At 43.7% G+C, this 144,179-nt stretch overlaps 2 protein-coding genes across 2 annotated transcripts; both read right to left on the bottom strand.

The window, feature by feature from the left end:
• Positions 1 to 75,674: 75,674 nt before the first annotated feature.
• On the bottom strand, positions 75,675 to 80,841 carry LOC123486516 (cilia- and flagella-associated protein 251-like). The gene is made up of 3 exons (XM_045217837.1): positions 80,262 to 80,841; positions 76,281 to 76,310; positions 75,675 to 75,682 (listed from the first exon to the last, which is right to left on the bottom strand). Exons 1-3 carry the CDS (start codon positions 80,770 to 80,772, stop codon positions 75,675 to 75,677), a joined length of 549 nt encoding a protein of 182 aa, XP_045073772.1. The 5' UTR covers positions 80,773 to 80,841.
• Positions 80,842 to 101,474: 20,633 nt separating this feature from the next.
• On the bottom strand, positions 101,475 to 143,418 carry LOC121570129 (zinc finger protein 239-like). Its single transcript, XM_045217836.1, has 3 exons — positions 143,304 to 143,418; positions 142,991 to 143,168; positions 101,475 to 102,734 (listed from the first exon to the last, which is right to left on the bottom strand). The coding sequence occupies exons 1-3, from the start codon at positions 143,304 to 143,306 to the stop codon at positions 102,076 to 102,078; spliced, it is 840 nt and encodes a 279-aa protein (XP_045073771.1). The 5' UTR covers positions 143,307 to 143,418; the 3' UTR covers positions 101,475 to 102,075.
• Between the last annotated feature and the right edge of the window lie 761 nt (positions 143,419 to 144,179).

Raw genomic sequence — 144,179 nt, 5'->3', positions numbered from 1 at the left:
CCCTCTTTAACTCCCAAAACATCTTCCTCCTTTTCTTTTATTGAAATAGCCTCCTCTGCCTCTTTCACTCTAGAAGGTTCTTCCTCTTCTTTCATTATAACATCCTCTTCTTTCAATGTGACATACTCCTCTTCCTCCTTTTTCATTCTGAAAGCTTCTACCTCCTCCTCTTCCACTGTTACAGCCTCTATCCCCCCTTCCTCTTCCACTATAACATCCTCTTCTTTGAATGTGACAGCCTCCTCTTCCTCCTTAATTCTGAAAGCTTCTACCTCCTCCTCTTCCACTGTTACAGCCTCTACCCCCCCTCTTCCTCTTTCACTATAACATCCTCTTCTTTCAATGTGACAGCCTCCTCTTCCTCCTTTTTCATTCTGAAAGCTTCTACCTCCTCCTCTTCCACTGTTACAGCCTCTACCCCCTCTTCCTCTATAACATCCTCTTCTTTGAATGTGATAGCCTCCTCTTCCTCCTTCTTAATTCTGAAAGCTTCTTTCTCCTCTTCCTCTTTCACGCCAAAAGGTTCTTTCACTGTAACATCCTCCTCTTCTTTCGATGTGATAGCCTCCTCTTCATTCCTTTTCATTCTAAAAACGAATTCCTCTCCTTTCACTGTAATATACTTCTCTTCCTCTTCTTTTGCGATAATGTTCGGCCCCAGAGCTTCTTTCTCCGTCCCAGCAGACCTCCTCTTCTTTAGCAGGAGGAGAGTAGCTTAGTGAGCTCATGGTCGGGATGTTAGCTAGCTAGTTAGCGACTAGCCTAAATTCAGTATCAATTTAACACATTTGCTAATTTAATTTAGCTAGCAAATTAACTTCAATTTAACTAGTTTTATGTTTAAAACACTGAGATTAATATACACAAGATCGGTCTAAAGAACTTAAATGTTTCGGTTTTATGTTGGCTATCAAACTACCGCCTGGTTGAATCAGTAGCCTGTTGTCGCTGTTGAAGAAGCCACACGTCCCGTCCACTACATTATACGTCACGCATGCAGCATCAACAGAAAGACTCACATCGCCATCTGCTGACTGGAGTGGGTAACACAGACTGGAAAAATATTCAATACATAATATATTCTGGCAAACAATGAAATAGAAAGTCACTTAAAAACTACCCGTTTTTATGTTTTCTCCAATACTTTCCTCCAGGGCTGACCTGCCCATTAGGCAGGATTAGGCGACAGATTGACAAAGGCAGCATTTTCCGAGGTAAACTGACCAAGGTGCTCTGGCAACAACACATAACACCTCACATAATTCAATTCAAATCAAATTGTATTGGCCACATACACATATTTAGCAGATGTTATTGCGGGTCTAGGAAATTATTGTGTTCCTAGCTCCAACAGTGCAGTAAATCCTTGTGTTCCTAGCACCAACAGTGCAGTAAATGCCTGTGTTCGTAGCTCCAACAGTGCAGTAAATGCTTGTGTTCCTAGCACCAACAGTGCAGTAAATGCTTGTGTTCCTAGCTCCAACAGTGCAGTAAATACTTGTGTTCCTAGCACCAACAGTGCAGTAAATGCCTGTGTTCCTAGCTCCAACAGTGCAGTAAATGCTTGTGTTCCTAGCACCAACAGTGCAGTAAATGCTTGTGTTTTATTTCTTTCATCACATTCCCAGTGGGTCAGAAGTTTACATACACACAATTAGTATTTGGTAGCATTGCCTTTAAATTGTTTAACCTGGGTGAAACGTTTCGGGTAGCCTTCCAAAAGCTTCCCACAATAAGATGGGTGAATTTTGGCCCATTCCTCCTGACAGAGCTGGTGTAACTGAGTCAGGTTTGTAGGCCTCCTTGATTGCACACACTTTTTCAGTTCTGCCCACACATTTTCTATATGATTGAGGTCAGGGCTTTGTGATGGCCACTCCAATACCTTGATTTTGTTGTCCTTAAGCCATTTTGCCACAACTTTGGAAGTATGCTTGGGGTCATTGTCCATTTGGAAGACCCATTTGCGACCAAGCTTTAACTTCCTGACTGATGTCTTGAGATGTTGCTTCAATATCTCCACATAATTTTCCTTCCTCATGATGCCATCTATTTTGTGAAGTGCACCAGTCCCTCCTGCAGCAAAGCACCCCCACAGCATGATGCTGCCACCCCCTTGCTTCACGGTTGGGATGGTGCTCTTCGGCTTGCAGGCTCCCCCATTTTCCTCCAAACATAACGATGGTCATTATTGCCAAACAGTTCTATTTTTGTTTCATCAGACCAGAGGACATTTCTCCAAAAAGTACGACCTTTGTCCCCATGTGCAGTTGCAAACCGTAGTCTGTCTTTTTTATGGCGGTTTTGGAGCAGTGGCTTCTTCCTTGCTGAGCGGCCTTTCAGGTTATGTCGATATAGGACTAGTTTTACTGTGGATATAGATACTTTTGTACCTGTTTCCTCCAGCATATTCACAAGGTCCTTTGCTGTTGTTCTGGGATTGATTTGCAGTTTTTGCACCAAAGTACGTTCATCTCTAGGACAGAACGCGTCTCCTTCCTGAGCGGTATGACGGCTGCGTGGTCCCATGGTGTTTATTATTGCGTACAATTGTTTGTATAGATGAACGTGGTACCGTCAGCCGTTTGGAAATTGCTCCCAAGGATGAACCAGACTTGTGGAGGTCTACACATTTTTTTCTGAGGTCTTGGCTGATTTCTTTTGATTTTCCCATGATGTCAAGCAAAGAGGCACTGAGTTTGAAGGTAGGCCTTGAAATACATCCACAGGTACACCTCCAATTGACTCAAATTATGTCAATTAGCCTATCAGAAGCTTCTAAAGCCATGACATAATTTTCTGGAATTTTCCAAGCTGTTTAAAGGCACAGTCAACCTTAGTGTATGTAAACTTCTGACCCACTGGAATTGTGATACAGTGAATTATAAGTGAAATAATCTGTCTGTAAACAATTGTTGGAAAAATTACATGTGTCATGCACAAAGTAGATGTCCTAACCGACTTGCCAAAACTATAGTTTGTTAAAAAGACATTTGTGGAGCGTTTGAAAAACGAGTTTTAATGACTCCAACCTAAGTGTATGTAAACTTCCAACTTCAACTGTATATCCAATCAAATTAATTTAGCAATATCCAAATCATATATACAATTCAAGAGGTTTCAAGGTTAGAACCAAGAATAGCGCATTCTATTAATCTATTTAATCATTCACATTTTTAAATACCAATATCCAAATATATACTTGTATTCAATCAATGAAAATGATTCAACAAAAAACACATTAAAAAAATATATATTCTGATTTTAGATGTGATCATGTCTTCAGAATAATAAACAAACAGTACGGTAGGCCTATTTGTGAGTAAACTTTCATACATACAATTTGATTTAATGTGGCAATAACAAAACACAAATTCTCAGTCAAAAACACAAGTCAGAACACAGCCTCTCTATTCTCTCATGTGTTTTCAGGTCCTCTGACCGGGAAAATGTCTTTCCACAAAGAGAGCAGTGGTATGTCTTCTCCTCCTGTGTATGTATTCTTTCATGCTTATTCAGATGGCTTAACCAGTTAAATCTCTTTCCACACTGGAAGCAGTGGTAGGGCTTTTCCTTTTTTTGTATGTGTATTCGCTCATGCGTTTTCAGGGTCCCTAACCACCTAAAACTCACTCCACAATGAGAACATTTGTAAGGCTTCTCACCTGTGTGTATTTTCTCATGCGTTTTCAGGCTCACTAAGCACCTAAAACTCTTTCCACAGTGGGAACAGTTATAAGGCTTCTCACCTGTGTGTATTCTCTCATGCGTTTTCAGACTCACTAACCGTGTAACAGTCATGCCAGATTTGGAGCAGTGGTAAGGCTTCTCTCCAGAGTGTATTCGCTTATGTCTTTCTAGGTTCATTAACCGTGCAAAAGTCATTCCACACTGGGAGCAGTGGTAAGGCTTCTCTCCTGTGTGCATTTTCTGATGTTGTTTCAGGTGTCCTAACCGGATAAATCTCTTTCCACACTGAGAGCAGTGGTGCGGTCTTGCTGGTTTGGATGTCTCTGGGTCTGGTTCCCCTGAAGGACTCTTCCTGCTGTCAGAGTGAGAGTCTGGTCTCCCTCCTGCTAAAGACAAACAAAGTATTTAGTTAAATACTAAACAAAGACCTGAATGAAACCTCCATGTGATAAAACTATCTTCCTATGTGGTTTAATAGGCGGTATGTAGCCTAGTTAAGAGCAATTTAAAAAAATACGATTGAATCAATTTTACGATAAGGCAGTAATGTAACAAAAATGTGGAAAAAGTCAAGGGGTCTGAATACTTTCCGAATGCACTGTATATCTGGCCTTGTGTATTGGGTTATTGTCCTGCTGAAAGGTGAATTTGTCTCCTAGTGTTTTATTTATTTAATTTTTATTTCACCTTTATTTAACCAGGTAAACCAGTTGAGAACAGGTTCTCATTTACAACTGCGACCTGGCCAAGATAAAGCAAAGCAGTGCAATAAAAACAACACAGAGTTACATATGGGGTAAAAAACATAAAGTCAAAAATACAACAGAAAATATATATACAGTGTGTGCAAATGTAGCAAGTTATGGAGGTAAGGCAATAAATAGGCTATAGTACAGAATAATTACAATAGTATTAACACTGGAATGCTAGATGTGCAAGAGATTATGTGCAAATAGAGATACTGGGGTGCAAAAGAGCAAAATAAATAACAATATAGGGATGAGGTAGTTGGGTGGGCTAATTTCAGATGGGCTGTGTACAGGTGCAGTGATCGGTAAGGTGCTCTGACAACTGATGCTTAAAGTTATTGAGGGAGATAAGAGTCTCCAGCTTCAGAGATTTTTGCAATTGGTTCCAGTCATTGGCAGCAGAGAACTGGAAGGAATGGCAGCCAAAGGAGGTGTTGGCTTTGGGAATGACCAGTGAGATATACCTGCTGGAGCGCAGACTACGGGTGGGTGCTGCTATGGTGACCAATGAGCTAAGATAAGGCGGGGATTTGCCTAGCAGTGATTTATAGATGGCCTGGAGCCAGTGGGTTTGACGACGAACATGTAGTGAGGACCAGCCAACAAGAGCGTACAGGTCACAGTGGTGGGTAGTGTATGGGGCTTTGGAGACAAAACGGATGGCACTGTGATAGACTACATCCAATTTGCTGAGTAGAGTGTTGGAGGCTATTTTGTAAATGACATCGCCGAAGTCAAGGATCGGTAGGATAGTCAGTTTTACGAGGGCATGTTTGGCAGCATGAGTGAAGGAGGCTTTGTTGCGAAATAGGAAGCCGATTCTAGATTTAACTTTGGATTGGAGATTCTTTATGTGAGTCTGGAAGTTGAGTTTACAGTCTAACCAGACACCTAGGTATTTGTAGTTGTCCACATACTCTAGGTCAGACCCGTCGAGAGTGGTGATTCTAGTCGGGTGGGCGGGTGCCAGCAGCGTTCGATTGAAAAGCATGCATTTAGTTTTACTAGTGTTTAAGAGCAGTTGGAGGCTACTGAAGGATTGTTGTATGGCATTGAAGCTCGTTTGGAGGTTTGTTAACACAGTGTCCAATGAAGGGCCAGATGTATACAAAATGGTGTCGTCTGCGTAGAAGTGGATCTGAGAGTCACCAGCAGCAAGAGCGACATCATTGATATACACGGAGAAAAGTGTCGGCCCAAGAATTGAACCCTGTGGCACCCCCATAGAGACTGCCATAGGTCCAGACAACAGGCCCTCCGATTTGACACACTGAACTCTATCTGAGAAGTAGTTGGTGAACCAGGCGAGGCAGTCATTTGAGAAACCAAGGCTATTTAGTCTGCCAATAAGAAGGCGGTGGTTGACAGAGTCGAAAGCCTTGGCCAGGTCGATGAAGACGGCTGCACAGTACTGTCTATTATCAATCGCGGTTATAATATCGTTTATGACCTTGAGCGTGGCTGAAGTGCACCCGTGACCAGCTCGGAAACCGGATTGCATAGCGGAGAAGGTACGGTGGTATTCGAAATGGTCGGTGATCTGTTTGTTAACTTGGCTTTCGAATACTTTCGAAAGGCAGGGCAGGATGGATATAGGTCTGTAGCAGTTTGGATCTAGAGTGTCACCCCCTTTGAAGAGGGGGATGACCGCGGCAGCTTTCCAATCTCTGGGGATCTCAGACGTTATGAAAGAGAGGTTGAACAGACTAGTAATAAGGGTTGCGACAATTTCGGCGGCTAGTTTTAGAAAGAAAGGGTCCAGATTGTCTAGCCCAGCTGATTTGTAGGGGTCCAGATTTTGCAGCGCTTTCAAAACATCAGCTGTCTGAATTTGTGTGAAGGAGAAGCGGGGGGGGCATGGGCAAGTTGCAGCAGAGGGTGCAGAGTTGGTGGCCGGGTTAGTGGTAGCCAGATGGAAAGCATGGCCAGCTGTAGCAAAATGCTTGTTGAAATTCTCAATTATTGTAGATTTATCGGTGGTGATAGTGTTTCCTAGCCTCAGTGCAGTGGGCAGCTGGGAGGAAGTGCTCTTATTCTCCATGGACTTTACAGTGTCCCAAAACTTTTTGGAGTTAGTGCTACAGGATGCAAATTTCTGTTTGAAAAAGTTAGCCTTTGCTTTCCTGACTGCTTGTGTATATTGGTTCCTAACTTCCCCGAAAAGTTGCATATCGCGGGGCTATTTGATGCTAATGCTGTACGCCACAGGATGTTTTTGTGCTGGTCAAGGGCAGTCAAGTCTGAGGAGAACCAGGGGCTATATCGGTTCTTAGTTCTGTATTTTTTGAATGGGGCATGTTTATTTAAGATTGAGAGGAAATTACTTTTAAGGAACAACCAGGCATCCTCTACTGACGGAATGAGATCTATATCCATCCAGGATACCTGGGCCAGGTCAATTAGGAAGGCATGCTCGCTAAAGTGTTTTAGGGAGCGTTTGACAGTGATGAGGGGTGGTCGTTTGACCGCGGACCCGTTACGGACGCAGGCAATAAGGCAGTTGGAAAGCAGACTGAACCAGGTTTTCCTCTAGGATTTTGCCTGTGCTAAGCTCTATTCGGTTTATTTTTATCAACAACAAAAAAAACTCCCTAGTCCTTGCAGGTGACAAGCATACTCATAACATGATGCAGCCACCACCATGCTTGAACATATGACCAGTGGTACTCAGTGACGTGTTGGATTTGCCCCAAACATAACACTTTGTATTCAGGACATAAACTACATTTCTCTCTTTTCTTTAGTGCCTTATTGCCAACAGGATGCATGTTTTGGAATATTTTCACTCTGTCATTTAGGTTAGTATTGTGGATGCATGTTTTGGAATATTTTCACTCTGTCATTTAGGTTAGTATTGTGGAGTGACTCCAATGTTATTTTCCCCACCCCTCGGTTACGTGGCTGGTCATAATCACATCTTTCTGGTTGCACCTTGTCCGTTCTCATATAGACAAATCTATACGGATATAATAATAATAATAATAATAATAATAATAATAATAATAATAATAATAATAATAATATGCCATTTAGCAGACGCTTTTATCCAAAGCGACTTACAGTCATGCGTGCATACATTTTTTGTGTATGGGTGGTCCCGGGGATCGAACCCACTACCTTGGCGTTCCAAGCGCCGTGCTCTACCAGCTGAGCTACAGAGGTCCATATAAACAGAACCAAGCGAGACATTATTTCACTCCTGACTGTCTGTGGCAGAGAATTATCAATCATCGAATCGGAGTTAAATTCATTACTCAGATTGAGAGCAGATTTTCTAATTCATAGTCAGACAAATGGATTATCTGGATGGTAATAGACGTAGCTTCCTCTTAGCTAGAAAATGACGCAATAATGATAGCCTTGCTGACATTGTTTCCATTCAGTCTGACGATGGTGTTCTCTTGCATGATTCACCAATCAATCATTTACAGCTTAAAAATGTACATGAAAAACTGATACAGTTGTGAAGTATAAAATCCCCCAGACAGCATGAGACTCTTTTTGAGGGCCTGAATTAACAGCAACTTTCCTCCCATGATGTACAGTCTCTAGATGCACCGTTACCGCTCAATGAACTACACAATGCACTGAAAGACATGAACAGAGGTAAATCCCCTGGATGGCATCCCACCGGAATTCTATTTAACCTTTTGTTCTGAACTTGGCCCGGTATTATTAGAGATGGTACAAACATCTATTCAAATGGGCTTTTTTTTCCAACAGGGATGTTAATACTGCAATTATCTCTCCGTTACATGAATAAAGGTAAAGACCCAACTCTGTTCAAGTCAAAGGCCTTTCTCCCTCATCAACAGTTACCTGAAAAAAGGTAAAGACCCAACTCGGTTCAAGTCAAAGGCCTTTCTCCCTCATCAACAGTTACATGAAAAAAGGTAAAGACCAAACTTGGTTCAAGTCAAAGGCCTTTCTCCCTCATCAACAGTTACATGAAAAAAGGTAAAGACCCAACTCGGTCCAAGTCAAAGGCCTTTCACCCTCATCAACAGTTACATGACATTGTAGGCCAAGGTTCTAGCTAAACACCTTGAAACCATTTTACCCAAAACGAGCTCATTCTGATCAAACAGGTTTTGTCAAACGTAGATTGGCGTCAGACAATCTGAGACGTCTCCTACATATAATACACATTACATCTACTATACCATCCCCCCTGTGCAGTTCTGTCAATTGATGCGGAGGAGGCCTTTGACCGTCTCCAATTTTCCCACCTCTGGTACAGTGGGGAAAAAAGTATTTAGTCAGCCACCAATTGTGCAAGTTCTCCCACTTAAAAAGATGAGAGAGGCCTGTAATTTTCATCATAGGTACATGTCAACTATGACAGACAAATTGACCGTCTCCAATTTTCCCACCTCTGGTATACTATGGAACGTATGGGATTTTTGGCCAAATGTTTATGACTGTGTTAAAAATGATCTATAGTGACCCCTCTGCGATGGTCTTCACGTTTTACCAATGGCTCCTCACAGTTCGCCATCAAATGGGGAAATTGTCAAGGCTGTCCAGCTTCCAGTCCCCTGTTTTCCCTATCACTGGAGCCTTTAGGCTAAAACAAATACGTCAATCCAAAGATATAGGGCAAATATCAGTTAAGGATACATCCCTGTTATTGAGCAGTTCTCCTTTGCCAAGATAATCCATCCACCTGACAGGTGTGGCATATCAAGAAGCTGATCATTACACAGGTGCACCTTGTGCTGGGGACAATAAAAGGTCACTGAGGAGTATTTCTGTCTGTAATAAAGCCCTTTTGTGGGGAAATAACTAATTCTGACTGGCTGGGCGGGCGGGCCTGGATCCCAAGTGGGTGGGCCTATGCCCTCCCAAGCCCACCCATGGCTGCGCCCCTGCCCAGTCATGTGAAATCTATAGATTTGGGCCTAATTTATTTATTTCAATTGACTGATTTCCTTATATGAACTGTAACTCAGTAAAATCGTTGAAATTGTTGCGTTTATATTTTTGTTCATTATATATAATTCTTTACCTCCTAGAAGCCCTCCGTAAACCAATGGGAATAGTTACGGTATGGAACACAGATCTTAAAGACGACAAACAAACGTGGATCTATTTGCTAACTAACAAGGCAGAACAGTTGAATTGTTATGAACACACCTTCCTGTCTGTCTGCCACTGTTTGAACAGCACGCTAGCCTGTCTCTATTTAACAGATGTTGAAATCAAGTGGCCTACCTTATTTCTCAGAATGAGAACCAGTTGCCAATTCCTTATATACTTGTGTTTTGTGATTATTGCACATTTATAAAAACACAGACTAGACAGAAGTCGTCCTCCAGAAAGTAGTCCATCACAACTTTTTCCCACTGATCTTTGTCGATAGCGCCTGCTAAATTCAGGGCAGCTATGTTGTTGAGACCAGTAGCAACACTTTTGCAGTTCTCAATGATATCTTAAAAATAAAATAAATGCATTTTAAGGACTATCTACACATACTGAGCAGCTCATGTTATAGACAGAAGCATGCTACATGGCAGACCAATCCGAAACTCATCTCTCGGCATGTCCAGCCCATCCATTATCTCAGCCAATCACGGCTAGCGGGAAGATTCCTGTCTTTTTTCATGGCTAAACCAACTAGGCTCGTAATTTAACCATTTTATTCTTATTTACAGATGGAATACAAGTTTGTTATTAAGGCACATAAAAGTTCCCATGTTCCAGAAGGCATTTCTGCCCAAAATCGGACTTTGTGGCTGTGGAATCTGACTTTGTGGCTGTGGAATCTGACTTTGTGGCTATGGAATCTGACTTTGTGGCTGTGGAATTTGACTTTGTGGCTGTGGAATCTGACTTTGTGGCTGTGGAATCTGACTTTGTGGCTGTGGAATCTGGTGGAAACCAGACTGGAGGCAAAGGAAGACGAAGAAGTGATTGATTATTTGGTGGCAAGAGACGAAGTGAATTAATAACATTTTTGGTGCCAATCAGTTGTGAAATCAGCATATTTTGGGTTATGGAATCACAAACAAAGTACTAGGGTATTGAATTCAGCTGACATTTCAGCTATTCATTTCTTAATTAATTTGTAAAAATGTCTGAAAGTGTAATTCCACATTGACAATATGGGGTATTGTGTGTACGCCAGTGAAACAAAATCTCACTTGAATCAATTTTCAATTCAGGCTGTAACACATCAAAACGTGGAAAAAGTCGAGGGGTGTGAATAATTTCTGAAGGCGCTGTATCCAGGTAAGCATTGACAAATTCCATTTGATATTGATGAAGGTAAAAAATAATAACATTGTCTGAAGGCACTGTATAAGTTATCCTCAAAGAATCAATGGCTAGGATATTAATCATTTAAATGTTTAAAAGCTGCATGCACCAATCGCAGTTTCCCTTTGAACAATTCATACAGCGCTGAACAACATATTTGAGTGTAGAACTTCAGTAGAACGCCCCTTAAAAACCACACATTTCAAAAACTGCATAGTTTGAACGCCTGTTTTAAAGACAATACTTACTGGTGTTAATCAGCTCTCCAGTCTCCTCCTCCATTCCTTCCTCCTCACCCTCTTTCACTCCCAAAACATCTTCCTCCTTTTCTTTTATTGAAATAGCCTCCTCTGCCTCTTTCACTCTAGAAGGTTCTTCCTCTTCTTTCAATGTGACAGCCTCATCTTCCTCCTTTTTCATTCTGAAAGCTTCTACCTCCTCCTCTTCCACTGTTACAGCCTCTATCCCCTCTTCCTCTTCTTTCATTATAACATCCTCTTCTTTCAATGTGACAGCCTCCTCTTCCTCCTTTTTCATTCTGAAAGCTTCTACCTCCTCTTCCACTGTTACAGCCTCTATCCCCTCTTCCTCTTCCACTATAACATCCTCTTCTTTCAATGTGACAGCCTCCTCTTCCTCCTTTTTCATTCTGAAAGCTTCTACCTCCTCTTCCACTGTTACAGCCTCTACCCCCTCTTCCTCTTTCACTATAACATCCTCTTCTTTGAATGTGATAGCCTCCTCTTCCTCCTTCTTAATTCTGAAAGCTTCTTCCTCCTCTTCCTCTTTCACGCCAAAAGGTTCTTTCACTGTAACATCCTCCTCTTCATTCGATGTGATAGCCTCCTCTTCATCCTTTTTCATTCTAAAAACGAATTCCTCTCCTTTCACTGTAATATAATCCTCTTCCTCTTCTTTTGCGATAATGTTCGGCCCCAGAGCTTCTTTCTCCGTCCAGCAGACCTCCTCTTCTTTAGCAGGAGGAGAGTAGCTTAGTGAGCTCATGGTCGGGATGTTAGCTAGCTAGTTAGCGACTAGCCTAAATTCAGTATCAATTTAACACATTTGCTAATTTAATTTAGCTAGCAAATTAACTTCAATTTAACTAGTTTTATGTTTAAAACACTGAGATTAATATACACAAGATCGGTCTAAAGAACTTAAATGTTTCGGTTTTATGTTGGCTATCAAACTACCGCCTGGTTGAATCAGTAGCCTGTTGTCGCTGTTGAAGAAGCCACACGTCCCGTCCACTACATTATACGTCACGCATGCAGCATCAACAGAAAGACTCACATCGCCATCTGCTGACTGGAGTGGGTAACACAGACTGGAAAAATATTCAATACATAATATATTCTGGCAAACAATGAAATAGAAAGTCACTTAAAAACTACCCGTTTTTATGTTTTCTCCAATACTTTCCTCCAGGGCTGACCTTCCCATTAGGCAGGATTAGGCGACAGATTGACAAAGGCAGCATTTTCCGAGGTAAACTGACCAAGGTGCTCTGGCAACAACACATAACACCTCACATAATTCAATTCAAATCAAATTGTATTGGCCACATACACATATTTAGCAGATGTTATTGCGGGTCTAGGAAATTATTGTGTTCCTAGCTCCAACAGTGCAGTAAATACTTGTGTTCCTGGCACCAACAGTGCAGTAAATGCCTGTGTTCGTAGCTCCAACAGTGCAGTAAATGCTTGTGTTCCTAGCACCAACAGTGCAGTAAATGCTTGTGTTCCTAGCTCCAACAGTGCAGTAAATACTTGTGTTCCTAGCACCAACAGTGCAGTAAATGCCTGTGTTCCTAGCTCCAACAGTGCAGTAAATGCTTGTGTTCCTAGCACCAACAGTGCAGTAAATGCTTGTGTTTTATTTCTTTCATCACATTCCCAGTGGGTCAGAAGTTTACATACACACAATTAGTATTTGGTAGCATTGCCTTTAAATTGTTTAACCTGGGTGAAACGTTTCGGGTAGCCTTCCAAAAGCTTCCCACAATAAGATGGGTGAATTTTGGCCCATTCCTCCTGACAGAGCTGGTGTAACTGAGTCAGGTTTGTAGGCCTCCTTGATTGCACACACTTTTTCAGTTCTGCCCACACATTTTCTATATGATTGAGGTCAGGGCTTTGTGATGGCCACTCCAATACCTTGATTTTGTTGTCCTTAAGCCATTTTGCCACAACTTTGGAAGTATGCTTGGGGTCATTGTCCATTTGGAAGACCCATTTGCGACCAAGCTTTAACTTCCTGACTGATGTCTTGAGATGTTGCTTCAATATCTCCACATAATTTTCCTTCCTCATGATGCCATCTATTTTGTGAAGTGCACCAGTCCCTCCTGCAGCAAAGCACCCCCACAGCATGATGCTGCCACCCCCCTTGCTTCACGGTTGGGATGGTGCTCTTCGGCTTGCAGGCTCCCCCATTTTCCTCCAAACATAACGATGGTCATTATTGCCAAACAGTTCTATTTTTGTTTCATCAGACCAGAGGACATTTCTCCAAAAAGTACGACCTTTGTCCCCATGTGCAGTTGCAAACCGTAGTCTGTCTTTTTTATGGCGGTTTTGGAGCAGTGGCTTCTTCCTTGCTGAGCGGCCTTTCAGGTTATGTCGATATAGGACTAGTTTTACTGTGGATATAGATACTTTTGTACCTGTTTCCTCCAGCATATTCACAAGGTCCTTTGCTGTTGTTCTGGGATTGATTTGCAGTTTTTGCACCAAAGTACGTTCATCTCTAGGACAGAACGCGTCTCCTTCCTGAGCGGTATGACGGCTGCGTGGTCCCATGGTGTTTATTATTGCGTACAATTGTTTGTATAGATGAACGTGGTACCGTCAGCCGTTTGGAAATTGCTCCCAAGGATGAACCAGACTTGTGGAGGTCTACACATTTTTTTCTGAGGTCTTGGCTGATTTCTTTTGATTTTCCCATGATGTCAAGCAAAGAGGCACTGAGTTTGAAGGTAGGCCTTGAAATACATCCACAGGTACACCTCCAATTGACTCAAATTATGTCAATTAGCCTATCAGAAGCTTCTAAAGCCATGACATAATTTTCTGGAATTTTCCAAGCTGTTTAAAGGCACAGTCAACCTTAGTGTATGTAAACTTCTGACCCACTGGAATTGTGATACAGTGAATTATAAGTGAAATAATCTGTCTGTAAACAATTGTTGGAAAAATTACATGTGTCATGCACAAAGTAGATGTCCTAACCGACTTGCCAAAACTATAGTTTGTTAAAAAGACATTTGTGGAGCGTTTGAAAAACGAGTTTTAATGACTCCAACCTAAGTGTATGTAAACTTCCAACTTCAACTGTATATCCAATCAAATTAATTTAGCAATATCCAAATCATATATACAATTCAAGAGGTTTCAAGGTTAGAACCAAGAATAGCGCATTCTATTAATCTATTTAATCATTCACATTTTTAAATACCAATATCCAAATATATACTTGTATTCAATCAATGAAAATGATTCAACAAAAAACACATTAAAAAATATATATTCTGATTTTAGATGTGATCATGTCTTCAGAATAATAAACAAACAGTACGGTAGGCCTATTTGTGAGTAAACTTTCATACATACAATTTGATTTAATGTGGCAATAACAAAACACAAATTCTCAGTCAAAAACACAAGTCAGAACACAGCCTCTCTATTCTCTCATGTGTTTTCAGGTCCTCTGACCGGGAAAATGTCTTTCCACAAAGAGAGCAGTGGTATGTCTTCTCCTCCTGTGTATGTATTCTTTCATGCTTATTCAGATGGCTTAACCAGTTAAATCTCTTTCCACACTGGAAGCAGTGGTAGGGCTTTTCCTTTTTTTGTATGTGTATTCGCTCATGCGTTTTCAGGGTCCCTAACCACCTAAAACTCACTCCACAATGAGAACATTTGTAAGGCTTCTCACCTGTGTGTATTTTCTCATGCGTTTTCAGGCTCACTAAGCACCTAAAACTCTTTCCACAGTGGGAACAGTTATAAGGCTTCTCACCTGTGTGTATTCTCTCATGCGTTTTCAGACTCACTAACCGTGTAACAGTCATGCCACATTTGGAGCAGTGGTAAGGCTTCTCTCCAGAGTGTATTCGCTTATGTCTTTCTAGGTTCATTAACCGTGCAAAAGTCATTCCACACTGGGAGCAGTGGTAAGGCTTCTCTCCTGTGTGCATTTTCTGATGTTGTTTCAGGTGTCCTAACCGGATAAATCTCTTTCCACACTGAGAGCAGTGGTGCGGTCTTGCTGGTTTGGATGTCTCTGGGTCTGGTTCCCCTGAAGGACTCTTCCTGCTGTCAGAGTGAGAGTCTGGTCTCCGTCCTGCTAAAGACAAACAAAGTATTTAGTTAAATACTAAACAAAGACCTGAATGAAACCTCCATGTGATAAAACTATCTTCCTATGTGGTTTAATAGGCGGTATGTAGCCTAGTTAAGAGCAATTTAAAAAAATACGATTGAATCAATTTTACGATAAGGCAGTAATGTAACAAAAATGTGGAAAAAGTCAAGGGGTCTGAATACTTTCTGAATGCACTGTATATCTGGCCTTGTGTATTGGGTTATTGTCCTGCTGAAAGGTGAATTTGTCTCCTAGTGTTTTATTTATTTTATTTTTATTTCACCTTTATTTAACCAGGTAAACCAGTTGAGAACAGGTTCTCATTTACAACTGCGACCTGGCCAAGATAAAGCAAAGCAGTGCAATAAAAACAACACAGAGTTACATATGGGGTAAAAAACATAAAGTCAAAAATACAACAGAAAATATATATACAGTGTGTGCAAATGTAGCAAGTTATGGAGGTAAGGCAATAAATAGGCTATAGTGCAGAATAATTACAATAGTATTAACACTGGAATGCTAGATGTGCAAGAGATTATGTGCAAATAGAGATACTGGGGTGCAAAAGAGCAAAATAAATAACAATATAGGGATGAGGTAGTTGGGTGGGCTAATTTCAGATGGGCTGTGTACAGGTGCAGTGATCGGTAAGGTGCTCTGACAACTGATGCTTAAAGTTATTGAGGGAGATAAGAGTCTCCAGCTTCAGAGATTTTTGCAATTCGTTCCAGTCATTGGCAGCAGAGACCTGGAAGGAATGGCGGCCAAAGGAGGTGTTGGCTTTGGGAATGACCAGTGAGATATACCTGCTGGAGCGCAGACTACGGGTGGGTGCTGCTATGGTGACCAATGAGCTAAGATAAGGCGGGGATTTGCCTAGCAGTGATTTATAGATGGCCTGGAGCCAGTGGGTTTGACGACGAACATGTAGTGAGGACCAGCCAACAAGAGCGTACAGGTCACAGTGGTGGGTAGTGTATGGGGCTTTGGAGACAAAACGGATGGCACTGTGATAGACTACATCCAATTTGCTGAGTAGAGTGTTGGAGGCTATTTTGTAAATGACATCGCCGAAGTCAAGGATCGGTAGGATAGTCAGTTTTACGAGGGCATGTTTGGCAGCATGAGTGAAGGAGGCTTTGTTGCGAAATAGGAAGCCGATTCTAGATTTAACTTTGGATTGGAGATTCTTTATGTGAGTCTGGAAGTTGAGTTTACAGTCTAACCAGACACCTAGGTATTTGTAGTTGTCCACATACTCTAGGTCAGACCCGTCGAGAGTGGTGATTCTAGTCGGGTGGGCGGGTGCCAGCAGCGTTCGATTGAAAAGCATGCATTTAGTTTTACTAGTGTTTAAGAGCAGTTGGAGGCTACTGAAGGATTGTTGTATGGCATTGAAGCTCGTTTGGAGGTTTGTTAACACAGTGTCCAATGAAGGGCCAGATGTATACAAAATGGTGTCGTCTGCGTAGAGGTGGATCTGAGAGTCACCAGCAGCAAGAGCGACATCATTGATATACACGGAGAAAAGTGTCGGCCCAAGAATTGAACCCTGTGGCACCCCCATAGAGACTGCCATAGGTCCAGACAACAGGCCCTCCGATTTGACACACTGAACTCTATCTGAGAAGTAGTTGGTGAACCAGGCGAGGCAGTCATTTGAGAAACCAAGGCTATTTAGTCTGCCAATAAGAATGCGGTGGTTGACAGAGTCGAAAGCCTTGGCCAGGTCGATGAAGACGGCTGCACAGTACTGTCTATACAATCGCGGTTATAATATCGTTTATGACCTTGAGCGTGGCTGAAGTGCACCCGTGACCAGCTCGGAAACCGGATTGCATAGCGGAGAAGGTACGGTGGTATTCGAAATGGTCGGTGATCTGTTTGTTAACTTGGCTTTCAAATACTTTCGAAAGGCAGGGCAGGATGGATATAGGTCTGTAGCAGTTTGGATCTAGAGTGTCACCCCCTTTGAAGAGGGGGATGACCGCGGCAGCTTTCCAATCTCTGGGGATCTCAGACGTTATGAAAGAGAGGTTGAACAGACTAGTAATAGGGGTTGCGACAATTTCGGCGGCTAGTTTTAGAAAGAAAGGGTCCAGATTGTCTAGCCCAGCTGATTTGTAGGGGTCCAGATTTTGCAGCGCTTTCAAAACATCAGCTGTCTGAATTTGTGTGAAGGAGAAGCGGGGGGGGCATGGGCAAGTTGCAGCAGAGGGTGCAGAGTTGGTGGCCGGGTTAGTGGTAGCCAGATGGAAAGCATGGCCAGCTGTAGCAAAATGCTTGTTGAAATTCTCGATTATTGTAGATTTATCGGTGGTGATAGTGTTTCCTAGCCTCAGTGCAGTGGGCAGCTGGGAGGAAGTGCTCTTATTCTCCATGGACTTTACAGTGTCCCAAAACTTTTTGGAGTTAGTGCTACAGGATGCAAATTTCTGTTTGAAAAAGTTAGCCTTTGCTTTCCTGACTGCTTGTGTATATTGGTTCCTAACTTCCCTGAAAAGTTGCATATCGCGGGGGCTATTTGATGCTAATGCTGTACGCCACAGGATGTTTTTGTGCTGGTCAAGGGCAGTCAAGTCTGAGGAGAACCAGGGGCTATATCGGTTCTTAGTTCTGTATTTTTTGAATGGGGCATGTTTATTTAAGATTGAGAGGAAATTACTTTTAAGGAACAACCAGGCATCCTCTACTGACGGAATGAGATCTATATCCATCCAGGATACCTGGGCCAGGTCAATTAGGAAGGCATGCTCGCTAAAGTGTTTTAGGGAGCGTTTGACAGTGATGAGGGGTGGTCGTTTGACCGCGGACCCGTTACGGACGCAGGCAATAAGGCAGTTGGAAAGCAGACTGAACCAGGTTTTCCTCTAGGATTTTGCCTGTGCTAAGCTCTATTCGGTTTATTTTTAACAACAACAAAAAAACTCCCTAGTCCTTGCAGGTGACAAGCATACTCATAACATGATGCAGCCACCATCATGCTTGAACATATGAACAGTGGTACTCAGTGATGTGTTGGATTTGCCCCAAACATAACACTTTGTATTCAGGACAAACTACATTTCTCTCTTTTGTTTAGTGCCTTATTGCCAACAGGATGCATGTTTTGGAATATTTTCACTCTGTCATTTAGGTTAGTATTGTGGATGCATGTTTTGGAATATTTTCACTCTGTCATTTAGGTTAGTATTGTGGATGCATGTTTTGGAATATTTTCACTCTGTCATTTAGGTTAGTATTGTGGATGCATGTTTTGGAATATTTTCACTCTGTCATTTAGGTTAGTATTGTGGATGCATGTTTTGGAATATTTTCACTCTGTCATTTAGGTTAGTATTGTGGAGTGACTCCAATGTTATTTTCCCCACCCTCGGTTACGTGGCTGGTCATAATCACATCTTTCTGGTTGCACCTTGTCCGTTCTCATATAGACAAATCTATACGGATATAATAATAATAATAATAATAATAATAATAATAATAATAATAATAATAATAATAATAATATGCCATTTAGCAGACGCTTTTATCCAAAGCGACTTACAGTCATGCGTGCATACATTTTTGTGTATGGGTGGTCCCGGGGATCGAACCCACTAGCTTGGCGTTCCAAGCGCCGTGCTCTACCAGCTGAGCTACAGAGGTCCATATAAACAGAACCAAGCGAGACATTATTTCACTCGGCTGCTTCTTTCACTCCTGACTGTCTGTGGCAGAGAATTATCAATCATCGAATCGGAGTTAAATTCATTACTCAGATTGAGAGCAGATTTTCTAATTCATAGTCAGACAAATGGATTATCTGGATGGTAATAGACGTAGCTTCCTCTTAGCTAGAAAATTGTGCAATAATGATAGTCTTGCTGACATAGTTTCCATTCAGTCTGACGATGGTGTTCTCTTGCATGATTCACCATCAATCATTTACAACTTTAAAATGTCAAGGCTGTCCAGCTTCCAGTCCCCTGTTTGCCCCATCACTGGAGCCTTTAGCTAAAACAAATACGTCAATCCAAAGATATAGGGCAAATATCAGTTAAGGATACATCCCTGTTAGTGAGCGGTTCTCCTTTGCCAAGATAATCCATCCACCTGACAGGTGTGGCATATCAAGGAGCTGATCATTACACAGGTGCACCTTGTGCTGGGGACAATAAAAGGTCACTGAGGAGTATTTCTGTCTGTAATAAAGCCCTTTTGTGGGGAAAAAACTAATTTGGACTGGCTGGGCAGGCGGGCCTGGATCCTATGGCCTCCCAAGCCCACCCATGGCTGCGCCCCTGCCCAGTCATGTGAAATCTATAGACTTGGGCCTAATTTATTTATTTCAACTGACTGATTTCCTTATATGAACTGTAACTCAGTGAAATCGTTGAAATTGTTGCGTTTATATTTTTATTCATTATATATAATTGTTTACCTCCTAGAAGCCCTCCGTAAACCAATGGGAATAGTTACGGTATGGAACACAGATCTTAAAGACGACAAACAAACGTGGATCTATTTGCTAACTAACAAGGCAGAACAGTTGAATTGTTATGAACACACCTTCCTGTCTGTCTGCCACTGTTTGAACAGCACGCTAGCCTGTCTCTATTTAACAGATGTTGAAATCAAGTGGCCTACCTTATTTCTCAGAATGAGAACCAGTTGCCAATTCCTTATATAATTGTGTTTTGTGATTATTGCACATTTATAAAAACACAGACTAGACAGAAGTCGTCCTGCAGAAAGTAGTCCATCACAACTTTTTCCCACTGATCTTTGTCGATAGCGCCTGCTAAATTCAGGGCAGCCATGTTGTTGAGACCAGTAGCAACACTTTTGCAGTTCTCTATGATATCTTAAAAATAAAATAAATGCATTTTAAGGACTATCTACACATACTGAGCGGCTCATGTTATAGACAGAAGCATGCTACATGGCAGACCAATCCGAAACTCATCTCTCGGCATGTCCAGTCCATCCATTATCTCAGCCAATCACGGCTAGCGGGAAGGTTCCTGTCTTTTTTCATGGGCTAAACCAACTAGGCTCGTAATTTAACCATTTTATTCTTATTTACAGATGGAATACAAGTTTGTTATTAAGGCACATAAAAGTTCCCATGTTCCAGAAGGCATTTCTGCCCAAAACTAATTTGGATGAAAACAAAATGTAGGAATCTGACTTTGTGGCTGTGGAATCTGACTTTGTGGCTGTGGAATCTGACTTTGTGGCTGTGGAATCTGACTTTGTGGCTGTGGAATCTGACTTTGTGGCTGTGGAATCTGACTTTGTGGTTGTGGAATCTGACTTTGTGGCTGTGGAATCTGGTGGAAACCAGACTGGAGGCAAAGGTAGACGAAGAAGTGATTGATTATTTGGTGGCAAGAGACGAAGTGAATTAATAACATTTTTGGTGCCAATCAGTTGTGAAATCAGCATATTTTGGGTTATGGAATCACAAACAAAGTACTAGGGTATTGAATTCAGCTGACATTTCAGCTATTCATTTCTTAATTAATTTGTAAAAATGTCTGAAAGTGTAATTCCACATTGACAATATGGGGTATTGTGTGTACGCCAGTGAAACAAAATCTCAATTGACTCAATTTTCAATTCAGGCTGTAACACATCAAAATGTGGAAAAAGTGGAGGGGTGTGAATAATTTCTGAAGGCGCTGTATCCAGGTAAGCATTGACAAATTCCATTTGATATTGATGAAGGTAAAAAATAATAACATTGTCTGAAGGCACTGTATAAGTTATCCTCAAAGAATCAATGGCTAGGATATTATTCATTTAAATGTTTAAAAGCTGCATGCACCAATCGCAGTTTTCCTTTTAACAATTCATACAGCGCTGAACAACATATTTGAGTGTAGAATTCAGTAGAACGCCCCTTAAAAACCACACATTTCAACAACTGCATAGTTTGAACGCCTGTTTTAAAGACAATACTTACTGGTGTTAATCAGATCTCCAGTCTCCTCCTCCATTTCTTCCTCCTCACCCTCTTTAACTCCCAAAACATCTTCCTCCTTTTCTTTTATTGAAATAGCCTCTGCCTCTTTCACTCTAGAAGGTTCTTCCTCTTCTTTCATTATAACATCCTCTTCTTTCAATGTGACAGCCTCCTCTTCCTCCTTTTTCATTCTGAAAGCTTCTACCTCCTCCTCTTCCACTGTTACAGCCTCTACCCCCTCTTCCTCTTTCACTATAACATCCTCTTCTTTGAATGTGACAGCCTCCTCTTCCTCCTTAATTCTGAAAGCTTCTACCTCCTCCTCTTCCACTGTTACAGCCTCTACCCCCTCTTCCTCTTTCACTATAACATCCTCTTCTTTCAATGTGACAGCCTCCTCTTCCTCCTTTTTCATTCTGAAAGCTTCTACCTCCTCCTCTTCCACTGTTACAGCCTCTACCCCCTCTTCCTCTATAACATCCTCTTCTTTGAATGTGATAGCCTCCTCTTCCTCCTTCTTAATTCTGAAAGCTTCTTTCTCCTCTTCCTCTTTCACGCCAAAAGGTTCTTTCACTGTAACATCCTCCTCTTCTTTCGATGTGATAGCCTCCTCTTCATTCCTTTTCATTCTAAAAACTAATTCCTCTCCTTTCCCTGTAATATACTTCTCTTCCTCTTCTTTTGCGATAATGTTCGGCCCCAGAGCTTCTTTCTCCGTCCAGCAGACCTCCTCTTCTTTAGCAGGAGGAGAGTAGCTTAGTGAGCTCATGGTCGGGATGTTAGCTAGCTAGTTAGCGACTAGCCTAAACTCAGTATCAATTTAACACATTTGCTAATTTAATTTAGCTAGCAAATTAACTTCAATTTAACTAGTTTTATGTTTAAAACACTGAGATTAATATACACAAGATCGGTCTAAAGAACTTAAATGTTTCGGTTTTATGTTGGCTAGCAAACTTCCGCCTGGTTGAATCAGTAGCCTGTTGTCGCTGTTGAAGAAGCTTCCCGTCCCGTCCACTAGATTATACGTCACGCATGCAGCATCACCAGAAAGACTCACATCGCCATCTGCTGACTGGAGTGGGTAACACAGACCGGAAAAATATTCATTACATAATATATTCGGGCAAACAATGTAATAGAAAGTCACTTAAAAACTACCCGTTTTTATGTTTTCTCCAATACTTTCCTCCAGGGCTGACCTGCCCATTAGGCAGGATTAGGCGACAGATTGACAAAGGCAGCATTTTCCGAGGTAAACTGACCAAGGTGCTCTGGCAACAACACATAACACCTCACATAATTCAATTCAAATCAAATTGTATTGGCCACATACACATATTTAGCAGATGTTATTGCGGGTCTAGGAAATTATTGTGTTCCTAGCTCCAACAGTGCAGTAAATACTTGTGTTCCTGGCACCAACAGTGCAGTAAATGCCTGTGTTCGTAGCTCCAACAGTGCAGTAAATGCTTGTGTTCCTAGCACCAACAGTGCAGTAAATGCTTGTGTTCCTAGCTCCAACAGTGCAGTAAATACTTGTGTTCCTAGCACCAACAGTGCAGTAAATGCCTGTGTTCCTAGCTCCAACAGTGCAGTAAATGCCTGTGTTCCTAGCTCCAACAGTGCAGTAAATACTTGTGTACCTAGCTCCAACAGTGCAGTAAATGCTTGTGTTTTATTTATTTCATCACATTCCCAGTGGGTCAGAAGTTTACATACACACAATTAGTATTTGGTAGCATTGCCTTTAAATTGTTTAACCTGGGTGAAACGTTTCGGGTAGCCTTCCAAAAGCTTCCCACAATAAGATGGGTGAATTTTGGCCCATTCCTCCTGACAGAGCTGGTGTAACTGAGTCAGGTTTGTAGGCCTCCTTGATTGCACACACTTTTTTCAGTTCTGCCCACACATTTTCTATATGATTGAGGTCAGGGCTTTGTGATGGCCACTCCAATACCTTGATTTTGTTGTCCTTAAGCCATTTTGCCACAACTTTGGAAGTATGCTTGGGGTCATTGTCCATTTGGAAGACCCATTTGCGACCAAGCTTTAACTTCCTGACTGATGTCTTGAGATGTTGCTTCAATATCTCCACATAATTTTCCTTCCTCATGATGCCATCTATTTTGTGAAGTGCACCAGTCCCTCCTGCAGCAAAGCACCCCCACAGCATGATGCTGCCACCCCCCTTGCTTCACGGTTGGGATGGTGCTCTTCGGCTTGCAGGCTCCCCCATTTTCCTCCAAACATAACGATGGTCATTATTGCCAAACAGTTCTATTTTTGTTTCATCAGACCAGAGGACATTTCTCCAAAAAGTACGACCTTTGTCCCCATGTGCAGTTGCAAACCGTAGTCTGTCTTTTTTTATGGCGGTTTTGGAGCAGTGGCTTCTTCCTTGCTGAGCGGCCTTTCAGGTTATGTCGATATAGGACTAGTTTTACTGTGGATATAGATACTTTTGTACCTGTTTCCTCCAGCATATTCACAAGGTCCTTTGCTGTTGTTCTGGGATTGATTTGCAGTTTTTGCACCAAAGTACGTTCATCTCTAGGACAGAACGCGTCTCCTTCCTGAGCGGTATGACGGCTGCGTGGTCCCATGGTGTTTATTATTGCGTACAATTGTTTGTATAGATGAACGTGGTACCGTCAGCCGTTTGGAAATTGCTCCCAAGGATGAACCAGACTTGTGGAGGTCTACACATTTTTTTCTGAGGTCTTGGCTGATTTCTTTTGATTTTCCCATGATGTCAAGCAAAGAGGCACTGAGTTTGAAGGTAGGCCTTGAAATACATCCACAGGTACACCTCCAATTGACTCAAATTATGTCAATTAGCCTATCAGAAGCTTCTAAAGCCATGACATAATTTTCTGGAATTTTCCAAGCTGTTTAAAGGCACAGTCAACCTTAGTGTATGTAAACTTCTGACCCACTGGAATTGTGATACAGTGAATTATAAGTGAAATAATCTGTCTGTAAACAATTGTTGGAAAAATTACATGTGTCATGCACAAAGTAGATGTCCTAACCGACTTGCCAAAACTATAGTTTGTTAAAAAGACATTTGTGGAGCGTTTGAAAAACGAGTTTTAATGACTCCAACCTAAGTGTATGTAAACTTCCAACTTCAACTGTATATCCAATCAAATTAATTTAGCAATATCCAAATCATATATACAATTCAAGAGGTTTCAAGGTTAGAACCAAGAATAGCGCATTCTATTAATCTATTTAATCATTCACATTTTTTAAATACCAATATCCAAATATATACTTGTATTCAATCAATGAAAATGATTCAACAAAAAACACATTAAAAAATATATATTCTGATTTTAGATGTGATCATGTCTTCAGAATAATAAACAAACAGTACGGTAGGCCTATTTGTGAGTAAACTTTCATACATACAATTTGATTTAATGTGGCAATAACAAAACACAAATTCTCAGTCAAAAACACAAGTCAGAACACAGCCTCTCTATTCTCTCATGTGTTTTCAGGTCCTCTGACAGGGAAAATGTCTTACCACAAAGAGAGCAGTGGTATGTCTTCTCCTCCTGTGTATGTATTCTTTCATGCTTATTCAGATGGCTTAACCAGTTAAATCTCTTTCCACACTGGAAGCAGTGGTAGGGCTTTTCCTTTTTTTGTATGTGTATTCGCTCATGCGTTTTCAGGGTCCCTAACCACCTAAAACTCACTCCACAATGAGAACATTTGTAAGGCTTCTCACCTGTGTGTATTTTCTCATGCGTTTTCAGGCTCACTAAGCACCTAAAACTCTTTCCACAGTGGGAACAGTTATAAGGCTTCTCACCTGTGTGTATTCTCTCATGCGTTTTCAGACTCACTAACCGTGTAACAGTCATGCCACATTTGAAGCAGTGGTAAGGCTTCTCTCCAGAGTGTATTCGCTTATGTCTTTCTAGGTTCATTAACCGTGCAAAAGTCATTCCACACTGGGAGCAGTGGTAAGGCTTCTCTCCTGTGTGCATTTTCTGATGTTGTTTCAGGTGTCCTAACCGGATAAATCTCTTTCCACACTGAGAGCAGTGGTGCGGTCTTGCTGGTTTGGATGTCTCTGGGTCTGGTTCCCCTGAAGGACTCTTCCTGCTGTCAGAGTGAGAGTCTGGTCTCCGTCCTGCTAAAGACAAACAAAGTATTTAGTTAAATACTAAACAAAGACCTGAATGAAACCTCCATGTGATAAAACTATCTTCCTATGTGGTTTAATAGGCGGTATGTAGCCTAGTTAAGAGCAATTTAAAAAAATACGATTGAATCAATTTTACGATAAGGCAGTAATGTAACAAAAATGTGGAAAAAGTCAAGGGGTCTGAATACTTTCCGAATGCACTGTATATCTGGCCTTGTGTATTGGGTTATTGTCCTGCTGAAAGGTGAATTTGTCTCCTAGTGTTTTATTTATTTTATTTTTATTTCACCTTTATTTAACCAGGTAAACCAGTTGAGAACAGGTTCTCATTTACAACTGCGACCTGGCCAAGATAAAGCAAAGCAGTGCAATAAAAACAACACAGAGTTACATATGGGGTAAAAAACATAAAGTCAAAAATACAACAGAAAATATATATACAGTGTGTGCAAATGTAGCAAGTTATGGAGGTAAGGCAATAAATAGGCTATAGTGCAGAATAATTACAATAGTATTAACACTGGAATGCTAGATGTGCAAGAGATTATGTGCAAATAGAGATACTGGGGTGCAAAAGAGCAAAATAAATAACAATATAGGGATGAGGTAGTTGGGTGGGCTAATTTCAGATGGGCTGTGTACAGGTGCAGTGATCGGTAAGGTGCTCTGACAACTGATGCTTAAAGTTATTGAGGGAGATAAGAGTCTCCAGCTTCAGAGATTTTTGCAATTCGTTCCAGTCATTGGCAGCAGAGACCTGGAAGGAATGGCGGCCAAAGGAGGTGTTGGCTTTGGGAATGACCAGTGAGATATACCTGCTGGAGCGCAGACTACGGGTGGGTGCTGCTATGGTGACCAATTAGCTAAGATAAGGCGGGGATTTGCCTAGCAGTGATTTATAGATGGCCTGGAGCCAGTGGGTTTGACGACGAACATGTAGTGAGGACCAGCCAACAAGAGCGTACAGGTCACAGTGGTGGGTAGTGTATGGGGCTTTGGAGACAAAACGGATGGCACTGTGATAGACTACATCCAATTTGCTGAGTAGAGTGTTGGAGGCTATTTTGTAAATGACATCGCCGAAGTCAAGGATCGGTAGGATAGTCAGTTTTACGAGGGCATGTTTGGCAGCATGAGTGAAGGAGGCTTTGTTGCGAAATAGGAAGCCGATTCTAGATTTAACTTTGGATTGGAGATTCTTTATGTGAGTCTGGAAGTTGAGTTTACAGTCTAACCAGACACCTAGGTATTTGTAGTTGTCCACATACTCTAGGTCAGACCCGTCGAGAGTGGTGATTCTAGTCGGGTGGGCGGGTGCCAGCAGCGTTCGATTGAAAAGCATGCATTTAGTTTTACTAGTGTTTAAGAGCAGTTGGAGGCTACTGAAGGATTGTTGTATGGCATTGAAGCTCGTTTGGAGGTTTGTTAACACAGTGTCCAATGAAGGGCCAGATGTATACAAAATGGTGTCGTCTGCGTAGAGGTGGATCTGAGAGTCACCAGCAGCAAGAGCGACATCATTGATATACACGGAGAAAAGTGTCGGCCCAAGAATTGAACCCTGTGGCACCCCCATAGAGACTGCCATAGGTCCAGACAACAGGCCCTCCGATTTGACACACTGAACTCTATCTGAGAAGTAGTTGGTGAACCAGGCGAGGCAGTCATTTGAGAAACCAAGGCTATTTAGTCTGCCAATAAGAATGCGGTGGTTGACAGAGTCGAAAGCCTTGGCCAGGTCGATGAAGACGGCTGCACAGTACTGTCTATCAATCGCGGTTATAATATCGTTTATGACCTTGAGCGTGGCTGAAGTGCACCCGTGACCAGCTCGGAAACCGGATTGCATAGCGGAGAAGGTACGGTGGTATTCGAAATGGTCGGTGATCTGTTTGTTAACTTGGCTTTCAAATACTTTCGAAAGGCAGGGCAGGATGGATATAGGTCTGTAGCAGTTTGGATCTAGAGTGTCACCCCCTTTGAAGAGGGGGATGACCGCGGCAGCTTTCCAATCTCTGGGGATCTCAGACGTTATGAAAGAGAGGGTTGAACAGACTAGTAATAGGGGTTGCGACAATTTCGGCGGCTAGTTTTAGAAAGAAAGGGTCCAGATTGTCTAGCCCAGCTGATTTGTAGGGGTCCAGATTTTGCAGCGCTTTCAAAACATCAGCTGTCTGAATTTGTGTGAAGGAGAAGCGGGGGGGGCATGGGCAAGTTGCAGCAGAGGGTGCAGAGTTGGTGGCCGGGTTAGTGGTAGCCAGATGGAAAGCATGGCCAGCTGTAGCAAAATGCTTGTTGAAATTCTCGATTATTGTAGATTTATCGGTGGTGATAGTGTTTCCTAGCCTCAGTGCAGTGGGCAGCTGGGAGGAAGTGCTCTTATTCTCCATGGACTTTACAGTGTCCCAAAACTTTTTGGAGTTAGTGCTACAGGATGCAAATTTCTGTTTGAAAAAGTTAGCCTTTGCTTTCCTGACTGCTTGTGTATATTGGTTCCTAACTTCCCTGAAAAGTTGCATATCGCGGGGGCTATTTGATGCTAATGCTGTACGCCACAGGATGTTTTTGTGCTGGTCAAGGGCAGTCAAGTCTGAGGAGAACCAGGGGCTATATCGGTTCTTAGTTCTGTATTTTTGAATGGGGCATGTTTATTTAAGATTGAGAGGAAATTACTTTTAAGGAACAACCAGGCATCCTCTACTGACGGAATGAGATCTATATCCATCCAGGATACCTGGGCCAGGTCAATTAGGAAGGCATGCTCGCTAAAGTGTTTTAGGGAGCGTTTGACAGTGATGAGGGGTGGTCGTTTGACCGCGGACCCGTTACGGACGCAGGCAATAAGGCAGTTGGAAAGCAGACTGAACCAGGTTTTCCTCTAGGATTTTGCCTGTGCTAAGCTCTATTCGGTTTATTTTTAACAACAACAAAAAAACTCCCTAGTCCTTGCAGGTGACAAGCATACTCATAACATGATGCAGCCACCATCATGCTTGAACATATGAACAGTGGTACTCAGTGATGTGTTGGATTTGCCCCAAACATAACACTTTGTATTCAGGACAAACTACATTTCTCTCTTTTTGTTTAGTGCCTTATTGCCAACAGGATGCATGTTTTGGAATATTTTCACTCTGTCATTTAGGTTAGTATTGTGGATGCATGTTTTGGAATATTTTCACTCTGTCATTTAGGTTAGTATTGTGGATGCATGTTTTGGAATATTTTCACTCTGTCATTTAGGTTAGTATTGTGGATGCATGTTTTGGAATATTTTCACTCTGTCATTTAGGTTAGTATTGTGGATGCATGTTTTGGAATATTTTCACTCTGTCATTTAGGTTAGTATTGTGGAGTGACTCCAATGTTATTTTCCCCACCCTCGGTTACGTGGCTGGTCATAATCACATCTTTCTGGTTGCACCTTGTCCGTTCTCATATAGACAAATCTATACGGATATAATAATAATAATAATAATAATAATAATAATAATAATAATAATAATAATAATAATAATAATATGCCATTTAGCAGACGCTTTTATCCAAAGCGACTTACAGTCATGCGTGCATACATTTTTGTGTATGGGTGGTCCCGGGGATCGAACCCACTAGCTTGGCGTTCCAAGCGCCGTGCTCTACCAGCTGAGCTACAGAGGTCCATATAAACAGAACCAAGCGAGACATTATTTCACTCGGCTGCTTCTTTCACTCCTGACTGTCTGTGGCAGAGAATTATCAATCATCGAATCGGAGTTAAATTCATTACTCAGATTGAGAGCAGATTTTCTAATTCATAGTCAGACAAATGGATTATCTGGATGGTAATAGACGTAGCTTCCTCTTAGCTAGAAAATTGTGCAATAATGATAGTCTTGCTGACATAGTTTCCATTCAGTCTGACGATGGTGTTCTCTTGCATGATTCACCATCAATCATTTACAACTTTAAAATGTCAAGGCTGTCCAGCTTCCAGTCCCCTGTTTGCCCCATCACTGGAGCCTTTAGCTAAAACAAATACGTCAATCCAAAGATATAGGGCAAATATCAGTTAAGGATACATCCCTGTTAGTGAGCGGTTCTCCTTTGCCAAGATAATCCATCCACCTGACAGGTGTGGCATATCAAGGAGCTGATCATTACACAGGTGCACCTTGTGCTGGGGACAATAAAAGGTCACTGAGGAGTATTTCTGTCTGTAATAAAGCCCTTTTGTGGGGAAAAAACTAATTTGGACTGGCTGGGCAGGCGGGCCTGGATCCTATGGCCTCCCAAGCCCACCCATGGCTGCGCCCCTGCCCAGTCATGTGAAATCTATAGACTTGGGCCTAATTTATTTATTTCAACTGACTGATTTCCTTATATGAACTGTAACTCAGTGAAATCGTTGAAATTGTTGCGTTTATATTTTTATTCATTATATATAATTGTTTACCTCCTAGAAGCCCTCCGTAAACCAATGGGAATAGTTACGGTATGGAACACAGATCTTAAAGACGACAAACAAACGTGGATCTATTTGCTAACTAACAAGGCAGAACAGTTGAATTGTTATGAACACACCTTCCTGTCTGTCTGCCACTGTTTGAACAGCACGCTAGCCTGTCTCTATTTAACAGATGTTGAAATCAAGTGGCCTACCTTATTTCTCAGAATGAGAACCAGTTGCCAATTCCTTATATAATTGTGTTTTGTGATTATTGCACATTTATAAAAACACAGACTAGACAGAAGTCGTCCTGCAGAAAGTAGTCCATCACAACTTTTTCCCACTGATCTTTGTCGATAGCGCCTGCTAAATTCAGGGCAGCCATGTTGTTGAGACCAGTAGCAACACTTTTGCAGTTCTCTATGATATCTTAAAAATAAAATAAATGCATTTTAAGGACTATCTACACATACTGAGCGGCTCATGTTATAGACAGAAGCATGCTACATGGCAGACCAATCCGAAACTCATCTCTCGGCATGTCCAGTCCATCCATTATCTCAGCCAATCACGGCTAGCGGGAAGGTTCCTGTCTTTTTTCATGGGCTAAACCAACTAGGCTCGTAATTTAACCATTTTATTCTTATTTACAGATGGAATACAAGTTTGTTATTAAGGCACATAAAAGTTCCCATGTTCCAGAAGGCATTTCTGCCCAAAACTAATTTGGATGAAAACAAAATGTAGGAATCTGACTTTGTGGCTGTGGAATCTGACTTTGTGGCTGTGGAATCTGACTTTGTGGCTGTGGAATCTGACTTTGTGGCTGTGGAATCTGACTTTGTGGCTGTGGAATCTGACTTTGTGGTTGTGGAATCTGACTTTGTGGCTGTGGAATCTGGTGGAAACCAGACTGGAGGCAAAGGTAGACGAAGAAGTGATTGATTATTTGGTGGCAAGAGACGAAGTGAATTAATAACATTTTTGGTGCCAATCAGTTGTGAAATCAGCATATTTTGGGTTATGGAATCACAAACAAAGTACTAGGGTATTGAATTCAGCTGACATTTCAGCTATTCATTTCTTAATTAATTTGTAAAAATGTCTGAAAGTGTAATTCCACATTGACAATATGGGGTATTGTGTGTACGCCAGTGAAACAAAATCTCAATTGACTCAATTTTCAATTCAGGCTGTAACACATCAAAATGTGGAAAAAGTGGAGGGGTGTGAATAATTTCTGAAGGCGCTGTATCCAGGTAAGCATTGACAAATTCCATTTGATATTGATGAAGGTAAAAAATAATAACATTGTCTGAAGGCACTGTATAAGTTATCCTCAAAGAATCAATGGCTAGGATATTATTCATTTAAATGTTTAAAAGCTGCATGCACCAATCGCAGTTTTCCTTTTAACAATTCATACAGCGCTGAACAACATATTTGAGTGTAGAATTCAGTAGAACGCCCCCTTAAAAACCACACATTTCAACAACTGCATAGTTTGAACGCCTGTTTTAAAGACAATACTTACTGGTGTTAATCAGATCTCCAGTCTCCTCCTCCATTTCTTCCTCCTCACCCTCTTTAACTCCCAAAACATCTTCCTCCTTTTCTTTTATTGAAATAGCCTCTGCCTCTTTCACTCTAGAAGGTTCTTCCTCTTCTTTCATTATAACATCCTCTTCTTTCAATGTGACAGCCTCCTCTTCCTCCTTTTTCATTCTGAAAGCTTCTACCTCCTCCTCTTCCACTGTTACAGCCTCTACCCCCTCTTCCTCTTTCACTATAACATCCTCTTCTTTGAATGTGACAGCCTCCTCTTCCTCCTTAATTCTGAAAGCTTCTACCTCCTCCTCTTCCACTGTTACAGCCTCTACCCCCTCTTCCTCTTTCACTATAACATCCTCTTCTTTCAATGTGACAGCCTCCTCTTCCTCCTTTTTTCATTCTGAAAGCTTCTACCTCCTCCTCTTCCACTGTTACAGCCTCTACCCCCCTCTTCCTCTATAACATCCTCTTCTTTGAATGTGATAGCCTCCTCTTCCTCCTTCTTAATTCTGAAAGCTTCTTCCTCCTCTTCCTCTTTCACGCCAAAAGGTTCTTTCACTGTAACATCCTCCTCTTCTTTCGATGTGATAGCCTCCTCTTCATCCTTTTCATTCTAAAAACGAATTCCTCTCCTTTCACTGTAATATACTTCTCTTCCTCTTCTTTTATGATAATGTTCGGCCCCAGAGCTTCTTTCTCCGTCCAGCAGACCTCCTCTTCTTTAGCAGGAGGAGAGTAGCTTAGTGAGCTCATGGTCGGGGATGTTAGCTTGTTAGCATTAGCCACTAGCCTAGTGCTAGGCTCAGTATCAATCTTAACACGTTTTTTTACAAAGTTAACAAGCAAATTACATTCAAGTAAACCAGTAGATACTTAAACAGAATAATGTTTAAAACACTGAGATTAATATACGTAAAAATTGCCAAAGAAACGTCAATATTTGGTTTTATGTTGGCTAGCGAGGTGGTTGAATCAGTAACAGTGTTGTTGATGAAGAAGCGTCCCGTCCACTAGATTATACGTCACGCAAGAAGAATCACCTGAAAGACTCACATCTCCATCTGCTGACTGGAGTGGATAACGAAGTTTAGTAAAATAGTCACTACTATGTTTATTCTGTCAGAAATCATTGCAAAACAAACAGATCTCATGTTATTTTCACATAATTCTTACCAGTACTTTTCTCTATGCTGTGACATTTTTGTTTTGTTTGTTTAATGTAATATTATCTTATGGTGTTCTTGTCTATAACTGTGCTGTACTCTGTCATGTATTTGTACAGTGGGGAGAACAAGTATTTGATACACTGCCGATTTTGCAGGTTTTCCTACTTACAAAGCATGTAGAGGTCTGTCATTTTTATCATAGGTACACTTCAACTGTGAGAGACGGAATCTAAAACAAAAATCCAGAAAATCACATTGTATGATTTTTAAGTAATTAATTAATTAAATCGGCAGTGTATCAAATACTTGTTCTCCCCACTGTATGTTTTATGTGTACCCCAGGATGAGGAGCTGCTACATGAGCAATAGCTAATGGGGATCCTAATAAACTAAATACACTTAGAAAATAAAGCAGAATCAATGAGGGAGTCAGTTTACTAAATATTCTGAGGGGGAATACATTACAAAAATATACACTACTCAAAAAAAATAAAGGGAACACTTAAACAACACAATGTAACTCCAAGTCAATCACACTTCTGTGAAATCAAATGGAATAGACAACAGGTGGAAATTATAGGCAATTAGCAAGACACCCCCCAATAAAGGACTGGTTTTGCAGGTGGTGACCACAGACCACTTCTCAGTTCCTATGCTTCCTGGCTGATGTTTTGGTCACTTTTGAATGCTGGCGGTGCTTTCACTCTAGTGGTAGCATGAGACGGAGTCTACAACCGACACAAGTGGCTCAGGTAGTGCAGCTCATCCAGGATGGCACATCAATGCGAGCTGTGGCAAGAAGGTTTGCTGAGTCTGTCAGCATAGTGTCCAGAGCATGGAGGCGCTACCAGGAGACAGGCCAGTACATCAGGAGACGTGGAGGAGGCCGTAGGAGGGCAACAACCCAGCAGCAGGACTGCTACTTCTGCCTTTGTGCAAGGAGGAGCAGAGGAGCACTGCAAAATGACCTCCAGCAGGCCACAAATGTGCATGTGTCTGCTCAAACGGTCAGAAACAGACTCCATGAGGGTGGTATGAGGGCCTGACGTCCACAGGTGGGGGTTGTGCTTACAGCCCAACACCGTGCAGGACGTTTGGCATTTGCCAGAGAACACCAAGATTGGCAAATTCGCCACTGGCGCCCTGTGCTCTTCACAGATAAAAGCAGGTTCACACTGAGCACGTGACAGACGTGACAGATTCTGGAGACGCCGTGGAGAACGTTCTGCTGCCTGCAACATCCACCAGCATGACCGGTTTGGCGGTGGGTCAGTCATGGTGTGGGGTGGCATTTCTTTGGGGGGCCGCACAGCCCTCCATGTGCTCGCCAGAGGTAGCCTGACTGCCATTAGGTACCGAGATGAGATCCTCAGACCCCTTGTGAGACCATATGCCGGTGCGGTTGGCCCTGGGTTCCTCCTAATCAGTGGCGGCTGGTGAAAAATATTCTCGGTGGGGCTGTGCCATACTTTTTTTTTCCTGTAACCATCGCGATATATTTTAACACAAACTGCAGGACAGCAGTGCTCAGTGAAACATTCAGTAATTATTTAATGCCAATATTAAAAAGTTGAGGCATTCTTACACAAAAACATATTACATAAACCCAAGCCTTTCATTTGCATTTAAAGTGAACTTTTCACCATTGGTAGTAAACAGGCAACGCAACAGGCATGCTGTCAGAACAGAGTGGAAAGTGGACAATAACATGAAATTATTATAAAGTTTATAGGAAATCTTACACTGTATAAAAGGATGTATAATATAGAAATGGATATCAAGTGGATGAACTCAAACCTTTGACTGGAAGAATAGCATACAGTATTTTATGATCATACTAAATGTGACTAATTGTTAATGTGCTCCAGAACTGCAACAATTAATTGATACAAACAACATATATACAGTAATATTAGCAAAGACACTATTAAGACTTTCTAGAGTACCATATATAACTGGATTTTTTATGCTAAGGTCAACTATATACAAAGAAACATGCGGCCAGAGCTGCTCTGTGTGTGTGTGTCTGTCATCTTATTTGTACAGGAATTTTGCCCGTCTGTCCTTCTGAGTGGCAAACCTCTCAATGACCCTTTGATTAAAGTCAGGAATGTCCCTGACAAGTTTCTTCTCCATGGAGAGCATGGCCAGAGCGTTCAGGCGATCCTGTGTCATGCTGTTTCTCAGGAAGGTCTTGATCCTTTTCAGTGTAGAGAAGCACCTTTCTGACTCAGCAGTTGTCATGGGTGTGGTGATGAGGATCTTGAGGAGGCTGGCAGTCTCTGTGAAAGTGCTCTGAAGGTTGTTCTCCATGAAGAACTGGTACAGGGGCACTGCACCACTACAAGCCTTGAACTCACTGTTCTCATAGATGAGGGACAGTTCGGTTTTGAGCTTGGCCTTGTTCAACATGGGGTACGCCTCCACGGTTGTTTCAAGCGCTGTATCGGGAACTTCACACTGTGTTGTGGGAACAACTCTCCGTGCAATAGTGTTGCGCTGATGAGGTGCTGGGTGAAGGAGAACCTCTCTTTGGCATGACTCAGGATGGTATCACATACCTGTAAAAGATACATCATCAGCTTTAATTTGCAATTAAGCTATTTTGATGCAAGTGATCCTGACTGACACATGCCTATGTCCAACTCAAGTATATGATTACCAAGGTGCTGATTGTTCAGGGTTTTGGCTACATACTACCAGGCCTGAAAATAGTTCTAGGGGGAAACACTGACAATTACATCACAACTTACCTCTATAGCCAACCTCTGTTGTTCTCCTGGTCCCAGCATCCTCCGTCGCTTGATGGGCTGTTGCTGCTCGTCAGATGCGCTGTCCCCACACAAAGAGGGAATTGAGGCCCTGGGTCCAAAAAATAAAGTTTAATTTGATAACTTGCAATCAGACTTCTTAACTCACTGTAATTCCCCCTCAACACACAACCAGTGACTTTTATATATATATATATATATATATATATATATATGTATATATATATATATATATATATATAGACAGACAGACAGACAGACAGATAGTGTGTATATACACACAAACTATGTCTAGTAACTGCTTTTAACCTGTGATGTACATAATTAACTGATGTTATTACGTTTTAAAGCCTTTTTCTATTACATTTGTGAGAGGGATGCAACATCATTTTGTTCTGCTGTGCACTTAGCAATAAAGTTAATCTTCAATAACAACTAGGCCTCTTCTAGAAATTGACCTGGTGGACACCTGAATAATTATTACAAACTGTGTAGTACTTTCCTGCATTATTATCAACGTCTGATTGTGTCTTCTCTTTCCTTTTAAAATACTAAAACAAATATAATTGTGACGGCTCTATGATAATCACTCACTTTGATGACCAGACACATTTAGGCTTTTAAACTGTTGTAAGTGAACTATTCATCTTTCTAACAACATCTTTATCAGCCAATAGTAAATATAGTTATTTACCTGATTGTTAGCATGCTGTCTGTGAACCTCTGGACAAGTGCTTTAATGAAGACAGGGTCGATGTTCCTCTTCTGCAGCTGGCTGAAAAGCATGTCCACATTTGGCATGATCTTGTGGAACAGTGCCAGGAAAAAACAGAAAGCCTCGTCTTCGAGCATCCTCACAAAGCCCCCCGCCTCTCTGACAGTCGGGGCATCAAAGTTCCCAGAGTCTCTGATGGTCTGGAAACACGTTAGGAGGTCATCCCTGTACTCGTACACAGTGTTTACAGCGCGACTGTGGAAGTTCCACCGTGTTGTAGAGGCTCTGGGAGTCTATGCGCAACCACTTCGTCAAGCACGGTGGTTCGCTTGGGAGACCTGGAGAAGAAAGCAGAAAATCCTGCAAGGTCGGAAAAGAAAGTGCCGATCCTGGGGATGCGTGAAGTAGCCTGCTGCATGATGAGGTTCAGCTGATGTGCATAGCAGTGGACGTAGTGCGCATTTTCGTACACATCCACTATTTTACGCTGCACTCCGCCGGTGGCTCCCCCTCATCACACTTGCTCCGTCGTAAGCCTGGGCAATAAGTTTGGCCTTTTGTCCATGTGAGAGTATGGTGCTGAGCCTCTCCAGCAGCGCTGTAGCGATGGTGTCGGCGGTTGCGTTCTCGATCAAAATGAACTCGAAAAAACGCTCTTGGACGTTACTTTTAGCATCGATGTAGCGTATCACAAGCACCAACTGGCAGTGGGTGGAAACGTCAGTCGTCTCGTCAGCTTGAATGGCGATAAAATCAGCACTCTTTACTTCCTCCAGGATGTAATCCTTAAGCACTGACAGCATACAGTCCAACAGCTCGTTCTGTATCGTCTTTGACGTGCCCCTTAAAACCGGTAGCTGTCTTCAGGTGCTCCTCCAGCACACTGTCGAGGGAGGCAACAAAATCCACTAAGCCCCGGAAAATGCCGGGGTTGTCCGAGAGTCAGTCTCCTCGTGCCCACGCAAGGCCAACTCAAAAGCCCCACAGAACTTCACACAATCGATAATTTTGGATAGAATGTGCCTGTTTTTATCCACCTCCTCATTGTGTTTCCTCACCGCAATCCTGTGGCCGTCATCCAGCTGCGTAGCAATGTTCACCCTTCCTAATACAGCTAGCTTTACAGAGTTGTCCATGTGTGCCCTGGTGTTCTCATGTTTCTTTACCTTCTCTGACAGGTGCTTCATATCCCTCACTCCGGTACCTGTCCATGCTGAATCTGACCCCGTCGTTTTTAAAAAGCAAGCACGGAAAGCAAAATAAAGCATTAGCATCAGTGCACCCAGCTAGCCAAGCCTTCCTGGTGTACCAGCTACGGGAGAAGCCGCGCATATACTGCTTCCCTTTCTCGCTAGCCTGCTGTCTGATTGAGAGGTCAGGTTGATCTGGGCCCAGCTCTTTCACCCGAACTTTCTCTGACAAAGTTCTCCTCTCAAACGGATCTTGGAGGAGAGATTTCACCGAGTTAGGGTTGGGTCTTGGAGGAGTAACGCTTTGCGCTCGCCATTGTCGTCTAGTAAAAATGGCGCCACTGGAGCCCGGTCCTTATTTTATCAGGGCGAGCTTGGGGCGATAAAATAATCGCCCTCCTTGGATTCGAATTAAAATCGCTGATTAGCTACATTTTATGTCATACATTCATATCTTAAATTAGCAATTGGCTTAACTGCTACGTAGACCCGCCTCCTCGGGGCACTTTCTGTATCGCCCAGAGCTGACGAGGCGTTTGACAGGCAGAGGAAAGGTTGCGAATATGATTTTCTATCATATCTTACACATATTACTGTGTGCATTCCATATTTCAAACACACAAATATTGACATACTGATGTTTTTATTATTATTATTATTTTTTTATTTTTTATTTTATTTTTTATTTTTAAATAATTTTATTTAAGGGGGCGGCGCCCTAGCGCCCTCTATCGGCCAGCCGCCACTGCTCCTAATGCAAGACAATGCTAGACCTCATGTGGCTGGAGTGTGTCAGCAGTTCCTGCAAGAGGAAGGCATTGATGCTATGGACAATTGAGCACATCTGGGACATCATGTCTCGCTCCATCCACCAACGCCACATTGCACCACAGACTGTCCAGGAGTTGGCGGATGCTTTAGTCCAGGTCTGGGAGGAGATCCCTCAGGAGACCATCCGCCACCTCATCAGGAGCATGCCCAGGCGTTGTAGGGAGGTCATACAGGCACGTGGAGGCCACACACACTACCGAGCCTCATTTTGACTTGTTTTAAGGACATTACATCAAAGTTGGATCAGCCTGTAGTGTGGTTTTTCCACTTTAATTTTGAGGGTGACTCCAAATCCAGACCTCCATGGGTTGATACATTTGATTTCCATTGATAATTTTTTGTGTGGTTTTGTTGTCAGCACATTCAACTATGTAAAGAAAAAAAGCATTTAATAAGATTATTTCATTCAGATCTAGGATGTGTTATTTTAGTGTTCCCTTTATTTTTTTGAGCAGTGTATATAGAAGCTTGAAATGGACTAAATGGTCTAATTGACTCAACAACCAAAAACGTTCAGTAATGAACCCGAATATCAATAGTTAGTTTTGGTTCTTTATCAAAGTTAGCCGTCTTATTGATAACGCAACCCCTCTCAAGATAACATATGCAAACGTAAACAACAGAGAAAAATGCAAATAGCACTTGATTAACACACACACACAAACAGGGAAAATGCACAAAGACAGAGTTTTGATACACTCCCCTCCATGTGTATTTAGACAGTGAAGCTAAATTACAGAACGGCACCTTTTTATTTAAGAACGTTATCATACATATCTGGTTTTACCGTAAAAAATAAAAAAAATAAATGAAAGCACTCTATGGATCTTGTCCCGCCCATTTAAAGTCATGATGAGTTGGACAAAATTCATTTATAGTGTATTAAAGTAGTCGAAAGTCTGGTACCCATATTCCTCGCACTCATTGACTACATCAAGCTTTTTCAGTCTAAAAAACGTGTTGGATGCATTTGAAGTTTGTTTTGGTTGTGTTTTTTGCCCAATATGCCGTAAATGGCGAATAACATATTGGAGTCACTTTTATTGTAAGTAAGAATAGAAGATGTTTCTGAACACTTCTCTACTGGACAAAAAATATAAAACGCAACATGTAACAATTTCAACGATTTTACTGAGTTATAGTTCATATAAGGAAATCAGTCAATGTAAATAAATTCATTAGGCCCTAATCTATGGATTTCACATGACTGGGCAGGGGCACAGCCACTGCGGAACCAGGCCCAGCCGATCAGAATGAGTTTTGCCCAACAAAAGGGCTTCATTACGGACATCAGTTTCATCAGCTGAAGAAGCCGGATGTGGAGGTCCTGGGCTGGTGTGATTACAGGTGGTCTGCCGTTGTGAAGCCAGTTGGAAGCCACTCCTCTGTAAAAGGCACATGACAGCCCGCTTGGAGTTTGCCAAGAGGCACTTAAAGGACTCTCAGACCATGAGAAACAAGATTCTCTGGTCTGATGAAACCAAGATTGAACTCTTTGGCCTGAATGCCAAGCGTCACGTATGGAGGAAACCTGGCACCATCCCTACAGTGAAGCATGGTGGTGGCAGCGTCATGCTGTGGGGATGTTTTTCAGCGGCAGTGACTCTGAGACTAGTCAGGATCGAGGGAAAGATGAACGGAGCAATGTACAGAGAGATCCTTGATGAAACCTGCTCCAGAGTGCTCAGGACCTCAGACTGGGGCGAAGGTTCACCATCCAACAGGACAACGACCCTAAGCACACAGACAAGACAACGCTGGAGTGGCTTCGGGACAAGTCTCTGAATGTCCTTGAGTGGCCCAGCCAGAGCCCGGGCTTGAACCCGATCAAACATCTCTGGAGATACCTGAAAATAGCTTTGCAGCAACGCTCCCCATCCAACCTGACAGAGCTTGAGAGGATCTGCAGAGAGGATTGGGAGAAACTCCCCAAATACAGGTGTGCCAATTTTGTAGAGTTATACCCAAGAAGACTCGAGGCTGTAATCGCTGCCAAAGGTGCTTCAACAAAGTACTGAGTAAAGGGTCTGAATACTTATGTAAATGTGATATTTCAGGTATTTTGTGTATATATAAATGTGCAAAAATTTATAAAAACCTGTTTTTGCTTTGTCATTATGGGGTATTGTGTGTAGATTGATGAGGGGGGAAAAAAACAATTTATCAATTTTAGAATAAGGCTGTGGGCCTCCAGAGTGTCGCAGCAGTCGAAGTGCTTGAGGCGTCACTACAGACCCGGGTTCGTTCCCAGGCTGTGTCATAACCGGGAGTCCCATAGGGTGGCACACAATTGGCCCAGCGTGGTCCGGGTTAGGGGAGGGTTTGGCCGGGGGGGTGCTTTACTTGGCTCATCACACTCTAGTAGAATCGGGAATTCCTCAGGGCAGCTGTCTAGGCCCCTTACTTTTTTCAATCTTTACTAACGACATGCCACTGGCTTTGAGTAAAGCCAGTGTGTCTATGTACGCAGATGACTCAACACTATACACATCAGCTACTACAGCGACTGAAATGACTGCAACACTTAACAAAGAGCTGCAGTTAGTTTCAGAGTGGGTGGCAAGGAATAAGTTAGTCCTAAATAGTTCAAAAACTAAAAGCATTGTATTTGGGACAAATCATTCACTAAACCCTAAACCTCAACTAAATCTTGTAAAGAATAATGTGGAAATTGAGCAAGTTGAGGAGACTAAACTGCTTGGAGTAAACCTGGATTGTAAACTGTCCTGGTCAAAACATATTGATACAACAGTAGCTAGGATGGGGAGAAGTCTGTCTATAATAAAGTGCTGCAATGTATTCTTATCAACACTATCAACAAGGCAGGTCCTACAGGCAATAGTTTTGTCGCACCTAGACTACTGTTCAGTCGTGTGGTCAGGTGCCACAAAGAGGGACTTAGGAAAATTGTAATTGGCTCAGAACAGGGCAGCACGGCTGGACCTTGGATATACAAAGAGAGCTAACATTAATAATGTGCATGTCAATCTCTCCTGGCTCAAAGTGGAGGAGAGATTGACTTCATCACTACTTGGATTTGTGAGAGGTATTGACATGTTGAATGCATCGAGCTGTCTGTTTGAACTACTGGCACACAGCTCAGACACCCATGCATACCCCACAAGACATGCCACCAGACATCTTCACAGTATTGTAATGTTATAAAAATGTATAACACTCTTAATTTTACCTCAGGAAGAGTAGTAGGTAATCATAATAAATGCAAATACAAAGGCTTGTGCAAGGCTACTTACTTACTTATATAATCATTTACATTTTGCAATATGAAAATCTTATGATGAACAACATCAGTGTTTATCCTTGTATCAAATCAAACAAAGCTCATAATCAAAACCAAATACACATTTTAAAATATTTCATCTGATTTTAGAAATGAAAAAAAAAACAAAGCAAAAGTAAACTTAAGTTGGTTTCATATATACAATTTGATTTCATGAGGACTAACCAAAACACAAATTCTCAGTCAAAAACACAAGTCAGAACACAGCCTCTCTATTCTCTCATGTGATTTCAGGTCCTCTGACTGGGAAAATGTCTTTCCACAAAGAGAGCAGTGGTATGTCTTCTCCTCCTTTGTATGTATTCTTTCATGCTTATTTAGGTGCCTTAACCAGTTAAATCTCTTTCCGCACTGGGAGCAGTGGTAGGGCTTATCCTCTCCTTTGTGTGTCCTGTCATGCGTATTCAGGGCTTCTAACTGGGTAAAACTCTTTCCACACAGGGAACATTGGTAGAGCTTTTCCTTTTTTTTTGTGTGTATTCGCTCATGCGTTTTCAGGGTCCCTAACCACCTAAAACTCTTTCCACAATGGGAACAGGGGTAAGACTTCTCTCGTGTGTGTGCTTTCTCATGCAGTTTCAGGCTCCCCTAACCCCCTAAAACTCTTTCCACAGTGGGAACAGCAGTAAGGCTTCTCTCCTGTGTGTATTCTCTCATGCGTTTTCAGGCTCACTAACCAACTAAATTTCTTTCCACAGTGGGAACAGCAGTAAGGCTTCTCTCCTGTGTGTGTCCTCTTGTGCGTTTTCAGACTCTCTAACCATGCAAAAGTAATTCCACATTTGGAGCAGTGGTATGGCTTCTCTCCAGAGTGTATTCGCTTGTGTCTTTTCAGGCTCTCTAACTGAGTAAAACTCTTTCCACACTGGGAACAGTGGTAAGGCTTTTCTCCTGTGTGTATTCTCTCATGTGATTTCAGGTGTTGTAATCGGAAAAAACTTTTTCCACACTGGGAGCAGTAGTGTCGTCTCGCTGGTTTGGACGTCTCTGGGTCTGGTTCCCCTGATGGACTCTTCCGTCTGTCAGAGTGAGAGTCTGGTCGCTCTCCTGCTAAAGACAAACAAAGTATTTAGTTAAATACTAAACAGAGACCTGAATGAAACCTCTGTGTGATTAAACTATCTTCCTATGTTGTTTAATGGGTGGTAGGTAGACTAACGGTTAAGAGCAATAAAAAAATTACATCAATTTTAGAATAAGGCAGTAACGTAACAAATTTTGGAAAAAGTCAAGGTGTCTGAATACTCTGAATAAATTCCTCTTGTTGATAAAACAAGGTTTGGATCTAGGCATCCATATATATCCCTGACACATACAATGGGACAGTGGTCACTAATATCCAAAGCAAATACCCACCTCCCAGCATATTTCTCTGGAGTATTTGTAAATAAGAGGTCAATCAAAAGTCGACTTCGTAGGGTCCTTTAAGTTTGGACGAGTGGGCTTTTGTAATCAGCTGGGACAAATGTAGACTAGTACAAAAATCCTCTAAAAACAGTCAGCATCCTGCGTTCCCCATGAAAGATTAAAATCTCCAGCGATCAACACCTCTGGGGTAGTAAAAATGGCAATTAAATCAGTGAGTTCCTTTAGTACACACTTCCTGGTGGAGGGTGGGCGATACATTCCTACAACTGTTCTTTTTTTAGTTTGAACCCAACTGAAGACTTAAAGCCAGAACACTTCAAATAGTTGAGGACTGGAGGTCGCCTTTAACAGAGACACAGACAGAAGATGATTTGTGTAAATAGCAACACCACCACCTTTAGTCTTTCCTATCAGCCCTAAACACATTGTAACCATAGCAACCTCAGAGTCCAGGGTTTCATCTGTTAACCAGGTTTCAGATTACAATACAAAATATCAGGGTCTGCCTGAGAGGTCCAGATCTTGGACATGATCCATTTTTAGGTGATAAACCACGAATGTTAAGATGTAAAAATGTCAAATATTTTCTAAAAATCACACAGAGTTTCAATACAAGTCAGATTACTTTGAGAATTCAGAACAACAGGAGACTCAAAGATTGGATTATACCTATTAGGAAAAGACAAAGTAGGAATAGCAATTACATTTCTCCGCTTAGCACCATTAGGCATGTCACCCCTTTCAGATACAACACGTGGAACTCTCACAGTGACCAATGAGGAGATGGTAAAAAATGACTTGCATGTAATGCTAATATTGCCCTCACATCAATTTAGCTGACCAAGAACCTTTCCCAATGTATGACGACAACACCCGGGAGCCATTTTCACCCAGGTGAATTCCGTCTTTCCACAAAGTAGCCAGGCCTATTCCAGGAGGAGTCAAAATTGTTGACGAAGGGACATGCCCAAGTCCTTGGTCAGACGCATTTAACCACTGGTGAAGAGACCAAAGACTGCAAAAACACTCAGTCCCACAACAGTGAGGAGATGGAATTGGGCCAGAGACAATTATATGTTCTGATAATTTCTGAGCATTCTCTAAGAGCTGTAAGAAATTGTATCTTAGCTTTATAGAGTTCAGATTTGCATAATATCATTAGACCCAATATGCAACACAACAGTTTTCAGAGCAGGAATCTGTTTCTAGACGGTGGGCATGACTTCTGATGAATCCAATACCCCTAGCTCCAGGAAAACCAGTTGTATGGGGGTATTTTGGACTTCCACCGATCTAACCATGGAACCTCCCATTATAATGGTGGACGGCTGTTGTCCATTTCGAGCCGGAGCCCCCAAGACCAACCCTCACCAGGGGCTCTTCAAGACCAACCCTCACCAGGGGCTCTTCAAGACCAACCCTCACCAGGGGCTCTTCAAGACCAACCCTCACCAGGGGCTCTTCAAGACCAACCCTAGCCTCACCAGGGGCTCTTCAAGACCAAGCCTCACCAGGGGCTCTTCAAGACCAACCCAACCCTCACCAGGGGCTCTTCAAGACCAACCCAACCCTCACCAGGGGCTCTTCTAATTCGCCCCCCACAAATGACAGGAACACCTGTACTTCATCACCTCCCTGATGACTTCCCCTTTATCTAGCGCTCCGTTCTGTACTTCATCACCTCCCTGATGACTTCCCCTTTATCTACCGCTCCGTTCTGGACTTCATCACCTCCCTGATGACTTCCCCTTTATCTAGCGCTCCGTTCTGGACTTAATCACCTCCCTGATGACTTCCCCTTTATCTAGCGCTCCGTTCTGTACTTCATCACCTCCCTGATGACTTCCCCTTTACCTAGCGCTCCGTTCTGTACTTCATCACCTCCCTGATGACTTCCCCTTTACCTAGCGCTCCGTTCTGTACTTTATCACCTCCCTGATGACTTCCCCTTTACCTAGCGCTCCGTTCTGGACTTCATCACCTCCCTGATGACTTCCCCTTTACCTAGCGCTCCGTTCTGTACTTCATCACCTCCCTGATGACTTCCCCTTTACCTAGCGCTCCGTTCTGTACTTCATCACCTCCCTGATGACTTCCCCTTTACCTAGCGCTCCGTTCTGTACTTCATCACCTCCCCTGATGACTTCCCCTTTACCTAGCGCTCCGTTCTGTACTTCATCACCTCCCTGATGACTTCCCCTTTACCTAGCGCTCCGTTCTGTACTTCATCACCTCCCTGATGACTTCCCCTTTATCTAGCGCTCCGTTCTGTACTTCATCACCGCCCTGATGACTTCCCCTTTACCTAGCGCTCCGTTCTGGACTTCATCACCTCCCTGATGACTTCCCCTTTATCTAGCGCTCCGTTCTGGACTTCATCACCTCCCTGATGACTTCCCCTTTACCTAGCGCTCCGTTCTGTACTTCATCACCTCCCTCATGACTTCCCCTTTACCTAGCGCTCCATTCTGTACTTCATCACCTCCCTGATGACTTCCCCTTTACCTAGCTCTCCGTTCTGTACTTCATCACCTCCCTGATGACTTCCCCTTTACCTAGCGCTCCGTTCTGTACTTCATCACCTCCCTGATTACTTCCCCTTTACCTAGCGCTCCGTTCTGGACTTCATCACCTCCCTGATGACTTCCCCTTTACCTAGCGCTCCGTTCTGTACTTCATCACCTCCCTGATGACTTCCCCTTTATCTAGCGCTCCGTTCTGGACTTCATCACCTCCCTGATGACTTCCCCTTTACCTAGCGCTCCGTTCTGTACTTCATCACCTCCCTGATGACTTCCCCTTTACCTAGCGCTCCGTTCTGTACTTCATCACCTCCCTCATGACTTCCCCTTTACCTAGCGCTCCATTCTGTACTTCATCACCTCCCTGATGACTTCCCCTTTACCTAGCTCTCCGTTCTGTACTTCATCACCTCCCTGATGACTTCCCCTTTACCTAGCGCTCCGTTCTGTACTTCATCACCTCCCTGATTACTTCCCCTTTACCTAGCGCTCCGTTCTGTACTTCATCACCTCCCTGATGACTTCCCCTTTATCTAGCGCTCCGTTCTGGACTTCATCACCTCCCTGATGACTTCCCCTTTACCTAGCGCTCCGTTCTGTACTTCATCACCTCCCTGATGACTTCCCCTTTACCTAGCGCTCCGTTCTGTACTTCATCACCTCCCTGATGACTTCCCCTTTACCTAGCGCTCCGTTCTGTACTTTATCACCTCCCTGATGACTTCCCCTTTTACCTAGCGCTCCGTTCTGGACTTCATCACCTCCCTGATGACTTCCCCTTTCACCTAGCGCTCCGTTCTGTACTTCATCACCTCCCTGATGACTTCCCCTTTACCTAGCGCTCCGTTCTGTACTTCATCACCTCCCTGATGACTTCCCCTTTACCTAGCGCTCCGTTCTGTACTTCATCACCTCCCTGATGACTTCCCCTTTACCTAGCGCTCCGTTCTGTACTTCATCACCTCCCTGATGACTTCCCCTTTATCTAGCGCTCCGTTCTGTACTTCATCACCGCCCTGATGACTTCCCCTTTATCTAGCGCTCCGTTCTGTACTTCATTACCTCCCTGATGACTTCCCCTTTATCTAGCGCTCCGTTCTGGACTTCATCACCTCCCTGATGACTTCCCCTTTACCTAGCGCTCCGTTCTGTACTTCATCACCTCCCTCATGACTTCCCCTTTACCTAGCGCTCCGTTCTGTACTTCATCACCTCCCTGATGACTTCCCCTTTACCTAGCGCTCCATTCTGTACTTCATCACCTCCCTGATGACTTCCCCTTTACCTAGCGCTCCGTTCTGTACTTCATCACCTCCCTGATTACTTCCCCTTTACCTAGCGCTCCGTTCTGTACTTCATCACCTCCCTGATGACTTCCCCTTTATCTAGCGCTCCGTTCTGGACTTCATCACCTCCCTGATGACTTCCCCTTTACCTAGCGCTCCGTTCTGTACTTCATCACCTCCCTGATGACTTCCCCTTTACCTAGCGCTCCGTTCTGTACTTCATCACCTCCCTGATGACTTCCCCTTTACCTAGCGCTCCGTTCTGTACTTCATCACCTCCCTGATGACTTCCCCTTTATCTAGCGCTCCGTTCTGTACTTCATCACCTCCCTGATGACTTCCCCTTTATCTAGCGCTCCGTTCTGTACTTCATCACCTCCCTGATGACTTCCCCTTTACCTAGCGCTCCGTTCTGTACTTCATCACCTCCCTGATGACTTCCCCTTTACCTAGCGCTCCGTTCTGTACTTCATCACCTCCCTGATGACTTCCCCTTTACCTAGCGCTCCGTTCTGTACTTCATCACCTCCCTGATGACTTCCCCTTTACCTAGCGCTCCGTTCTGTACTTCATCACCTCCTGATGACTTCCCCTTTACCTAGCGCTCCGTTCTGTACTTCATCACCTCCCTGATGACTTCCCCTTTACCTAGCGCTCCGTTCTGTACTTCATCACCTCCCTGATGACTTCCCCTTTACCTAGCGCTCCGTTCTGTACTTCATCACCTCCCTGATGACTTCCCCTTTACCTAGCGCTCCGTTCTGTACTTCATCACCTCCCTGATGACTTCCCCTTTATCTAGCGCTCCGTTCTGTACTTCATCACCTCCCTGATGACTTCCCCTTTACCTAGCGCTCCGTTCTGTACTTCATCACCTCCCTGATGACTTCCCCTTTACCTAGCGCTCCGTTCTGTACTTCATCACCTCCCTGATGACTTCCCCTTTATCTAGCGCTCCGTTCTGTACTTCATCACCTCCCTGATGACTTCCCCTTTACCTAGCTCTCCGTTCTGTACTTCATCACCTCCCTGATGACTTCCCCTTTACCTAGCGCTCCGTTCTGTACTTCATCACCTCCCTGATGACTTCCCCTTTACCTAGCGCTCCGTTCTGTACTTCATCACCTCCCTGATGACTTCCCCTTTACCTAGCGCTCCGTTCTGTACTTCATCACCTCCCTGATGACTTCCCCTTTACCTAGCGCTCCGTTCTGTACTTCATCACCTCCCTGATGACTTCCCTTTACCTAGCGCTCCGTTCTGTACTTCATCACCTCCCTGATGACTTCCCCTTTACCTAGCGCTCCGTTCTGTACTTCATCACCTCCCTGATGACTTCCCCTTTACCTAGCGCTCCGTTCTGTACTTCATCACCTCCCTGATGACTTCCCCTTTACCTAGCGCTCCGTTCTGTACTTCATCACCTCCCTGATGACTTCCCCCTTTACCTAGCGCTCCGTTCTGTACTTCATCACCTCCCTGATGACTTCCCTTTACCTAGCGCTCCGTTCTGTCACTTCATCACCTCCCTGATGACTTCCCCTTTACCTAGCGCTCCGTTCTGTACTTCATCACCTCCCTGATGACTTCCCCTTTACCTAGCGCTCCGTTCTGTACTTCATCACCTCCCCTGATGACTTCCCCTTTACCTAGCGCTCCGTTCTGTACTTCATCACCTCCCTGATGACTTCCCCTTTTACCTAGCGCTCCGTTCTGTACTTCATCACCTCCTGATGACTTCCCCTTTACCTAGCGCTCCGTTCTGTACTTCATCACCTCCCTGATGACTTCCCCTTTACCTAGCGCTCCGTTCTGTACTTCATCACCTCCTGATGACTTCCCCTTTACCTAGCGCTCCGTTCTGTACTTCATCACCTCCCTGATGACTTCCCCTTTACCTAGCGCTCCGTTCTGTACTTCATCACCTCCCTGATGACTTCCCCTTTATCTAGCGCTCCGTTCTGTACTTCATCACCTCCCTGATGACTTCCCCTTTACCTAGCGCTCCGTTCTGTACTTCATCACCTCCCTGATGACTTCCCCTTTATCTAGCGCTCCGTTCTGTACTTCATCACCTCCCTGATGACTTCCCCTTTACCTAGCGCTCCGTTCTGTACTTCATCACCTCCCTGATGACTTCCCCTTTACCTAGCGCTCCGTTCTGTACTTCATCACCTCCCTGATGACTTCCCCTTTTACCTAGCGCTCCGTTCTGTACTTCATCACCTCCCTGATGACTTCCCCTTTACCTAGCGCTCCGTTCTGTACTTCATCACCTCCCTGATGACTTCCCCTTTACCTAGCGCTCCGTTCTGTACTTCATCACCTCCCTGATGACTTCCCCTTTACCTAGCGCTCCGTTCTGTACTTCATCACCTCCCTGATGACTTCCCCTTTACCTAGCGCTCCGTTCTGTACTTCATCACCTCCCTGATGACTTCCCTTTACCTGCTCTGTGACTTCCTACCTCCTGCTGACTTCCCTCTCCTAGCGCTCCGTTCTGTCGTCATCACCTCCCTGATGACTTCCCCTTTACCTAGCGCTCCGTTCTGTACTTCATCACCTCCCTGATGACTTCCCCTTTACCTAGCGCTCCGTTCTGTACTTCATCACCTCCCTGATGACTTCCCCTTTACCTAGCGCTCCGTTCTGTACTTCATCACCTCCCTGATGACTTCCCCTTTACCTAGCGCTCCGTTCTGGACTTCATCACCTCCCTGATGACTTCCCCTTTACCTAGCGCTCCGTTCTGTACTTCATCACCTCCCTGATGACTTCCCCTTTACCTAGCGCTCCGTTCTGTACTTCATCACCTCCCTGATGACTTCCCCTTTATCTAGCGCTCCGTTCTGTACTTCATCACCTCCCTGATGACTTCCCCTTTACCTAGCGCTCCGTTCTGTACTTCATCACCTCCCTGATGACTTCCCCTTTACCTAGCGCTCCGTTCTGTACTTCATCACCTCCCTGATGACTTCCCCTTTATCTAGCGCTCCGTTCTGTACTTCATCACCTCCTGATGACTTCCCCTTTACCTAGCGCTCCGTTCTGTACTTCATCACCTCCCTGATGACTTCCCCTTTACCTAGCGCTCCGTTCTGTACTTCATCACCTCCCTGATGACTTCCCCTTTATCTAGCGCTCCGTTCTGTACTTCATCACCTCCCTGATGACTTCCCCTTTACCTAGCGCTCCGTTCTGTACTTCATCACCTCCCTGATGACTTCCCCTTTATCTAGCGCTCCGTTCTGTACTTCATCACCTCCCTGATGACTTCCCCTTTACCTAGCGCTCCGTTCTGTACTTCATCACCTCCCTGATGACTTCCCCTTTTACCTAGCGCTCCGTTCTGGACTTCATCACCTCCCTGATGACTTCCCCTTTATCTAGCGCTCCGTTCTGTACTTCATCACCTCCCTGATGACTTCCCCTTTATCTAGCGCTCCGTTCTGGACTTCATCACCTCCTGATGACTTCCCCTTTATCTAGCGCTCCGTTCTGTACTTCATCACCTCCTGATGACTTCCCCTTTACCTAGCGCTCCGTTCTGTACTTCATCACCTCCCTGATGACTTCCCCTTTACCTAGCGCTCCGTTCTGTACTTCATCACCTCCCTGATGACTTCCCCTTTATCTAGCGCTCCGTTCTGTACTTCATCACCTCCCCTGATGACTTCCCCTTTTACCTAGCGCTCCGTTCTGTACTTCATCACCTCCCTGATGACTTCCCCTTTACCTAGCGCTCCGTTCTGTACTTCATCACCTCCCTGATGACTTCCCCTTTACCTAGCTCTCCGTTCTGTACTTCATCACCTCCCTGATGACTTCCCCTTTACCTAGCGCTCCGTTCTGTACTTCATCACCTCCTGATGACTTCCCCTTTACCTAGCGCTCCGTTCTGTACTTCATCACCTCCCTGATGACTTCCCCTTTTACCTAGCGCTCCGTTCTGTACTTCATCACCTCCCTGATGACTTCCCTTTACCTAGCGCTCCGTTCTGTACTTCATCACCTCCCTGATGACTTCCCCTTTTACCTAGCGCTCCGTTCTGTACTTCATCACCTCCCTGATGACTTCCCTTTACCTAGCGCTCCGTTCTGTACTTCATCACCTCCCTGATGACTTCCCCTTTATCTAGCGCTCCGTTCTGTACTTCATCACCTCCCTGATGACTTCCCCTTTACCTAGCGCTCCGTTCTGTACTTCATCACCTCCCTGATGACTTCCCCTTTACCTAGCGCTCCGTTCTGTACTTCATCACCTCCCTGATGACTTCCCCTTTACTCTAGCGCTCCGTTCTGTACTTCATCACCTCCCTGATGACTTCCCCTTTACCTAGCGCTCCGTTCTGTACTTCATCACCTCCTGATCTCCCCTTACTGACTTCTTGATCTCCCTAGCGCTCCGTTCTGTACTTCATCACCTCCCTGATGACTTCCCCTTTACCTAGCGCTCCGTTCTGTACTTCATCACCTCCCTGATGACTTCCCCTTTACCTAGCGCTCCGTTCTGTACTTCATCACCTCCCCTGATGACTTCCCCTTTACCTAGCGCTCCGTTCTGTACTTCATCACCTCCTGATGACTTCCCCTTTACCTAGCGCTCCGTTCTGTACTTCATCACCTCCCTGATGACTTCCCCTTTACCTAGCGCTCCGTTCTGTACTTCATCACCTCCCTGATGACTTCCCCTTTACCTAGCGCTCCGTTCTGTACTTCATCACCTCCCTGATGACTTCCCCTTTACCTAGCGCTCCGTTCTGTACTTCATCACCTCCCTGATGACTTCCCCTTTACCTAGCGCTCCGTTCTGTACTTCATCACCTCCCTGATGACTTCCCCTTTACCTAGCGCTCCGTTCTGTACTTCATCACCTCCCTGATGACTTCCCCTTTATCTAGCGCTCCGTTCTGGACTTCATCACCTCCCTGATGACTTCCCCTTTATCTAGCGCTCCGTTCTGTACTTCATCACCTCCCTGATGACTTCCCCTTTACCTAGCGCTCCGTTCTGTACTTCATCACCTCCCCTGATGACTTCCCCTTTACCTAGCGCTCCGTTCTGTACTTCATCACCTCCCTGATGACTTCCCCTTTTATCTAGCGCTCCGTTCTGTACTTCATCACCTCCCTGATGACTTCCCCCTTTACCTAGCGCTCCGTTCTGTACTTCATCACCTCCCTGATGACTTCCCCTTTACCTAGCGCTCCGTTCTGTACTTCATCACCTCCCTGATGACTTCCCCTTTACCTAGCGCTCCGTTCTGTACTTCATCACCTCCCTGATGACTTCCCCTTTACCTAGCGCTCCGTTCTGTACTTCATCACCTCCCTGATGACTTCCCCTTTACCTAGCGCTCCGTTCTGTACTTCATCACCTCCCTGATGACTTCCCCTTTACCTAGCGCTCCGTTCTGTACTTCATCACCTCCCTGATGACTTCCCTTTACCTAGCGCTCCGTTCTGTACTTCATCACCTCCCTGATGACTTCCCCTTTACCTAGCGCTCCGTTCTGTACTTCATCACCTCCCTGATGACTTCCCCTTTACCTAGCGCTCCGTTCTGTACTTCATCACCTCCCTGATGACTTCCCCTTTACCTAGCGCTCCGTTCTGTACTTCATCACCTCCCTGATGACTTCCCTTTTACCTAGCGCTCCGTTCTGTACTTCATCACCTCCCTGATGACTTCCCCTTTACCTAGCGCTCCGTTCTGTACTTCATCACCTCCCTGATGACTTCCCCTTTACCTAGCGCTCCGTTCTGTACTTCATCACCTCCCTGATGACTTCCCCTTTACCTAGCGCTCCGTTCTGTACTTCATCACCTCCCTGATGACTTCCCCTTTATCTAGCGCTCCGTTCTGTACTTCATCACCTCCCTGATGACTTCCCCTTTATCTAGCGCTCCGTTCTGTACTTCATCACCTCCCTGATGACTTCCCCTTTACCTAGCGCTCCGTTCTGTACTTCATCACCTCCTGATGACTTCCCCTTTACCTAGCGCTCCGTTCTGTACTTCATCACCTCCCTGATGACTTCCCCTTTACCTAGCGCTCCGTTCTGTACTTCATCACCTCCCTGATGACTTCCCCTTTACCTAGCGCTCCGTTCTGTACTTCATCACCTCCCTGATGACTTCCCCTTTACCTAGCGCTCCGTTCTGTACTTCATCACCTCCCTGATGACTTCCCCTTTACCTAGCGCTCCGTTCTGTACTTCATCACCTCCCTGATGACTTCCCCTTTTACCTAGCGCTCCGTTCTGTACTTCATCACCTCCCTGATGACTTCCCCTTTACCTAGCGCTCCGTTCTGTACTTCATCACCTCCCTGATGACTTCCCCTTTACCTAGCGCTCCGTTCTGTACTTCATCACCTCCCTGATGACTTCCCCTTTACCTAGCGCTCCGTTCTGTACTTCATCACCTCCCTGATGACTTCCCCTTTACCTAGCGCTCCGTTCTGTACTTCATCACCTCCCTGATGACTTCCCCTTTTACCTAGCGCTCCGTTCTGTACTTCATCACCTCCCTGATGACTTCCCCTTTACCTAGCGCTCCGTTCTGTACTTCATCACCTCCCTGATGACTTCCCCTTTACCTAGCGCTCCGTTCTGTACTTCATCACCTCCCTGATGACTTCCCCTTTACCTAGCGCTCCGTTCTGTACTTCATCACCTCCCTGATGACTTCCCCTTTACCTAGCGCTCCGTTCTGTACTTCATCACCTCCCTGATGACTTCCCCTTTTACCTAGCGCTCCGTTCTGTACTTCATCACCTCCCTGATGACTTCCCCTTTACCTAGCGCTCCGTTCTGTACTTCATCACCTCCCTGATGACTTCCCCTTTACCTAGCGCTCCGTTCTGTACTTCATCACCTCCCTGATGACTTCCCCTTTACCTAGCGCTCCGTTCTGTACTTCATCACCTCCCTGATGACTTCCCCCTTTACCTAGCGCTCCGTTCTGTACTTCATCACCTCCCTGATGACTTCCCCTTTATCTAGCGCTCCGTTCTGTACTTCATCACCTCCCTGATGACTTCCTTTATCTAGCGCTCCGTTCTGGACTTCATCACCTCCCTGATGACTTCCCCTTTACCTAGCGCTCCGTTCTGTACTTCATCACCTCCCTGATGACTTCCCCTTTACCTAGCGCTCCGTTCTGTACTTCATCACCTCCCTGATGACTTCCCCTTTACCTAGCGCTCCGTTCTGTACTTCATCACCTCCCTGATGACTTCCCCTTTACCTAGCGCTCCGTTCTGTACTTCATCACCTCCCTGATGACTTCCCCTTTACCTAGCGCTCCGTTCTGTACTTCATCACCTCCCTGATGACTTCCCCTTTATCTAGCGCTCCGTTCTGGACTTCCTCACCTCCCTGATGACTTCAACTTTTACCTAGCGCTCCGTTCTGTACTTCATCACCTCCCTGATGACTTCCCCTTTACCTAGCGCTCCGTTCTGTACTTCATCACCTCCTGATGACTTCCCCTTTACCTAGCGCTCCGTTCTGTACTTCATCACCTCCCTGATGACTTCCCCTTTACCTAGCGCTCCGTTCTGTACTTCATCACCTCCCTGATGACTTCCCCTTTATCTAGCGCTCCGTTCTGTACTTCATCACCTCCCCTGATGACTTCCCCTTTACCTAGCGCTCCGTTCTGTACTTCATCACCTCCCTGATGACTTCCCCTTTACCTAGCGCTCCGTTCTGTACTTCATCACCTCCCTGATGACTTCCCCTTTACCTAGCGCTCCGTTCTGTACTTCATCACCTCCTGATGACTTCCCCTTTTACCTAGCGCTCCGTTCTGTACTTCATCACCTCCCTGATGACTTCCCCTTTACCTAGCGCTCCGTTCTGTACTTCATCACCTCCCTGATGACTTCCCCTTTACCTAGCGCTCCGTTCTGTACTTCATCACCTCCCTGATGACTTCCCCTTTACCTAGCGCTCCGTTCTGTACTTCATCACCTCCCCTGATGACTTCCCCTTTATCTAGCGCTCCGTTCTGGACTTCATCACCTCCCTGATGACTTCCCCTTTACCTAGCGCTCCGTTCTGTACTTCATCACCTCCCTGATGACTTCCCCTTTACCTAGCGCTCCGTTCTGTACTTCATCACCTCCCTGATGACTTCCCCTTTACCTAGCGCTCCGTTCTGTACTTCATCACCTCCCTGATGACTTCCCCTTTACCTAGCGCTCCGTTCTGGACTTCATCACCTCCCTGATGACTTCCCCTTTACCTAGCGCTCCGTTCTGTACTTCATCACCTCCCTGATGACTTCCCCTTTACCTAGCGCTCCGTTCTGTACTTCATCACCTCCCTGATGACTTCCCCTTTATCTAGCGCTCCGTTCTGGACTTCATCACCTCCCTGATGACTTCCCCTTTACCTAGCGCTCCGTTCTGGACTTCATCACCTCCCCTGATGACTTCCCCTTTATCTAGCGCTCCGTTCTGTACTTCATCACCTCCCTGATGACTTCCCCTTTATCTAGCGCTCCGTTCTGTACTTCATCACCTCCCTGATGACTTCCCCTTTACCTAGCGCTCCGTTCTGTACTTCATCACCTCCCTGATGACTTCCCCTTTACCTAGCGCTCCGTTCTGTACTTCATCACCTCCCTGATGACTTCCCCTTTATCTAGCGCTCCGTTCTGTACTTCATCACCTCCCTGATGACTTCCCCTTTACCTAGCACTCCGTTCTGTACTTCATCACCTCCCTGATGACTTCCCCTTTACCTAGCGCTCCGTTCTGTACTTCATCACCTCCCTGATGACTTCCCCTTTATCTAGCGCTCCGTTCTGTACTTCATCACCTCCCTGATGACTTCCCCTTTATCTAGCGCTCCGTTCTGTACTTCATCACCTCCCTGATGACTTCCCCTTTATCTAGCGCTCCGTTCTGTACTTCATCACCTCCCTGATGACTTCCCCTTTACCTAGCGCTCCGTTCTGTACTTCATCACCTCCCTGATGACTTCCCCTTTACCTAGCGCTCCGTTCTGTACTTCATCACCTCCCTGATGACTTCCCCTTTACCTAGCGCTCCGTTCTGTACTTCATCACCTCCCCTGATGACTTCCCCTTTACCTAGCGCTCCGTTCTGTACTTCATCACCTCCCTGATGACTTCCCCTTTACCTAGCGCTCCGTTCTGTACTTCATCACCTCCCTGATGACTTCCCCTTTATCTAGCGCTCCGTTCTGGACTTCATCACCTCCCCTGATGACTTCCCCTTTACCTAGCGCTCCGTTCTGTACTTCATCACCTCCCTGATGACTTCCCCTTTACCTAGCGCTCCGTTCTGTACTTCATCACCTCCCTGATGACTTCCCCTTTACCTAGCGCTCCGTTCTGTACTTCATCACCTCCCTGATGACTTCCCCTTTACCTAGCGCTCCGTTCTGTACTTCATCACCTCCCTGATGACTTCCCCTTTACCTAGCGCTCCGTTCTGGACTTCATCACCTCCCTGATGACTTCCCCTTTATCTAGCGCTCCGTTCTGGACTTCATCACCTCCCTGATGACTTCCCCTTTTACCTAGCGCTCCGTTCTGTACTTCATCACCTCCCTGATGACTTCCCCTTTACCTAGCGCTCCGTTCTGTACTTCATCACCTCCCTGATGACTTCCCCTTTACCTAGCGCTCCGTTCTGTACGTCATCACCTCCCTGATGACTTCCCCTTTATCTAGCGCTCCGTTCTGTACTTCATCACCTCCCTGATGACTTCCCCTTTATCTAGCGCTCCGTTCTGTACTTCATCACCTCCCTGATGACTTCCCCTTTACCTAGCGCTCCGTTCTGTACTTCATCACCTCCCTGATGACTTCCCCTTTACCTAGCGCTCCGTTCTGGACTTCATCACCTCCCTGATGACTTCCCCTTTACCTAGCGCTCCGTTCTGTACTTCATCACCTCCCTAATGACTTCCCTTTACCTAGCGCTCCGTTCTGTACTTCATCACCTCCCTGATGACTTCCCCTTTATCTAGCGCTCCGTTCTGTACTTCATCACCTCCCTGATGACTTCCCCTTTACCTAGCGCTCCGTTCTGTACTTCATCACCTCCCTGATGACTTCCCCTTTACCTAGCGCTCCGTTCTGTACTTCATCACCTCCCTGATGACTTCCCCTTTACCTAGCGCTCCGTTCTGTACTTCATCACCTCCCTGATGACTTCCCCTTTACCTAGCGCTCCGTTCTGGACTTCATCACCTCCCTGATGACTTCCCCTTTACCTAGCGCTCCGTTCTGGACTTCATCACCTCCCTGATGACTTCCCCTTCATCTAGCGCTCCGTTCTGTACTTCATCACCTCCCTGATGACTTCCCCTTTACCTAGCGCTCCGTTCTGGACTTCATCACCTCCCTGATGACTTCCCCTTTATCTAGCGCTCCGTTCTGTACTTCATCACCTCCCTGATGACTTCCCCTTTACCTAGCGCTCCGTTCTGTACTTCATCACCTCCCTGATGACTTCCCCTTTATCTAGCGCTCCGTTCTGGACTTCATCACCTCCCTGATGACTTCCCCTTTATCTAGCGCTCCGTTCTGGACTTCATCACCTCCCTGATGACTTCCCCTTTATCTAGCGCTCCGTTCTGGACTTCATCACCTCCCTGATGACTTCCCCTTTATCTAGCGCTCCGTTCTGGACTTCATCACCTCCCTGATGACTTCCCCTTTACCTAGCGCTCCGTTCTGTACTTCATCACCTCCCTGATGACTTCCCCTTTACCTAGCGCTCCGTTCTGTACTTCATCACCTCCCTGATGACTTCCCCTTTATCTAGCGCTCCGTTCTGTACTTCATCACCTCCCTGATGACTTCCCCTTTACCTAGCGCTCCGTTCTGTACTTCATCACCTCCCTGATGACTTCCCCTTTACCTAGCGCTCCGTTCTGTACTTCATCACCTCCCTGATGACTTCCCCTTTATCTAGCGCTCCGTTCTGTACTTCATCACCTCCCTGATGACTTCCCCTTTACCTAGCGCTCCGTTCTGTACTTCATCACCTCCCTGATGACTTCCCCTTTACCTAGCGCTCCGTTCTGTACTTCATCACCTCCCTGATGACTTCCCCTTTACCTAGCGCTCCGTTCTGTACTTCATCACCTCCCTGATGACTTCCCCTTTTACCTAGCGCTCCGTTCTGGACTTCATCACCTCCCTGATGACTTCCCCTTTACCTAGCGCTCCGTTCTGTACTTCATCACCTCCCTGATGACTTCCCCTTTATCTAGCGCTCCGTTCTGGACTTCATCACCTCCCTGATGACTTCCCCTTTATCTAGCGCTCCGTTCTGGACTTCATCACCTCCCTGATGACTTCCCCTTTATCTAGCGCTCCGTTCTGGACTTCATCACCTCCCTGATGACTTCCCCTTTATCTAGCGCTCCGTTCTGGACTTCATCACCTCCCTGATGACTTCCCCTTTATCTAGCGCTCCGTTCTGTACTTCATCACCTCCCTGATGACTTCCCCTTTACCTAGCGCTCCGTTCTGTACTTCATCACCTCCCTGATGACTTCCCCTTTATCTAGCGCTCCGTTCTGTATTTCATCACCTCCCTGATGACTTCCCCTTTACCTAGCACTCCGTTCTGTACTTCATCACCTCCCTGATGACTTCCCCTTTACCTAGCGCTCCGTTCTGTACTTCATCACCTCCCTGATGACTTCCCCTTTATCTAGCGCTCCGTTCTGTACTTCATCACCTCCCTGATGACTTCCCCTTTACCTAGCGCTCCGTTCTGTACTTCATCACCTCCCTGATGACTTCCCCTTTACCTAGCGCTCCGTTCTGTACTTCATCACCTCCCTGATGACTTCCCCTTTACCTAGCGCTCCGTTCTGTACTTCATCACCTCCCTGATGACTTCCCCTTTACCTAGCGCTCCGTTCTGGACTTCATCACCTCCCTGATGACTTCCCCTTTACCTAGCGCTCCGTTCTGGACTTCATCACCTCCCTGATGACTTCCACTTTATCTAGCGCTCCGTTCTGGACTTCATCACCTCCCTGATGACTTCCCCTTTATCTAGCGCTCCGTTCTGGACTTCATCACCTCCCTGATGACTTCCCTTTTATCTAGCGCTCCGTTCTGTACTTCATCACCTCCCTGATGACTTCCCCTTTACCTAGCGCTCCGTTCTGTACTTCATCACCTCCCTGATGACTTCCCCTTTATCTAGCGCTCCGTTCTGTACTTCATCACCTCCCTGATGACTTCCCCTTTACCTAGCGCTCCGTTCTGTACTTCATCACCTCCCTGATGACTTCCCCTTTATCTAGCGCTCCGTTCTGTACTTCATCACCTCCCTGATGACTTCCCCTTTACCTAGCGCTCCGTTCTGTACTTCATCACCTCCCTGATGACTTCCCCTTTACCTAGCGCTCCGTTCTGTACTTCATCACCTCCCTGATGACTTCCCCTTTACCTAGCGCTCCGTTCTGTACTTCATCACCTCCCTGATGACTTCCCCTTTACCTAGCGTTCCGTTCTGGACTTCATCACCTCCCTGATGACTTCCCCTTTATCTAGCGCTCCGTTCTGGACTTCATCACCTCCCTGATGACTTCCCCTTTATCTAGCGCTCCGTTGTTTTCCCCCACCAGGCAGTATTATTTATACTTCCGGGTTATTTACTATCATGGCTACCCAGACTATTTACATTGTCCCCCAGTCTTTTACGCTGCTGCTACTCTGTTTATTATCTATGCATAGTCACTTTAACTCTACCCACATGTACATATTACCTCAATTACCTCGACTGACCGGTGCCCCCGCACATTGACTCTGTACTGGTACCCCTTGTATATAACCTCCCTACTGGTATTTTATTTTACTGCAGCTCTTTAATTATTTTTTATTTTTTACTTATCTATTTTTTACTTAACACATATTTATCTTAAAACTGCATTGTTGGTTAAGGGCTTGTAAGTAAGCATTTCACTGTAAGGTGTTGTATTCTGCGCATGTGGCAAATACAATTGTTTTGGATTTGTATCGTTCCATGTTCTTCGTCATTAAACTCACTAACTGCATTTGCTTCCTGACTCCCTACGTAATGTTACACATATTCCTAGCGCGCAATGACTACATTAAGCTTGTGACTGTACAAACTTGTTGGATGCATTTGCTGTTTGTTCTGGTTGTGTTTCAGATTATTTTGTGTCCAATTATTTACAAAAATACTTTTATGTCCGGAATCTCGCAAACCCACTAGTCTGTCAGCAGCGTCTCTGCGGTTGGTCTGCTGAGCCCGACTCCGAGCTGGGGAAGTTCGTTTCACGTCTCAGTGCCGTGACTCGCGAGAGGGTGGAGTGGTGAATGTGCTGCTAAAACTAACGTAGCGGGCGTAAAAAGAAACGCGATGTGCTGCTAACAAGGAAAATCCGCGGGGGCGCAGGCGAACATAACGAACAAAAACCTGTTCATGATTCCTCTCATTTTCAAAAGAGGCGCAATTAGAGCTCGGATCAAGAATATAAAACGTTCTGAGTTTTGATCAACGCAGGGAACGCAACAATAAGAGGGTAGACGCTGTTTCACAAAATAAAACGGTGTTTACAGTCCACTACATCCCTGGTTTTAATGTCTGAATTCCACGGTTCCGTCTGAGTTGTCCGCTTTGCTCATTTGATAAAAAAAAACAGACACATTAGTTCAACAAGTGTTGAGTTTGTGTCCCTGTTTAAGCCAATACTCACTGGTGTTAATCAGATCTTCTGTCTCCTCTTCATCTCCCAATACGTCTTCCTCCTCCTCTTTTATTGAGATGGCCTCCTCTTCCTCTTTCACTCCAAAAGGTTCTTTCTCTTCCTTCACTGTAACATCCTCCTCCTCTTTCAATGTTATAGCCTCCTCTTCCTCCTGTTTTATTCTAAAAGCGTCCTCCTCTTCTTCTTTTATGATAATGTTCAGTCCCAGAGCTTCTTTCTCAGTCCAGCAGACCTCTTCTTCTTTAGCAGGAGGGAGAGTAGCTTAGTGAGCTCATGGTCGGGGATGTTAGCTAGTTAGCATTAGCCACTAGCCTAGTGCTAGGCTCAGTATCAATCTTAACACGTTTTTTTACAAAGTTAACAAGCAAATTACATTCAAGTAAACCAGTAGATACTTAAACAGAATAGTGTTTAAAACACTGAGATTAATATACACAAAAGTTGCCAAAGAAACGTCAATATTTCGGTTTTATGTTGGCTAGCGAGGTGGTTGAATCAGTAACAGTGTTGTTGATGAAGAAGCGTCCCGTCCACTAGATTATACGTCACGCAAGAAGAATCACCTGAAAGACTCACATCTCCATCTGCTGACTGGAGTGGGTAACGAAGTTTAGTAAAATATTCACTACTATGTTTATTCTGTCAGAAATCATTGCAAAACAACCAGATCTCATGTTGTTTTCACATAATTCTTACCAGTACTTTTCTCTATGCTGTGACATTTTTGTTTTGTTTGTTTAATTTAATATTATCTTATGGTGTTCTTGTCTATAACTGTGCTGTACTCTGTCATGTATTTGTACAGTGGGGAGAACAAGTATTTGATACACTGCCGATTTTGCAGGTTTTCCTACTTACAAAGCATGTAGAGGTCTGTCATTTTTATCATAGGTACACATCAACTGTGAGAGACGGAATCTAAAACAAAAATCCAGAAAATCACATTGTATGATTTTTAAGTAATTAATTAATTAAATCGGCAGTGTATCAAATACTTGTTCTCCCCACTGTATGTTTTATGTGTACCCCAGGATGAGGAGCTGCTACATGAGCAATAGCTAATGGGGATCCTAATAAACTAAATACACTTAGAAAATAAAGCAGAATCAATGAGGGAGGCAGTTTACTAAATATTCTGAGGGGGAATACATTACAAAAATATACACTGCTCAAAAAAAATAAAGGGAACACTTAAACAACACAATGTAACTCCAAGTCAATCACACTTCTGTGAAATCAAACTGTCCACTTAGGAAGCAACACTGATTGACAATAAATGTCACATGCTGTTGTGCAAATGGAATAGACAACAGGTGGAAATTATAGGCAATTAGCAAGACACCCCCCAATAAAGGACTGGTTTTGCAGGTGGTGACCACAGACCACTTCTCAGTTCCTATGCTTCCTGGCTGATGTTTTGGTCACTTTTGAATGCTGGCGGTGCTTTCACTCTAGTGGTAGCATGAGACAGAGTCTACAACCCACACAAGTGGCTCAGGTAGTGCAGCTCATCCAGGATGGCACGTCAATGCGAGCTGTGGCAAGAAGGTTTGCTGTGTCTGTCAGCGTAGTGTCCAGAGCATGGAGGCGCTACCAGGAGACAGGCCAGTACATCAGGAGATGTGGAGGAGGCCGTAGGAGGGCAACAACCCAGCAGCAGGACTGCTACTTCTGCCTTTGTGCAAGGAGGAGCAGGAGGAGCACTGCAAAATGACCTCCAGCAGGCCACAAATGTGCATGTGTCTGCTCAAACGGTCAGAAACAGACTCCATGAGGGTGGTATGAGGGCCTGACGTCCACAGGTGGGGGTTGTGCTTACAGCCCAACACCGTGCAGGACGTTTGGCATTTGCCAGAGAACACCAAGATTGGCAAATTCGCCACTGGCGCCCTGTGCTCTTCACAGATAAAAGCAGGTTCACACTGAGCACGTGACAGACGTGACAGATTCTGGAGACGCCGTGGAGAACGTTCTGCTGCCTGCAACATCCACCAGCATGACCGGTTTGGCGGTGGGTCAGTCATGGTGTGGGGTGGCATTTCTTTGGGGGCTGCACAGCCCTCCATGTGCTCGCCAGAGGTAGCCTGACTGCCATTAGGTACCGAGATGAGATCCTCAGACCCCTTGTGAGACCATATGCCGGTGCGGTTGGCCCTGGGTTCCTCCTAATGCAAGACAATGCTAGACCTCATGTGGCTGGAGTGTGTCAGCAGTTCCTGCAAGAGGAAGGCATTGATGCTATGGACAATTGAGCACATCTGGGACATCATGTCTCGCTCCATCCACCAACGCCACGTTGCACCACAGACTGTCCAGGAGTTGGCGGATGCTTTAGTCCAGGTCTGGGAGGAGATCCCTCAGGAGACCATCCGCCACCTCATCAGGAGCATGCCCAGGCATTGTAGGGGAGGTCATACAGGCACGTGGAGGCCACACACACTACCGAGCCTCATTTTGACTTGTTTTAAGGACATTACATCAAAGTTGGATCAGCCTGTAGTGTGGTTTTTCCACTTTAATTTTGAGGGTGACTCCAAATCCAGACCTCCATGGGTTGATACATTTGATTTCCATTGATAATTTTTGTGTGATTTTGTTGTCAGCACATTCAACTATGTAAAGAAAAAAGCATTTTAATAAGATTATTTCATTCATTCAGATCTAGGATGTGTTATTTTAGTGTTCCCTTTATTTATTTTTACAAACAAAGTATTTAGTTAAATACTAAACAGAGACCTGAATGAAACCTCCATGTGATAAAACTATCTTCCTATGTGGTTTACACATAGGAAGATAGTTTTATCACATGGAGGTTTCATTCAGGTCTCTGTTTAGTATTTAACTAAATACTTTGTTTGTCTTTAGCAGGAGGGAGACCAGACTCTCACAGCAGGAAGAGTCCTTCAGGGGAACCAGACCCAGAGACATCCAAACCAGTGAGACGACACTACTGCTCCCAGTGTGGAAAAGTTTTTTCCGATTACAACACCTGAAATCACACGAGAGAATACACACAGGAGAAAAGCCTTACCACTGTTCCCAGTGTGGAAAGAGTTTTACTCAGTTAGAGAGCCTGAAAAGACACAAGCGAATACACTCTGGAGAGAAGCCATACCACTGCTCCAAATGTGGAATTACTTTTGCATGGTTAGAGAGTCTGAAAACGCACAAGATGACACACACAGGAGAGAAGCCTTACTGCTGTTCCCACTGTGGAAAGAAATTTAGTTGGTTAGTGAGCCTGAAAACGCATGAGAGAATACACACAGGAGAGAAGCCTTACTGCTGTTCCCACTGTGGAAAGAGTTTTAGGGGGTTAGGGAGCCTGAAACTGCATGAGAAAGCACACACACGAGAGAAGTCTTACCCCTGTTCCCATTGTGGAAAGAGTTTTAGGTGGTTAGGGACCCTGAAAACGCATGAGCGAATACACACACAAAAAAAGGAAAAGCTCTACCAATGTTCCCTGTGTGGAAAGAGTTTTACCCATTTAGAAGCCCTGAATACGCATGACAGGACACACATAGGAGAGGATAAGCCCTACCACTGCTCCCAGTGCGGAAAGAGATTTAACTGGTTAAGGCACCTAAATAAGCATGAAAGAATACATACACAGGAGGAGAAGACATACCACTGCTCTCTTTGTGGAAAGACATTTTCCCAGTCAGAGGACCTGAAATCACATGAGAGAATAGAGAGGCTGTGTTCTGACTTGTGTTTTTGACTGAGAATTTGTGTTTTGGTTAATGCCACATGAAATCAAATTGTATGTATGAAACCAAATTAAGTTTACTTTTACATTGTTTTTTTTCTTCATTTCGAGACATGAACATGTCTAAAATCAGATGAAATATTTTAAAATGTGTATTTGGTTTTGATTATGAGCTTTGTTTGATTTGATACAAGGATAACCACTCTGATGTTGTTCATCATAAGATTTTCATATTGCAAAATGTAAATGATTATATAAGTAAGTAAGTAGCCTTGCACAAGCCTTTGTATTTGCTTTTATTATGATTACCTACTACTCTTCCTGAGGTAAAATTAAGAGTGTTATACATTTTCATAACATTACAATACTGTGAAGAGACCTCTGGTGGCATGTCTTCTGGGGTGTGCATGGGTGTCTGAGCTGTGTGCCAGTAGTTCAAACAGACAGGTCGATGCATTCAACATGTCAATACCTCTCACAAATACAAGTAGTGATGAAGTCAATCTCTCCTCCACTTTGAGCCAGGAGAGATTGACATGCATATTATTAATGTTAGCTCTCTTTGTATATCCAGCCGTGCTGCCCTGTTCTGAGCCAATTACAATTTTCCTAAGTCCCTCTTTGTGGCACCTGACCAAACGACTGAACAGTAGTCTAGGTGCGACAAAACTATTGCCTGTAGGACCTGCCTTGTTGATAGTGTTGATAAGAATACATTGCAGCACTTTATTATAGACAGAATTCTCCACATCCTAGCTACTGTTGTATCAATATGTTTTGACCATGACAGTTTACAATCCAGGGTTACTCCAAGCAGTTTAGTCTCCTCAACTTGCTCAATTTCCACATTATTCTTTACAAGATTTAGTTGAGGTTTAGGGTTTAGTGAATGATTTGTCCCAAATACAATGCTTTTAGTTTTTGAACAATTTAGGACTAACTTATTCCTTGCCACCCACTCTGAAACTAACTGCAGCTCTTTGTTAAGTGTTGCAGTCATTTCAGTCGCTGTAGTAGCTGATGTGTATAGTGTTGAGTCATCCGCGTACATAGACACACTGGCTTTACTCAAAGCCAGTGGCATGTCATTAGTAAAGATTGAAAAAAGTAAGGGGCCTAGACAGCTGCCCTGAGGAATTCCCGATTCTACTAGAGTGTGATGAGCCAAGTAAAGCACCCCCCCGGCCAAACCCTCCCCTAACCCGGACCACGCTGGGCCAATTGTGTGCCACCCTATGGGACTCCCGGTCACGGCCGGTTATGACACAGCCTGGGAACGAACCCGGGTCTGTAGTGACGCCTCAAGCACTGCGATGCAGAGCCTTAGACTGCTGCGACACTCTGGAGGCCCACAGCCTTATTCTAAAATTGATTAAATAGTTTTTTTCCCCCCTCATCAATCTACACACAATACCCCATAATGACAAAGCAAAAACAGGTTTTTATAAATTTTTGCACATTTATATATACACAAAATACCAGAAATATCACATTTACATAAGTATTCAGACCCTTTACTCAGTACTTTGTTGCAGCACCTTTGGCAGCGATTACAGCCTCGAGTCTTCTTGGGTATAACTCTACAAAATTGGCACACCTGTATTTGGGGAGTTTCTCCCAATCCTCTCTGCAGATCCTCTCAAGCTCTGTCAGGTTGGATGGGGAGCGTTGCTGCAAAGCTATTTTCAGGTCTCTCCAGAGATGTTTGATCGGGTTCAAGCCCGGGCTCTGGCTGGGCCACTCAAGGACATTCAGAGACTTGTCTCGAAGCAACTCCAGCGTTGTCTTGTCTGTGTGCTTAGGGTCGTTGTCCTGTTGGATGGTGAACCTTCGCCCCAGTCTGAGGTCCTGAGCGCTCTGGAGCAGGTTTCATCAAGGATCTCTCTGTACTTTGCTCCGTTCATCTTTCCCTCGATCCTGACTAGTCTCAGAGTCACTGCCGCTGAAAAACATCCCCACAGCATGACGCTGCCACCACCATGCTTCACTGTAGGGATGGTGCCAGGTTTCCTCCATACGTGACGCTTGGCATTCAGGCCAAAGAGTTCAATCTTGGTTTCATCAGACCAGAGAATCTTGTTTCTCATGGTCTGAGAGTCCTTTAAGTGCCTCTTGGCAAACTCCAAGCGGGCTGTCACGTGCCTTTTACCGAGGAGTGGCTTCCAACCGGCTTCACAACGGCAGACCACCTGTAATCACACCAGCCCAGGACCTCCACATCCGGCTTCTTCAACTGCGGGATTGTCTGAGACCAGCCACCAGGACAGCTGATTAAACTGATGTCCGTAATGAAGCCCTTTTTGTTGGGCAAAACTCATTCTGATCGGCTGGGCCTGGTTCCGCAGTGGCTGTGCCCCTGCCCAGTTATGTGAAATCCATAGATTAGGGCCTAACGAATTGATTTACATTGACTGATTTCCTTATATGAACTATAACTCAGTAAAATCGTGGAAATTGTTACATGTTGCGTTTTATATTTTTTGTCCAGTATAGAAGTGCTCAGAAACATATTCTATTCTTACTTACTTATAAATTATAAGTTATAAAGTTATACTTACTCCAATATGTTATTCGCCATTTACGGCCTATTGGGCAAAAAACACAACCAAAACAAACTTAAAATGCATCCAACACGTTTTTAGACTCAAAAAGCTTGATGTAGTCAATGAGTGCGAGGAATATGGGTACCAGAGTTTCGACTACTTTAATACACTATAAATGAATTTTGTCCAACTCATCATGACTTTAAATGGGCGGGACAAGATCCATAGAGTGCTTTCATTTATTTATTTATTTTAACGGTAAAAACAGATATGTATGATAACGTTCTTAAATAAAAAGGTGCCGTTCTGTAATTTAGCTTCACTGTCTAAATACACATGGAGAGGAGTGTATCAAAACTCTGTCTTTGTGCATTTTCCCTGTTTGTGTGTGTGTGTGTTAATCAAGTGCTATTTGCATTTTTCTCTGTTGTTTACGTTTGCATATGTTATCTTGAGAGGGGTTGCGTTATCAATAAGACGGCTAACTTTGATAAAGAACCAAAAATAACTATTGATTATCGGGTTCATTACTGAACGTTTTTGGTTGTTGAGTCAATTAGACCATTTCCATTTCAAGCTTCTATATACACTGCTCAAAAAAATAAAGGGAACACTAAAATAACACATCCTAGATCTGAATGAATGAAATAATCTTATTAAATACTTTTTTCTTTACATAGTTGAATGTGCTGACAACAAAATCACACAAAAAATTATCAATGGAAATCAAATGTATCAACCCATGGAGGTCTGGATTTGGAGTCACCCTCAAAATTAAAGTGGAAAAACCACACTACAGGCTGATCCAACTTTGATGTAATGTCCTTAAAACAAGTCAAAATGAGGCTCGGTAGTGTGTGTGGCCTCCACGTGCCTGTATGACCTCCCTACAACGCCTGGGCATGCTCCTGATGAGGTGGCAGATGGTCTCCTGAGGGATCTCCTCCCAGACCTGGACTAAAGCATCCGCCAACTCCTGGACAGTCTGTGGTGCAATGTGGCGTTGGTGGATGGAGCGAGACATGATGTCCCAGATGTGCTCAATTGTCCATAGCATCAATGCCTTCCTCTTGCAGGAACTGCTGACACACTCCAGCCACATGAGGTCTAGCATTGTCTTGCATTAGGAGGAACCCAGGGCCAACCGCACCGGCATATGGTCTCACAAGGGGTCTGAGGATCTCATCTCGGTACCTAATGGCAGTCAGGCTACCTCTGGCGAGCACATGGAGGGCTGTGCGGCCCCCCAAAGAAATGCCACCCCACACCATGACTGACCCACCGCCAAACCGGTCATGCTGGAGGATGTTGCAGGCAGCAGAACGTTCTCCACGGCGTCTCCAGAATCTGTCACGTCTGTCACGTGCTCAGTGTGAACCTGCTTTCATCTGTGAAGAGCACAGGGCGCCAGTGGCGAATTTGCCAATCTTGGTGTTCTCTGGCAAATGCCAAACGTCCTGTATGGTGTTGGGCTGTAAGCACAACCCCCACCTGTGGACGTCAGGCCCTCATACCACCCTCATGGAGTCTGTTTCTGACCGTTTGAGCAGACACATGCACATTTGTGGCCTGCTGGAGGTCATTTTGCAGTGCTCCTCCTGCTCCTCCTTGCACAAAGGCAGAAGTAGCAGTCCTGCTGCTGGGTTGTTGCCCTCCCTACGGCCTCCTCCACGTCTCCTGATGTACTGGCCTGTCTCCTGGTAGCGCCTCCATGCTCTGGACAGTACGCTGACAGACTCAGCAAACCTTCTTGCCACAGCTCGCATTGATGTGCCATCCTGGATGAGCTGCACTACCTGAGCCACTTGTGTCGGTTGTAGACTCCGTCTCATGCTACCACTAGAGTGAAAGCACCGCCAGCATTCAAAAGTGACCAAAACATCAGCCAGGAAGCATAGGAACTGAGAAGTGGTCTGTGGTCACCACCTGCAAAACCAGTCCTTTATTGGGGGTGTCTTGCTAATTGCCTATAATTTCCACCTGTTGTCTATTCCATTTGCACAACAGCATGTGACATTTATTGTCAATCAGTGTTGCTTCCTAAGTGGACAGTTTGATTTCACAGAAGTGTGATTGACTTGGAGTTACATTGTGTTGTTTAAGTGTTCCCTTTATTTTTTTTGAGCTGTGTATATTTTTGTAATGTATTCCCCCTCAGAATATTTAGTAAACTGCCTCCCTCATTGATTCTGCTTTATTTTCTAAGTGTATTTAGTTTATTAGGATCCCCATTAGCTATTGCTCATGTAGCAGCTCCTCATCCTGGTGTACACATAAAACATACAGTGGGGAGAACAAGTATTTGATACACTGCCGATTTAATTAATTAATTACTTAAAAATCATACAATGTGATTTTCTGGATTTTTGTTTTAGATTCCGTCTCTCACAGTTGAAGTGTACCTATGATAAAAATGACAGACCTCTACATGCTTTGTAAGTAGGAAAACCTGCAAAATCGGCAGTGTATCAAATACTTGTTCTCCCCACTGTACAAATACATGACAGAGTACAGCACAGTTATAGACAAGAACACCATAAGATAATATTACATTAAACAAACAAAACAAAATTGTCACTGCATAGAGAAAAGTACTGGTATGAAGTATGTGAAAACAACATGAGATCTGGTTGTTTTGCAATGATTTCTGACAGAATAAACATAGTAGTGACTATTTTACTAAACTTCGTTACCCACTCCAGTCAGCAGATGGAGATTATCTTTCTTCTTCTTGCGTGACGTATAATCTAGTGGACGGGACGCTTCTTCATCAACAACACTGTTACTGATTCAACCACCTCGCTAGCCAACATAAAACCGAAATATTGACGTTTCTTTGGCAACTTTTGTGTATATTAATCTCAGCGTTTTAAACACTATTCTGTTTAAGTATCTACTGGTTTACTTGAATGTAATTTGCTTGTTAACTTTGTAAAAAAACGTGTTAAGATTGATACTGAGCCTAGCACTAGGCTAGTGGCTAATGCTAACAAGCTAACATCCCCGACCATGAGCTCACTAAGCTACTCTCCTCCTGCTAAAGAAGAAGAGGTCTGCTGGACTGAGAAAGAAGCTCTGGGACTGAACATTATCATAAAAGAAGAAGAGGAGGACGCTTTTCAGAATAAAACAGGAGGAAGAGGGAGGCTATAACATTGAAAGAGGAGGAGGAAGACGTATTGGGAGATGAAGAGGAGACAGAAGATCTGATTAACACCAGTGAGTATTGGCTTAAACAGGGACACAAACTCAACACTTGTTGAACTAATGTGTCTGTTTTTTTTTAAATCAAATGAGCAAAGCGGACAACTCAGACGGAACCGTGGAATTCAGACATTAAAACCAGGGATGTAGTGGACGGTAAATACCGTTTTATTTTGTGAAACAGCGTTTACCCTCTTATTGTTGCGTTCCCTGCGTTGATCAAAACTCAGAACGTTTTATATTCTTGATCCGAGCTCTAATTGCGGCTCTTTTGCAAATGAGTGGAATCATGAACAGTTGTTTGTTCGTTATGTTCGCCTGCGCCTCCGCGGATTTTCCTTGTTAGCAGCACATCGCGTTTCTTTTTACGCCCGCTACGTTAGTTTTAGCAGCACATTCACCACTCCACCCTCTCGCGAGTCACGGCACTGAGACGTGAAACGAACTTCCCCAGCTCGGAGTCGGGCTCAGCAGACCAACCGCAGAGACGCTGCTGACAGACTAGTGGGTTTGCGAGATTCCGGACATAAAAGTATTTTTGTAAATAATTGGACACAAAATAATCTGAAACACAACCAGAACAAACAGCAAATGCATCCAACAAGTTTGTACAGTCACAAGCTTAATGTAGTCATTGCGCGCTAGGAATATGTGTAACATTACGTTGGGAGTCAGGAAGCAAATGCAGTTAGTGAGTTTAATGACGAAGAACATGGAACGATACAAATCCAATACAATTGTATTTGCCACATGCGCTGAATACAACAGGTGTGGACCTTACAGTGAAATGCTTACTGACAAGCCCTTAACCAACAATGCAGTTTTAAGATCAATATGTGTTAAGTAAAAAATAGATAAGTCAAAAATAAAAATAATTAAAGAGCTGCAGTAAAATAAAATACCAGTAGGGAGGTTATATACAGGGGGTACCAGTACGGGGGGGCAATGCAAATTGTCTGGGTAGCCATGATAGGAAATAACCTGGAAGTATAAACAATATTGCCTGGTGGGGGAAAACAACGGAGCGCTAGATAAAGGGGAACTCATCAGGGAGGTGATGAAGTCCAGAACGGAGCGCTAGATAAAGGGGAAGTCATCAGGGAGGTGATGAAGTACAGAACGGAGCGCTAGATAAAGGGGAAGTCATCAGGGAGGTGATGAAGTCCAGGTGTTCCTGTCATTTGTTGGGGGCGAGTTAGAAGAGCCCCTGGTGAGGCTAGGGTTGGTCTTGAAGAGCCCCTGGTGAGGGTTGGGTTGGTCTTGAAGAGCCCCTGGTGAGGGTTGGGTTGGTCTTGAAGAGCCCCTGGTGAGGGTTGGGTTGGTCTTGAAGAGCCCCTGGTGAGGGTTGGGTTGGTCTTGAAGAGCCCCTGGTGAGGGTTGGTCTTGAAGAGCCCCTGGTGAGGGTTGGTCTTGGGGGCTCCGGCTCGAAATGGACAACAGCCGTCCACCATTATAATGGGAGGTTCCATGGTTAGATCGGTGGAAGTCCAAAATACCCCCATACAACTGGTTTTCCTGGAGCTAGGGGGTATTGGATTTATCAGAAGTCATGCCCACCGTCTAGAAACAGATTCCTGCTCTGAAAACTGTTGTTGCATATTGGGTCTAATGATATTATGCAAATCTGAACTCTATAAAGCTAAGAGACAATTTCTTACAGCTCTTGCAGAATGCTCAGAAATTATCAGAACATAGAATTGTCTCGGGCCCAATTCCATCTCCTTGCCGTTGTGGGACTGAGTGTTTAGGCCGTCTTTGGTCTCTTCACCAGTGGTTAAATGCGTCTGACCAAGGACTTGGGCATGTCCCTTCGTCGACAATTTTGACTCCTCCTGGAATAGGCCTGGCTACTTTGTGGAAAGACGGAATTCACCTGGGTGAAAATGGCTCCCGGGTGTTGTCGTCATACATTGGAAAGGTTCTTGGTCAGCTAAATTTATGTGAGGGCAATATTAGCATTACATGCAAGTCATTTTTTACCATCTCCTCATTGGTCACTGTGAGAGTTCCACATGTTGTATCTGAAAGTGGTGACATGCCTAATGGTGCTAAGCGGAGAAATGTAATTGCTATTCCTACTTTTTCTTTTCCTAATAGGTATAATCCAATCTTTGAGTCTCCTGTTGTTCTGAATTCTCAAAGTAATCTGACTTGTATTGAAACTCTGTGTGATTTTAAATGCAGAAAAGATTTGACATTTTTACATCTTAACATTCGTAGTTTATTACCTAAAATGGATCTGGACCTCTCAGGCAGACCCTGATATTTGTATTGTAATCTGAAACCTGGTTAACCGATGAAACCCTGGACTCTGAGGTTGCTATGGTTACAATGTGTTTAGGTCTGATAGGAAAGACTAAAGGTGGTGGTGTTGCTATTTACACAAAGAATCTTCGCGACCTCCAGTCCTCAACAATTTGAAGTGTTCTGGCTTTAAGTCTTCAGTTGGGTTCAAACTAAAAAAAGAACAGTTGTAGGAATCTATCGCCCACCCTCCACCAGGAAGTGTGTACTAAAGGAACTCACTGATTTAATTGCCATTTTTACTACCCCAGAGGTGTTGATCGCTGGAGATTTTAATCTTTCATGGGGAACGCAGGATGCTGACTGTTTTTAGAGGATTTTTGTACTAGTCTAAATGTGTCCCAGCTGATTACAAAAGCCCACTCGTCCAAACTTAAAGGACCCTACGAAGTCGACTTTTGATTGACCTCTTATTTACAAATACTCCAGAGAAATATGCTGGGAGTGTGGTATTTGCTTTGGATATTAGTGACCACTGTCCCATTGTATGTGTCAGGGATATATATGGACGCCTAGATCCAAACCTTGTTTTATCAACAAGAGGAATTTATTCAGAGTATTCAGACACCTTGACTTTTTCCAAAATTTGTTACGTTACTGCCTTATTCTAAAATTGATTACATTTTTTTTTACTTTTTTTAATAGCTGAGGAGCTGTTGGAGAGTCCGGAACTGGAAAACAGCTGTGAAGAGAGTGAGGATGAGTATGAGCCACCATCTAAAATGAGGATCCCACAACCAGAGCCATCTGTGCGCAGACTAGGAGCCATGCACATGCCTGAGATGGTGGATACCAAGCATGCAGAAAGATGCAGAAATAAGGGCTGCAAGAGCAAGACGTACATGAGATGTACCAAATGCAAGATGTTCCTCTGCATTACCAAAAAGAGAAATTGCTTCCAGGACTTTCACCACTAACAAAGAAAATACTAAGAACAAAATGAAGAGTGAAGGAAAAAGCTAGATTGGATTCAGTTTGACAGAAGGAAAAAATCCAAAATAAATCTGTTACACATTAGTTATATGTTCATTGTTCAAATAACACTGAAAGGATTGAAGGGGACCAATCAAAGGATATGGACATAACAAAGTGTTAAGCTTTAATAGTAAAGCTATCCTTGCAAAATGTAAGGAAAAGGATTCAAGAATGATTAATGTGTATTGTATAATCAAAATGTCTGTATTCTTGGATAATAATCAATCTACAGCCCAAAATGTATGTATTCTTAGTTCATAAAAACTCTGTAATCTGTAAGAACTCTGTAAAAATTTGTATCTACCAAATGTGTCTCTTTTCGTACTCAAATGATCCTGTTGTCCACTACAGTGGACATGCTGTAAAATAAAAAAATTAAATTAAAATGTGGAAATTGTAGGATGCTTTTTTTAACCCTAAACAGTTATTGAATCACAAAAAATATGATTAGGAAAAAACAATATTTTCCTTGGTTCTCAGGATATAATGAACAACCACTAACACAGTTACAAATATTCATTGTATTTTACAGATATAAATTTTGCATTAATCAAATCCTTTTTTTTCTTCCAATCAGCAGCTGTGTTTTCTCTGACATGGTGGGATTCATAACACACATTTCAAGAGGTTTCAAGGTTAGAATCAACAAATGCACAATCTACTAATCTTTGATCTAATTTAATCATTTACATTTTGCAATATCCAGATCATGTATCCAATCAAATTACATTTACAATATCCAAATCATACAGTTGAAGTTTACATACACCTTAGCCAAATTCATTTAAGCTCAGTTTTTTTTTCACAATTCCTAACATTTAATCCTAGTAAAAAATTCCATGTCTTAGGTCAGTTAGGATCACCACTTTATTTTAAGAATGTGAAATGTCAGAATAATAGTAGAGAAAATGATTTCTTTCAGCTTTTATTTCTTTCATCACATTCCCAGTGGGTCAGAAGTTTACATACACTCAATTAGTATTCGGTAGTATTGCCTTTAAATTGTTTAACCTGGGTGAAACGTTTTGGTTAGCCTTCCAAAAGCTTCCCACAATAAGTTGGGTGAATTTTGGCCCATTCCTCCTGACAGAGCTGGTGTAACTGAGTCAGGTTTGTAGGCCTTCTTGATTGAACACGCCTTTTCAGTTCTGCCAACACATTTTCTATAGGATTGAGGTCAGGGCTTTGTGATGGCCACTCCAATACCTTGACTTTGTTGTCCTTAAGCCATTTTGCCACAACTTTGGAAGTATGCTTGGGGTCATTATCCATTTGGAAGACCCATTTGCAACCAAGCTTTAACTTCCTGACTGATGTCTTGAGATGTTGCTTCAATATATCCACATAATTTTCTTTCCTCATGATGCCATCTATTTTGTGAAGTGCACCAGTCCCTCCTGCAGCAAAGCACCCCCACAGCATGATGCTGCCACCCCCGTGCTTCACAGTTGGGATGGTGTTCTTCGGCTTGCAGGCTCCCCCATTTTCCTCCAAACATAACAATGGTCATTATGGCCAAACAGTTCTATTTTTGTTTCATCAGACCAGGGGACATTTCTCCAAAAAGTACGATCTTTGTCCCCATGTGCAGTTGCAAACCGTAGTCTGGGTTTTTTATGGTGGTTTTGGAGCAGTGGCTTCTTCCTTGCTGAGCGGCCTTTCAGGTTATGTCGATATAGGACTCGTTTTACTGTGGATATAGATACTTTTGTACTTGTTTCCTCCAGCATCTTCACAAGGTCCTTTGCTGTTGTTCTGGGATTGATTTGCACTTTTCGCACCAAAGTACGTTCATCTCTAGGACAGAACGCGTCTCCTTCCTGAGCGGTATGATGGCTGTGTGGTCCCATGGTGTTTATACTTGCGTACTATTGTTTGTACAGATGAACGTGGTACCATCAGGCGTTTGGAAATTGCTCCCAAGGATGAACCAGACTTGTGGAGGTCTACAATTTTTTTGTCTGAGGTCTTGGCTGATTTCTTTTGATTTTCCCATGATGTCAAGCAAAGAGGCACTGAGTTTGAAGGTGGGCCTTGAAATATATCCACAGGTACACCTCCAATTGCCTCAAATGATGTCAGCCGATCAGAAGTTTCTAAAGCCATGACATAATTTTCTGGAATTTTCCAAGCTTAAAATTGTGTCTGTGTCATGCACAAAGTAGATGTCCTAACCGACTTGCCAAAACTATAGTTTGTTAAAAAGACATTTGTGGAGTGTTTGAAAAACGACTTCAACTGTATATCCAATCAAATGTATATAGCAATATCCAAATCATATATACAATTCAAGAGGTTTCAAGGTTAGACCCAAGAATAGCACATTCTATTAATCTATTTAATCGTTCACATTTTTAAATACCAATATCCAAATCTATACTTGTATTCAATCAATGAAAATGAATCATCAAAAAACACATTAAAAAATATATATTCTGATTTTAGATGTGATCATGTCTTAAGAATAATAAACAAAAACTAAGGTAGGCCTATTTGTGAGTAAACATTCATACATACAATTTGATTTAATGTGGCATTAACCAAAACACAAATTCTCAGTCAAAAACACAAGTCAGAACACAGCCTCTCTATTCTCTCATGTGTTTTCAGGTCCTCTGACCGGGAAAATGTCTTTCCACAAAGAGAGCAGTGGTATGTCTTCTCCTCCTGTGTATGTATTCTTTCATGCTTCTTCAGATGACTTAACCAGTTAAATCTCTTTCCACACTGGGAGCAGTGGTAGGACTTATCCTCTCCGTTGTGCGTCCTGTCATGCGTATACAGGGCTTCTAACTGGGTAAAATTCATTCCACACAGGGAACATTGGTAGAGCTTTTCCTTTTTTTGTATGTGTATTCGCTCATGCGTTTTCAGGGTCCCTAACCACCTAAAACTCATTCCACAATGGGAACAGGGGTAAGACTTCTCTTGCATGTGTGCTTTCTCATGCAGTTTCAGGCTCCCTAACCACATAAAACTCTTTCCACAATGGTAACATTGGTAGAGCTTTTCCTTTTTTTGTGTGTGTATTCTCTCATGCCTTTTCAGGGTCCCTAACCACCTAAAACTCTTTCCACATAGAGAACATTTGTAAGGCTTCTCACCTGTGTGTATTTTCTCATGCAGTTTCAGGCTCACTAACCCCCTAAAACTCTTTCCACAGTGGGAACAGTTGTAAGGCTTCTCACCTGTGTGTATTCTTTCATGCGTTTTCAGGCTCACTAACCGTGTAACAGTCATGCCACATTTGGAGCAGTGGTAAGGCTTCTCTCCAGAGTGTATTCGCTTATGTCTTTCCAGGCTCATTAACCGTGTAAAAGTCATTCCACATTGGGAACAGTGGTAAGGCTTCTCTCCTGTGTGCGTTTTCTTATGTTCTTTCAGGTGTCCTAAACGGATAAATCTCTTTCCACACTGAGAGCAGTGGTGTGGTCTTGCTGGTTTGGATGTCTCTGGGTCTGGTTCCCCTGAAGGACTCTTCCTGCTGTCAGAGTGAGAGTCTGGTCTCCCTCCTGCTAAAGACAAACAAAGTATTTAGTTAAATACTAAACAAAGACCTGAATTAAACCTCCATGTGATAAAACTATCTTCCTATGTGGTTTAATAGGCGGTAGGTAGCCTAGTTAAGAGCAATTTAAAAAAAACTATTGAATCAATTTTACGATAAGGCAGTAATGTAACAAAAATGTGGAAAAAGTCAAGGGGTCTGAATACTTTCCGAATGCACTGTATATTTGGCCTTGTGTATTGGGTTATTGTCCTGCTGAAAGGTGAATTTGTCTCCTAGTGTCTGTTGGAAAGGAGACTGAACCAGGTTTTCATCTAGGATTTTGCCTGTGCTTAGAGCTATTCGGTTTATTTTTATCCAAAAAAAACTCCCTAGTCCTTGCAGGTGACAAGCATACCCATAACATGATGCAGCCACCACCATGCTTGAACATATGAACAGTGGTACTCAGTGATGTGTTGGATTTGCCCCAAACATAACACTTTGTATTCAGGACAAACTACATTTCTCTCTTTTCTTTAGTGCCTTATTGCCATGGGTCCTCAGATCCTCAAAAAATTCTACAGCTGCACCATCGAGAGCATCCTGACTGGTTGCATCACCGCCTGGTATGGCAACTGCTTGGCCTCTGACCGCAAGGCACTACAGAGGGTAGTGCGTACGGCCCAGTACATCACTGGGGCAAAGCTCCCTGCCATCCAAGACCTCTATACCAGGCGGTGTCAGAGGAAGGCCCTCAAAATTGTCAAAGACTCCAGCCACCCTAGTCATAGACTGTTCTCTCTGCTACCGCACGGCAAGCGGTACCGGAGTGCCAAGTCTAGGTCCAAAAGACTTCTCAACAGCTTCTACCCACAAGCCATAAGACTCCTGAACAGCTAATCATGGCTACCCGGACTATTTGCACTGCCCCCCCACCCCATCCTTTTACGCTGCTGCTACTCTGTTAAGTATTTATGCATAGTCACTTTAACTCTACCCACATGTACATATTACCTCAACTACCTCAACTAGCCGGTGCCCCCGCACATTGACTCTGCACCGTTACCCCCCTGTATATATAGCCTCCCTACTGTCACTTTATTTTACTTCTGCTCTTTGTTTTTCTCAACACTTTTTTTTGTTGTTGTTTTATTCTTACTTTTTTTGTTTAAAATAAACGCACTGTTGGTTAAGGGCTGTAAGTAAGCATTTCACTGTAATGTCTGCACTTGTTGTATTCGGCACATGTGACCAATAAAATTTGATTTGATTTGATTTGAACAGGATGCATGTTTTGGAATATTTTCACTCTGTCATTTAGGTTAGTATTGTGGATGCATGTTTTGGAATATTTTCACTCTGTCATTTAGGTTAGTATTGTGGATGCATGTTTTGGAATATTTTCACTCTGTCATTTAGGTTAGTATTGTGGATGCATGTTTTGGAATATTTTTTCATAGTCAGACAAATGGATTATCTGGATGGTAATAGACGTAGCTTCCTCTTAGCTAGAAAATGACGCAATAATGATAGTCTTGCTGACATTGTTTCCATTCAGTCTGATGATGGTGTTCTCTTGCATGATTCACCATCAATCATTTACAACTTTAAAATGTCAAGGCTGTCCAGCTTCCAGTCCCCTGTTTGCCCCATCACTGGAGCCTTTAGCTAAAACAAATACGTCAATCCAAAGATATAGGGCAAATATCAGTTAAGGATACATCCCTGTTAGTGAGCGGTTCTCCTTTGCCAAGATAATCCATCCACCTGACAGGTGTGGCATATCAAGAAGCTGATCATTACACAGGTGCACCTTGTGCTGGGGACAATAAAAGGTCACTGAGGAGTATTTCTGTCTGTAATAAAGCCCTTTTGTGGGGAAAAAAATAATTTGGACTGGCTGGGCAGGCGGGCCTGGATCCTATGGCCTCCCAAGCCCACCCATGGCTGCGCCCCTGCCCAGTCATGTGAAATCTATAGACTTGGGCCTAATTTATTTATTTCAACTGACTGATTTCCTTATATGAACTGTAACTCAGTGAAATCGTTGAAATTGTTGCGTTTATATTTTTATTCATTATATATAATTGTTTACCTCCTAGAAGCCCTCCGTAAACCAATGGGAATAGTTACGGTATGGAACACAGATCTTAAAGACGTCAACCAAACATGGATCTATTTGCTAACTAACAAGGCAGAACAGTTGAATTGTTATGAACACACCTTCCTGTCTGTCTGCCAGTGTTTGAACAGCACGCTAGCCTGTCTCTATTTAACAGATGTTGAAATCAAGTGGCCTACCTTATTTCTCAGAATGAGAACCAGTTGCCAATTCCTTATATACTTGTGTTTTGTGATTATTGCACATTTATAAAAACACAGACTAGACAGAAGTCGTCCTCCAGAAAGTAGTCCATCACAACTTTTTCCCACTGATCTTTGTCGATAGCGCCTGCTAAATTCAGGGCAGCCATGTTGTTGAGACCAGTAGCAACACTTTTGCAGTTCTCAATGATATCTTAAAAATAAAATAAATGCATTTTAAGGACTATCTACACATACTGAGCAGCTCATGTTATAGACAGAAGCATGCTACATGGCAGACCAATCCGAAACTCATCTCTCGGCATGTCCAGCCCATCCATTATCTCGGCCAATCACGGCTAGCGGGAAGGTTCCTGTCTTTTTCATGACTAAACCAACTAGGCTCGTAATTTAACCATTTGATTCTTATTTTACAGATGGAATACAAGTTTGTTATTAAGGCACATAAAAGTTCCCATGTTCCAGAAGGCATTTCTGCCCCAAAAATAATTTGGATGAAAACAAAATGTTTTACGTTCAAATGGCTCTCCTGTAACGTAGTGCCGTGCGCCATACGCCTAGCTTCCTGGAACGGGTCACATGGTATTTTATTGGACTAGAAGCATCTAAAAGTGTGGCTGTCTCTTTAAGTAATGAATGACGTCATTCTTGAGGCAGAATGTGGCTGTGGATATCTGACTTTGTGGCTGTGGAATCTGACTTTGTGGCTGTGATATCTGACTTTGTGGCTGTGGATATCTGACTTTGTGGCTGTGGATATCTGACTTTGTGGCTGTGGAATCTGACTTTGTGGCTGTGATATCTGACTTTGTGGCTGTGGATATCTGACTTTGTGGCTGTGGATATCTGACTTTGTGGCTTTGGAATCTGACTTTGTGGCTGTGGAATCTGACTTTGTGGCTATTGGAATCTGACTTTGTGGCTGTGGAATCTGACTTTGTGGCTGTGGAATCTGACTTTGTGGCTGTGGAATCTGACTTTGTGGCTGTGGAATCTGACTTTGTGGCTGTGGAATCTGGTGGAAACCAGACTGGAGGCAAAGGAAGACGAAGAAGTGATTGATTATTTGGTGGCAAGAGACGAAGTGAATTAATAACATTTTTGGTGCCAATCAGTTGTGAAATCAGCATATTTTGGGTTATGGAATCACAAACAAAGTACTAGGGTATTGAATTCAGCTGACATTTCAGCTATTCATTTCTTAATTAATTTGTAAAAATGTCTGTAAGTGTAATTCCACATTGACAATATGGGGTATTGTGTGTACGCCAGTGAAACAAAATCTCAATTGAATCAATTTTCAATTCAGGCTGTAACGCATCAAAATGTGGAAAAAGTCGAGGGGTGTGAATAATTTCTGAAGGCGCTGTATCCAGGTAAGCATTGACAAATTCCATTTGATATTGATGAAGGTAAAAAATAATAACATTGTCTGAAGGCACTGTATAAGTTATTCTCAATGAATCAATGGCTAGGATATTATTCATTTAAATGTTTAAAAGCTGCATGCACCAATCGCAGTTTCCCTTTTAACAATTCATACAGCGCTGAACAACATATTTGAGTGTAGAACTTCAGTAGAACGCCCCTTAAAAACCACACATTTCAAAAACTGCATAGTTTGAACGCCTGTTTTAAAGACAATACTTACTGGTGTTAATCAGATCTCCAGTCTCCTCCTCCATTTCTTCCTCCTCACCCTCTTTCACTCCCAAAACATCTTCCTCCTTTTCTTTTATTGAAATAGCCTCCTCTGCCTCTTTCACTCTAGAAGGTTCTTCCTCTTCTTTCATTATAACATCCTCTTCTTTCAATGTGACAGCCTCATCTTCCTCCTTTTTCATTCTGAAAGCTTCTACCTCCTCCTCTTCCACTGTTACAGCCTCTATCCCCTCTTCCTCTATAACATCCTCTTCTTTGAATGTGACAGCCTCCTCTTCCTCCTTTTTCATTCTGAAAGCTTCTACCTCCTCCTCTTCCACTGTTACAGCCTCTTCCTCTTTCACTATAACAACCTCTTCTTTGAATGTGATAGCCTCCTCTTCCTCCTCCTTAATTCTGAAAGCTTCTTCCTCCTCTTCCTCTTTCACGCCAAAAGGTTCTTTCACTGTAACATCCTCCTCTTCATTCGATGTGATAGCCTCCTCTTCATCCTTTTTCATTCTAAAAACGAATTCCTCTCCTTTCACTGTAATATACTTCTCTTCCTCTTCTTTTGCGATAATGTTCGGCCCCAGAGCTTCTTTCTCCGTCCAGCAGACCTCCTCTTCTTTAGCAGGAGGAGAGTAGCTTAGTGAGCTCATGGTCGGGATGTTAGCTAGCTAGTTAGCGACTAGCCTAAACTCAGTATCAATTTAACACATTTGCTAATTTAATTTAGCTAGCAAATTAACTTCAATTTAACTAGTTTTATGTTTAAAACACTGAGATTAATATACACAAGATCGGTCTAAAGAACTTAAATGTTTCGGTTTTATGTTGGCTATCAAACTACCGCCTGGTTGAATCAGTAGCCTGTTGTCGCTGTTGAAGAAGCCACACGTCCCGTCCACTACATTATACGTCACGCATGCAGCATCAACAGAAAGACTCACATCGCCATCTGCTGACTGGAGTGGGTAACACAGACTGGAAAAATATTCAATACATAATATATTCTGGCAAACAATGAAATAGAAAGTCACTTAAAAACTACCCGTTTTTATGTTTTCTCCAATACTTTCCTCCAGGGCTGACCTGCCCATTAGGCAGGATTAGGCGACAGATTGACAAAGGCAGCATTTTCCGAGGTAAACTGACCAAGGTGCTCTGGCAACAACACATAACACCTCACATAATTCAATTCAAATCAAATTGTATTGGCCACATACACATATTTAGCAGATGTTATTGCGGGTCTAGGAAATTATTGTGTTCCTAGCTCCAACAGTGCAGTAAATCCTTGTGTTCCTAGCACCAACAGTGCAGTAAATGCCTGTGTTCGTAGCTCCAACAGTGCAGTAAATGCTTGTGTTCCTAGCACCAACAGTGCAGTAAATGCTTGTGTTCCTAGCTCCAACAGTGCAGTAAATACTTGTGTTCCTAGCACCAACAGTGCAGTAAATGCCTGTGTTCCTAGCTCCAACAGTGCAGTAAATGCTTGTGTTCCTAGCACCAACAGTGCAGTAAATGCTTGTGTTTTATTTCTTTCATCACATTCCCAGTGGGTCAGAAGTTTACATACACACAATTAGTATTTGGTAGCATTGCCTTTAAATTGTTTAACCTGGGTGAAACGTTTCGGGTAGCCTTCCAAAAGCTTCCCACAATAAGATGGGTGAATTTTGGCCCATTCCTCCTGACAGAGCTGGTGTAACTGAGTCAGGTTTGTAGGCCTCCTTGATTGCACACACTTTTTCAGTTCTGCCCACACATTTTCTATATGATTGAGGTCAGGGCTTTGTGATGGCCACTCCAATACCTTGATTTTGTTGTCCTTAAGCCATTTTGCCACAACTTTGGAAGTATGCTTGGGGTCATTGTCCATTTGGAAGACCCATTTGCGACCAAGCTTTAACTTCCTGACTGATGTCTTGAGATGTTGCTTCAATATCTCCACATAATTTTCCTTCCTCATGATGCCATCTATTTTGTGAAGTGCACCAGTCCCTCCTGCAGCAAAGCACCCCCACAGCATGATGCTGCCACCCCCTTGCTTCACGGTTGGGATGGTGCTCTTCGGCTTGCAGGCTCCCCCATTTTCCTCCAAACATAACGATGGTCATTATTGCCAAACAGTTCTATTTTTGTTTCATCAGACCAGAGGACATTTCTCCAAAAAGTACGACCTTTGTCCCCATGTGCAGTTGCAAACCGTAGTCTGTCTTTTTTATGGCGGTTTTGGAGCAGTGGCTTCTTCCTTGCTGAGCGGCCTTTCAGGTTATGTCGATATAGGACTAGTTTTACTGTGGATATAGATACTTTTGTACCTGTTTCCTCCAGCATATTCACAAGGTCCTTTGCTGTTGTTCTGGGATTGATTTGCAGTTTTTGCACCAAAGTACGTTCATCTCTAGGACAGAACGCGTCTCCTTCCTGAGCGGTATGACGGCTGCGTGGTCCCATGGTGTTTATTATTGCGTACAATTGTTTGTATAGATGAACGTGGTACCGTCAGCCGTTTGGAAATTGCTCCCAAGGATGAACCAGACTTGTGGAGGTCTACACATTTTTTTCTGAGGTCTTGGCTGATTTCTTTTGATTTTCCCATGATGTCAAGCAAAGAGGCACTGAGTTTGAAGGTAGGCCTTGAAATACATCCACAGGTACACCTCCAATTGACTCAAATTATGTCAATTAGCCTATCAGAAGCTTCTAAAGCCATGACATAATTTTCTGGAATTTTCCAAGCTGTTTAAAGGCACAGTCAACCTTAGTGTATGTAAACTTCTGACCCACTGGAATTGTGATACAGTGAATTATAAGTGAAATAATCTGTCTGTAAACAATTGTTGGAAAAATTACATGTGTCATGCACAAAGTAGATGTCCTAACCGACTTGCCAAAACTATAGTTTGTTAAAAAGACATTTGTGGAGCGTTTGAAAAACGAGTTTTAATGACTCCAACCTAAGTGTATGTAAACTTCCAACTTCAACTGTATATCCAATCAAATTAATTTAGCAATATCCAAATCATATATACAATTCAAGAGGTTTCAAGGTTAGACCCAATAATAGCACATTCTATTAATCTATTTAATCATTCACATTTTTTAATACCAATATCCAATTCTATACTTGTATTCAATCAATGAAAATGAATCATCAACACATTAAAAAAATATATATTCTGATTTTAGATGTGATCATGTCTTAAGAATAATAAACAAACAGTACGGTAGGCCTATTTGTGAGTAAACTTTCATACATACAATTTGATTTAATGTGGCAATAACAAAACACAAATTCTCAGTCAAAAACACAAGTCAGAACACAGCCTCTCTATTCTCTCATGTGTTTTCAGGTCCTCTGACCGGGAAAATGTCTTTCCACAAAGAGAGCAGTGGTATGTCTTCTCCTCCTGTGTATGTATTCTTTCATGCTTATTCAGATGGCTTAACCAGTTAAATCTCTTTCCACACTGGAAGCAGTGGTAGGGCTTTTCCTTTTTTTGTATGTGTATTCGCTCATGCGTTTTCAGGGTCCCTAACCACCTAAAACTCACTCCACAATGAGAACATTTGTAAGGCTTCTCACCTGTGTGTATTTTCTCATGCGTTTTCAGGCTCACTAAGCACCTAAAACTCTTTCCACAGTGGGAACAGTTATAAGGCTTCTCACCTGTGTGTATTCTCTCATGCGTTTTCAGACTCACTAACCGTGTAACAGTCATGCCACATTTGGAGCAGTGGTAAGGCTTCTCTCCAGAGTGTATTCGCTTATGTCTTTCTAGGTTCATTAACCGTGCAAAAGTCATTCCACACTGGGAGCAGTGGTAAGGCTTCTCTCCTGTGTGCATTTTCTGATGTTGTTTCAGGTGTCCTAACCGGATAAATCTCTTTCCACACTGAGAGCAGTGGTGCGGTCTTGCTGGTTTGGATGTCTCTGGGTCTGGTTCCCCTGAAGGACTCTTCCTGCTGTCAGAGTGAGAGTCTGGTCTCCGTCCTGCTAAAGACAAACAAAGTATTTAGTTAAATACTAAACAAAGACCTGAATGAAACCTCCATGTGATAAAACTATCTTCCTATGTGGTTTAATAGGCGGTATGTAGCCTAGTTAAGAGCAATTTAAAAAATACGATTGAATCAATTTTACGATAAGGCAGTAATGTAACAAAAATGTGGAAAAAGTCAAGGGGTCTGAATACTTTCTGAATGCACTGTATATCTGGCCTTGTGTATTGGGTTATTGTCCTGCTGAAAGGTGAATTTGTCTCCTAGTGTTTTATTTATTTTATTTTTATTTCACCTTTATTTAACCAGGTAAACCAGTTGAGAACAGGTTCTCATTTACAACTGCGACCTGGCCAAGATAAAGCAAAGCAGTGCAATAAAAACAACACAGAGTTACATATGGGGTAAAAAAACATAAAGTCAAAAATACAACAGAAAATATATATACAGTGTGTGCAAATGTAGCAAGTTATGGAGGTAAGGCAATAAATAGGCTATAGTGCAGAATAATTACAATAGTATTAACACTGGAATGCTAGATGTGCAAGAGATTATGTGCAAATAGAGATACTGGGGTGCAAAAGAGCAAAATAAATAACAATATAGGGATGAGGTAGTTGGGTGGGCTAATTTCAGATGGGCTGTGTACAGGTGCAGTGATCGGTAAGGTGCTCTGACAACTGATGCTTAAAGTTATTGAGGGAGATAAGAGTCTCCAGCTTCAGAGATTTTTGCAATTCGTTCCAGTCATTGGCAGCAGAGACCTGGAAGGAATGGCGGCCAAAGGAGGTGTTGGCTTTGGGAATGACCAGTGAGATATACCTGCTGGAGCGCAGACTACGGGTGGGTGCTGCTATGGTGACCAATGACCTAAGATAAGGCGGGGATTTGCCTAGCAGTGATTTATAGATGGCCTGGAGCCAGTGGGTTTGACGACGAACATGTAGTGAGGACCAGCCAACAAGAGCGTACAGGTCACAGTGGTGGGTAGTGTATGGGGCTTTGGAGACAAAACGGATGGCACTGTGATAGACTACATCCAATTTGCTGAGTAGAGTGTTGGAGGCTATTTTGTAAATGACATCGCCGAAGTCAAGGATCGGTAGGATAGTCAGTTTTACGAGGGCATGTTTGGCAGCATGAGTGAAGGAGGCTTTGTTGCGAAATAGGAAGCCGATTCTAGATTTAACTTTGGATTGGAGATTCTTTATGTGAGTCTGGAAGTTGAGTTTACAGTCTAACCAGACACCTAGGTATTTGTAGTTGTCCACATACTCTAGGTCAGACCCGTCGAGAGTGGTGATTCTAGTCGGGTGGGCGGGTGCCAGCAGCGTTCGATTGAAAAGCATGCATTTAGTTTTACTAGTGTTTAAGAGCAGTTGGAGGCTACTGAAGGATTGTTGTATGGCATTGAAGCTCGTTTGGAGGTTTGTTAACACAGTGTCCAATGAAGGGCCAGATGTATACAAAATGGTGTCGTCTGCGTAGAGGTGGATCTGAGAGTCACCAGCAGCAAGAGCGACATCATTGATATACACGGAGAAAAGTGTCGGCCCAAGAATTGAACCCTGTGGCACCCCCATAGAGACTGCCATAGGTCCAGACAACAGGCCCTCCGATTTGACACACTGAACTCTATCTGAGAAGTAGTTGGTGAACCAGGCGAGGCAGTCATTTGAGAAACCAAGGCTATTTAGTCTGCCAATAAGAATGCGGTGGTTGACAGAGTCGAAAGCCTTGGCCAGGTCGATGAAGACGGCTGCACAGTACTGTCTATCAATCGCGGTTATAATATCGTTTATGACCTTGAGCGTGGCTGAAGTGCACCCGTGACCAGCTCGGAAACCGGATTGCATAGCGGAGAAGGTACGGTGGTATTCGAAATGGTCGGTGATCTGTTTGTTAACTTGGCTTTCAAATACTTTCGAAAGGCAGGGCAGGATGGATATAGGTCTGTAGCAGTTTGGATCTAGAGTGTCACCCCCTTTGAAGAGGGGGGATGACCGCGGCAGCTTTCCAATCTCTGGGGATCTCAGACGTTATGAAAGAGAGGTTGAACAGACTAGTAATAGGGGTTGCGACAATTTCGCGGCTAGTTTTAGAAAGAAAGGGTCCAGATTGTCTAGCCCAGCTGATTTGTAGGGGTCCAGATTTTGCAGCGCTTTCAAAACATCAGCTGTCTGAATTTGTGTGAAGGAGAAGCGGGGGGGCATGGGCAAGTTGCAGCAGAGGGTGCAGAGTTGGTGGCCGGGTTAGTGGTAGCCAGATGGAAAGCATGGCCAGCTGTAGCAAAATGCTTGTTGAAATTCTCGATTATTGTAGATTTATCGGTGGTGATAGTGTTTCCTAGCCTCAGTGCAGTGGGCAGCTGGGAGGAAGTGCTCTTATTCTCCATGGACTTTACAGTGTCCCAAAACTTTTTGGAGTTAGTGCTACAGGATGCAAATTTCTGTTTGAAAAAGTTAGCCTTTGCTTTCCTGACTGCTTGTGTATATTGGTTCCTAACTTCCCTGAAAAGTTGCATATCGCGGGGGCTATTTGATGCTAATGCTGTACGCCACAGGATGTTTTTGTGCTGGTCAAGGGCAGTCAAGTCTGAGGAGAACCAGGGGCTATATCGGTTCTTAGTTCTGTATTTTTTGAATGGGGCATGTTTATTTAAGATTGAGAGGAAATTACTTTTAAGGAACAACCAGGCATCCTCTACTGACGGAATGAGATCTATATCCATCCAGGATACCTGGGCCAGGTCAATTAGGAAGGCATGCTCGCTAAAGTGTTTTAGGGAGCGTTTGACAGTGATGAGGGGTGGTCGTTTGACCGCGGACCCGTTACGGACGCAGGCAATAAGGCAGTTGGAAAGCAGACTGAACCAGGTTTTCCTCTAGGATTTTGCCTGTGCTAAGCTCTATTCGGTTTATTTTTAACAACAACAAAAAAACTCCCTAGTCCTTGCAGGTGACAAGCATACTCATAACATGATGCAGCCACCATCATGCTTGAACATATGAACAGTGGTACTCAGTGATGTGTTGGATTTGCCCCAAACATAACACTTTGTATTCAGGACAAACTACATTTCTCTCTTTTCTTTAGTGCCTTATTGCCAACAGGATGCATGTTTTGGAATATTTTCACTCTGTCATTTAGGTTAGTATTGTGGATGCATGTTTTGGAATATTTTCACTCTGTCATTTAGGTTAGTATTGTGGATGCATGTTTTGGAATATTTTCACTCTGTCATTTAGGTTAGTATTGTGGATGCATGTTTTGGAATATTTTCACTCTGTCATTTAGGTTAGTATTGTGGATGCATGTTTTGGAATATTTTCACTCTGTCATTTAGGTTAGTATTGTGGAGTGACTCAATGTTATTTTCCCCACCCTCGGTTACGTGGCTGGTCATAATCACATCTTTCTGGTTGCACCTTGTCCGTTCTCATATAGACAAATCTATACGGATATAATAATAATAATAATAATAATAATAATAATAATAATAATAATAATAATAATAATAATAATGCCATTTAGCAGACGCTTTTATCCAAAGCGACTTACAGTCATGCGTGCATACATTTTTGTGTATGGGTGGTCCCGGGGATCGAACCCACTAGCTTGGCGTTCCAAGCGCCCGTGCTCTACCAGCTGAGCTACAGAGGTCCATATAAACAGAACCAAGCGAGACATTATTTCACTCGGCTGCTTCTTTCACTCCTGACTGTCTGTGGCAGAGAATTATCAATCATCGAATCGGAGTTAAATTCATTACTCAGATTGAGAGCAGATTTTCTAATTCATAGTCAGACAAATGGATTATCTGGATGGTAATAGACGTAGCTTCCTCTTAGCTAGAAAATTGTGCAATAATGATAGTCTTGCTGACATAGTTTCCATTCAGTCTGACGATGGTGTTCTCTTGCATGATTCACCATCAATCATTTACAACTTTAAAATGTCAAGGCTGTCCAGCTTCCAGTCCCCTGTTTGCCCCATCACTGGAGCCTTTAGCTAAAACAAATACGTCAATCCAAAGATATAGGGCAAATATCAGTTAAGGATACATCCCTGTTAGTGAGCGGTTCTCCTTTGCCAAGATAATCCATCCACCTGACAGGTGTGGCATATCAAGGAGCTGATCATTACACAGGTGCACCTTGTGCTGGGGACAATAAAAGGTCACTGAGGAGTATTTCTGTCTGTAATAAAGCCCTTTTGTGGGGAAAAAACTAATTTGGACTGGCTGGGCAGGCGGGCCTGGATCCTATGGCCTCCCAAGCCCACCCATGGCTGCGCCCCTGCCCAGTCATGTGAAATCTATAGACTTGGGCCTAATTTATTTATTTCAACTGACTGATTTCCTTATATGAACTGTAACTCAGTGAAATCGTTGAAATTGTTGCGTTTATATTTTTATTCATTATATATAATTGTTTACCTCCTAGAAGCCCTCCGTAAACCAATGGGAATAGTTACGGTATGGAACACAGATCTTAAAGACGACAAACAAACGTGGATCTATTTGCTAACTAACAAGGCAGAACAGTTGAATTGTTATGAACACACCTTCCTGTCTGTCTGCCACTGTTTGAACAGCACGCTAGCCTGTCTCTATTTAACAGATGTTGAAATCAAGTGGCCTACCTTATTTCTCAGAATGAGAACCAGTTGCCAATTCCTTATATAATTGTGTTTTGTGATTATTGCACATTTATAAAAACACAGACTAGACAGAAGTCGTCCTGCAGAAAGTAGTCCATCACAACTTTTTCCCACTGATCTTTGTCGATAGCGCCTGCTAAATTCAGGGCAGCCATGTTGTTGAGACCAGTAGCAACACTTTTGCAGTTCTCTATGATATCTTAAAAATAAAATAAATGCATTTTAAGGACTATCTACACATACTGAGCGGCTCATGTTATAGACAGAAGCATGCTACATGGCAGACCAATCCGAAACTCATCTCTCGGCATGTCCAGTCCATCCATTATCTCAGCCAATCACGGCTAGCGGGAAGGTTCCTGTCTTTTTTCATGGGCTAAACCAACTAGGCTCGTAATTTAACCATTTTATTCTTATTTACAGATGGAATACAAGTTTGTTATTAAGGCACATAAAAGTTCCCATGTTCCAGAAGGCATTTCTGCCCAAAACTAATTTGGATGAAAACAAAATGTAGGAATCTGACTTTGTGGCTGTGGAATCTGACTTTGTGGCTGTGGAATCTGACTTTGTGGCTGTGGAATCTGACTTTGTGGCTGTGGAATCTGACTTTGTGGTTGTGGAATCTGACTTTGTGGCTGTGGAATCTGGTGGAAACCAGACTGGAGGCAAAGGTAGACGAAGAAGTGATTGATTATTTGGTGGCAAGAGACGAAGTGAATTAATAACATTTTTGGTGCCAATCAGTTGTGAAATCAGCATATTTTGGGTTATGGAATCACAAACAAAGTACTAGGGTATTGAATTCAGCTGACATTTCAGCTATTCATTTCTTAATTAATTTGTAAAAATGTCTGAAAGTGTAATTCCACATTGACAATATGGGGTATTGTGTGTACGCCAGTGAAACAAAATCTCAATTGACTCAATTTTCAATTCAGGCTGTAACACATCAAAATGTGGAAAAAGTGGAGGGGTGTGAATAATTTCTGAAGGCGCTGTATCCAGGTAAGCATTGACAAATTCCATTTGATATTGATGAAGGTAAAAAATAATAACATTGTCTGAAGGCACTGTATAAGTTATTCTCAATGAATCAATGGCTAGGATATTATTCATTTAAATGTTTAAAAGCTGCATGCACCAATCGCAGTTTTCCTTTTAACAATTCATACAGCGCTGAACAACATATTTGAGTGTAGAATTCAGTAGAACGCCCCTTAAAAACCACACATTTCAACAACTGCATAGTTTGAACGCCTGTTTTAAAGACAATACTTACTGGTGTTAATCAGATCTCCAGTCTCCTCCTCCATTGCTTCCTCCTCACCCTCTTTAACTCCCAAAACATCTTCCTCCTTTTCTTTTATTGAAATAGCCTCCTCTGCCTCTTTCACTCTAGAAGGTTCTTCCTCTTCTTTCATTATAACATCCTCTTCTTTCAATGTGACAGCCTCCTCTTCCTCCTTTTTCATTCTGAAAGCTTCTACCTCCTCCTCTTCCCTGTTACAGCCTCTACCCCCTCTTCCTCTTTCACTATACATCCTCTCTTTGAATGTGACAGCCTCCTCTTCCTCCTTAATTCTGAAAGCTTCTACCTCCTCCTCTTCCACTGTTACAGCCTCTACCCCCCCTCTTCCTCTTTCACTATAACATCCTCTTCTTTCAATGTGACAGCCTCCTCTTCCTCCTTTTTCATTCTGAAAGCTTCTACCTCCTCCTCTTCCACTGTTACAGCCTCTACCCCCTCTTCCTCTATAACATCCTCTTCTTTGAATGTGATAGCCTCCTCTTCCTCCTTCTTAATTCTGAAAGCTTCTTTCTCCTCTTCCTCTTTCACGCCAAAAGGTTATTTCACTGTAACATCCTCCTCTTCTTTCGATGTGATAGCCTCCTCTTCATTCCTTTTCATTCTAAAAACGAATTCCTCTCCTTTCACTGTAATATACTTCTCTTCCTCTTCTTTTGCGATAATGTTCGGCCCCAGAGCTTCTTTCTCCGTCCAGCAGACCTCCTCTTCTTTAGCAGGAGGAGAGTAGCTTAGTGAGCTCATGGCCGGGATGTTAGCTAGCTAGCTAGCGACTAGCCTAAACTCAGTATCAATTTAACACATTTGCTAATTTAATTTAGCTAGCAAATTAACTTCAATTTAACTAGTTTTATGTTTAAAACACTGAGATTAATATACCCAAGATCGGTCTAAAGAACTTAAATGTTTCGGTTTTATGTTGGCTAGCAAATTACCGCCTGGTTGAATCAGTAGCCTGTTGTCGCTGTTGAAGAAGCTTCCCGTCCCGTCCACTAGATTATACGTCACGCAAGCAGCATCACCAGAAAGACTCACATCGCCATCTGCTGACTGGAGTGGGTAACACAGACTAAATATTCATTACATAATATATTCGGGCAAACAATGTAATAGAAAGTCACTTAAAAACAACCAGATGTTATGTTTTCTCCAATACTTTCCTCCAGGGCTGACCTGCCCATTAGGCAGGATTAGGCGACAGAATGACGAAGGCAGCATTTTCCGAGGTAAACTGACCAAGGTGCTCTGGCAACAACACATAATAACACCTCACATAATTCAATACAAATCAAATTGTATTGGCCACATACACATATTTAGCAGATGTTATTGCTGGTCTAGGAAATTATTGTGTTCCTAGCACCAACAGTGCAGTAAATGCTTGTGTTCCTAGCACCAACAGTGCAGTAAATGCTTGTGTTACTAGCACCAACAGTGCAGTAAATGCTTGTGTTACTAGCACCAACAGTGCAGTAAATGCTTGTGTTCCTAGCTCCAACAGTGCAGTAAATCCTTGTGTTCCTAGCTCCAACAGTGCAGTAAATGCTTGTGTTCCTAGCTCCAACAGTGCAGTAAATGCTTGTGTTCCTAGCTCCAACAGGGCAGTAAATCCTTGTGTTCCTAGCTCCAACAGTGCAGTAAATGCTTGTGTTCCTAGCTCCAACAGTACAGTAGTGGGGGCTGTAGTGGAACAGGTTGAGAGCTTCAAGTTCCTTGGTGTCCACATCAACAACAAACTAACATGGTCCAAGCACACCAAGACAGTCGTGAAGAGGGCACGACAAAACCTATTCCCCCTAATTTGGCATGGGTCCTCAGATCCTCAAAAGGTTCTACAGCTGCACCATCGAGAGCATCCTGACTGGTTGCATCACTGCCTGGTATGGCAACTGCTCGGCCTCCAACCGCAAGGCACTACAGAGGGTAGTGCGTACGGCCCAGTACATCACTGGGGCCAAGCTTCCTGCCATCCAGGACCTCTATACCAGGTGGTGTCAGAAGAAGGCCCTAAAAATTGTCAAAGACTCCAGCTACCCTAGTCATAGACTGTTCTCTCTGCTACCACATGGCAAGCGGTACAGGAGCGCCAAGTCTAGGTCCAAGAGGCTTCTAAACAGCTTCTACCCCCAAGCCATAAGAATCCTGAACATCTAATCAAATGGCTACCCGGATTATTTGCATTGCCCCCCCCCCCCCCCTATTTTTACTGTGTTATTTTTTTGTGATGTTTTTTGGTATTCTTTCTTAAAACTGTATTGTTGGTTAAGGGCTTGTAAGTAAGTATTTCACTGTAAGGTCTACACCTGTTGTATTCGGCGCACACACACACACACACACACACACACACACACACACACACACACACAGACAGATTGAGAGTGAGTCACAGAGTTAGAAAAATGATCATTTAAATTGAGAAACAAATGAGTAAAGTTGTTCAGCTGCCCAGAGAACAGGTGCCTGTTTCATAAGCTCTCTTTTAAAACACACATTGAAAAACGGACTAAAAAGCTGAGAATTAAGATTAATTCTTAATTGTTAATTATTTATTTTATAGAAATAAATCCTGCCTCACTTTGGAAAAGTAAAAGAAAGATTGTTCAAGCATTGATACAGGGGGTACCGGTCCCGAGTCAACGCTTCTCCCAGGACTTGAATATGGTGATATAATCTACATGCATGCGGCAGCCTCTGTTTTAAAACCTGTTTTAAATGAGACCCTGGTCTCAATGGTGACCCACCCTTTATTAATAAAAGTTCAATAAGAACAAATATGAGTTAATAGACCAATAAGAAAGAGTTCCAAACCGCTCTGCCAATAATAGCTAGTTTTCCGTTTTCCCCTCCCCACTCAGACCAATAAGAAAAAGTTCCAAACCTCTCTGCCAATAATAGCTAGTTTTCCGTTTTCCCCTCCCCACTCAGACCAATAAGAAAAAGTTCCAAACCTCTCTGCCAATAGCTAGTTTTCCGTTTTCCCCTCCCCACTCAGACCAATAAGAAAGTTCCAAACCTCTCTGCCAATAACAGCTAGTTTTCCGTTTTCCCCTCCCCACTCAGACCAATAAGAAAGAGTTCCAAACCTCTCTGCCAATAACAGCTAGTTTTCCGTTTTCCCCTCCCCACTCAGACCAATAAGAAAGAGTAAATAAATACAAATAATACAAATAATAATACAATAGTAATAAAGATCAAAGCTGAATCAATGTTCATAATAATAGAACTACATTTAATAACAGTATCCTACATTTGTGGTCACCCTCCCTTCACATTCTCACAGTCAATCGTGAAAGATAATTCTTCAAGTCTTACCAGTGAAACGTCCAGTATGCATTTAGATCTTCTTGATTTATGTACCGTGTTATTTCAAAGTACAGTGTTGTTGTTTTTTTTGAATGATGTACAGTAAGCATATTTTAGAGCAGATGGTGTTAATAGCCTATTGCCTGGCGACGAGCTGTTGAGTTATGACGGTATGGGAGGAAAATAATACCATTCGTAAAATCATCCTAAAATCTCATGAGAAATAAGGTAGGTTTTTTTTGTCTTACGGTAACATTATACTATGCTATTATATTAGGTTCTCTTATGTAGAATGATATCAATGTGTGATCCTGCAGACATTGATTCAGTACCATTCTCCCTTGATCACTGGCCAGCAGAACGAGTAGAGCAGAGACTGTGCAGTAAAGTAGAGAATGTGTGACTAATGCTCTGTATCTTTAGTCCAGAAAATACAGAACCGCAGCCTCAGCCTAAAAAAAACCCCGGGGTGTCCACATACTTTTGGCCATGTCGTGTACATCTAGCTGTTTTTTTTTCTGACCGTATGGCAGCGTCAGGTAAGATTAAGGGGGTGGGGGTGTCTCTTTGTTAACAACAGCTGGTGCAATCTCTAATGTTAAAGAAGTATTGAGGTTCTGCTCACCTGAGTTAGGATACCTCTCGATAAGCTGAAGACTACACAATTTACCTAGAGAGTTTTCATCTATACTGAACAAAAAAATATAAACGCAATTTCAAAGATTTTATTGAGTTACAGTTCACATAAGGAAATCAGTCAATTGAAATAAATAAATTAGGCCCTAATCTATGGATTTCACACGACTGGGAATATAGATGTGCATCTGTTGGTCACAGATACCTTTAAAATAAATGGACCTCACAATGGGCCTCAGGATCTCGTCACGGTATCTCTGTGTGCATTCAAATTTCCATCAATAAAATGCACTTGTGTTCGTTGTCCGTAGCTTGTGCCTGCTCATACCATAACCCCACCGCCCCCACGGGACACTTTGTTCATAAGAGATGACATCAGCAAACCGCTCGCCTGCACGACGCCAATGTGGTCTGCGGTTGTGAGGCCGGTTGGACGTACTGCCAAATTCTCTAAAATGACGTTTGAGGCGGCTTATGGTAGAGAAATTAACATGAAATTCTCTGGCGACAGCTCTTGTGGGCATTCCTACCCGTCAGCATGCCAGTTGCAAGCTCCCTCAACTTGATACATCTGTGGCATTGTGTTGTGTGACAAAACTGCACATTTTAGAATGGCCTTTTATTGTCCCTGTGTAATGATCATGCTGTTGAATCAGCTTCTTGATATGCCACACCTGTCAGGTGGATGGGTTATCTTGGCAAAGAAGAAATGCTCACTAACAGGAATGTAAACAAATTTGTGCACAAAATTAGCGAAATAAGCTTTATTGTGCGTATGGAACATTTTTGGAAATTCAAATGAAACTGAAATCCCTTTTACCCCATTTTTACCAGCATGTCTCCTGTGCAACCAGCAGCAAAACAAACTTTAGACCACCTTTATTCCACACACAGAAACGCATACAAAGCCCTTCCCCGCCATCCCTTTGTCAAATCTGACCATAACAAAATCCTACTGATTCTTACAAGCAAAAACTCAAACAGGAAGTACCAGTGACACACTCAATATGGAAGTGGTGCGATGAAGCGGATGCTAAGCTACAGGACTGTTTAGCAACAGGCTGAAATATGTTCTGGGATTCATCTGATGGTATTGAGGAGTTTACCACATCAGTCAACAGCTTCATTAATAAGTGCATCGACGACGTCGTCCCCACGGTGACCGTACGTATTTACATTGACACCCTTTATTTTTTATTTCTTTATCCCCCAAAAATGTTGCACTGACTCTCTTGTTCTAGCTAAGTACAGTTGAAGGTTGGAGTCATTAAAACTCGTTTTTTTCAACCACTCCACACATTTCTTGTTAACAAACTATAGTTTTGGTCGAAGACTCCATCCACCCAAGTCACAGACTGTTCTCTCTGCTACCGCATGGCAAATGATACTGATGTACCAAGTCCGGAACCAACAGGACCCTGAAGAGCTTCCATCCCCAAGCTATAAGACTGCTAAATAGTTAGTTAAATAGTTACCCGGACTATCTGCATTGACCCTTTCTGCACTAACTTTTTGACTCATCACACACGCTGCTGCTAGCAGGGGGAGTAGCTTAGTGAGCTGAAGGTCGGAGATGTTAGGTAGCTAGCTAGCATTAGAGACTAGGCTAGTGCTAACTTAATAAGCCAGCTTGCTAACAACAACGCAAATATTACATTAAATGGGGTAACCAGTAACGTTATATGTGACACAGTTTGTTTAAAACACAGCGGCTAATATACACAGGAACGGTCTAAAGCACTTCAATGTTTCGGTTTTATGTTGGCTAGCAAGCTACCGTGGGGTTGAATTAGAAGCAGTGTTGTTAGAAGAGTCTCGTCCACTAGATTATATGTCAAACTGGCAGCATCGCCTGAAAGACGCACATCGCCATCTCCTGACTGGAGTGAGAAACGCAGTTGAGAAAAAAGTTAGTTTTATTTTCAGACAAAAAGTTAATCACTTTCAATGATTGTTTTTCTTTAAAAAAAATCAAATTTTTCAAATCAAATTTGATTTGTCACATGCCCGAATACAACAGGTGTAGACCTTACCGTGAAATGCTTACTTACAAGCCCTTAACCAACAATGCAGTTCAAGAAATAGAGTTAAGAAATAATAATAATAAACTAAAGTAAAAAATTAAATAAAAAGTAACACAATAAAATAACAATACCGAGGCTATATACAGGGGGTACCGAGTCAATGAGCTGGGGTACAGGTTAGTCCAGGTAATTTGTACATGTTAGTCGAGGTAATTTGTATATGTAGGTGGGGGTAAAGTGACTATGCATAGATAATAAACAGCGAGTAGCAGCAGTGTAAAAACAAAGGGGGGGGGTGTCAATGTAAACAGTCCGGGTGGCCATTTTATTAATTGTTCAGCAGTCTTATGGCATGGGGGTAGAAGCTATTAAGGAGCATTTAGGACCTAGACTTTGTGCTGTGGTACCGCTTGCCGTGCGGTAGCAGAGAGAACAGTCTATTACTTGGGTGACTGGAGTCGTTGACAATTTTTTGGTGCATTCAAATTTTTATTTTATTTTATTTTCAATAATAATATGTTGTAACATATGAAACATACAGATAGGGAACAATGATTTGATTCATGCAAATTCATTTGAAACATTTAAAGTTTACACATCTATTACACAAGAACACAGGCACAGATACATCACACACCAGTCCACTACGTTGATGATTGTAAAAGGATTAATGACTAATGCAACATGTACACACATTCTATTACCCCGTTACCCCGGTAACACACATAGTGGACTGATTCTGTTACCCCGGTAACACACATAGTGGACTGATTCTGTTACCCCGGTAACACACATAGTGGACTGATTCTGTTACCCCGGTAACACACATAGTGGACTGATTCTGTTACCCCGGTAACACACATAGTGGACTGATTCTGTTACCCCAGTAACACACATAGTGGACTGATTCTGTTACCCCAGTAACACACATAGTGGACTGATTCTGTTACCCCAGTAACACACATAGTGGACTGATTCTGTTACCCCAGTAACACACATAGTGGACTGATTCTAAATATTTTTTTTACAATGGTGGTGGAGTACCAAGATGGAGGCGCAGTGGCTTCAAAACAGTGCCCCCTGCCAGTCATCTAGTGTATATATAAACCATTGGTACCATCCCCCTCCCCCTAACACACTAACACACACTTCTCAACTAACTCCAGCCAACGCCCCCCAATGGCAGGATATGTTTCACACTCTGTGTTCTGCTACCCAGGTCTGGTGTTGGAGATCATTCCACGCTCTGTGTTCTACTACTCAGGTCTGGTGTTGGAGATCATTCCACACTCTGTGTTCTGCTACCCAGGTCTGGTGTTGGAGATCATTCCACGCTCTGTGTTCTGCTACCCAGGTCTGGTGTTGGAGATCATTCCACACTCTGTGTTCTGCTACCCAGGTCTGGTGTTGGAAGTCATTCCACGCTCTGTGGATCTCCTGTGTGTATTTTCTGATGTTTAATCAGATCTCTTAAGTCAGAGTATCTCTTCTCACATTGATCACAGCTATAAGGCTTCTCTCCTGTGTGAGTTCTCTGGTGTGATTTAAGGTTGGTTGACTGAGTAAAACTCTTCCCACACTGATCACAGTTATAGGGCTTCTGTCCTGTGTGTGTTCTCTGGTGTGATATCAGGTTGTTTGACTGAGCAAAACTCTTCCCACATTGATAACAGCTATAAGGCTGCTCTCCTGTGTGTGTTCTCTGGTGTGATATCAGGTTGTTTGACTGAGCAAAATTCTTCCCACATTGATAACAGCTATAAGGCTGCTCTCCTGTGTGTGTTCTCTGGTGCAGTAGTAGTCCCTTTGAGGTGGTTAAGCTCATTCCACAGTCGGAGCAGTGGTAACGCTTCTCTCCTGTGTGTATTCTTTGGTGTGCAGTCACGTTAGCTGAGGTGGCAAAACTCTTCCCACATTGATCGCAGCCATAGATTTTCTCTCCTGTGTGAATTCTCAGGTGTGATTTCAATGAATGTGATCTGGAAAAACTCACGCCACACTGAGAGCAGCTGTAAGGTTTCTCTCCTGTATGGATTCTCTGGTGTATTTTAAGTTCTGATGAAGAGGTGCATCTCTTCCCACATTGATCACAGTTGTAAAGCTTCTCTCCTGTGTGAATTCTCAGGTGTAATTTTAGTGAATCTGATCTTGAATAAGTCTTCCCACATTCAGAGCAGCAGTGAGATTTCTTCCCTGTTGGTGTCCGCTGGTGTTTCTTGAGGTGTTCTGATCTGTAGAGACCCTTCTCTGCCTCCTCGGCATCAGGATGTTGTTGAGGCTCCCCAGAGGATCCAAGATAGTCACATCTCTCTCCTGCGTGGATGACAATGTCAGACAGTCAATAGAGTGAATGTTTAAACGCTTTTACAAAAACTTTGACAATTGTCTTCTAAGTATTTTTTTGGTTAGTTTTTGGTCCACCAGCCACTGTGGCAGGTAGATGAAACAAGCTACAATCCACTCAGAGTTTTTTACTAGCCAAAATATTTTTTTGCTATGATTACACGTCCTCATCACTGTGAAGCCAATGGCACCTGAGTGGTGCAGTGGTCTAAGGCACTGCATTGCAGTGCTAACTGTGCCACTAGAGATCCTGGTTCGAATCCAGGCTCTGTCGTAGCCGGCCGCGACCGGGAGACCCATGGGGCGGCGCACAATTGGCCCAGTGTCGTCCAGGGTAGGGGAGGGAATGGCCGGCAGGGATGTAGCTCAGTTGGTAGAGCATGGCATTTGCAACGCCAGGGTTGTGGGTTCGATTCCAGTATAAAAAATAAAAATGTATGCACTCACTAACTGTAAGTCGCTCTGGATAAGAGCGTCTGCTAAATGACTAAAATGTAAATGTAAATTACACAAAAAAAATAATAAAAAAATAAAACGAATGAGCATGCTTTGTAATGTTTGTTAAACAAGAAATGTAAGTATGAAGTAATGTGGTATGTTGCTCAATGTAATTTCATTTTTTTGTGATATGGGTCTTTTAACCAACGTGTGTTCAAATAATTTATTTCGATACAATAGTAATGATGAACGGTTGTTCAAGTGAACATCAAGAATCAAAGTGCCTGTCCTACCAGATAAAATGCTGAGTGACACAGCTGATTTATTATTAGTGTTCCACACTGACATTTTATTAAAAAGGATTACGTGTGCTCCTAAGTTTATAGTTAGGAGCACACAAATATATTTAGGAGCACAATTTAGGAGCACAACTAAAGTATGAGTCTTTTAATTAACCGTTTTTTTTTGTTGTTGTTGGAGTGATCCGTTTTCAGTGAAGCACAATGTACCCTCAAGTAGGTGTCATGTGGAGAGACCCAAAATGTTCAGCTGTCCCTTTAAGGGGTGGGCCGATACCGTGGTAACAGGGTACTGTGTGTGTCCAGCTGATGGTCAGACAGAGGGAGCAAACTAATTAACACTGAAAAACGACCACTTTATGTATCAAGGCAAAGCGTGGCTACTTTGAAGAATCTCAAATATAAAATATATTTTGATTTGTTTAACACTTTTTTTTGGTTAATACATGAGTCCATATGTGTTATTTCATAGTTTTGATATCTTCACTATTATTCTACAATGTAGAAAATAGTTAAAATAAAGAAAAACCCTTGAATGAGTAGGTGTGTCCAAACTTTTGACTGGTACTGTAAATAACGTTCACAGCCCAAGCTAGCTAAATTTTGAGTACAGTAGCTAGCTAGCTACTTAACTGTTACGTTTCCCAGCAAGAAAACCAAATAATGTCGCTCAAACAGAAGGGGGGAACTAACAAAGAGTCACTGACAACAACCAAAACAGGTGGGGTTTTAGGAGGGGTTCTGGAAGACACTCATGGGGGCGTCCACTAAAGGTTGACTAGCAACAACAACTGGGATCTAAAATACATCCACCATGAGCGCCCGTTAGATTGAACCCAAGTAGAGGCAAACAAACTAAAAACCAAACTTCAAGACAGGAAGCAAACCAAAAAGTGGAGCAAAACGTAAACAGGGAAAATCAGATAAAGGATTGTTTTTTTTACAAATCAAATAGGGCGAGACAACTAAAAGGCGTTAACCCTCCACATCGCTCAAGACCACTGGAGCGCTGGGCCAGCACAGGTGTAACACCTTATGATTAACGAGATGGACAAGTCAGCACGGGTGAAACACATACTGACTAACGAGGTGACGCCAATCGGTCAACAGCTGATTAATCTACTTAATGAAATTACCTCCCGATGCGCCTGCATTTTGTGAATTCAACGTCCGTTGCGCTGCTTTCGTGTGTCCCGTTTACAGGGCTCAACGGAGGGAGAGTGTACACAGTCCTCCTGAAGGCCTACATGTTTCTCCTGAGGCTCCTAAAATGTTGAAGTCTGGCTTCGTTTTTTTTAAAGCTTGACAATGAATAAGCAGAAAACTAAACTTTCAACAAAACACCGTGCAAAAGAGAAACATGTAGGTCTATTACAGCAACATTTGAGCAGTAATCTAGACTCGACTACAAGACATTTTGACTGACACCACACAGCAATGCTGCATTCAACCGCACCGGTGAAACATGCAGTGCAAGAAAATGTCAAACATGTTTTAAGTTTAAACGTTACGACAACCTATAGCTACGTTTTTTTCTTTTTGTTATTTGGAGTTATTAAATACTTTTTGATGAAGGTCGCAGCAGATTGTGCACATCTGCAAGCATAGCAGCAAAGGCTGGACAAAATATTATTTATCTCTTCTGTTTTAATATGTTAAAATGCTATATTCAGCATCCATAGGTGGCCATTATAAAGGGCCACATGTTGTCTATTAAATCAAGGGCCAGTTTGGGCCAGTTTGTAATAACAAACATAATAGTCTATGTCTGGCAAATTAGTTGTTTTATCAATATGGCCCGTGTGCTGCTTGAATTGGACACCCCTGCCTTAAAGCCACACTCTGTAATATTTAAATCCTCAGTGGGCCAACAATGCAAATGTAAACAATGGAGCAAATGCATCACATCCAAATATCACTTGAGTATCTGTAGTGCTGGAGGAATGACACACCCAGATAAACACACACAGTCAGAGTTTAAAAAAGGACAATTTAAACACATGGAATCTGATCTACTCTGTATTCAAACTGACATACTCCAAATTCAATTCATGTTTTCTAATAAAAACATACAAATAAATGTTTAAGTATACTTTGTATAATTACATTTCATATGGTATAAACAAGAAAACATTCTCAGTCAACAATATAAGACAATGGGAGCACTGTGTATGTTCTCTGATTAACTTTAAGTCAATGTGATGTGAAATATCAATTTACACACTAGGAGAAGTAATTAGGTCAATGTGATGTGAAATATCAATTTACACACTAGGAGAAGTAATTAGGTCAATGTGATGTGAAATATCAATTTACACACTAGGAGAAGTAATTAAGTCAATGTGATGTGAAATATCAATTTACACACTAGGAGAAGTAATTAAGTCAATGTGATGTGAAATATCCATTTACACACTAGGAGAAGTAATTAAGTCAATATGATGTGAAATATCAATTTACACACTAGGAGAAGTAATTAAGTCAATGTGATGTGAAATATCAATTTACACCCTAGGAGAAGTAATTAAGTCAATGTGATGTGAAATATCAATTTACACACTAGGAGAAGTAATTAAGTCAATGTGATGTGAAATATCAATTTACACACTAGGAGAAGTAATTAGGTCAATGTGATGTGAAATATCAATTTACACACTAGGAGAAGTAATTAAGTCAATGTGATGTGAAATATCAATTTACACACTAGGAGAAGTAATTAGGTCAATGTGATGTGAAATATCAATTTACACACTAGGAGAAGTAATTAGGTCAATGTGATGTGAAATATCAATTTACACACTAGGAGAAGTAAGGCTTCTTCTCTCCTGTGTGGATTCTCACATGACTTTTAAGTGACCGTGATGAGGAATAGGTCTTCCCACAATCTGAGCATTGGTAAGGCTTCTCCCCTGTGTGTATTCTCTCATGCACTTTCAGGTGTCCTAACTGGGTAAAACCTTTTCCACACTGGGAGCAGCGATGAGGCTTATCTCCTGTGTGTGTCCTCTCATGTCTTTTCATGTTCCCTAACTCTGTAAAACCCTTTTCACACTGGGAGCATTGGAAAGGCTTCTCTCCTGAGTGTATTCTTTTATGTTTTTTCAGGTTCCCTAACCGTGTAAAACTCTTTTCACACTGGGAGCAGTGGAAAGTCTTATCACCTGTGTGTATCCTCTCATGTCTTTTCAAGCTTGCTAACAAGGAAAAACTATTTTCACACTGAGAGCATTGGAAAAGCGTATCTCTTGTGTGTGTCCTCTCATGTCTTTTCAGGCTTGCTGACAAGGAGAAACTCTTTCCGCACAGGGAGCATTGGTAAGGCTTCTCCCCTGTGTGCATTCTCTCATGCGCTTTCAGGTGCCCTAACTCGGTAAAACTCTTCCCGCAGTGGGAGCAGTGGTGTGGTCTTGCTGATTTATACGCCTCTGGCTCTGCTTCCTCTGAGTCTGGTCTTTCTCCTGCCAAAGACAGAGTGCTTATTTAAATAGAGAGACCTGAATGAAACCTCCACATGACAAAACTGACTTCCTATGTGGTTTAGTCCAAATCAGAGCAGTTTTCAAACATTTACTAATTTAAACAATTATTTGTGTGATTTTAAAAACAAATGTAGAGCTCCTCGGTCATCTGTGTGGCTCAGTTGGTAGAACATGGCGCTTGCAACGCCACAGGTCCTGAGTTCGATTCCCATCGGGGCCACCCATATGTACAAATGTATGCAGGCATGACTAAGTCGCTTTGGATAAAAGTGTCTGCTAAATGGCTTATATTATACAGTATATATGTATAGCTCCAACTCTTGCTCTCATGGAAAGCCATGTCTTTATGCTGAGCAGAGCACTATAATAATAGATATTGAGGACCACAGTATTTCAATCAGTCATAGGCTGCATTTGATCCATTGTTAATAATGTTTTGTTGGGGGCCCACTGTTTGATGGTAAACGTCTTACACTGCGGCTTTAAAGGGAGACTCTGGTACCTAGTGTTAGCACAGTGAATCACCTGTGTGGAAGCACCTGCTTTCAATATATACTGAACAAAAATATAAAACGCAACATGCAACAATTCATATAAGGAAACCAGACAATTGAAAAAAAAATAATTAGGCCCTAATCTATGGATGTCACATGACCGGGGAGGGGTGCAGCCATAGGTCCACCCACTGGGGAGCCAAGGCCCAGCTAATGAGAATGAGTTTTTCCCCCACAAAAGGGCTTTATTACAGACAGAAATACTCCTCAGCACCGAGATAAATAAGCTTTTTGTGTGTTTGGAAAATTTCAGGGCTCTTTTATTTCAGCTCATGAAAACACTTTACATGTTGCGTTTATATTTTGGTTCGGTGTAATTTGTATCCCTCATTTACTCAACTGTTTCCTTTATTTGGCAGTTACCTGTATATTGTATGCCAATTTCTCAGAGAAAGAGCTTTTGTTTGTGGTGGTGGGTTTTGCATCACAATTTCAGAGCGGGATCTCTACTAGTTTTAATGTTATGGCCCATTATATACAGATAAATTGGCATAGTAGGCAATGTAACCCATGGGGCGGCGCACAATTGGCCCAGCGTCGTCCAGGGTAGGGGAGGGAATGGCCGGCAGGGATGTAGCTCAGTTGATAGAGCATGGTGTTTGCAACGCCAGGGTTGTGGGTTCGATTCCCACGGGGGGCCAGTATGAAAAATATAAAAAATTATGTATGCACTCACTAACTGTAAGTCGCTCTGGATAAGAGCGTCTGCTAAATGACTAAAATGTAAATGTAACCAATCACAGCCCTCCTTTGACCTGCAAATCACCAGCAGAGGGCAAACTTTTTTGAATCCATTTTCACATTCACTCTGTTGGTAATGCTTACCAAATGGTGTCATTACTCTCAAATTATGTTGAAAAATATATTTTCAATATTCGTGTTTATGTTTTTTAGGGCTGACCCCATTTAGTCGACTCGTCGGTTGTTTGGTCAATAGGCTGTTTATGTTTTTTAGGGCTGACCCCGTTTAGTCGACTGGTCGGTTGTTTGGTCAATAGGCTGTTGGTGTTTTTTAGGGCTGACCCCATTTAGTCGACTCGTCGGTTGTTTGGTCAATAGGCTGTTGGTGTTTTTTAGGGCTGAGCCCATTTAGTCGACTGGTCGGTTGTTTGGTCAATAGGCTGTTGGTGTTTTTTAGGGCTGACCCCATTTAGTCGACTGGTCGGTTGTTTGGTCAATAGGCTGTTGGTGTTTTTTAGGGCTGAGCCCGTTTAGTCGACTCGTCGGTTGTTTGGTCAAGATTTCTTTATTCGAGCAGTAGCAATTTTGTCTTCTTCATTGGTGCACAAGACACTTCTGATTGGCTCCTGTCTCAGTGGACTAATCCATTGGAGGCCACAGGGATGGCTTAGTCCATCAGTCTAAGACATGTGCTTCTAAAATTGTCTATTTACATTTTACATTTTATTCATCTAGCAGACGCTCTTATCCAGAGCGACTTACAGTTAGTGAGTGAGTGCATACATTTTTCATACTGGTCCTCCCGTGGCAATCGAACCCACAACCCTGGCGTCGCAAGCGCCATGCTCTACCAACTGAGCTACAGGAGGCCTCTATGGTTATATTATGTAAAACATAAATGGTCCAACACTCAAAATCTAATATTATTCTATAACAAATGCACTTTCTACCGCGTTGGATATGGTCGCTGTCCGCGGTTCTGAAACAATCTTCAGTGCCCCGTATGATTGGCGCCTTTCCCTATGTTGCTATGTGCATAATAGCAAAATGAAGCAGCATATTGGGATTGAGAACAATGTGGCGGAGGCAGCTGCAGACAGAGACGAGGAAAACAGCCCTATTTGGACGGGATTAGTTTTACTGGGTAATCTAATTATGTGCACCACATCTGTCATTTGAGTCCCGTCTGAATCTGCCATGGCAGTCATTTTTACATGGCAGGAGAGTAACAATTCAAGCCAGAATAACCTACTGTTTTTTGGCGAACTCCAAGGTCCTCTGGTAATACTAGTCCCGTGGGAATCGACATCCCTGTGTTTTGAGAGAAATGAGTTTGACAGGTGTTGCTCACGGTTTGATCAAGAAAACAATAACTGATTTGATCAATTGTAACGAAGTGCTGCCCATAGCCTACATTTGAAGTGCTGCTCATAGCCTCTATATGAAGTGCTGCTCATAGCCTATATATGAAGTGCTGCTCATAGCCTACATATGAAGGGCCTACATGTATCAACTTTCACAGTGGATGATTTTGTTAATATATTTTGTGCATATGAATTGAATATTGCAAAATGCATCAGTAAAAAATATGGCGCCTATTTAATGTTAACCCTTTACTGATGTTAATAGATCGCAAAGCAGCATACAACTGACCTAAACGTTTGGAAATGATAAGTTCACTTTCTCATCCATGGCCTTAAAACGCATCTCAAGTGCAAGTGCCCTGTTTAAGCTGTTTACATCTGAAGGCTGGGCGGGCATTTAGGACGTGCTGCGGATCGTTAAAAATATCCTGATGATTATGATCACACTTCCTCAATTCAAATATTATGGCGACACTATACCAAAAGATGGTTTGGTTTTGGTTTAGAAACGTGTGGAACCAAGCTGGAGTTATCAGTGTAGCCCTGTTATTGCCTGGACTTGTTGAAATATCTTCACGCCTAGAAAAAAAAAACTCCAGGCTTCTGTCATAACTGTCAATTTATTGGAAAAAAAAAAAGAAAGAATTACAGGGGGCAGTTTGGATAAAACTAATCTCGTCCGCATCGTCCTCTGGAATAATAGTAGTAATAATAACAATAATAACGGTTTCTGACTTCTCTTTTTTTCAGGTTTTCGGAATCTTTTCAAAATTTTTCAAAATCTAAACTAACGTAGCGGGTGTAAAAGAAAACGCAATGTGCTGCTAACAAGGCAAATCCGCGGAGGCGCAGGCGAACATAACGAACAAACAACTGTTCATGATTCCACTCATTTGCAAAAGAGGCACAATTACAGCCCAGATCAAGAATATAAACGTTCTGAGTTTTGATCAATGCTGGGAACGCAATAATAAGTGGGTAAACGCTTAATTAACAAAATGAACAGTTTTAGTAAGCGATATTTCACAAATAAAAAGGTGAGTAAATGGCGTTTACATTTCTTTACCTTCCACTACTACCCTGGTTTTAAATATAATGTCTGGATTCCATCTGCATTATCTCAAGGATGTGGCGCAGTGGTCTAAGGCACTGCATCGCAGTGCTAGCTGTGCCACTAGAGATCCTGGTTCGAATCCAGGCTCTGTCGTAGCCGGCCGCGACCGGGAGACCCATGGGGCGGCGCACAATTGGGGTAGGGGAGGGAATGGCTGGCAGGAATGTAGCTCAGTTGGTAAAATCAAATCAAATTTTATTGGTCACATGCGCCGAATACAACAGGTGCAGACATTACAGTGAAATGCTTACTTACAGCCCTTAACCAACAGTGCATTTATTTTAAACAAAAAAGTAAGAATAAAACAACAACAAAAAAGTGTTGAGAAAAAAAGAGCAGAAGTAAAAAATAAAGTGACAGTAGGGAGGCTATATATACAATAGAATAAAGTGACAGTAGGGAGGCTATATATACAGGGGGGTACCGTTGCATAGTCAATGTGCGGGGGCACCGGCTAGTTGAGGTAATATGTACATGTGGGTAGAGTTAAAGTGACTATGCATAAATACTTAACAGAGTAGCAGCAGCGTAAAAGGGATGGGGTGGGGGGGCAGTGCAAATAGTCCGGGTAGCCATGATTAGCTGTTCAGGAGTCTTATGGCTTGGGGGTAGAAGCTGTTGAGAAGTCTTTTGGACCTAGACTTGGCACTCCGGTACCGCTTGCCGTGCGGTAGCAGAGAGAACAGTCTATGACTAGGGTGACTGGAGTCTTTGACAATTTTGAGGGCCTTCCTCTGACACCGCCTGGTATAGAGGTCCTGGATGGCAGGGAGCTTTGCCCCAGTGATGTACTGGGCCGTACGCACTACCCTCTGTAGTGCCTTGCGGTCAGAGGCCAAGCAGTTGCCATACCAGGCGGTGATGCAACCAGTCAGGATGCTCTCGATGGTGCAGCTGTAGAATTTTTTTGAGGATCTGAGGACCCATGCCAAATCTTTTTAGTCTCCTGAGGGGGAATAGGCTTTGTCGTGCCCTCTTCACGACTGTCTTGGTGTGTTTGGACCATGATAGTTCGTTGGTGATGTGGACACCAAGGAACTTGAAGCTCTCAACCTGTTCCACTACAGCCCCGTCGATGAGAATGGGGGCGTGCTCAGTCCTCTTTTTTTTCCTGTAGTCCACAATCATCTCCTTTGTCTTGGTCACGTTGAGGGAGAGGTTGTTGTCCTGGCACCACACGGCCAGATCTCTGACCTCCTCCCTATAGGCTGTCTCATCGTTGTCGGTGATCAGGCCTACCACTGTTGTGTCGTCGGCAAACTTAATGATGGTGTTGGAGTCGTGCCTGGCCATGCAGTCATGGGTGAACAGAGAGTACAGGAGGGGACTGAGCACGCACCCCTGAGGGGCCCCCCGTGTTGAGGATCAGTGTGGCAGATGTGTTGTTACCTACCCTTACCACCTGGGGGCGGCCCGTCAGGAAGTCCAGGATCCAGTTGCAGAGGGAGGTGTTTAGTCCCAGGATCCTTAGCTTAGTGATGAGCTTTGAGGGCACTATGGTGTTGAATGCTGAGCTGTAGTCAATGAATAGCATTCTCACGTAGGTGTTCCTCTTGTCCAGGTGGGAAAGGGCAGTGTGGAGTGCGATAGAGATTGCATCATCTGTGGATCTGTTGGGGCGGTATGCAAATTGGAGTGGGTCTAGGGTTTCTGGGATTATGCTGTTGATGTGAGCCATGACCAGTCTTTCAAAGCACTTCATGGCTACAGACGTCAGTGCCACGGGTCGGTAGTCATTTAGGCAGGTTATCTTAGAGTTCTTGGGCACGGGGACTATGGTGGTCTGCTTGAAACATGTTGGTATTACAGACTCAGTCAGGGACATGTTGAAAATGTCAGTGAAGACACTTGCCAGTTGGTCAGCACATGCTCGGAGTACACGTCCTGGTAATCCGTCTGGCCCTGCGGCCTTGTGAATGTTGACCTGCTTAAAAGTCTTACTCACATCGGCTACGGAGAGCGTGATCACATAGTCGTCCGGAACAGCTGGTGCTCTCATGCATGCTTCAGTGTTGCTTGCCTCGAAGCGAGCATAGAAGTGGTTTAGCTCGTCTGGTAGGCTTGTGTCACTGGGCAGCTCGCGGCTGTGCTTCCCTTTGTAGTCTGTAATAGTTTTCAAGCCCTGCCACATCCGACGAGCGTCAGAGCCAGTGTAGTATGATTCAATCTTAGACCTGTATTGACTCTTTGCCTGTTTGATGGTTCGTCGGAGGTCATAGCGGGATTTCTTATAAGCGTCCGGGTTAGAGTCCCGTTCCTTGAAAGCGGCAGCTCTACCCTTTAGCTCAGTGCGGATGTTTCCTGTAATCCATGGCTTCTGGTTGGGGTATGTACGTACGGTCACTGTGGGGACGACATCATCGATGCACTTATTGATGAAGCCAGTGACTGATGTGGTGTACTCCTCAATGCTGTCTGAAGAATCCCTGAACATGTTCCAGTCTGTGCTAGCAAAACAGTCCTGTAGCTTAGCATCTGCGTCATCTGACCACTTTTTTATTAGCCGAGTCACTGGTGCTTCCTGCTTCAGTTTTTGCTTATAAGCAGGAATCAGGAGGATAGAGTTATGGTCAGATTTGCCAAATGGAGGGCGAGGGAGAGCTTTGTATGCGTCTCTGTGTGTGGAGTAAAGGTGGTCTAGAGTTTTTTCCCCTCTGGTTGCACATTTAACATGCTGGTAGAAATGAGGTAGAACGGATTTAAGTTTCCCTGCATTAAAGTCCCCTGCTACTAGGAGCGCTGCATCTGGATGAGCGTTTTCCTGTTGATTAATGGCCTTGTACAACTCATTCAGTGCAATCTTAATGCCAGCATTGGTTTGTGGTGGTAAATAGACAGCTATGAAAAGTATAGATGAAAACTCTCTTGGTAAATAGTGTGGTCTACAGCTTATCATAAGATACTCTACCTCAGGCGAGCAAAACCTTGAGACTTCCTTAGTATTTGATTTTGTGCACCAGCTGTTGTTTACAAAAATACAGAGACCGCCACCCCTCGTCTTACCCGAGTCTGCCGTTCTGTCCTGCCGATGTAGCGTATAGCCTGCTAGCTGAATGTTGTCATTGTTGTCATTCAGCCACGACTCCGTGAAACATAAGATATTACAGTTTTTAATGTCCCGTTGGTAGGATAACCGTAATCTTAAATCGTCCATTTTATTATCCAAAGCTTGAACGTTGGCTAATAGGATTGATGGGAGAGGCAGTTTACTCGTTCGCCGTCGGATCTTTACAAGGCACCCCGACCTACGTCCACGGTATCTCCGTCTCTTCCTCACGCGAATGACGGGGATCTGGGCCTTGTCTGGAGTCTGTAGAATATCCTTCGCGAACGCCTCGTTGAAGAAAAAGTGTTCGTCCAACGCGAGGTGAGTAATCGCTGTCCTGATATCCAGAAGCTCTCTTTGGTTATAAGAGACGATGGCATAAACATTATGTACAAAATAAATTACAAATAACGCGGAAAAACACACATAATAGTACAATTGGTTAGAGGGCTGTAAAACGGCAGCCATCTTCTTCCGGCGCTGTTCAATGGTGTTTGCAATGCCAGGGTTGTGGGTTCGATTCCCACGGGGGGACCAGTAAATAAAATATTTAAAAAACATTAATAATGTATGCACTCACTAACTGTAAGTCACTCTGGATAAGAGCGTCTGCTAAATGACAAAAAAATTAAAATGTAAAACATGTTGTCCCCCCGCTATGGAATTGCCATTAGGTCTAAGTTTGGGGTAAGCCTATATACAATGAATTTTAAAGTAAAAATGCATGTGCAATTCCTACAGTACTGAACAACATATTCAAGTGTAGAACTTCAGTAGAATGCCCCTTAAAAACCACACATTAGTTAAAGCACTGCATAATTTGTGCCCGTTTTTAATACAGTACTCACTGGTGTTAATCACATCTTCTGTCTCCTCCTCCTCTTTTATTGAGATGCCCTCTTCCTCTCTAAAAGGTTCTTCCTCTTCTTTTACTGTAACATCCTCTTCTTCCTCCTTTATCATTCTGAAAGCTTCTACCTCCTCCTCTTCCACTGTGACAGCCTCTATCCCCTCTTCCTCTTTCACTCCGAACGGACCTTCCTCTCCTTTCACTGTAACATCCTCTTCTTCTTTCAATGTTATAGCATCCTCTTCCTCCTGTTTAATTCTGAAAGCTTCTTCCTCTCCTTTCATTGTAATATACTCCTCCTCTTCTTTCACTCCAAAAGGTTCTTTCTCTTCTTTCAGTGTAACATCCTCCTCCTCTTTCAAAGTTATAGCCTCCTCTTCCTCCTGTTTAATTCTGAAAGCCTCTTCCTCTCCTTTCACTGTAATATACTCCTCCTCTTCTTTCACGACAATGTTCAGCCCCAGAGCTTCTTTCTCCGTCCAGCAGACCTCTTCTTTAGCAGGGGTGGAGTAGCTAAGTGAACTCATGGTCGGGGGATGTTAGCTAGCGACTAGCCTAGTGCTAGGCTCAGTAAAAACCTTAACACGTTTGCACATGTAACAAGCAAATTATGTTAATTTAACCTGTAGATACTTAAACAGAATTGTGTTTAAAACACCGAGATTAATATACACAAAAGAAACGTCAATATTTCGGTTTTATGTTGGCTAGCGAGGTGGTTGAATCAGTAACAGTGTTGTTGATGAAGAAGCGTCCCGTCCACTAGATTATACGTCACGCAAGAAGAATCACCTGAAAGACTCACATCTCCATCTGCTGACTGGAGTGGATAACGAAGTTTAGTAAAATATTCACTACTATGTTTAATCTGTCATAAATCATTGCAAAACAGACAGATCTCATGTGTTCTTTTACTTCTTACCAGTACTTTTCTCTATGCAATGAAATTATTTTTTATTTTATTTGTAATTTAATGTAATATTATCTTATGTTGTTCTTGTCTATAACTGTTCTGTAAACTGTCATTTATTTGTATGTTTTGTGCATTTAAAAAATGCATGTACCAATCACAGATTGCCCCTTTAACAATTCCTACAGTACTGAACAACACATTAGTTCAACAAGTGCAGAGTTTGTGCCCCTGTTTTTATGACACTCACTGGTGTTATTCTTCCTCTTCTACCTCCTCCTCTTTCACTCCCAAAACGTCTTCCTCCTTCTATTTTATTGAGATAGCATCCTCTTCCTCTTTCACTCTAAAATGGTCTTCCTCTTCTTTCACTACATTCTCTTCTTTCAATGTGACAGCCTCCTCTTCCTCCTTTTTCATTCTGAAAGCTTCCTCTCCTTTTTCACTATAACATCCTCTTCTTCTTTCAATGTGATAGCCTCCTCTTCCTCCTCTTTCACTATAACATCCTCCTCTTCTTCTTTCAATGTGATAGCCCCCTCTTCCTCCTTTTTCATTATGAAAGCTTCCTCTCCTGTCACTGTAATATTCGGTAACACTTCATTTGAAGGTGTTTTTTGCAGTGTAATTACATATGTAATTACACTGCAACAAATATTGTAATGAATTGCAATAATTCATAGTTACACTGTAATAACAACATCTAACTGGTGGTAATTAATGTCTGTAATTAAATGTTTCCGATAGTATCCCAACACACCATCTTTCGGCCTGTACAAAGCATGTGTTAGCCAATTGAAAACCAGACACCTCAATAAAGGGCTCTGGAGTCTGATGCCCAAACCCAATGGCAAAAACGGGTTCACAAAAGGTTCACATCATAAAATACTTTAAATTGTTAAATCATTTAACAGAGCATTTGACAATGGGTCAATTACTTTAACCATCAATTAAATGGTTTTTGATGGTCACTTAGAAATGTCCTGGTTTTTGAAAGAAAAGCATTTTTTTTGCCCATTAAAATAACATCAAATTGATAAGAAATACAGTGTAGACATTTTTGTAAATGGCTAGTGTAGCTGGAAACGGCTGATTTTTAATGGAATATCTACATAGGCGTACAGATGCCCATTATCAGCAACCATCAGTCCTGTGTTCCAATGGCACGTTGTGTTTGCTAATCCAAGTTTATCATTTTAAAAGGCATATTGATCATTAGAAAACCCTTTTGCAATTATGTTAGGACAGCTGAAAACTGTTGTGCTGATTAAAGAAGCAATAAAACTGGCCTTCTTGAGACTAGTTGAGTATCTGGAGCATCAGCAATTGTGGGTTCGATTACAGGCTCAAAATGGCCAGAAACAAATAACTTTCTTCTGAAACTCGTCAGTCTATTCTTGTTCTGAGAAATGAAGGCTATTCCAATGCGAGAAATTGCTGGCTCTAACCAGAATAGAAAGAGGAGTGGGAGGCACCGGTGCACAACTGAGCAAGAGGATAAATACATTAGTGTCTAGTTTGAGAAACAGACAACTCACAGGTCCTCAACTGGCAGCTTCATTAAATAGTACCCGCAAAACACCAGTCTCAACATCAACAGTGAAGAGGCGACTCCGGGATGCTGACCTTCTAGGCAGAGTTGCAAAGAAAAAGCCATATCTCAGACTGGCCAATAAAAATAAAAGATTAAGATGGGCAGTCTGAGATATGGCTTTTTCTTTGCAACTCTGCCTAGAAGGTCAGCATCCCGGAGTCGCTCTAAACTGTTGACGTTGAAACTGGTGTTTTGCGGGTCGGGGCCAAAAAGTTTGGGAACTCCTGTATTAACCAGTAATACAAAACATGCCTAGACGTTTTAAAACATTAGTCTTAAGGGGTGGCTTTTTTTTTTATCAACGCGATAGCAGCTGGGTCTGGGCTGCTTGGTTTATTGATTGTATTTAAACCAGTCTCTGACCCTTAAAGCCACACTCTGTAAGATACCAATCGTCATGTCAACAATGGAGCAAATGCATCACATGCAAATTGCACTTGACAATCAGTAGTAATCACACACAGATAAATGCACACACAGAAATTGCACCAAGTCAGAGTTTTGAAAATGATAATTTTAATCACATAGCGTGTACATTGAAACGAACATACTCTACAATGAAACGGACATCATTTGTATCCTGTTAGTAGACCTTGAAGAGAAGGAAAATATCAATAATTGTTCAAATATAAAATGGCTAAAATGCAAGATATATATACAGTGGGGAGAACAAGTATTTGATACACTGCCGATTTTGCAGGTTTTCCTACTTACAAAGCATGTAGAGGTCTGTCATTTTTATCATAGGTACACTTCAACTGTGAGAGACGGAATCTAAAACAAAAATCCAGAAAATCACATTGTATGATTTTTAAGTAATTAATTTGCATTTTATTGCATGACATAAGTATACATGCTTTGTAAGTAGGAAAACCTGCAAAATCGGCAGTGCATCAAATACTTGTTCTCCCCACTGTATATATTATTTTTTAATGGGCTCAACCAGTGGACTACAAGTGGGGTATATACAGTTGAAGTCGGAAGTTTACATACAACTTAGCCAAATACATTTAAACTCAGTTTTTCACAATCCCTGACATTTAATCCTAGTAAAAATTCCCTGTCTTATGTCAGTTAGGATCACCACTTTATTTTAAGAATGTGAAATGTCAGAATAATAGTAGAGAGAATGATTTATTTCAGCTTTTATTTCTTTCATCACATTCCCAGTGGGTCAGAAAGTTTACATACACTAAATTAGTATTTGGTAGCATTGCCTTTAAATTGCTTAACTTGGGTCAAACGTTTCGGGTAGCCTTCCACAAGCTTCCCACAATAAGTTGGGTGAATTTTGGCTCATTCCTCCTGACTCGCACACGCTTTTTCAGTTCTGCCCACAAATGTTCTATAGGATTGAGGTCAGGGCTTTGTGATGGCCACTCCAATACCTTGACTTTGTTGTCCTTAAGCCATTTTCCCACAACTTTGGAAGTATGCTTGGGGTCATTGTCCATTTGGAAGACCCATTTGCAACCAAGCTTTAACTTCCTGACTGATGTCTTGAGATGTTGCTTCTATATATCCACCTAATTTTCCTTTCTCATGGTGCCATCAATTTTGTGAGGTGCACCAGTCCCTCCTGCAGCAAAGCACCCCCACAGCATGATGCTGCCATCCCCGTGCTTCACAGTTGAGATGGTGTTCTTCGGTTTGCAAGCCACCCCCTTTTTCCTCCAAACATAACGATGGTCATTATGGCCAAACAGTTCTATTTTTGTTTCATCAGACCAGAGGACATTTCTCCAAAAAGTACGATCTTTGTCCCCATGTGCAGTTGCAAACCGTAGTCTGGCTTTTTTATGGCGGTTTTGGAGCAGTGGCTTCTTCCTTGCTGAGCGGCCTTTCAGGTTATGTCGATATAGGACTCATTTTACTGTGGATATAGATACTTTTGTACCTGTTTCCTCCAGCATCTTCACAAGGTCCTTTGCTGTTGTTCTTTGATTGATTTGCACTTTTCGGACCAAAGTACGTTCATCTCTAGGAGACAGAACACGTCTCCTTTCCTGAGCGGTATGACGGCTGCGTGGTCCCATGGTGTTTATACTTGCGTACTATTGTTTGTACAGATGAACGTGGTACCTTCAGGCATTTGGAAATTGCTCCCAAGTATGAACCATACTTGTGGAGGTCTACAAAATGTTTTCCTGAGGTCTTGGCTGATTTCTTTTGATTTTCCCATGATGTCAAGCAAAGAGGCACTGAGTTTAAAGGTAGGCCTTGAAATACATCCACAGGTACACCTCCAATTGACTCAAATGATGTCAATTAGCCTATCAGAAGCTTCTAAAGCCATGACATAATTTTCTGGAATTGTCCAAGCTGTTTAAAGGCACAGTCAACTTGGAATTGTGATACAGTGAATTATAAGTGAAATAATCTGTCTGTAAACAATTGTTGAAAAAATTACTTGTGTCATGCATGTCAAAGTAGATGTCCTAACCCACTTGCAAAAATTATAGTTTGTTAACAAGAAATTTGTGGAGTGGTTGAAAAACCAGTTTTAATTACTCCAACCTAAGTGTATGTAAACCTCCGACTTCAACTGTATATATATATATATATATTTTATAACTTTGTTTTTGTGAAAAATCGGATTGAACTGTTTACAACAAATTATATTATTGGCCGGGGCTGCGGATCCAACTTTTTGGGGATCTTTAGTCAGCAGATTAAAGACTAAAAGATCCAGAGCTTCCCGATGATTCATGTGTATAGTCTCTATTTTACTTGTAGAGAACAGGCTTCTCAGGAGAACGGTGCTGCTTTAATAACATTAGATCAAGCTGAATGGTGCTCCTTTAATAATGTTAGATCAAGCTGAATGGTGCTCCTTTAATAACGTTAGATCAAGCTGAATGGTGCTCCTTTAATAAAGTTAGATCAAAGCTAAATGGTGCTCCTTTAATGAAGTTAGATCAAGCTGAATGGTGCTGCTTTAATAACATTAGATCAAGCTGAATGGTGCTCCTTTAATAACGTTAGATCAAGCTGAATGGTGCTCCTTTAATAACGTTAGATCAAGCTGAATGGTGCTCCTTTAATAACGTTAGATCAAGCTGAATGGTGCTCCTTTAATAACATTAGATCAAGCTGAATGGTGCTCCTTTAATAAAGTTAGATCAAAGCTGAATGGTGCTCCTTTAATGAAGTTAGATCAAGCTGAATGGTGCTGCTTTAATAACATTAGATCAAGCTGAATGGTGCTCCTTTAATGAAGTTAGATCAAGCTGAATGGTGCTCCTTTAATGAAGTTAGATCAAGCTGAATGGTGCTCCTTTAATGAAGTTAGATCAAGCTGAATGGCGCGCCACGCATGTCGTAAACATAAAACTAGGAAGGTGAATCATTCTAATAAGTTTGTTTGTAATTAAATCTAATAAAAAACAAGCACTTTTATTTATTTTTTAACAACAATAAATACATGTGAAATGTAATGACATCATAAAACCTCCAGGATAAAAAAAGACTCCTGGAGGAGTTGAACCAGCCTTCGTTATAGTACGCCTTAGGGAGGGCTTGGGTTTAGAACATATGAAACGGAAAACAAGCCATTTTTACAGGTTACTTCTGAATACGAGGTTCACCGGTATTCACCGAGGTTCTCATCTCTCGTGTCATGATGGGCATGAAGTAACCTGTAGCCTACATCATGGAGGGGTTTTTACACACGTCCAAAACGGGACCTGCATGGCTAATGTGGGAAAGTGAAAAATAAAAAGTGAATGTCAGCTCACTGTTTAAATCCTTTCAAACTTGATATTTTAATAAAGCTTTGGTGTTTAAGATTTACTTCCAAGAAGTCTCAGGAGCCAATCCCTTTATCGGCAGTCTTGACTACTTCGCGATTGCATTGGGCAGTCCCCCCAAAAAAAGCCTTAATTGTAACGATCCCGGCAGTCTGAGTCGGGTCCTGTCTGGTGACTAGTGTTACTGTTCGTGATCTCCAGTTTCCCGAGGGTTCGGGAACGCTCCGGGGAGCGCTCTTGATTTCCGCACCTGCATCCCTTCAGCAATCTGCACACCTGGTCCTGATCATCACCCTTCTTAGGCTCTGGCCTAACATCCAGTTCCTGCCGGATCGTTAGCCATGAACAGTATGTTTGTCAGCGTATCAGCCTCTGAGCTACTAGTGTTAGTTTTGTTGTTTTGCACCTTGTTGGCTTGCCGTGTACTTACCTCCGTTTGTTTCTATCTACAGTCTCTCACCCGGAACCTTCTCCCAACCTCTGCCTGATGGTCGGCGGCTGCCGAGCCATTACCGGACCAACCACTGCACCCTCAACAACCCATCCACGCCACCCGCTCTGTTCCCTGGATTATTCAACCTCACTCGGGAATCTATTAAATAAACACTCATCTTTGTCTCAACGTACCTTGTCCTGGTCTGCTTCTGGGTTCTGGCTTAGTAAACCGTGACAGAACGATCCGGCCAGTAATGAACCCAGCGGACCTGGACTCTGTTCGCCATGCCATTACCCAGCAGGAGAAGATGTTGGGCCATCATAGCACGGTACTACAGGAGATCGCGTTGTCAGTTCGGAACCTTTCTACCGGTCTGACGGAGGTCCAGAACCAACGCAAGTGTCCGGTGGAGGATCCACTACCGGTTTCACCCATCTCGCCTGCCGCTTCTGAAGTTGTGTCCCTCCGTGAGCCCAAGGTTCCGACGCCGGATAAATATGAGGGGGAGCTGGGAAGATGCCGTTCCTTCCTTATGCAGTGTGGATTAGTGTTCGATCTACAGCCCTACTCTTATGCCACAGACAAGGCTAGGATAGCCTTTGTGATTGAGTTGCTGCGTGGGCGAGCGCTGGAGTGGGCTTCAGCCGTTTGGGAACGACAGGATCCCTGCATGGCTTCATACCAGGGGTTCACGGCCGAGATGAAGAAGCTCTTCGACCATTCCGTCCGAGGGAGGGACGCAGCTAGGCGCCTGTTTTCTCTTCACCAAGGAACTGCGCAGCGTGGCCGACTTCGTGATCGAGTTCAAGACGTTGGCTGTGGAGAGTGGGTGGAACGAGGAGTCTCTGCAAGCGGTCTTTTACCAGGGTCTGTCGGAGCAGCTCAAGGATGAGTTGATCTCCTATCCGGAGCCTAGTGACCTGGACAGCTTGGTAGCCTTGTCTATTCGGGTGGATAATCGAGTCCGAGAGCGAAGGAGGGAGAAGCAATGGGGTCCGTCCAATCGATCAGCTTCTCAGTTCCCAGTCGGGTCGGGTGGTGGACCAGAACACGTCGATCATTCTCCACCACAAAGGATTAGTGGAGAGGACCTCTCTCCCGATTCCGAACCCATGCAAGTGGGGCGGCACGGGTTAACCAAGGAGGAGCGTCAACATGGACGTAAGACCAACTGCTGCCTCTACTGTGGTCGCTCGGGACATTACATCTCCACTTGTTCCCGGCGGTCGTCAAACTGCCCGGCTCGCTAAAGTTGGGAGGACTTTTAGCGAGCCAGTTTCAACCTCTCAGTACCTCTGTCAGACCCCGTTTCCCGGCTACCCTTGTGAACAGGAATCAAAGCTTAGCGATTAACGCTTTTATCGATTCAGGTGCCGATGGAAGCTTTCTTGATGCCGAGTTGGTGGAACAGCTGGGGCTTTCCAAGGAGCAATTGCCGGAAGCCATTAGGCGACCACTCTGAACGGCAGTAGTCTGGCACGTATCACGATGAGGACTGAACCGGTTAAGATGCGGTTGTCGGGGAATCATTCTGAGATGATTTCATTCTTCATTCTGCCGTCTTCCCATGTTCCTCTGGTCCTTGGATACCCCTGGCTGAAGGAACACAATCCCACGTTCGATTGGGTGACGGGCAAGGTAACGAGTTGGAGCCTTGATTGTCATGCTAACTGTCTCAAGACTGCCTGCCCCCACTCGGTTCCCAGTCAGGTGATTGAGGCTAAACCCCCCAGATTTGTCCCTGGTTCCCGAGACATATCACGATTTGGGGGAAGTTTTCAGTAAGCAGAAGGCTCTGTCACTCCCTCCCCACCGACCATATGATTGTGCCATCAACCTGTTCCCGGGAGCTGTCTACCCCAAGGGAAGGTTATACAGTATCTCCCGACCTGAACGTGAGGCGTTGGAGACCTACATCAAGGAGTCCCTAGCGGCTGGTCTCGTTCGTCCCTCGTCATCACCCCTGGGGGCAGGATTCTTCTTTGTGGGTAAGAAGGATGGCTCTCTTCGACCGTGTATTGATTATCGGGGGTTGAATGCCATCACGGTCAAGAACAAGTATCCCCTGCCCTTGATGAGTTCTGCCTTCGACTCCTTACAGGGTGCTACGGTATTCACCAAGCTAGACCTACGCAATGCGTATCACATGGTCCGGATCAGAGAGGGGGACGAGTGGTTGACGGGTTTCAATACACCGATGGGTCACTTCGAGTATCAGGTGATGCCGTTTGGACTGACCAATGCTCCAGCGGTATTCCAGAGTATGGTGAGCAGCGTCCTGAGAGATATGATCGGTCTCTTTGTGTTTGTTTACCTGGATGACATTCTGATCTTCTCGAAGGAACCTTCCGACCACGTCCAGCATGTCCGGCAGGTTCTGCAGCGATTGTTGGAGAATCGCCTGTTCGTGAAGGCCGAGAAGTGCGAGTTTCACGCCCACACGACATCCTTTCTCGGGTACATCATCTCCAGGGGAGAGATTAGGATGGACCAGGAGAAGGTTAGAGCGGTTCTGGAATGGGCCCAGCCCGGTACGAGATTGCAGCTCCAGAGATTTTTGGGGTTTGCGAATTTCTACCGCAGATTCATCCGGGATTACAGCCGTGTGGCCGCTCCGTTAACTGCCTTGACTTCCAGTATCAGGACCTTCAAGTGGAATCCGGAGGCGGATCGAGCGTTTCTGGATTTGAAGAGGCGATTCACCAACGCACCGATTCTCTCTCAACCGGACACGGCCCGTCAGTTCGTCGTTGAAGTGGACGTGTCTGATGTGGGAGTTGGCGCCATCCTGTCGCAGCGATGCTCCACGGACAGTAAACTCCATCCCTGCGCCTACTACTCTCGTCGCCTTTCGCCTGCGGAGAGGAATTACGATGTGGGTAACCGGGAGCTTCTCGCGGTGAAACTTGCCTTGGAGGAGTGGCGCCACTGGTTGGAGGGGGCGGAGCAACCATTTACTGTCTGGACTGACCACAAGAATCTTGCTTACGTGCAATCGGCTAAACGTCTCAACTCCCCGTCAGGCCAGGTGGGCGTTGTTTTTCGGACGATTCAAGTTTTCCCTGACGTTCCGACCTGGATCTAAGAACGGCAAGGCGGACGCCTTGTCCCGGATGTTCTCCAAGACGGAGGAGAGTGGGTCCAAGACCGAGACTATTCTTCCCCGGAACTGCGTCGTGGGAGCAGTTATGTGGAAGATTGAGGAGGAGGTGCTGGCGGCCCTTCGGACTCAGCCCGGTCCCGGTAACGGTCCACCCGGTCGGTTGTTTGTGCCTGAGTCGGTTCGTCCTGCTGTCCTCAAATGGTCCCACGCCAGCAAGATGGCTTGTCACCCTGGCGTGGCTCGGACAATGGCGTTTCTTCGCAGACGTTTTTGGTGGCCTGCCATGGCCGAGGATACTCGGGGTTTTGTTGCTGCCTGTCCAGTGTGTGCGCAGAATAAGAGTACCAATCGGCCCAGCTCTGGACTACTTCACCCCCTTCCTATTCCCCGGCGACCATGGTCGCATCTGGCCCTGGACTTCGTCACTGGGTTGCCCGCTTCTGAGGGGAACACGGTCGTTCTGACTATCGTGGACAGATTCAGCAAGTTCGCCCACTTTGTGCCAATTGCCAAGCTTCCCTCTGCCTCGGAGACGTCCGAGATCCTGGTTAGGGAGGTTTTCAGGGTCCACGGTTTGCCCAGTGATATCGTTTCCGACCGTGGCCCTCAGTTTACCTCTGCTGTCTGGAAGTCCTTCTGTTTGGCCATTGGAGCTACAGTCAGTCTCACATCTGGTTTTCACCCCCAATCCAATGGTCAGGCGGAGAGAGCCAACCAGAAGATGGAATCCACGCTACGCTGTCTGGTCTCTTCCAACCCCACCTCCTGGGTCTCTCAGTTGCCTTGGGTTGAGTATGCCCACAATACTCTCCCTACATCTGCCACTGGGATGTCTCCCTTCCAGTGCCTGTATGGCTACCAACCTCCCCTGTTCCCTTCTCAGGAGAAGGAGCTCTCAGTGCCTTCTGTTCAGGCCCATATTCGTCGTTGCCACCGGACCTGGCATCGGGCCAGAAAGGTACTCCTTAGAGGTTCGGACCGGTATCAGCTCCAGGCGAATCGTCGCCGGATCCCCGCTCCCACCTATACCATCGGAGATAGGGTTTGGTTGGCCACACGGGATCTTCCGTTACGGACTGAGTCTAGGAAGTTGTTACCGAAGTTCATTGGTCCGTTTGTGGTGGAGAAGGTGATCAATCCAGTGGCAGTTCGACTCAAACTACCGAGGACGCTCAGAGTCCATCCCACCTTTCATGTCTCCTGCCTCAAGCCTGTCTTCCTCAGTCCTCTGTTGCCTCCTCCGCCTCCTCCTCCTCCTCCTCGGATGATCGGAGGTGGTCCTGCCTACACGGTGCGTCGCATCATGGATTCCAGACGGCGGGGCCGGGGTTTCCAGTATCTCGTGGACTGGGAGGGGTATGGCCCTGAAGAGAGGAGTTGGATTCCGCGGCGACAGGTCCTAGATGCGGACCTCATCAGTGACTTCTACCGCCTCCATCCTGGCGCTCCGGGAGTCCGCCCGGTGGCGTTCGTCGGAGGGGGGGTACTGTAACGATCCCGGCAGTCTGAGTCGGGTCCTGTCTGGTGACTAGTGTTTCTGTTCGTGATCTCCAGTTTCCCGAGGGTTCGGGAACGCTCCGGGGAGCGCTCTTGATTTCCGCACCTGCATCCCTTCAGCAATCTGCACACCTGGTCCTGATCATCACCCTTCTTAGGCTCTGGCCTAACATCCAGTTCCTGCCGGATCGTTAGCCATGAACAGTATGTTTGTCAGCGTATCAGCCTCTGAGCTACTAGTGTTAGTTTTGTTGTTTTGCACCTTGTTGGCTTGCCGTGTACTTACCTCCGTTTGTTTCTATCTACAGTCTCTCACCCGGAACCTTCTCCCAACCTCTGCCTGATGGTCGGCGGCTGCCGAGCCATTACCGGACCAACCACTGCACCCTCAACAACCCATCCACGCCACCCGCTCTGTTCCCTGGATTATTCAACCTCACTCGGGAATCTATTAAATAAACACTCATCTTTGTCTCAACGTACCTTGTCCTGGTCTGCTTCTGGGTTCTGGCTTAGTAAACCGTGACATTAATTGAGAAGAGGGCTTGGTTTTTAATCAAATACAACGAAATGGGAAAAAACATTAGTTTATGTTTCTAAATACGTAGTATACAGGCACCAAAAGCATATTAGGCTGCTCTTGTTCCATGCGTATATGAGCAGGGTGCGTCACGGATGGATAGGCTGCGTTTCCGCTGTCAATATTCATGCCATAACCAACTGCCTTACCGCTAAAACCAGCGTTTGGTTGGTCTTAAATATCCCTATCAGCGCTGCCTGAAATTAGCACTTTTTTGGATCATGTTCTTAAGGACACACTTCAAAAAAAAAAAAAAAAAAAAAAAAAATATGGAAAATGCCAGTGCGTCAGTTTTTTACAGCAGAAGCTTTGGAAAGCTACGGATCTTTTCAGATCAAAATCGGTCTGTACACATATTTAGCAGATGGGCGGCAGGTAGCTTAGTGGTTAAGAGCGTTGTGCCAGTAACCGAAAGGTTGCTGGTTCTAATCCCCGAGCCGACTAGGTGAAAAATCTGTCGATGTGCCCTTGAGCAAGGCACTTAATCCTAATTGCTCCGGTAAATCGCTCTGGATAAGAGCGTCTGCTAAATGACTAAAATGTACATGTAATGTTATCGCGGGTGTAGCGAAATGCTTATGTTCCTAGCTCCAACAGTGATATCTAACAATACACATAAATCCTTGGACTAAAGATCCCTAAAAAGTCAGAACCGCAGCCGCTCCATATATTATTAGGACCTGCGCTGGATAAGCTAGGTTGACATCATTACCACAAATGCCAGCAGGAAGCTGTTCCTCGTCAGCAGGAAGCGCTTATCTGTAACCACACCAGACCTACTGGGCATCTACATGGGCTACGTAAGAAGAGTTCTGGAGTATTCTGTCCCTGCCTGGTACCCAAGCATGCTGTGGTCACATCTTGGCCTTCTGTCCCTGCCTGGTACCCAAGCATGCTATTGGTCACATCTTGGCCTTCTGTTCCTGCCTGGTACCCAAGCATGCTATTGGTCACATCTTGGCCAGTTCTGGAGTATTCTGTTCCTGCCTGGTACCCAAGCATGCTATTGGTCACATCTTGGCCTTCTGTCCCTGCCTGGTACCCAAGCATGCTATTGGTCACATCTTGGCCTTCTGTCCCTGCCTGGTACCCAAGCATGCTATGGTCACATCTTGGCCTTCTGTCCCTGCCTGGTACCCAAGCATGCTATTGGTCACATCTTGGCCTTCTGTCCCTGCCTGGTACCCAAGCATGCTATGGTCACATCTTGGCCTTCTGTCCCTGCCTGGTACCCAAGCATGCTATGGTCACATCTTGGCCTTCTGTCCCTGCCTGGTACCCAAGCATGCTATTGGTCACATCTTGGCCTTCTGTCCCTGCCTGGTACCCAAGCATGCTATGGTCACATCTTGGCCTTCTGTCCCTGCCTGGTACCCAAGCATGCTATTGGTCACATCTTGGCCTTCTGTTCCTGCCTGGTACCCAAGCATGCTATTGGTCACATCTTGGCCTTCTGTCCCTGCCTGGTACCCAAGCATGCTATGGTCACATCTTGGCCTTCTGTCCCTGCCTGGTACCCAAGCATGCTATTGGTCACATCTTGGCCTTCTGTCCCTGCCTGGTACCCAAGCATGCTATTGGTCACATCTTGGCCTTCTGTCCCTGCCTGGTACCCAAGCCTGCTATGGTCACATCTTGGCCTCACTCAAACTCTGCCAGTTCAGCTGGAGCGTGTCCGGAAGACAGCCTGTATCATTATTCTGGGCGGGTCTTACACCAGCTGCTGGAACGCCCTCAAAACTCGAGGACTCATGTCTCTCGAGAGCAGACGGGAGCAGATCTGCCTGACATTTGCTAAATCCCTGCAGAACTCTGTTTGCAGATTGGCTCCCCCCCCCAACCAGAGAGCAGATTATTTGACGGGCAACCCGCAACAACCACAAACTGAACACTCCCATGACACGAACAGGCCGCTATCAGAACTCTCCCATTCCATACTTAACTGATCAATGCACACACCATATAGCACAGGGGCCTTAGAAATGCCTTCCTAAGAACTCTAAAGATGTATTTTCTAAAGCTGCCAACCCCAAACCTTGTCATTGGTTTATATTAAAAGTGTTTTGCTTGTTTAGGATGTTACTATTTGATAATTATATATAATTGATGTTATAATTGTAAATTGGTGTACAATGACCGCGAGAAACCAATAAAACCTACCATTATACCACTACTACGCAACATAAGTGGTTTTATCCACATTTCATTTCATGCCCCATTGGCGTCAATTAATCAATATTCAGACTATAAAATAAAGCCTATAATAGTAATAATAAAAAGCCCTTTGTCATTATATCATCATTATCGTAAAATGTGGTCTGAACATCTGGGAACCATGGTGGAAGAACCTAGATCATTTGGAATTCAAGAAAGCCATTTTGAGGGACATGACACTATATACACCACCTGAAAAAATACATTAATTTCAATATAATTGAATATTACCATATGTTGTTCAAGTTTGAGATCAGTCCTCGTTTTTACCTATAAAAGCCATTGAAGTAGACCTAAAGTAATGTATGTCATGTTTTTTTAGATAAAAAAAAAATGCAATGCAAAATGCCGTTCTAAATGTGACATTGCAGGTAAGACCCTCTTGACTTCTCAACCGCCCTTGTAGAGGGGCCTGGCAGAGCTCTGTAACTTGACTGGAAAAATGTTATTGGAAGTTCTTATTTGAGTTGGTAGTTTTTAAGATCACATACATCCCTGGGTCCCAGAACGGTAAGGCAGACGCACTGTCCCGACAGTATGACACGGAGGAGAGGTCCATTGAGCCTACTTCCATACTGCCGAAGTCTTGTCTGGTGGCTCCGGTAGTATGGGAGGTCGATGCGGAAATCGAGCGGGCGCTGCGTACCGACCCTACTCCCCCCGAGTGTCCTGTGGGGCGGACGTACGTTCCGCTCGAGGTTCGTGATCGGCTTATTTCTTGGGCTCATACATCACCCTCCTCTGGACATCCTGGTATTGGTCGGACGGTGCACTGCCTTAGCGTGAAATACTGGTGGCCAACGTTAGCCAGGGATGTGAGGGTTTATGTCTCCTCCTGCTCGGTGTGTGCCCAGTGTAAGGCACCTAGACATTTGCCCAGGGGTAAGTTACATCCTCTGCCCGTTCCACAACGACCATGGTCCCACCTCTCGGTAGATTTTGTGACCGATCTACCCCCTTCCCAGGGTAATACTACCATTTTGGTCGTTGTGGATCGGTTTTCTAAGGCCTGTCGTCTCCTCCCACTGCCGGGTCTCCCTACTGCCCTACAGACCGCAGAGGCCCTCTTTACCCACGTGTTCCGGCACTATGGGGTCCCCGAGGATATTGTGTCCGACCGAGGTCCCCAGTTCACCTCCAGAGTCTGGGGGGCTTTCATGGAACGCCTGGGGGTCTCGGTTAGCCTTACCTCGGGGTACCACCCAGAGAGCAATGGGCAGGTTGAACGTGTTAACCAGGATGTGGGTAGGTTTTTGAGGTCCTATTGCCGGGACCGGCCGGAGGAGTGGTCGAGGTATATCCCCTGGGCAGAGATGGCCCGGAACTCTCTCCGCCACTCCTCCACCGGATTAACACCTTTCCAGTGTATTTTAGGGTATCAGCCGGTCCTGGCACCGTGGCACGAGAGCCAGACCGAGGCCCCTGCGGTGGACGAGTGGATTCGGCGCTCAGAAGAGACGTGGGACGCTGCCCATGTCCATCTGCAGCGTGCCATCCGTCAACAGAAGGCGAGCGCCGATCGCCACCGCAGTGAGGGGCCGGTGTACGCACCGGGAGATCGAGTCTGGCTCTCGACTCGAAACCTGCCCCTCCGCCTGCCCTGCCGGAAGCTGGGTCGGCGGTTTGTGGGGCCCCTTCAAAGTCCTGAGAAGATTGAACGAGGTGTGTTACAGATTACAACTGCCTATTGAGTACAAAAATATTAACCCCTCGTTCCATGTGTCTCTTCTCAGGCCGGTGGTAGCTGGTCCACTCCAAGAGGAGGAGATAGGAGAGACCCCTCCACCCCCTTTGGACATCGAGGGGGCACCGGCGTACAGGGTCCGGACTATATTGGACTCGAGGCGCCGGAGGAGTGGTCTCCAGTATCTCGTGGAGTGGGAGGGGTACGGTCCGGAGGAACGGTGCTGGGTGCCCAGGAGGGACATCCTCGATCCATCCCTCCTGACTGAGTTCCACCGTGGGCATCCCACGCGCCCGGGTCCGCGTCCTCCTGGCCGTCCCCGAGGCCGGGGTCGGCGCACGGCTGGAGCCGCGCGTCAAGGGGGGGGTACTGTCACGGATTCTGCCGAGGCTGCTCCCCCTCCTGGTACGAGCAGGCGTCGGCGGTCGCCGTCCCCGGAGTACTAGCTGCCACCGATCTTTGTTTCTGTGTGGTATTGCTTTTGTCTGTCTGTCACACCTGTGTCCAATTGTGTTTGATCACCTGTCCTATAAGTTCTGTCTGTTTGCTTAGTAGGATTGTGTGTTGTTGTTCGCCTGTCGTTGTGCTGCGTGTTTCGTTTCTTGTTTTCTGTTTTAGTGTTTTACGCAGTGTGCGTAAATGCTCGCCTCTGTAATTTTTCGAGGTAGTTTGTTTACCGTTTCCTTGTTGGATTTTTGAGTAAACTCTGTTGGACTGAGCCTCGGTGTCCTGCGCCTGACTTCCACCCCACATACACCTCACCTCATGACATGAAGGCTATTCCAATGCGAGAAATTGCTGGCTCTAACCAGAATAGAAAGAGGAGTGGGAGGCACCGGTGCACAACTGAGCAAGAGGATAAATACATTAGTGTCTAGTTTGAGAAACAGACAACTCACAGGTCCTCAACTGGCAGCTTCATTAAATAGTACCCGCAAAACACCAGTCTCAACATCAACAGTGAAGAGGCGACTCCGGGATGCTGACCTTCTAGGCAGAGTTGCAAAGAAAAAGCCATATCTCAGACTGGCCAATAAAAATAAAAGATTAAGATGGGCAGTCTGAGATATGGCTTTTTCTTTGCAACTCTGCCTAGAAGGTCAGCATCCCGGAGTCGCCTCTAAACTGTTGACGTTGAAACTGGTGTTTTGCGGGTCGTGGGCCAAAAAGTTTGGGAACTCCTGTATTAACCAGTAATACAAAACATGCCTAGACGTTTTAAAACATTAGTCTTAAGGGGTGGCTTTTTTTTTTATCAACGCGATAGCAGCTGGGTCTGGGCTGCTTGGTTTATTGATTGTATTTAAACCAGTCTCTGACCCTTAAAGCCACACTCTGTAAGATACCAATCGTCATGTCAACAATGGAGCAAATGCATCACATGCAAATTGCACTTGACAATCAGTAGTAATCACACACAGATAAATGCACACACAGAAATTGCACCAAGTCAGAGTTTTGAAAATGATAATTTTAATCACATAGCGTGTACATTGAAACGAACATACTCTACAATGAAACGGACATCATTTGTATCCTGTTAGTAGACCTTGAAGAGAAGGAAAATATCAATAATTGTTCAAATATAAAATGGCTAAAATGCAAGATATATATACAGTGGGGAGAACAAGTATTTGATATACTGCCGATTTTGCAGGTTTTCCTACTTACAAAGCATGTAGAGGTCTGTAATTTTTATCATAGGTACACTTCAACTGTGAGAGACGGAATCTAAAACAAAAATCCAGAAAATCACATTGTATGATTTTTAAGTAATTCATTTGCATTTTATTGCATGACATAAGTATACATGCTTTGTAAGTAGGAAAACCTGCAAAATCGGCAGTGCATCAAATACTTGTTCTCCCCACTGTATATATTATTTTTTAATGGGCTCAACCAGTGGACTACAAGTGGGGTACATACAGTTGAAGTCTGAAGTTTACATACACCTTAGCCAAATACATTTAAACTCAGTTTTTCACAATCCCTGACATTTAATCCTAGTAAAAATTCCCTGTCTTATGTCAGTTAGGATCACCACTTTATTTTAAGAATGTGAAATGTCAGAATAATAGTAGAGAGAATGATTTATTTCAGCTTTTATTTCTTTTATCACATTCCCAGTGGGTCAGAAGTTTACATACACTCAATTAGTATTTGGTAGCATTGCCTTTAAATTGCTTAACTTGGGTCAAACGTTTCGGGTAGCCTTCCACAAGCTTCCCACAATAAGTTGGGTGAATATTGGCCCATTCCTCCTGACAGAGCTGGTGTAACTGAGTCAGGTTTGTAGGCCTCCTTGCTCGAACATGCTTTTTCAGTTCTGCCCACAAATGTTCTATAGGATTGAGGTCAGGGCTTTGTGATGGCCACTCCAATACCTTGACTTTGTTGTCCTTAAGCCATTTTCCCACAACTTTGGAAGTATGCTTGGGGTCATTGTCCATTTGGAAGACCCATTTGCAACCAAGCTTTAACTTCCTGACTGATGTCTTGAGATGTTGCTTCTATATATCCACCTAATTTTCCTTTCTCATGGTGCCATCAATTTTGTGAGGTGCACCAGTCCCTCCTGCAGCAAAGCACCCCCACAGCATGATGCTGCCATCCCCGTGCTTCACAGTTGAGATGGTGTTCTTCGGTTTGCAAGCCACCCCCTTTTTCCTCCAAACATAACGATGGTCATTATGGCCAAACAGTTCTATTTTTGTTTCATCAGACCAGAGGACATTTCTCCAAAAAGTACGATCTTTGTCCCCATGTGCAGTTGCAAACCGTAGTCTGGCTTTTTTATGGCGGTTTTGGAGCAGTGGCTTCTTCCTTGCTGAGCGGCCTTTCAGGTTATGTCGATATAGGACTCATTTTACTGTGGATATAGATACTTTTGTACCTGTTTCCTCCAGCATCTTCACAAGGTCCTTTGCTGTTGTTCTTTGATTGATTTGCACTTTTCGGACCAAAGTACGTTCATCTCTAGGAGACAGAACACGTCTCCTTTCCTGAGCGGTATGACGGCTGCGTGGTCCCATGGTGTTTATACTTGCGTACTATTGTTTGTACAGATGAACGTGGTACCTTCAGGCATTTGGAAATTGCTCCCAAGTATGAACCATACTTGTGGAGGTCTACAAAATGTTTTCCTGAGGTCTTGGCTGATTTCTTTTGATTTTCCCATGATGTCAAGCAAAGAGGCACTGAGTTTAAAGGTAGGCCTTGAAATACATCCACAGGTACACCTCCAATTGACTCAAATGATGTCAATTAGCCTATCAGAAGCTTCTAAAGCCATGACATAATTTTCTGGAATTGTCCAAGCTGTTTAAAGGCACAGTCAACTTGGAATTGTGATACAGTGAATTATAAGTGAAATAATCTGTCTGTAAACAATTGTTGAAAAAATTACTTGTGTCATGCATGTCAAAGTAGATGTCCTAACCCACTTGCAAAAATTATAGTTTGTTAACAAGAAATTTGTGGAGTGGTTGAAAAACCAGTTTTAATTACTCCAACCTAAGTGTATGTAAACCTCCGACTTCAACTGTATATATATATATATATTTTATAACTTTGTTTTTGTGAAAAATCGGATTGAACTGTTTACAACAAATTATATTATTGGCCGGGGCTGCGGATCCAACTTTTTGGGGATCTTTAGTCAGCAGATTAAAGACTAAAAGATCCAGAGCTTCCCGATGATTCATGTGTATAGTCTCTATTTTACTTGTAGAGAACAGGCTTCTCAGGAGAACGGTAATGCTTTAATAACATTAGATCAAGCTGAATGGTGCTCCTTTAATAACGTTAGATCAAGCTGAATGGTGCTCCTTTAATAACGTTAGATCAAGCTGAATGGTGCTCCTTTAATAAAGTTAGATCAAAGCTAAATGGTGCTCCTTTAATGAAGTTAGATCAAGCTGAATGGTGCTGCTTTAATAACATTAGATCAAGCTGAATGGTGCTCCTTTAATGAAGTTAGATCAAGCTGAATGGTGCTCCTTTAATGAAGTTAGATCAAGCTGAATGGTGCTCCTTTAATAAAGTTAGATCAAGCTGAATGGTGCTCCTTTAATGAAGTTAGATCAAGCTGAATGGTGCTCCTTTAATAACGTTAGATCAAGCTGAATGGTGCTCCTTTAATAACGTTAGATCAAGCTGAATGGTGCTCCTTTAATAACGTTAGATCAAGCTGAATGGTGCTCCTTTAATAACATTAGATCAAGCTGAATGGTGCTCCTTTAATAAAGTTAGATCAAAGCTGAATGGTGCTCCTTTAATGAAGTTAGATCAAGCTGAATGGTGCTGCTTTAATAACATTAGATCAAGCTGAATGGTGCTCCTTTAATGAAGTTAGATCAAGCTGAATGGTGCTCCTTTAATGAAGTTAGATCAAGCTGAATGGTGCTCCTTTAATGAAGTTAGATCAAGCTGAATGGCGCGCCACGCATGTCGTAAACATAAAACTAGGAAGGTGAATCATTCTAATAAGTTTGTTTGTAATTAAATCTAATAAAAAACAAGCACTTTTATTTATTTTTTAACAACAATAAATACATGTGAAATGTAATGACATCATAAAACCTCCAGGATAAAAAAAGACTCCTGGAGGAGTTGAACCAGCCTTCGTTATAGTACGCCTTAGGGAGGGCTTGGGTTTAGAACATATGAAACGGAAAACAAGCCATTTTTACAGGTTACTTCTGAATACGAGGTTCACCGGTATTCACCGAGGTTCTCATCTCTCGTGTCATGATGGGCATGAAGTAACCTGTAGCCTACATCATGGAGGGGTTTTTACACACGTCCAAAACGGGACCTGCATGGCTAATGTGGGAAAGTGAAAAATAAAAAGTGAATGTCAGCTCACTGTTTAAATCCTTTCAAACTTGATATTTTAATAAAGCTTTGGTGTTTAAGATTTACTTCCAAGAAGTCTCAGGAGCCAATCCCTTTATCGGCAGTCTTGACTACTTCGCGATTGCATTGGGCAGTCCCCCCAAAAAAAGCCTTAATTGAGAAGAGGGCTTGGTTTTTAATCAAATACAACGAAATGGGAAAAAACATTAGTTTATGTTTCTAAATACGTAGTATACAGGCACCAAAAGCATATTAGGCTGCTCTTGTTCCATGCGTATATGAGCAGGGTGCGTCACGGATGGATAGGCTGCGTTTCCGCTGTCAATATTCATGCCATAACCAACTGCCTTACCGCTAAAACCAGCGTTTGGTTGGTCTTAAATATCCCTATCAGCGCTGCCTGAAATTAGCACTTTTTTGGATCATGTTCTTAAGGACACACTTCAAATATGGAAAATGCCAGTGCGTCAGTTTTTTACAGCAGAAGCTTTGGAAAGCTACGGATCTTTTCAAATCAAAATCGGTCTGTACACATATTTAGCAGATGGGCGGCAGGTAGCTTAGTGGTTAAGAGCGTTGTGCCAGTAACCGAAAGGTTGCTGGTTCTAATCCCCGAGCCGACTAGGTGAAAAATCTGTCGATGTGCCCTTGAGCAAGGCACTTAATCCTAATTGCTCCGGTAAATCGCTCTGGATAAGAGCGTCTGCTAAATGACTAAAATGTACATGTAATGTTATCGCGGGTGTAGCGAAATGCTTATGTTCCTAGCTCCAACAGTGATATCTAACAATACACATAAATCCTTGGACTAAAGATCCCTAAAAAGTCAGAACCGCAGCCGCTCCATATATTATTAGGACCTGCGCTGGATAAGCTAGGTTGACATCATTACCACAAATGCCAGCAGGAAGCTGTTCCTCGTCAGCAGGAAGCGCTTATCTGTAACCACACCAGACCTACTGGGCATCTACATGGGCTACGTAAGAAGAGTTCTGGAGTATTCTGTCCCTGCCTGGTACCCAAGCATGCTGTGGTCACATCTTGGCCTTCTGTCCCTGCCTGGTACCCAAGCATGCTATTGGTCACATCTTGGCCTTCTGTTCCTGCCTGGTACCCAAGCATGCTATTGGTCACATCTTGGCCAGTTCTGGAGTATTCTGTTCCTGCCTGGTACCCAAGCATGCTATTGGTCACATCTTGGCCTTCTGTCCCTGCCTGGTACCCAAGCATGCTATTGGTCACATCTTGGCCTTCTGTCCCTGCCTGGTACCCAAGCATGCTATTGGTCACATCTTGGCCTTCTGTCCCTGCCTGGTACCCAAGCATGCTATGGTCACATCTTGGCCTTCTGTCCCTGCCTGGTACCCAAGCATGCTATTGGTCACATCTTGGCCTTCTGTCCCTGCCTGGTACCCAAGCATGCTATGGTCACATCTTGGCCTTCTGTCCCTGCCTGGTACCCAAGCATGCTATGGTCACATCTTGGCCTTCTGTCCCTGCCTGGTACCCAAGCATGCTATTGGTCACATCTTGGCCTTCTGTCCCTGCCTGGTACCCAAGCATGCTATGGTCACATCTTGGCCTTCTGTCCCTGCCTGGTACCCAAGCATGCTATTGGTCACATCTTGGCCTTCTGTCCCTGCCTGGTACCCAAGCATGCTATTGGTCACATCTTGGCCTTCTGTCCCTGCCTGGTACCCAAGCATGCTATGGTCACATCTTGGCCTTCTGTCCCTGCCTGGTACCCAAGCATGCTATTGGTCACATCTTGGCCTTCTGTCCCTGCCTGGTACCCAAGCATGCTATTGGTCACATCTTGGCCTTCTGTCCCTGCCTGGTACCCAAGCCTGCTATGGTCACATCTTGGCCTCACTCAAACTCTGCCAGTTCAGCTGGAGCGTGTCCGGAAGACAGCCTGTATCATTATTCTGGGCGGGTCTTACACCAGCTGCCGGAACGCCCTCAAAACTCGAGGACTCATGTCTCTCGAGAGCAGACGGGAGCAGATCTGCCTGACATTTGCTAAATCCCCCCCAACCAGAGAGCAGATTATTTGACGGGCAACCCGCAACAACCACAAACTGAACACTCCCATGACACGAACAGGCCGCTATCAGAACTCTCCCATTCCATACTTAACTGATCAATGCACACACCATATAGCACAGGGGCCTTAGAAATGCCTTCCTAAGAACTCTAAAGATGTATTTTCTAAAGCTGCCAACCCCAAACCTTGTCATTGGTTTATATTAAAAGTGTTTTCCTTGTTTAGGATGTTACTATTTGATAATTATATATAATTTATGTTATAATTGTAAATTGATGTACAATGACCGCGAGAAACCATTACAACCTACCATTATACCACTACTACGCAACATAAGTGGTTTTATCCACATTTCATTTCATGCCCCATTGGCGTCAATTAATCAATATTCAGACTATAAAATAAAGCCTATAATAGTAATAAAAAAAAGCACTTTGTCATTATATTATCGTAAAATGTAGTCTGAACATCTGGGAACCATGGTGGAAGAACCTAGATCATTTGGAATTCAAGAAAGCCATTTTGAGGGACATGACACTATATACACCACCTGAAAAAATACATTAATTTCAATATAATTGAATATTACCATATGTTGTTCAAGTTTGAGATCAGTCCTCGTTTTTACCTATAAAAGCCATTGAAGTAGACCTAAAGTAATGTATGTCATATTTTTTTAGATAAAAAAAAAATGCAATGCAAAATGCCGTTCTAAATGTGACATTGCAGGTAAGACCCTCTTGACTTCTCAACCGCCCTTGTAGAGGGGCCTGGCAGAGCTCTGTAACTTGACTGGAAAAATGTTATTGGAAGTTCTTATTTGAGTTGGTAGTAATAGGAATTTAAGGTTAGATAATTGTTTTAACATGTTTTTCAAGAAAAGAGTGTTTAAAAAAAAATACTAATGTATTTTTTGAGTATCCTTTCTACAATTTGATTTCATGTGGCATAAACAAAAAACATTTTCAGTCAAAAATATGAGACAAGGGCGGGAGCACTATGTGTGTTCTCTCATGGAGTTTAAGTGCATGTGATGTGAAATATGTCTTTCCACACTGGGAGCAGTGGTAAGGCATCTTCCCTGTGTGCGTTACCTCATGGTCTGTCAGGTGCCTAAACTCTGTAAATATCATTCCACACTGGGAGCAGCGGAAAAGCTTCCCCCCTGTATGGCTTTTCTCATGCACTTTCAGGTTCCCTAAATTCTTAAAAGTCTTTTCACAATGAGAACAGTGGAAAAGCTTATTTTCTCCTGTGTGAGTTCTCTCATGTGATTCCAGGTTCCCAAACTGGATAAATCTCTTTCCGCACTGAGAGCAGTGATAAGGCTTCTCCCCTGTGTGTATTTTCGTATGTGCTTTCAGGCTCCCTGAATGGGTAAAACTCTTTCCACACAGGGAGCAATGGTACGGCTTCTCTCCAGTGTGTGTCCTCCCGTGCGTTTTCAGGTTCCCCAAATGGTTAAAACTCTTTCCACACTGGGAGCAGTGATGTCGTCTTGCTGGTTTGGACGTCTCTGGGTCTGGTTCCCCTGAAGGGCTCTTCCTGCTGTCAGAGTGAGAGTCTGGTCTCTCTCCTGCCAAAGACAGTGTTTAGTTAGACAGACAGGTATGAAATCCACAAGATGAAACTTCCTATGAAGTCTGTGTATGAGGTTTAATCTAGATCCCTCAGAGCAGATTGGCTGTAGAGAACTGTAGGCTAATAATAACCCCATTGAACTTGACTGTTGTTATGGTTTTATTAGCCCTAATGGATAAATAGACTAGTCAGTATAGGATACATTTATTAGACCTAATGGATAAATAGACTAGTCAGTATAGGATACATTTATTAGACCTAATGGATAAATAGACTAGTCAGTATAGGATACATTTATTAGACCTAATGGATAAATAGACTAGTCAGTATAGGATACATTTATTAGACCTAATGGATAAATAGACCAGTCAGTATAGGATACATTTATTAGACCTAATGGATAAATAGACTAGTCAGTCTCAATGTCAAAAGTGAAGAGGCGACTCCGGGATGCTGACCTTCTAGGCAGAGTTGCAAAGAAAAAGCCATATCTCAGACTGGCCAATAAAAATAAAATATTAAGATGGGCAGTCTGAGATATGGCATTTTCTTTGCAACTCTGCCTAAAAGGTCAGCATCCCGGAGTCGCCTCTTCACTGTTGACGTTGAGACTGGTGTTTTGCGGGTACTATTTAATGAAGCTGCCAGTTGAGGACCTGTGAGGCGTCTGTTTCTCAAACTAGACACTCTAATGTATTTGTCCTCTTGCTCAGTTGTGCACCGGGGCCTCCCACTCCTCTTTCTATTCTGGTTAGAGCCAGTTTGCGCTGTTCTGTGAAGGGAGTAGTACACAGCATTGTACGAGATCTTCAGTTTCTTGGCAATTTCTCGCATGGAATAGCCTTCATATCTCAGAACAAGAATAGACTGACGAGTTTCAGAATACAATTATTTGTTTCTGGCCATTTTGAGCCTGTAATCGAACCCACAATTGCTGATGCTCCAGATACTCAACTAGCCTCAAGAAGGCCAGTTTTATTGCTTCTTTAATCAGCACAACAGTTTTCAGCTGTGCTAACATAATTGCAAAAGGGTTTTCTAATGATCAATTAGCCTTTTAAAATGATAAACTTGGATTAGCAAACACAACGTGCCATTGGAACACAGGACTGATGGTTGCTGATAATGGGCCTATGTACGCCTGTGTAGATATTCCATTAAAAATCAGCCGTTTCCAGCTACAATAGCCATTTTTATTTTATTATTTTATTTAACCAGGTAGATACATATCTGTTACCAGGACAACCAGCAGAGTTCTGTTAGTTTGTTTTATTTTGTTTAACCTTTATTTAACCAGGTGTATATGGGGTCTGGGGATGGTGGTAAAGCAGTTGAGAACAAGTTCTCATTTACAACTGCGACCTGGCCAAGATAAAGCAAAGCAGTGCGATAAAAACAACAACAACCCAGAGTTACATATGGGGTAAACAAAATGTACAGTCACTAACACAATAGAAAATCTATATACAGTGTGTGCAAATGTAGTAAGTTATGGAGGTAAGGCAATAAATAGGCCGTTGTGCAAAATAATTACAATTTAGTATTAACACTGGAGTGATAGATGTGCAGAAGATGATGTGCAAATAGAGATACTGGGGTGCAAATGAGCAAAATAAATAACTATATGGGGATGAGGTAGTTGGGTGGGCTAATTACAGATGGGCTGTGTACAGGTGCAGTGATCGGTAAGCTGCTCTGACAACTGATGCTTAAAGTTAGTGAGGGAGATAAGTGTCTCCAGCTTCAGAGATTTTTGCAGTTCGATCCAGTCATTTGCAGCAGAGAACTGGAAGGAATGGCGGCCAAAGGAGGTGTTGGCTTTGGGGATGACCAGTGAGATATACAGTGGGGAGAACAAGTATTTGATACACTGCCGATTTTGCAGGTTTTCCTACTTACAAAGCATGTAGAGGTCTGCAATTTTTATCATAAGTACACTTCAACTGTGAGAGACGGAATCTAAAACAAAAATCCAGAAAATCACATTGTATGATTTTTAAGTAATTAATTTGCATTTTATTGCATGACATAAGTATTTGATCACCTACCAACCAGTAAGAAGCCCTCCTGTTCTCCACTCATTACCTGTATTAACTGCACCTGTTTGAACTCGTTACCTGTATAAAAGACACCTGTCCACACACTCAATCAAACAGACTCCAACCTCTCCACAATGGCCAAGACCAGAGAGCTGTGTAAGGACATCAGGGATAAAATTGTAGACCTGCACAGGGCTGGGATGGGCTACAGGACAATAAGCAAGCAGCTTGGTGAGAAGGCAACAACTGTTGGCGCAATTATTAGAAAATGGAAGAAGTTCAAGATGACGGTCAATCACCCTCGGTCTGGGGCTCCATGCAAGATCTCAACTCGTGGGGCATCAACGATCATGAGGAAGGTGAAGGATCAGCCCAGAACTACACGGCAGGACCTGGTCAATGACCTGAAGAGAGCTGGGACCACAGTCTCAAAGAAAACCATTTGTAACACACTACGCCGTCATGGATTAAAATCCTGCAGCGCACGCAAGGTCCCCCTGCTCAAGCCAGCGCATGTCCAGGCCCGTCTGAAGTTTGCCAATGACCATCTGGATGATCCAGAGGAGGAATGGGAGAAGGTCATGTGGTCTGATGAGACAAAAATATAGCTTTTTGGTCTAAACTCCACTTGCCGTGTTTGGAGGAAGAAGAAGGATGAGTACAACCCCAAGAACACCATCCCAACCGTGAAGCATGGAGGTGGAAACATCATTCTTTGGGGATGCTTTTCTGCAAAGGGGACAGGACGACTGCACCGTATTGAGGGGAGGATGGATGGGGCCATGTATCGCGAGATCTTGGCCAACAACCTCCTTCCCTCAGTAAGAGCATTGAAGATGGGTCGTGGCTTGGTCTTCCAGCATGACAACGACCCGAAACACACAGCCAGGGCAACTAAGGAGTGGCTCCGTAAGAAGCATCTCAAGGTCCTGGAGTGGCCTAGCCAGTCTCCAGACCTGAACCCAAAATAAAATCTTTGGAGGGAGCTGAAAGTCTGTATTGCCCAGCGACAGCCCCGAAACCTGAAGGATCTGGAGAAGGTCTGTATGGAGGAGTGGGCCAAAATCCCTGCTGCAGTGTGTGCAAACCTGGTCAAGACCTACAGGAAACGTATGATCTCTGTAATTGCAAACAAAGGTTTCTGTACCAAATATTAAGTTCTGCTTTTCTGATGTATCAAATACTTATGTCATGCAATAAAATGCAAATTAATTACTTAAAAATCATACAATGTGATTTTCTGGATTTTTGTTTTAGATTCCGTCTTCACAGTTGAAGTGTACCTATGATAAAAAGTACAGACCTTTACATGCTTCGTAAGTAGGAAAACCTGCAAAATCGGCAGTGAATCAAATACTTGTTCTCCACTGTACCTGCTGGAACGCATACAACGGGTGGGTGTTGCTATGGTGACCAATGAGCTAAGATAAGGCGGGGATTTGCCTAGCAGTGATTTATAGATGGCCTGGAGCCAGTGGGTTTGGCGACAAATATGTAGTGAGGGCCAGCCAACGAGAGCGTACAGGTCACAATGGTGGGTAGTATATGGGGCTTTGGTGACAAAACGGATGGCACTGTGATAGACTACATCCAATTTGCTGAGTAGAGTGTTGGAAGCTATTTTGTAAATGACATCGCCGAAGTCAAGGATCGGTAGGATAGTCCGTTTTCGAGGGCATGTTTAGCAGCATGAGTGATGGAGGCTTTGTTGCGAAATAGAAAGCCAATTCTACATGATTCTAGATTTAACTTTGGATTGGAGATGCTTAATGTGAGTCTGGAAGGAGAGTTTATGGTCTAACCAGACATCTAGGTATTTGTAGTTGTCCACATATTCTGAGTCAGACCCGCCGAGAGTAGTGATTCTAGTCGGGCGGATGGGAACAAGCAGCGTTCGATTGAAGAGCATGCATTTAGTTTTACTAGCGTTTAAGAGCAGTTGGAGGCCACGGAAGGAGTGTTGTATGGCATTGAAGCTTGTTTGGAGGTTTGTTAACACAGTGTCCAATGAAGAGCCAGATGTATAAAAAATGGTGTCGTCTACGTAGAGGTGGATCTGAGAGTCACCAGCAGCAAGAGCGACATCATTGATATACACAGAGAATAGAGTTGGCCCGAGAATTGAACCCTGTGGTACCCCCATAGAGACTGCCAGAGGTCTAGACAACAGGCCCTCCGATTTGACACATTGAACTCTATCTGAGAAGTAGTTGGTGAACCAGGTGAGGCAGTCATTTGAGAAACCAAGGCTATTTAGTCTGCCAATAAGAATGCGGTGATTGACAGAGTCAAAAGCCTTGGCCAGGTCGATGAAGACGGCTGCACACTACTGTCCTTTATCGATCGCGGTTATTATATCGTTTAGGACCTTAAGTGTGGCTGAGGTGCACCCATGACCAGATCGGAAACCACATTGCATAGCGGAGAAGTTACGGTGGGATTCGAAATGGTCGGTGAGAGAAAGGGTATATAGATTGTCTAGCCCAGCTGATTTGTAGGGGTCCAGATTTTGCAGCTCTTTCAGGACATCAGCTATCTGAATTTGGGTGAAGTAGAAGGGGGGGGGGTGGGGGCATGGGCAAGTTGCAGTGGAGGGAGCAGAGCTGGTGGAAGGGGGAGGGGTAGCCAGGTGGAAAGCATGGCAAGCCGTAGCAAAATGCTTATTGAAATTCTTGATTATCGTAGATTTATCAGTGGTGACAGTGTTTCCTAGCCTCAGTGCAGTGGGTAGCTGGGAGGAGGTGCTCTTATTCTCCATGGACTTTACAGTGTCCCAAAACTTTTTGGAGTTAGTGCTACAGGATGCACATTTCTGTTTGAAAAAGCTAGCCTTTGCTTTCCTAACTGCTTGTGTATATTGGTTCCTAACTTCCCTGAAAAGTTGCATATCGCGGGGGCTGTTTAATGCTAATGCAGTACGCCACACAATGTTTTTGTGCTGGTCAAGGGCAGTCAAGTCTGGGGTGAACCAGGGGCTATATCTGTTCTTAGTTCTGAATTTTTTGAATGGGGCATGCTTATTTAAGTTGGAGAGGAAAGCACTTTTGAAGAACATCCAGGCATCCTCTACTGACGGAATGAGGTCAATATCCATCAAGGATACCCAGGCCAGGTCAATTAGAAAGGCCTGCTTGCTGAAGTGTTTTAGGGAGCGTTTGACAGTGACGAGGGGTGGTCGTTTGACCGCAGACCCATTACGGACGCAGGCAATGAGGCAGTGATCGCTGAGATCCTGGTTGAAGACAGCGGAGGTGTATTTAGAGGGTAAATTAGTCAGGATTATATCTATGAGGGTGCCCATGTTTATGGATTTAGGGTTGTACCTGGTAGGTTCCTTGATAATTTGTGTGAGATTGAGGGCATCTAGTTTAGATTGTAGGACGGCCGGGGTGTTAAGCATATCCCAGTTTAGGTCACCAAGCAGTACGAACTCTGAGGATAGATGGGGGGCAAGCAATTCACATATGGTGTCCAGGGCACAACTGGGGGCTGAGGGGGGTCTGTAGCAAGCGGCAACAGTGAGACTTATTTCTGGAAAGGTGGATTTTTAGAAGTAGAAGTTCAAACTGTTTGGACATTTCTAAGTGACCGAAACTTTTGAACGGTAGTGTACGTTTTTCCAGCAGCAGACTATGATCTATAATATCAAAAGCCGCACTGAAGTCTAACAAAACAGCCCCCACAATCTTTTTAACATCAATTTCTCTCAGCCAATCATCAGTCATTTGTTGAATGCCCTTCCCTATAAGTGTGCTGAAAAGTTTGTGGTCAATTTGCTTACTGTAAAATAGCATTTTATCTGGCCAAACACAACTTTCCCCAAAACGTTACTAAGGGTTGGTAACAGGCTGATTGGTCGGCTATTTGAGCCAGTAATGGGGGCTTTACTATTCTTAGGTAGCGGAATAATAATAAATAATAATATAATATGCCATTTAGCAGACGCTTTTATCCAAAGTGACTTACAGTCATGCGTGCATAAATGTTTGTGTATGGGTGGTCCCGGGGCTCGAACCCACTACCTTGGCGTTTCAAGCACCGTGCTCTACCAGTTGAGCTACAGAGGAATGACTTTTGCTTCCCTCCAGGCCTGAGGGCTCACACTTTCTAGTAGGCTTAGATTGAAGATATGGCAAATAGGAGTGGCAATATTTATTAGACCTAATTGATAAATAGACTAGTGACTGAGTATAGGATACATTTATTAGACCTAATGGATAAATAGACTAGTGACTGAGTATAGGATACATTTATTAGACCTAATGGATAAATAGACTAGTCAGTATAGGATACATTTATTAGACCTAATGGATAAATAGACTAGTCAGTATAGGATACATTTATTAGACCTAATGGATACATTTACATTTACGTCATTTAGCAGACGCTCTTATCCAGAGCGACTTACATTATTATTATTTTTTTCATACCCCCTGTGGGAATCGAACCCACAACCCTGGCGTTGCAAACGCCATGCTCTATCAACTGAGCTACATCCCTGCCGGCCATTCCCTCCCCTACCCTGGACGACGCTGGGCCAATTGCGCGCCGCCCCATGGGTCTCCCGGTCACGGCCGGCTACGACAGAGCCTGGATTCGAACCAGGATCTCTAGTGGCACAGCTAGCACTGCGATGCAGTGCCTTAGACCACTGCGCCACTCAGGAGACTCCGGATAAATAGACTAGTCAGTATAGGATACATTTATTAGACCTAATGGATAAATAGACTAGTCAGTATTGTTATTTGATAGGCTACTAAATAGGCAATCTGCAGTTAAAACAACAACAACAAAGTTGTCACCCTGCCACTGTTTTGGTATATAGCTGAGGGGTGGGGTCGAACATTATATACACTACATGACCAAAATTATGTGGACACCTGCTCATCGAACATCTCACTCCAAAATCATGGGCATTAATATGGAGTTGGTCCCCTCTTTGCTGCTATAACAGCCTCCACTCTTCTGGGAAGGCTTTCCACTAGATGTTGGAACATTGCTGTGGGGACTTGCATCCATTCAGCCACAAGGGCATTAGTGAGGTCGGGCACTGATGTTGGGCGATTAGGCCTGGCTCGCAGTCGGCCTTCCAATTCATCCCAAAGGTGTTCGATGGGGTTGAGATCAGGGCTCTGTCCAGGCCAGTCAAGTTCTTCCACACCAATCTTAACAAATAATTTGTTCATGAACCTCGCTTTGTGCACAGGGGCATTGTCATGCTGAAACAGGAAAGGGCCTTCCCCAAACTGTTGCCACAAAGTTGGGAGCACAGAATCGTTTAGAATGTCATTGTATGCTGTAGCGTTAAGATTTCCCTTCACTGGAACTAAGGGGCCTAGCCTGAACCATGACAAACAGCCCCAGACCATTATTCCTCATCCACCAAACTTTACAGTTGGCACTATGGTAGCGTTCTCCTATAGCCACCTCCTATTTGTACTGGACTCCAAGTGCATCCTCAAATCAACCAATCACTCTAATCTTAATTCCAACCCTTAGACGTCCACAGACTAACCCATCTTTCCCAGTATAATACAATTTTACTATTTCCTTCGGGCAATACATCCTTCACCACTGAACAAAAATATAAACGCAACATAAAACAATTTCAAAGATTTGACTGAGTTACAGTTCATATAAGGAAACCAGTCAGTACCTGGTGTGACCATTTGCCTCATGCAGCGTTACACCTTCACATAGAGTTGATCAGGCTGTTGATTGTGGCCTGTGGAATGTTTTCCCACTCGAGCTGTTGCATATTGGCGGAAACTGGAACACGCTGTCGTACACGTCATTACAGAGCATCCCAAACATGCTCAATGGGTGACATGTCTGGTGAATATGCAGGCCATGGAAAAAACTGGGACAGTTTCAGCTTCCAGGAATTGAGTACAGATCCTTGCGACATGGGGCCGTGCATTATCCTGCTGAAACATGAGGTGATGACGGTGGATGAATGGCACGACAATGGGCCTCAGGATCTCGTCACATTATGAATAGTATAGCATGTTGTTTATCTCTTAAATCAGATGTAGTGTGATGTTATTGGTCCGTTTTAAAGGCCAATTCCAGACCTGAATAGTATAGGGTGCTTCATTATTCGTCCCTTCCAGGGGAACTTTCAATTATTTAGAACAGCCATGGAGTGGTCTTGGTGTCTGGGAATAGTTGGTTATCAATGTAATACCATAACCATCCTTCACCACACTCTCTGGATTTTCACCCTCCTCCTCTTGGAGACCGGTAAGCACCAGATTTTCTCTGCTGGTTGTCCTGGTAACAGATACCAGTGGGCAGATCTATTTTATTTGTTCAAACTAAACTACAGCACTTACTTTGATGAGTCAAATCTGCTCCTTTCTTCTCTTCTCCTCCTCTCACAGTTCCACTCAGCCCCGTTGTTTTCCTGCAGTCCACCAGCCGCACAGACAACCTCTTCAGACCCAGCAGTAAGGTGCTACTGGGAGAGGTACGACACGGGGACTCTGGGAGGGCGGAAGGGCTTGCGTTGTCCTGGTAACCATATAGAGGGGACATAGACACATATCATTATGGATGCTGATGTCACTGTTGTCATAAAGTACTTTACAGAAACCCAGCCCAGACCCCGATAGAGCAAGTTGTATGCTAGACCAGACCAAGCTGTACCATCTGGTGTTCTGATCTGGAGAGACTCTTCTCTGCCTCGTCAGCATCAGGATGTTGTTGAGGCTCCCCAGAGGATCCATGATAGTCATGTCTCCCTCCTGTGTGAACGAGAACATCAAACAGATGGTAAACATGTGACCTCAGGGTCTAAAAAGTGCCTAAAATGTCTAGTTTCATCATGATAAAAAATATAGATATTGATATAAATGTAAAAAGCATGTATAAACATCCTTCCTCCAAATGAAGTTTCTATGTTGTTTTTGGGCTGTCCTGGCGTGGAATCGCCTAATAATAATATAATAATAATATGCCATTTAGCAGACGCTTTTATCCAAAGCGACTTACAGTCATGTGTGCATACATTTTTACGTATGGGTGGTCCCGGGGATCGAACCCACTACCCTGGGCGTTACAAGCGCCGTGCTCTACCAATTGAGCTACAGAGGCCCACGATTTGATTGGTCCTCATCTCGCAGCTCAGACACTTGATTCAGGATAAAGTGGAGTCAGCAGGTTTGGAGCTGAAGGATTTGTTGCCATAGAAATGTACAAGGCTAACAGGTAAGCAACCTTCAACGGTTATCCTGAGTTGAAACCAGTGAGTTGAATTCAGAATTGACCAAAATCAGCTCACTAACTCCTCTATCCCACTACATAGAGTTAAACATGCTGTTCTGATGGGGTTGAATGGGGTTGATGACCGTTGAACTAAAGTTGTTGGGCATTTAGAAGTTATATTCGTCAAGAATCATTGGCTACAAACTCTCTCTCTTATTTGGCACCAGTTTCTTGGACTTCTCGTCTGCTTTTAAACTCTTAGATGTGAAGTTCTGGATCCCAGTTCCATTTTGTGTACAAAGCGCTCCGTGAATTTCA

Source organism: Coregonus clupeaformis, unplaced genomic scaffold (genome assembly GCF_020615455.1).
Source record: "Coregonus clupeaformis isolate EN_2021a unplaced genomic scaffold, ASM2061545v1 scaf1248, whole genome shotgun sequence".
In the NCBI taxonomy this organism is placed as follows: domain Eukaryota; kingdom Metazoa; phylum Chordata; class Actinopteri; order Salmoniformes; family Salmonidae; genus Coregonus; species Coregonus clupeaformis.
Note: the sequence above shows the minus strand (reverse complement) of the source record. Positions and strands in the feature narration are given on the sequence as shown.

Coding starts and splice junctions, on each gene's coding strand:
- LOC121570129 (XM_045217836.1), bottom strand. Junction 102,735..142,990: donor AGCAGATTTGACTCATCAAA/GTAAGTGCTGTA, acceptor TGTCTTTGGCAG/GAGAAAGACCAGACTCAGAG.
- LOC123486516 (XM_045217837.1), bottom strand. CDS start 80,772: ATGAAAAAGGATGAAGAGGAGGCTATCACATCGAATGAAGAGGAGGAT. Junction 76,311..80,261: donor TGGAGATCTGATTAACACCA/GTAAGTATTGTC, acceptor GTTTGTCTTTAG/CAGGAGGGAGACCAGACTCT.